This window comes from Eumetopias jubatus, unplaced genomic scaffold, assembly GCF_037043125.1.
Source record: "Eumetopias jubatus isolate StellerSeaLion01/CBP00866 unplaced genomic scaffold, mEumJub1_p1.0 scaffold_6, whole genome shotgun sequence".
NCBI lineage: Eukaryota > Metazoa > Chordata > Mammalia > Carnivora > Otariidae > Eumetopias > Eumetopias jubatus.
This window is the reverse complement of record NW_028274812.1, coordinates 18,854,071-18,998,249: the sequence shown is the minus strand read 5'-3', so window position 1 is coordinate 18,998,249 and position 144,179 is coordinate 18,854,071. Positions and strand designations below refer to the sequence as shown.

General features: G+C 40.5%; 1 protein-coding gene across 1 annotated transcript; it reads left to right on the top strand.

Annotated features, from left to right (window-relative positions):
* Positions 1 to 51,854: 51,854 nt before the first annotated feature.
* On the top strand, positions 51,855 to 107,550 carry SAMD5 (sterile alpha motif domain containing 5). Its single transcript, XM_028103200.1, has 2 exons — positions 51,855 to 52,310; positions 107,488 to 107,550. Exons 1-2 carry the CDS (start codon positions 51,855 to 51,857, stop codon positions 107,548 to 107,550), a joined length of 519 nt encoding a protein of 172 aa, XP_027959001.1.
* Positions 107,551 to 144,179: the final 36,629 nt, after the last annotated feature.

Sequence of the window (144,179 nt, the reverse complement as noted above, 5' to 3'; positions counted from 1 at the left end):
TTATTTAAAATAAAACAATAAATAAATGGAAAGAGGAGGATGGAGTCAGTGTTTCCTCCTGCATAAGCTTCTGTTGTAAATGTCAAGGCCTCGAGAACTTTGCATGAAGTGAGATTTAGCTAAATTATTACACCACCCAAAAGGGGAGTCTTTAAAGAAGAATCTCAGATGTGGAAATATGCCTTTACATACTAGGATATAATGAGGCACCTCAGGAAATTTGCCACCTCTTGGATAACTTTGTGCCAGAAAAAAAAATCACCCCCAAAAGCAAAATTTTCCCCCAAAAAGATGTGTGAAATTTTTAGTCCAGAAATTACACCACCCTCCCCAGTCCTGCCCTTCTGTATATGTTGCTTTTTTTCTGCCACTTCAAAATAATACTGTGAGTTAGTGGCTTACAAGGTGGCAGGATTTTTATTTTTTTCTAATATAATAGACTCATGGGTTGTAAAAAAAATACTTAGACAAGTTGAGCTGGGTCAGATCTCTTAGCTTGCTTAATCCCTCCCTTCCCCCAATTCCAAATCAAGGATTTATCTTGCAGGAACTGAGTTTCTCTTCTATCTGTATTAGTTAAAACTGGGACTTCAATCTATCTCTTGGCCTATGGTCAGAATAGTTTCTTAGAGTCCTAGGAACCTTAATTGCAGTATTTCCTTGGGTTCTGTTTTACAGGTCACTTCCCAAACCCCTTCAACTCTTTTCACAAAATACCTCCTTTGCTTCAGACCCTCCACCTGGCTTATTACAACAGCTCCCTATTATCTCACTGTTATCTCTAGAGCCTTCTGTCTGTAACAGCTCAAGTGTTCTACCATCGTCTATGCAAATCTAGCTGGGCTAGTCCCTCCTTAAAAACATCTTAAATAAGATCCCAACACACCTAAAGAAAGGCATGTGCCCTTGCTAATAAGGGGGGGGGCACATTTTCAGTAGCAAGAATCAGAACAATGTGCCCACCTATCCAAGACCAAGCAAGTAGGGTTTGAAGAGCACCACCTCATCTCAAGAATTTGGAATGTGACCCCTGTTATTCCATCTAGTACTCATTATCTTCTATTCTTCCCTGTAGCCCCAGCCCCTCCTCAGAGGGGTACATACACATTCAGCATTTACAGGGACTCCCCTGACAAAAGGCAGGCCCTTCCACACCTCTGTGCCGCAGTTCTCGAAGGGCATTCTGTTCCACGGAACAGCCTGTGGGGCTCCGGGGTCTGTGGCAGAAGGTACAATCTGCCTGCTGTCCCCCAGACAGGTGCTTATTGTCATAGTGCTCCTCTCCAGTCCTCCATGGGATTTACTTAGCCACTGGGTTCTGATAGATTTCAGGCTCTAGGGACGGGGCTTGTCGCTATATGGGGCTTTGTAGGAATAGTGACTCGGGTTTGAGGCTGGAAATCTTCTCTAGAGAGACTTCTTTAAGGTCAACAGATGGAGTTGGAAGATTTATTTTGGGATCTGGATAGGGTGTCGGTGAGCTAACCGAGGGCTGCCAGGGAAAGAAGGACATAGAGGTTTTATTTGGAAATTGTTCTTTTTATACCAACTTGCCATGAAAATAAAGGATTTAAAAATAAGATAAAATACTAAAATGTAAAGTGAAAGAAAAACAAATGTAGCAAAAGGATAAAGAAGATAAAATAGTTTGTACATAAAATAAAATAGTTTATGTAAAAGTCTATTCATAAGAGATCATGTCAAGCAATATCATTGAGCTCATTTAAATAGCTTAAAGTTACCAACAAGTGGGGGCGCCTGGGTGGCTCAGTCTGTAGAGCATGCGACTTGATCTCGGGGTTGTAAATTTGAGCCTCACATCAGTTGTAGAAATTACTTAAAAATAAAATCTTGAAAAAAAAAAGTTGCCACCAATTGCTCTAAGGAACAGAGGTTATGGAGTTGGGTGGATAGTTTCAAAGGAGAGGTTGTTTAGTCTGGAAAGTGTGTGCTTCTGTTCCTTTGTGTTTAATATTTGGTGTTGCTGTTCGGCGTCTGCATTTGAATAGTACAGGCAACCAGATCTGGCTCCTTCTGTGTTGGAGCTAAAACACTAGGACTGCACTGGGATAATCTAAGAAGACTTTCCAGCTCACCTGGACACCACATTTAGAAATGAGGACAGAATCCTTCAAAAAGAATGGATGCAGACTGGCAGCAGGTAGTGGAGAGCCATTAATTTATTGAATTAAATGAGAGTAATTGAATCCAAACATTAGCCTAGAGCTATGAGCTATGGGGCACATTGAAAAGTTGATGTCAATCATCCCTATTCTTTGCAGCTGCAAACTGAGAGCCTTTCCCGGTATATTGAAACAAAAAGCACAGAACACAGAACCCTAAGTAGACAACATGCTATGATCCTAAACTCCATATCACTGTTAAAATCCAGACTCAAAATGGAGTCACTTATGCTCAGCCACATGTCACCAAAAGAAGACTTTATTACAAATTCAGCTCTCTCCAAAATGGAATCTTATACCAATCAGGAATCATCTGATCAGCATTAGTTATAGCAGTAATCTGCCAGACAGATTCCTGCCATCCCTTAAAGGAAAGTAACCTTGCAATAACCAGTCCACTTTTTTGCCTAGTTCACCTTCCTTGTTCCTGCTCTCTTCTGCCTATAAAGTCTTTAATTTTGTACACCTCCTCAGAGCTCCTTACTATCTGCTAGATTGAATGCTGCCAGATTCATTAACTGTTGAATGAAGCCAAGAATATCTTTAAAATTTATTCAGTTGAATTTTGTTTTTTAACACGCCATATTCTCATTCAGTAATAATGCACTTAATGAAAGTCTTCTGTATCAATACAACCACTCATTGTTGTCAGATGAGCACCTCACAAGCAGAGAAAACGTGGCAAGGGCGCCTCTGGTTCCATCTCCAAACCAACACTCAGCAGTTCAACACTGTAAACCTGAGCACTCTTCAGTTGCTAGATATCTCATGGTATCACCCTGTTTGTGGAGCTCGTGACAATACGCCCCAATGACACCTCCTGCCAGAAGCAAATTTCACCTCTTAAGTCAAGAAATGACCCTGTCCATTGAGACTTCCTTCCTTAAAATCTTAAAAAATCACAACTATATTTTAAAAATAAATTCTTTCCCACAATGCTGAAAACATTCACCACTGAATGCTGAAAATATTCACCCTTGAGACAGCAGAACCAAAAAAGGGTGCATTGATGAGATCTTGTGAAAGATTGCCCTTTAGACAAGACCACCCCATTCCCATTATATTTGAAATACAAGTGTGGGTTGACTTTTACAAGAACATTTTTAGAGGACTGGTGGTTATTAAAGAAAAGAATTTCATGACACTTGTTAAGGTCAGAAAGAAAGACTTTCTTCAAGAAAGGGCTACTGTGATGGGGTTTTGGGCAGGGGAGAGATTGGGCAAGGTAGGGCTCAACTCAGAATACAATGAGACAAGTGGGGATCAGTCAAGGGTCAGGGCAGCATCAGTGGATGGAAAATTACTAAGAGGAAACATTAAGGATAAGGGGATTCTTTCTTTTTTTCAAGATTTATTTATTACTTTAGAGAAAGAGCATGAGCAGGAGGAGCAGAGGGAGAGGGAGAGAGAATCTAAAGCAGACTTTGCACTGAGTGTGGAGCTCAATGCGGGGCTTGATCTCATGATCCTGAGATCATGATGCTGAGATCAGACCTGAACCAAAACCGAGAGTTGGATGCTTAACCACCTGCATCACCAGGCGCCCAGATAGGGGGATTCTTACTGGGAAGGCCAAGGTAATATCTTATTAAAGATATGGAAGGTGGGGGATTTTCACTAAACCAGCCCAGCAGGGTTCTTGCTAAGACTGGACTGAGTAGTCCAAGGACAGAGCCTTAGGTCAGGGCTTAGTTGAGAAGGCTCAGAGGAGCCTGACTCATATTTGGTTAAGGAGAAAGCATCTTGTTTACTAGTTACTTGCTTATAACACAGTTCCTGGTGGGGCTGCTCTCAGTGAGAACAGACACATGCCTGGCTAGTCTCATTAAAGGGAGGGTTCTATGGCCGTCCTCTCTCTCCCTCCCTGGGGAAGCCTGAGGGAGCAGGACAAGCACGGGTCCTCATTGTGGCTGCTTCGGGGAGCCCATGGAGGGAATGTGACCTAGACTGGACATGCAGAGACTCAACTTCTTGGGCCCCACAGTCTCCTGGCCGGACCCCTACGTCACCTCTGTCAGTGTGTGCCTTACTACTGGCCTGAGTGGTGAGGAATGTACCAACCCCCCACCCCCACCCAGGCCTAGGGAGGATGAGAGGCAGCCACTGCCATCACTTTGGTTTTGTGCATGCCTTGTGAGTCAACATTCTCATTGTAAAGGTCCATTGTTAATGATTTTAAAAAAGAAGGCTATGCTTAGTTCCACTTTTGGAAGTGGAAAGTTTATCTTTAATCAGGCTAAAAATAAAGGTGCAGGTTTCATGCTACAGAGGCCTGCTAACTGTAGTCACGAGGAGGCCACATTTTCACATGGAATTGGATGAACTAGATCAAAGGGTAAAAAAAAAAAAAAATCAGAATCATCTGGAATCTGACAACATTCTTCAAGGCATTTTTTAGGCCTAATTTATATTTGTATGACTTTCTTGTAGTTCCTGTTTGCCCCCAATAATAGCATTAGAATACCACTTTTATTTTGTCCTTTGTGATTTCCTGAAGCTTGGGGCAGCCAAGTCCTTTGATATGTAAAATGGGATCCTAAAGGCTGGAGGTGGGAAGTGAAGCCTGGTCTGGCAGTGCAGTGTGGGAGGACCAGAGTCTGCAGGAAAAGACTCCATAAATACCTGGAATTTTCCCTTTAGACCTTTCTGGTTAATATCACAAGGGGAGGAGCCGGGAGGGGGGGTGATGGGGAGTTTGGAGGGAACGGGAACATTTAACTCCTCTCTATGTAAATGTTCTGCTCCTCATCAAACTTTCCCCTGTCATTTTATTTTATTTTTAAGATTTTATTTATTTGAGAGAGAGAGCGAGCACGTACAAGCTGGGGAAGGAGCAGAGGGAGAGGGAGAAGCAGAGTCCCCGCGGAGCAGGGAGCCCGAGGCGTAGCTCCATCCCAGGACTCTGGGATCATGACCAGAGCCGAAGGCACACACTTAAAACCAACTGAGCTGCCCAGGCATCCCATGAGAGACTCGTAACACTAGGAAACAAACTGAGGGTGCTGGAGGAGAGGTGGGTGGGGGGATGGGGTAACTGGATGATGAGAGAGCACCTGATGTGATGAGCACTGGGTATTATATGCAACTGATGAATTATTGAACACTACATCTGAAACTAAAAATAATAAATAAATAAATAAATAAATAAATAAATAAATAGAATAAAATAAAAATAAAATATATACTTTCACATAGGGTTGGGTGCTCAAAAGCTCTTTTTTAATAAAGATGAGTGATAACAAGGATTAGAACTAAAGACTGGAAAGACATTCAAATTAATAAGATGTGCTTGCAATTAACAAAACCTGACCACATTCAACTTACTTACACATTCAACTTACTTATATCAGATTCCCACCCTTTGGGGGTTCCTGGGCTGTCTGTTGCCCTCCACATGAACTCCCAGCACCCGCGCCCCCCGCCGCAGATGCACCCAGCACACAGGAGATGTGCCCCTGAGGAACAGACGCGCTCTAAAGCATTGACACAACCTCGTGGTTTCAGGATCATTAAGAAATCATTAGCGAGGAGGGATTGCTGGTTTAAATTAGAATGACATGATAGACCTATAATTAGTAGAAATGAAAATTTTTAATTAAAATTGTGTCTTATTTCCCCCTGGTGTGATCTCTATTTGCCACTTGGTTTTAATAAAAAATGAAACCATTTGATAGATTTTCTCAACCCAAAACAAACATTAAAAAAATAGAAAAAAAAAGCCTAACTTTCTAAGACTTAAACTATGTCCACTCAGAGCTCATGTTTAAATTAGATTGTAGTGTGTGGATTCTGAAAAAAAATTTAAAAACATTTTGTTGCCAACTGTTATGGGCTGAATTGTGTCCACTCAAAATCCGTTAAGGGCCAAAAACCAGGGGTGAAAAAAACCCACAGCTGGGATAGGGAAGGCTCAGCAAAATGCATTTATCACAGCAGACAGAGGAAACTCACAATTCCAACTTGATCTCTCACTAAAGTGACCCATAATTTATTGCAAAATTGCTTCTGATATTGAAAGGGGTTCGGTTACTAATTACTTCAGGAAAGGGGTGTGACTTGTGGATTTTCCATCCATCACCACCCCTGGCCCCGCGCACACCCTTGTCTATACCCTCATATGCACCCATGACTGTTCTTGAATCTCTTGATCTTTTCACTGGATCTGAACCTTTGCATCCTCAGACTTCAGTATTGAAATCGGGCTCTGCAGCACCAGAATGCTTATGTGTATATTTTTGTAGTTAACTCTATGGCTGAATTGTCAAGAGTTGTCTGAATGAATCATAGACCAAAAGCTTTTCTCTCAATAATAAAAATGTTGGTTGGACAATATATTCAGTGATAGCTATAAAAAGCTTCATAAAATGAAGACATCCTGAGGTCAAACAGAAATTGTGTTCTTCAGAATAAGCACTTAGAGATCTCTGCACTGAGATTCAGGCTTTCTGAGAAAGGTGACTGGGATGTAGGACCATCCATTAAACTCATTAAATTAAACCCAAGCCTCTTCGGCTCAGTGGACTGTGAATGCGTGGCTTTGTTGGATTGCTTTTCAGAAACTCTTTGCACTCACTTAGTAATATAATAAGCATGATTTTTTTTTTTTTTGGATGCCTTTCTATTGCTTCCAAGAGAAATTTTCAAGTATTTTTCCCCAACAACAACAAAAGCCCCTTTCTTGAGGGTCCCATTTTATTTATTCTCTTGTTTGCTGCCTACAATCTCAGGTTTACGTGGAGCAAAACCATTCTCCTCATAGGTTCCAGAACTTGTGATTTCAAAGTTTCATATAAGGAAATATAATCTGATTATTTCATCTGGGGTCAACCGCAAATTACTTCATATAAATAATGATTTCTTAATTTTGATAAGCTTTCAGTTTTACAATGGGCATTTGTATGTGTTATCTCACTTAATTTTTACAACAAACCCACAATATGAGTCACTTTTACGCCATTTCAGGACTGAGAAAAACGAAGCTCAGACAGGTCGGGGAATTTGCCCCAGACGACAGAGTCTGCAAATGCCCGAGGTAGACTTACACACAGTGGATCTGTACCCATTCCACTGCCATGACATCACCATTGCCTCCTGACATTTCATCTCAAGAAAAATTACAGCCCCTGAATTCAGAATGAGCCGATCCACTTGACTCGAACAGTGGAAATCTCTCTAATTTCCAGATTAGGCACAAATTAAACCTACTATCTTCTCTCTAATTCCTCTGTCTCCTCTTTCCTTTGAATCATTTCATTTTTTTTCTGATATTTTCATGCCGTACTCCTGCTTTTCATCTCATCTCCACAACAACATGAAGGAGTTACATCTGGATCTTATCAAACAGAGCAGTGGGCTGAGCCTAGGATGCACATCTTCTAGTTTGGGGAAGCCCTTATCGAAGATTAAACAGGGGAGGGGAGGGGAGCCTGTGTGGCACAGTGGGTTGAGCTTCGGACTCTTTGTTTAGGCTCCGGTCCTGATCTCAGGGTTATGGGATCCTTAGGGGACCGAGCCCCGCGCAGGATCTGTGCTCAGTGGGGAGTCTGCTTGAGATTTTCCCTCTCCTTCTGTGCCTCCTGCTCATGCTCTCTCATTCTCTCTCAAAAAAGTAAATAAACCTAAACAAAACAAAACAAAACAAAACAAGGTAGGGAAAATCTATTTAGAAAGAACACCTTTTACTTACCCAACCTCTTCCCCTGAAACTCCTTTTAGATTTAAAGTTTGCTCTGTTTCATTTTCTCCAAAGGACACAGTGACGTGGTACAGTGCCTCGTCAGCAGTACATTAATACAGTCAGTCTGTGGTTTTATTAACCTTGATAGTTTAGTGTATTTCAAGCAGTTCAGCTGCATCAGAATGACCTGGAATGTTTGTTTAAAGTGTAATTCTTGGGCTCAATTCAAGACTTACAAAATCAAAATATCTTGACAGAGCAGCTGTGGAATCTGCACTGTAAACACGGACCTGGGGGATTGGCAGGTGAAAGTCTGAGAAGCGCTGGGGAAGGAACCCAGCCCCCACCCCATACATGCAGCAGCCCCCAGCATTCTCCTCAAGCTGGGAATTCATGGCACTGAGGTTCCCACCTTCTGAGAAAGGTGCCTGGGATGTTTGCCCATCCATTAAACTCACTAGAATTGGGCAGACCTCAGTGGGATTATAGTTCGAACCCAAAAGGCAGATAAGGAAGCTGAAGCCCAGGGGGAATAGGGGATTAAAGAGAAGTCCTTCTCAATATTATTCACAGTTCCAAACAAAACAACGAATCAGTGGTTTCTGTTGTTTTTAAATCTCTGTGGGCCCTAGGCGCTTATGCAAGGAGGTCTCCCCCCCAATCTCATCTGCTTCAAAATATGAAGTCTCCCTCTTTTTAAAACAATCACAAACATTACATGGCATCGAGAAAAGTTCATTGGCCCCAGATACAATGGACTAAAGAGCTCTGGTATTCAAGGTGAACTTGGAGACCAGTGGGTTAATACAGTATACCTGGCGGCCCAGTCCTTGTAGACTAGTCCTCAAATTTTCATGCTTAGAAATGGCTTAATCTATTCACCTAGATGTGTTCAGGTAAATGACAAGAAATGGAGTGGTAAACTGGAAACATGATGGGATAATTTACAAAAAGCACTATAATAAAAAATTCCCAATGTTCAGGTCATCATTGTAGCATAGAATCATCTCTGGGAAGAAAATGACTCAATGAAAATGAGTTAGGAAGTCAGCCTACAGGTCCGTCCCACACAGCTGAGACTGAAGCCCTTCTTGGTTACCTGTCCTTACTAGGGAGCATCTAGCTGTTTGATTGCATATTTGTGTAGGTCGTCTAGAACAGTGCTTTCTGACATTTCACTTGGCATTGCTGGGTTATATAATAAGTGTATGTTGAATGTTTTAAAAAACCTACCCACTTGTTTTCCAAAGTGGCTGTAAAATTTGGCATTGTTCTCAGCAATGTAGAGAGAGTTCCAGGTGTTTCCTACCCTTGTCAGCACTTGGAGTTGTCAGTTATCTTGAATTATAGCCATTCTAGTAGGTGTATGATGCTACCTCCTTTTTATTTTAATTTGCATGTCCCTAATCACTAATGAGGTTGAATAGGTTTTTATGTACCAATTTACCATTTGTATCTTTTCTATGACGAAGTCATGTTTATCCAGTGTTTTGTGGTGTTCAGCAAGTAAGAGTCTGTGTCAGTTTTGCTAGATCTACAGCTAAAGTTTTCTTTTTTTGTTTTTTGGGGCTATTGTAAAGGGTACTTTATTTTTTTTTTAAAGGTTTTATTTACTTATTTGTCAGAGAGACACAGAGAGAGAGAGAGAGATCGAGCACAGGTAGGAGGAGCGGCAGACAGAGAGAGAAGCAGGCTCCTCACTGAGCAGGGAGCCCGACGCGGGACTCGATCCCAAGACTCTGGGATCGTGACCTGAGCTGAAAGCAAACGCTTAATGACTGAGCCACCCAGGCGTCCCATAAATGGTACTTTAAAAAAGTTTTCAACACATTGCTACTGCACAGAAATATGATTCAGTTGTGTGTGTTGACCTTGTATCCTATCCTGTGACTTGCCAATCTCCCATATTTGTTAGTATTAGAAGCGTTTTTGTACATTCATTGGGGTTTTTTCTATGTAGGTAATCATGCTTTCTGCAATTAGGGATGGTTTTATTTCTTCATTTCTAATCAGTATTCTACCATCCCTCCTTATCTTGTCTCACTGCACTGGTAGACTTCCAGTACCATGGTCAATAGGAATGATAAGAGTGGACATCCTTGCCTTGTTCCTGATCTTAGTTATTTTTTCAGTTTAAAAATTTCAGCCTGGTTCTTCTTTATATCTTCTGTCTCTTTGCCAAAGCTTTCTATGTTTCCATTTGTTTCCAGAATGTTCATAATTCCTGGCTGGAATATTTGCTTATTAGCTGCTCAAGTCCTTGTCACATCCTTCCAACATCTGTGTCATCCCACCATTGGCATCTGTTGATTCTCCTTTCCTGGGAAAGTTGAAATTGTCCTGGTTCTTCATATACTGAGCAATTTTAGGCTGTGCCCTGGACATTCTAATATTATCTTATGAGACTTTGGGTCTCATTTAAATCCTACGGAGAATGTGGACATTTTTGTTGTAGTAGGTAGTTGACCCGGTTAGGTTCAGGGGACAAGGTCCAATCTGCTTCCTGAGGGGTAGGTTCCAATGTCAGCTCTATCTTCCAAGCTCTTGCAGTTCTATTCACATCAATCCTAGATATATGCCACCTCATTGTCAGTTTGGGATGTGAACATGACTGAATGAAGTAAAGAAAAAGAAATAAACACGACCGTACTTCTTCTGCTCCCGGAGACAGAAGTAGAAGGTTTCCCCTGGAGTTCTCCATCTGAGCCTCAGTTCCCAATTCTGGGTTTCATGCTGCATTGCATCCAGGCTGGAAGGTACCAGAGGGAAAAAAGTTATAAACTGTCAGTTTGGCAATACCTTGAATTCTGTGTTTTTCTCCAACCCACCTGGCACTCTTTATTTTTTGGAGTCCTTACATAGATTCTTCATGCATTTGTCCAGTCGTTTTAGTGGCATTCACTTCCTTCATCTTGCCTGGAGCTGGATCTTCTTTGCCTTTCCACAGCCATTGGATTTTTAAAACAACTTTATCAATAAATAAGTTGCATACTGTAAAATTCACCTAGCTAAAATGTACAGTCCAATGGTTTTTGTATATTCAGAGTCTTCAACCACCACACCATCGATTTTAAAATATTTTTATCATCCCCCAAAGTAAACCCATACCCATTAGCAATCATTTCCTATTTCCTCCAATCTCTCCATCCCTGGTCCTACGCAATGACTAATCTAGGTTCTGTATCTGTCAGTTTTTCTATTCTGAACATTTCATAAATGGAATCATATAATATGGTCTTCTGTTATTGGCTTCCTTCGATTAGCATAATGTTTTTCAAAAGTCATCCATGTCACAGCATGTAGAAGTACACCATCCTCTCAGTGCTGCGTAATTTTCCATTGTATGGATATAACCTATTTTATTCTTTCCTTCATCGCTGATGGACATTTGGGTGTCCACTTATTGGCTCTTATGAATAATGCTGCTATGAACCTTCTTGTAAAATTTTTGGTGTGAACATGTTTTCATTTTTCTGGGTTATGTACCAATGAGTAGAACTGTTAGGTTGTATGATAACTGCATGTTAATATTTTAAGGAACTTCCAAACTCATTTCCAAAGCAAGTGCATTATTTTGCAATCTCATCGGCACTGTATAAGTGTTTGGATTTCTCCACATTCTCAGCAACACTTGTTATTATCTACCTTTTTAAAAAATATGTAGCCATCATATTGGATATGAAGTTGCATATCATTGTTGGATTTCCATTCCCTTGATGGCTAATATTTTTTATGTAGGATCTTTTCACATGCTTATTGGCTGTCATACACTTTTTTTTTTTGAAGAAATGCCTATTTAAATCTTTTGCCCAATGTCCTTTGTCTTTTTATTACCAAGTTGTGACTATTTTTATATATTCTAAATACAAGTCCCTTATCAGATAAGTGATTAGCAAATATATTTTTCCCATTTTTAGGTTGTCTTTTCATTTTTGTGGTATCCTTTGAAGCACAAAAAATTAATTTTGATGAACATATCTATTTTTTCCAACTTATCCAACTTATTTATTGTTTTCTTTCGTTAGTTATACTTTTAATGTCATATGTAAAGAAACTGTTACCAAAACTGAGGTCATGAAGCATTTACACCTATGTTTCATTCTAAGAATTGTATAGTTTTAGCTTTTACATTAAGGTCTTTAGACAATGTTAATTTTTGTAGGTGGTATAAAGCAGGGTCTAATTTCATTCCTTAGCATTGGATAGTCAATTGTCCCAGCACTATTTGTTGAAAGGACTGTTCTTTCCCCTACTTTCTGAAAAGCTTTGGCATCCTTGCTAAATGTAAATGCGAGGATTTATTTTTGGACCCTTAAGTCTAGTCCATTGATCTCTGTGTCCGTCCTTATGTCAGCCCCACCATCTTTATTAATGCAGCTTTGTAATAAGTTTTGAAATCAGAAAATGAGACTTCTCCAATGTTGTTCTTTCTCGATTTTTTTTTTCCAGCCTATTCTAGGTTCCTCGAATGTGCCTACCAATTTTAGGATCATCTTGTTACCTCCTGCAAAGAAGCCAGCCGTAATTGTAATTGTGTTGAGTCTGTAGATCAGTTTGGGGAATATTGCCATCTTAACGTTGTCTTCTGAACCATGCACATGGGATGTCTTTCCATTTATTTAGGTCTTCTTTAACTTTTTTTAAGCAATCTTTTATAGTTTTCAGAGTAAAAGTTTTACACTTCTTCTATTAAATTTATTACTGGGGCGCTTGGGTGGCTCAGTCATTAAGCGTCTGCCTTCGGCTCAGGTCATGATCTCAGGGTCCTGGGATTGAGCCCCACATTGTGCTCCCTGCTCAGCGGGAAGCCTGCTTCTCCCTCTCCCACTGCCCCTGCTTCTCTCCTCTCTTTCTGTCAAATAAATAAATAAAATATTTAAAAAAAGATTTAAATTTATTACTAAGTCCTTTTTCTTTTGCTATTGCAAATGTGATTTTTTTAATTTCATTTTTGCATTGTTTCTTTGCATCCATTGAATTTTAACTTCAAGCACTCTATTTTTAATTCCTAGAAGTCCTGTTGTGTCTTTTTTCATATTGGCCTAGCTATTCATGATTTAATATATATATATATATCTTTTAATTTTTTAACTGTAATTCCAGTTGGTTAACATACAGTGTTATATTAGGTTCAGGGGTACAATATAGTGATTCAACACTTCCATACATCACTTGGTGCTCATCACAAGTGTGCTCCTTAGCCCCCATCATCTATTTCACCCATCCCCCCACCCCACCCGCCTCCCCTCTGGTAACTACCAGTTTTTTCTCTATAGGTAAGAGTCTGTTTCTTGATTTCTCTCTCTTTTTCCCCCCCATTGCTCATTTGTTTTCTTTCTTAAATTCTACAATATGAGTGAAATCATATGGTATTTGCCTTTCTCTAACTTATTTCACTTAGCATTATACTCTCTAGCTGCATCCATGTTGCAAAAAGCAAGATTTCATTACTTTTTATGGCTGAATCATGTTCCATTGTATACAGATACCACTTCTTTCTCCATTCATCAATCAGTGGACACTGGGCTTCTTCCATATCCTAGCTATTGTAAATAATGCTTCAATAAACACAGGGGTACATGTATCCCTGTGAATTAGTATTTTTGAATTCTTTTGGTAAATACCCAGTAGTGTGGTTATTGGATAATAAAGTAGTTCTATTTTTAACTTTTTGAGGAACCTCCACACTGTTTTCCACGGTGGCTATACCAGTTTGCATTCCCATCAACAGTGTACGACTCTTCCTTTTTCTCCACATCCTCGGCAACACCTGTTGTTTCTTGTGTTGTTGTTTTTGCCATTCTGACAGGTGTGTAATATATTTTTTAACACAAAAAATGACCAGATCCAGAACCATCAGATACAGAACTTACTCTGTATCTGATTATTTCAATACCTGAAGCCTCCAGGTTATGTTTTCTCATCTTATTCTCTTCTGTGTCTCTCTCATGAAGATTTCTTTCTTCCTTTGCTTAGTTCTTTGAATTCAGTGGTGTAAAGCTTAGATTGGAGGTGGTCAGAGGGCATGTGGGTTTGCTTCTGCCAGGTCCCATGATCATTTGGAATTGAATTTTCAGGCAGAGTTTTACCACACAAGAAGTACACATTCCTGTTCCAACCTACCTGAATGTTAGGAATCTTCTGGGGGACACCTGTGTTTTCTCTGTCACTCAGCCAAATTTGAGATAAATTGGCTAACTCTCCCTTCACGTGCGGATAATTTTCTATTTAATCCTATCACTGAGGTCATCATCCTTTGTAAGCTGCCACTTTATATGGGGGTCAACTGTCCAAATCCCCACTCTGCTCTAGCTTCAGATTTTGTATGTGGATCTTTAAATCACAAATTCTTAGCCCCCGTGGATGGCAAATACCGTGGACAAACACCACTCCAGAATTTACATTGAATTTACATGCCACTTTAAAATGTGTACTTTCTTACCATTTTTGCCCCTTGTTATTTGTACTTTTCTGCCAGCTCAACCATGCATTATAAAATATTTCAAACAGAGTTATACAACAATTTTCCTTTCTTCTGAACATTTAATCAGCAATATTGCTTGCAATGGAAACTAATTAACGTCTTTTTTTTTATTTAAAGATTTTATTTATTTATTTGACAGAGAGTACAAGCAAGGGGAGTGGGAGAGGGAGAAGCAGGCCTCCCACCGAGCAGGGAGCCCGATGCGGGGCTCGATCCCAGGACTCCGGGATCGTGACCCGAGCTGAAGGCAGACATCCAACCGACTGAGCCACCCAGGCACCCCTAATTAACGTCTTTTTAATTTCACTCCAACTGAAGTTAGAAGGTGTGGAATTTGATCCTGGTTCTAGCAACATGACCTTTGGTAAGCCTTTCATTTTCTCTGTACTTTAGGGACTCCATTTATGAAAAATGAGGAGATTGGACTAAATTATTTTTATGGACCCTTTCAGCTGTAAATGTCCATGACTCTCATGTTCAATAATTCCTAATTGTACAGGAACTTCGATAGTTATTAATCATATTCAGGGAGTTCTTTTATATCAGCGAGGATGAGATAGTTCTACTCAAAAGTATAGTTTTTCTTTGACCTGAGTGGCTTATTTATTTTCTCTCAGATGGTGGGAGGTCTTCTAGTGGGGCTGGTATACCTGATTGATTACTATCAAAATTCCACTTTAAACTATCATAAGAGTCAGACAAAATATATCAAAGTAAAATTTGTTATTTTTCTTCACATGGATTTTAACAGTACCCAGAAAAGGTAAAATAACAATGTTGTACCCTTGAAAGTAAGGTATTTCAAAACTACTACTAATTTTGTTGATGTGTTTTTGTTTTGTTTTTAAGATACCGTTTGGATTTTCTTTAAAATTTTTTTTTAAATTTCTGATAAAATTCAGGGATAACTGTATTTTTAGCAGATTCAATATTTTCAAAGCCTTTCAAGAAAACAAACCATAATCGGCAGCAGGCATTGAAAAGGAAAAATCCTCTGAAGCAGCAAACACTCTGTTTATGGCTGAGAACCCATGAATCACAGAGAGCAACATAACCCAAAAGTGTGTTTTCCTTCTGCTATTTGAAGTTGCAGGAGCAAATCTGTGGCCTTAAAGTAATGAAATGCACTGAGATAGTACAAAAATACATTATTCAGTTGCCTGCTACATAATGTGATTTAAATTGTTTTTCTTTCCATTATCCTTGGCTCTTGGGCACTTAAGTTGAGGCAGATTTATGAGTATTTCATAATTAACAAGTGTTCCTCTCTGACAAAGAAAGTAATTTGGGGGAGGGTGGGAGTCTTTGTTCTCTGTCCCTGCTAAGCTTCTCCTTCAACACCTTTGTTTCCTACCAGTCTTAGACTCCATTAACTTTAAAAGCAAATTAGAATTTAGCTTCTTCAACGGTTCTCACTTTGCTCAAATCAAAAGGCATTTAATTAGTTTGCTTCTAGGATATATTAGTGCAATCACAGTGTCTAATATAGTTTAACATGATGGTCTAATGCTACGAAGTGTCAGTTAAAGACTCTGAAGCTAAATTATGGCCAATGCCCAAAGGACATCCTGGATGAAGTCTATGACTCTACCCTACATTTGTAAGACTGTCACCCATATATAAAGCCTTAAAAGACCCATTTCGCCATGTTGAGGTGGCAATGAGTCCTTTGACAAAAGTAAAAGTTTGAAAGTTCTTTTTTTCCAATGTGGTTTTGGCAGAGACTGTCTGTTCTCAACAAATATAAGGGGCTCTGGAAGGAAAATGATTTACCCATTTTCCTGTCCTTTCTCCAACACGCCCACCACTGTAGGCCTTGAGGACACCTTGTTGTTGCTGGCAGGGCCATACCTGGTTCACTGAGCTACTCAAGAACTGGCACAACATTCAAAATTTGAGGATGAGATATAGGAGGGCTTCTGACCTACTTCATGTTGATGTACTCTGTTCCTGCACACTGTGATCACTTGAAGGGAAGGGACATGGACATTTCTTAAATTGTATCCCTCTTTGCTCAGATTTGGAAAGCACAGTGTACATTCTACTGTATATTTCCCAGAATGGTTTAGTGATGCAGAAACCAAGAAAAGAAAGTATAGTTGACCCTTGAACTACTGCGGGTCCACTTTATGCAGATTTTTTTCAATAAATATGGAACACTGCTGTACATGTATTTTCTCTTCCTTGTGATTTTCTTAATCCTTTGGATTTGACAGTGAAAGTCACCAGTGACCATTCAAAAATGTGGAGAGAAAAGATGTTTGACTGCAAGAAGCTGAGGAAAGATGAAGTGGAGACCATGTGTAAAGATAAACCGGTAAGTTTGCTATAAAGAATAATAGGAAATAGTGAGGTACTTGGAGAGGGCCATGGGTCAAAGAAGTGTTCTTAAGAAGGGAAATAACAGAGAGGTGTGTGTGCGGATGAGAACAATCCTGTGGTGATGGGGAGACTGATACAGGAGGGAGAGGGGGACAGTTGCAGGATTAAATCATGGAGAAAGTGGAGGACAGGGATGCCATTGCTCCCGTGAAAAGGTGGGTGGAGTTACAGGCATGACTACTTCTCCCACTGAACTAGAAGGGCAGTGAGGTAGTTGGGTACATTTTGTTATATGAGGAGGTTCTCAGCTGATTTTTCTATTTTCACAAGGAATTAATGGAAGCAAGGAAGACACCTACACTAGTCTAAGCTTTAGAACTTGAGGCTTATAAGAGAAAAAGCAGCTACTACTTAAGAAGGACGAATTAATTTATATAATTATAGATTAATATATTATTATAGATTAATATATTATTATAGATTAATATATCATTATAGGTTAATGTATTATTATAGATTAGTGTATTATCATAGATTAATATTATATAATACTAAATAAGTAATTGGTTACTATAATTGACAAGAACTCCTTTTCTATATGCAAATGATTAGGGGCAAAGAAATGAATGAATTTGAGAGAACATAGTAAGATAAATTAAACAGTGTTTGAGGGTTACTATCTTACGGAGGTCAGTTTTGTTGACCACAGAGAAAAATGGCAAGATGGTAAGATCAACTCATTCCAGAAATTTTAGGGATCCATATGAAAAAGTATATTAAAATGTTACTGAAAGTGACTAAAAGAAAAAGTGAGATAGACATATTCTCTTCCTGAATTACAAGATTGATTTCAGGCAATCATATTCAGAAATCCTAGTTTTGAAAGGAATTTCACAAAATGATTCTAAAATGCATTGGGAAGAATAGATAGGCTTGGTTAAAATTTTTATTCAAAAAAAAGAAGCCAGATTCTAAACATCTTGAAAGATTATGAAAATTAAGTTGGTGTCGTATTGGCGTAAGAAGAAATAAACTGAAATGGACCCCCAGATTTGGAAGTGTTGGCATCACAAACTAGTGGAGAAGGAAGGATCATTCAATATGAGAGCTTAGAAACTGGCTAGTTATTTCTTTTGAAATTCATATTCCCGCTTAATAATATACTCTAAATAAATTAAAAATGAATTATAAATAAATAAAAAAATCAAACCATATAAAAACTAGAAGAGAGTCTTTACCTGATTAGCTCATCTTTGATTAGTAAATTAGTAATCTTAAAGCAAAGAAGGAGAATGAAAGATTTGAGAACATAAAATATTAATTTTCTGTTTAAAAAAATTAGAAACAAAAATAAAAGACAAATGGAGAAACACTATTATAAACAAAATACTCATTAAAATCAGTAAGAAAATACTAAGCCCCAATAGGTAAATAACCAAGTATATGAAAAGATAGTTTACCATGAAAAAACACAAATTATTATGAAATATCTGAAAATATAAAACTTTAGTAAAGAGATGAAAATATAAATAATATTGATATGCTAATTTCAGTTGTCAAAATAGGAAAAAAAATCTTTATATGACTTAGAACTTGGTAAGACACATATACCTTTGGTGAAGGGGAAGTTGGTAGAATCTTAATGGAAAGTAATTACAGCAGTACATACCAACCACTTTGGTAATGGATTGCCTCTTCCTGGAACTTAACCTAAGAAAAGGTGAACATAGAGGAAGGTATAAAAATGTTCATTGTATGGCTGTTAATACTAGTGAAAAAAATTTTATATGTACATATAAAAGTGGGAAGGAAATGTGTCAGTGTTAACAGCTCTTATCTACAGTTGATGAGATTATAAGTATTATTTTCTTCTTCATTATCTAATTTTCTAAATTTTCAATGTGAGTATATATTTCTCTTAAAATAAATTTAAGAAAAAACATTTCTTTAGGTAGGTGAATGTGTCAAAAGCCCCATCAAACATGTGAAGATGCTATTTCTCATGATAATTATCTCCTAAATATAGTTTGATTAAGGAAAAGGATATTCTTATTTGTGGTTGAAAGCACAGTATAGCCAAAAAAATCCGTCTATAAGATTTTCTATTTTTTAGATTCACCATTTTAAGACAAGAATATTTATTCTCAGACCTAGTATATAATTTAAAAAATTTGAAAATAAAATTTACAGGCCATATTTATTTTTTTTAAAAAAGGAACTGTTTACCTCTCTGCTAGACCTGCAAGCATTACATATGAATACACAATTCAATCAAGTGAATTTATGCACCTTTACAAAACTTGCATTAGGTGTATGAATTATGATCAAATAAGATTCCTCGTGGTAAGTTAAATGTGTAAGCCAAATGTTTAAGGATACTTCTTTTTATATCTTAAGTGTAATAATTCTACCTTACACAGGTTGTCCAACTTAAAAATTCATAATTAGAATCTAGTCAAGCAGATGACAAAATAGATGCATAGAATACAAATGTCCAATTTATCCTTGTATATAATTAATTTATGATATTCTCTGCTTTGTAAATTTTGAAAGAAGCCTACATATATCTCAAAAACCTTTTTCTATTATAAATGCTTTCACAAACAACACAACGATTTTATATTTAATTTAATTTTCATTATTATCTCCTAGAACAACTGTTTTTTTTTCCTGAAATGTTAAAGAAGAAAGATGTTATATTGGGTATATAACTGACTACAACAGCAGGATCTGCTACTTTATGTTTTATAATATATTTATTATCTTGTATTTTTAAAAATTCACATGACATCAGTTCATGAATGAAATATTTTCACATCTTCAAGGCACTGGTTTTATTTTTAAAAATCTGGTTATGTCCCAACTTATAACATGCGTCCATTACTTTTCTGAGCCTTGGTTTCAAGTATGATAGCCAAAAGTGAAGCAAAAATCTTTCTAATGTTAAAAAGCATCTGAAATATTTTGTAAGACTGTATAAAGAAATAGCACAATAGATTGTGACATTATTAAGCCTGTTTCACAACCAACCTTGTGAGGGTCTCCCTGAACTGAAAGCTCTTTCTTATGCCTCACAATCAATTGTGAGCAGTCGGGAGGTTCTTCATCCCAGCAGCTTGCCTGTTCCCAATAGCTCCCCACAAACACTCACAGTACATGGAGGGACCATTAGCCAGTACCTCCAGTTTTTATATTTTACATTTTGACATTGACATTTATACTTTGATTTTTATTTTGACATTTCCTTTTTCTTTTTAAGATTTATTTATTACATGAGAGAGAGAGAGGTAAGAAAGAGAGGCTGGTGGGGAGGAGCAGAGGGAGAGAGAAACTCCAAGCAGGCTCCGTGCTGAGCACTGGGCTTGATCTCATGACCCTGTGATCACGATCTGAGCCAAAACCGAGTCCCACGCTTAACCGACTGAGCCACCCAGGCGCCCCTTGACATTTCTTTTGATGTATACTGACCGCTGATTTACTTTCTGCATCTCAACCTCTTTCTTTAATTAAAATGATTATGGAAGACTGAATCTAGGCAAAGTCTTATGCCATTTCTTTGATACAGGTGCCTCAGGGATGTTTTTTAAATCCATTTATTTCAGGTGCTCTGATAATTTTTGATCAAGGACCAGTTAATATGTTCACCTGATGTGGTGAAGAAAAACATAATTTAGAGCTGTGAGACGTGGGGATGATAATCCTTTGTCTGTCACTTAATAGTTATTGACTATAAATGACCCACAGCCTCTCCAAGCCCCGGTTTCCACATCCTTAAAGCGATTAAAAAAAATCATTTCAAGGCTTGTAGTGAATGAGGTACACAAAAGATAAAGTTCTCAGTGTGCTTTGTACAGTGAAATACTAACAGTATTACTATTTTAAGACTCTAATGTTTCTGACTTTGTCTTCCTTTTCCTCCTAGTGTCTCTGAGGCTTTCCACATCTATAATTGAATCTGCTATTTTCTCTTTGTTAATATTCTAAGTTTATGCAAAAACCTAAATGCTACCATGCTCTGGAGCCCACACGTTAGTACCCCATTCTTTCCCAGTTTATCTATAGGGTACAGGCACTGTTCTACGCAGAGGAGTGTGCGATGTAGCCCACGAGACTTCAAACAATGGAAGGACAGAGATAAATTAGCAAAGTGTATGGAAGAGCAAGTATGGATAAGACCAATTTTCATTTTATTGCAAAGTTCTTTGAGGCTGCTATAATCATTCTACTATAGATCTGCAAACACGGTAGACACTGAATGTTTCAGAATAAAATAACCCAGAGGAACAACCCAAGGGAGCCAGATAACTTAAATAGAGGCCTTTAAAAATCCTAATAAGTGTCTTTGAATTCCACTGTGTGTGTGTTTCCAAATAACTGGAGAAATGTATATCGTTCCAGTGATGCACATAATGAAAAGATTTTCTTTACCAAAAATTGGCAGAAATGATGCAGACTCTTGAAGAAAAGTTTGCTAGGTCTAGAAGTGCCTTGTGGATTTTTTCCAACAACCCTGTCTTACTGATCTTTTTAAGAACATCTCCCACTGTTTATCATTTCTTCATTCATTCCAAAAATACTTATTAAACACCCACCACGTGCCAAGCAGTCTAGGCAATGAGCAGTATGAAAAACAGTCCCTGCCCCATCTCTGCTCTCATTGGATCGACATTAAATCTTACGTGTGATGATAGTAAGTTCTAGGGAGAAAAATTAAAGCCGGAAAAGGAGCAAACTGTGTGTGGGAGGGAGAAGGCTTATCTTCTTGGTCAGCAATTAATTTTTTAATTTTCAATAAACCTTGTTACAAATAATTGTTTAATGAATAAGGAAAAATAAATTACTTCAATTCCTTTTTTTTTTTTTTTTTTTTTTACTTGTGGCAAGAATGTGCTTATCTTTACATAGTGACTCAACACTTCCATACATCACCTGGTGCTCATCACAAGCGTGCTCCTTAATCCCCATCACCTGTTTCCCCCTTCCCCCCACCCACCTTCCTGCTGGTCACCAGCAGTTTGTTCTCTAGAGTTAAAAGTCTGTTTCTGGGTTTGACTCTCTTTTTTTCCCTTCACTCATTTTTTTGTTTGTTTCTTAAATTCCACATATGAGTGAAATCATATGGTATTTATCTTTTTCTGACTTATTTCGCTTAGCATTATACTCTCTAGCTCCATCCATGTCATTGCAAATGGCAAGATTCCATTCTTTTTATGGCTGAATATCTATATATACGCCACTTCTTTCTCCATTCATCAGTGGATGGACACTAGAGCTGCTCCCATGTCTTGGCTATTGTAAATAATGCTGCTATAAACACAGGGGTACATGTATCCCTTTGGATTAGTGATTTTGTATTCTTTGGGTAAATACCCAGTAGTGTGATTGCTGGATCATAGGGTAGCTCTATTTTTAACTTTTTGAGGAACCTCCATACTGGTTTTCCACCGTGGTCCACCAATGTTGCATAAGTGTTCCTTTCTCCACCAGCCTCCCCCCCTTCCCCCCATCCTCGTCAATACCTGTTGTTTCTTGTGTTTTTGATTTTAGTCATTCTGACAGATGTGAGGTGATATCTCATTGTAGTTTTGATTTGCATTTCCCTGATGGTGGGTGATGCTGAGCATCTTTTCATGTGTCTACTGGCCATCTGTATGTCTTCTCTGGAGAAATGTCTGTTCATGTCTTCTGTCCATTTTTAATTGGATTATTTGTTTTTGGGTATTGAGTTGTATCAGTTCTTTATATATTTTGGATACTGACCCTTTATCTGTTATGTCATTTGCAAATATCTTCTCCTATTCTGTAGGCTGCCTTCTAGTTTTGTTGACTGTTTCCTTCACTATGCAAAAGATTTTTATTTTGACTAGTCCCAAGAGTTTATTTTTGCTTTTGTTTCCCTTGCCTCAGGGGACCTATCTAGAAAAAAACATGCTACAGCCAATGTTGGAAAAGTTACGGCCTGTGCTCTCTTCTAGGCTTTTAATGGTTTCAGGTCTCACATTAAGTCTTTAATCCATTTTGCATTTATTTCTGTGTAGAATATAAGAAAGTGGTCCAGTTTCATTCTTCTGCATGTGGCTGTTCAGTTTTCCCAACACCATTTGTTAAAGAGACTGTCTTTTCCCCACTGAATATTCTTTCCTGCTTTGTTAAAGACTAGCTGACCATATACTTGTGGGTTTATTTCTGGGTTTTCTAGTCCGTTCCATTGATCTATGTGTCTATTTTTTTTTTTTTGCCAGTATCATACTGTTTTGATTATTACAGCTTGTAATATAACTTAAAGTCCAGATATGATACCTCCAGGTTTGCTTTTATTTTTCAAGAGTGTTTTGGCTATTTGGGGTCTTTTTGTGGTTCCATATAAATTTTAGGATTGTTTGTTGTAGTTCTGTGAAAAATGCCATTGGTATTTTGGTAGGGATTGTGTTAATTGTGTAGATTGCTTTGGGGAGTATAGACATTTTAACAATATCTGTTCTTCCAATCCACGAGCATAGAATGTCTTTCCATTTCTTTGTGTCTTCCTCCATTTCTTTCATTAATGTTTTACAGTTTTCAGAGTACAGGTTTTCACCTCTTTGGTTAGGTTTATTTCTAGGTATCTTAGCAATTTTGGTGCAGTTGCAAATGGGATTGTTTTCTTAATTTCTTTCTCTGCTGCTTCCTTATTAGTGTATAGAAATACAACAGATTTCTGTACATTGATTTTGTATCCTGCAACTTTACTGAATTCATTTATCAGTTCCACCAGTATTTTGGTGGAGTCTTTTGAGTTTTCTATATGTAGCATCATGTCATCTACGAATAGTGAAAGTTTTACTTTTTCCTTACCGATTTATATGATTTTTTTTCCTTTTTGTTGTCTGATTGTTGTGGCTAGGACTTCCAGTACCTTGTTGAATGAAGGTGCTGAGTGGACATCTTTGTCTTGTCTGACCTTAGGGGAAAACCTCTCAGTTTTTTTTACCATTGAGTATGATGTTTGCTGTGGGTTTTTTATATATGGCCTTTATTTTGTTGAGATATGTTCATTCTAAATCTACCTTGTTGAGGATTTAATTTTTTTATTTTATTTATTTATTTGAGAGAGAAAGCCTGAGTGTGTGTGCACAAGCAGGGGGAGTGGCAGAGGGAGAGGGAGAAGCAGGGAGCCCGATGCTGTGCTGGTGCAGGCCTTGATCCCAGTACCCTGGTATCATGCATGACCTGAGCTGAAGGCAGACGCTTAACTGACAGAGCCACCCAGGCACCCCTTGAGGGTTTCTATCATGAATGGATTTTGTACTCTGTCAAATGTTTTTCCTGAGTCTATTGAAATGACCATAGGGTTCTTATCCTTTCTTTTATCTATGTGATGCATCACATTGATTGATTTGCAATGTTGAATGACCCTTGTAACCCAGGAATAAATCCCACTTGATTGTGGTGAATATTAGATTTGGTTTGCTAGTATTTTGCTGAGGATTTTTGAATTTATGTTCATCAGGGATATTGGCCTGTAGTTCTCTCTCTCTCTCTTTTTTTTTTTTTTTTGGTGTGTGTTTGTAGTATCTATATTGGTTTGGTATTAGGGTAATGCTAACCTCATAGAATGAATTTGCAAGCTTTCCTTCCTTTTCTATTTTTGGAATTGTTAGAGAAGAATAGGTATTAATTCTTCTTTTAATGTTTGGTAGAATTCACCTGTGAAATCATCTGGTCCTGGATTTTTGTTTGTTAGGAGTTTTTTGATTACTGATTCAATTTCCTTATTGGTTATTGGTCTGTTCAAATTTTCTATTTCTTCTTGCTTCAGTTTTGGTGGTTTCTATGTTTCTAGGAATTTATCCATTTCTTCTTGGTTGTCCAACTTGTGGCATATATTTTCATAATCTTGTATAATTGTTTGTATTTCTGTGATTTTATTTATTTGAATCTTTTCTCTTTTTTTCTTGATAAGTCTGGCTAGAAGTTTATCAATTTTATTGATTATTTTTCAAAGAAGCAGCTCCTGGTTTCATTGATCCATTCTATGCTTCTTTTTTTTTTTTTTAGTTTCTATATAATTTATTTCTGCTCTAAGAAATTATTATTTCCTTCCTCCTGCTGGCTTTAGGTTTTGTTTGTTGTTCTTCTAGCTCCTCTAGGTGTAAGGCTAGGTTGGTTTTGAGATTTTTCTTGCTTCATGAGGTGGGCCTGTGTTGCTATAAATTTTGCTCTTAGAACAGCTTTTACTGCATCCCAGAGTTTTGAGACCATTGTATGTTCATTGTCATTTATGTCCATGTACTTTTTAATTTCTTCTTTGATTTCCTGGTTGACCCATTCATTGTTCAGCAGTGTGTTATTTAACCTCCAGGTATCTGGAGGTTCCAGATTTTTTCTTGTGGTTGTTTTCTGGTTTCATAGCCTTGTGGTCTGAAAAGATGCAGAGTATGACTTCACTGTTACTGAATTTGTTGAGGCTTGTTTTGTGGCTTAACATGCGATTTATTCTGGAGAATGTTCCATGTGCACTTGAATGTGCATTTTGCTGTTTTAGGATGAAAATGTTCTGAATATATCTGTCAAGTCCTTCTAGTTCAGTGTGTCATTCAAAGCCATTATTTCCTTGTTGATCTTCTGTGTAGATGATCTATCCATTGATGTGAGTAGGGTGTTATTGTCCCCTACTATTATTGTATTATTGATTAGTTCCTTTATGTTTTTTATTAACCATTTTATGTATTTGGTTAATGATTTAAACTTCTTAGCTCAATCTAATTTTCTGCTTTTAGAGAGAAAATATAGGATCATTTATTGTGATAAGTAGTATCATTTAGGCCAACATTTGCTATTTTGCTTTATATATTGGAAGGGTTTTCTTTCTGTTTAAATTTTTAAACTTAGCTTTAATCAGGTATAATTTACATCCAATGACATTCACTCACCAGAATTGTCTGGTTCTATGAATTTCATTATACATGTACCATCCTTAAACCTGCACCATGATTAAGATGTAGAACATTACTCTGACCCCAAAAAGTGCCTCCCTCTTCCTTTGCAGTCAAGCTCTGGTCCTATCCCAGCCCCAGCCCACCACTGACGTGCCCTGTACAATTGATTTCGCCTTTTGTACAATTTCATATAAATGGCTTGAGAGAGCAAGGGAAAGAGGCTGGCTCTGGGTTTTTATTGTGGTTGTTGGGTGGGGCTATTGTGAGAATTCTTGCTGGAGGGAAAGGGCTTGTGTGGTTTAAATGTAGCGCTGGATCCAAAGGAGGGAGCACCTGCTCTTTCTGACCAGCTTGTCAGGACGTGGCACACAAAGGAAGGAGAGGTGAGGCCTAAAAGCTGTGGGCAAACATCAAAACTGGAGCCTGACTCTTTATTATAGCTACAAATTCAGTTTTAGAGGAGTAGGGTCCTCTAAATGTCTGGAAGCTTTCCTGGAGAAGGTAATGTCAGAAATAACATGATTATTAAGAAAGGAGAATTTTTTTTATTCATTTATTATTCATTGTTTGTGTCTGCCCATAATTGTAGAAAATGGAAAAAATACAGGAAAGTATAAAACAGAAATTAAATTTCACTTATAACCTCATCATCCTAAAATAATCTCGGTTAACCAGTTAACACTTTTGCCATCCCTTCCTCTAAGGATTATTTTGATAATTAGAAAAAAATAAATTATCAAAAAAATTAAAACACAAATTTTTTTTCTGGTGTACTTTTCAGTACATTTACCCTTTTCTCATCGAAGTCGTGGTATAATTGTTATTTTCAAACTTTTTAATAGAAAAGTTAACATTTCTTTTTTTAAGATTTATTTATTTATTTGAGAGAGAGAGAGAGCATGCTCACACATGCAAGCAGGGGGAGGGGCAGAGGGAGAAGGAGAGAGAGGGGGACAGAAGCAGACTCCCTGCTGAGTGCGGAGCCTGACATAAGGCTCCATCTCATGACCCTGAGATCATGACTTAAGCTGAAGTCAAGAGTTGGCTGCTTAACTGCCTGAGCCACCCAGGTGCCTCAAAAAGTTAACATTTCTATCCAACTTCGCTTACTGTCTCTGATGATGCTTTTATCCTATTTTCCTGTTTTTATAAACATGACAGATCTGAACCTACTGTATTTTTTAAAAGTTTGCAAATTTAAAAGTTTGTTTCTTTGTTAGAAAAGTGTTAATTTTACCACATCTATTTTCATTTTGCGGCCAAGAAACCGCTGGGATTCCAACTTGACCTTTCCCATTCAGTGCCTCTACTGGAGCTCAGAATCACCAATGACTGAACAGTTCTACACAGTGCATTTGGATATCCACATTCTCTCACCACTTTCATCTTTCAGGTGCGTAAAGAACTTGTCAGATTTGAAGGGAAAACCACAAACTTTCATGTTTCAAAGATTTCAAACAGGCTTAGCGATGATGCTTCTAACAGCTGACAGAGTTGGCTCTGTTTATCCCTGTTAATTCTCCCCTTTTCAAATTCCTTCCTGGTATACCTCAAGGTATTTTCATTGCCACCACTCAGGGGCAAATAGGAAAAAGAATTCTCTGTCACATCTTGCCTGTCACCTATCCTTCCTTGGTCATATCTCTTTTGCTGTATTCTATTTAGTGAATATCAAGCCACATGGTTCAACTGTAAAATGAATGAAGTTAGCTTTATCATAAGGCAAAAGCAGCTATGGTCTTGGGTTTTGCAAAGAGAAATGTCAAATGTGCAAGGACTCTGGTTCTCAAGGTGGTTCCCCGTAAATCCCCTTGTGGCTGATCAGATGAAGGCTGACAGTGCTCATGGAAACTCTGTGACATGGTGCCCCTTCATATACATCAGAGACCTCTGTTTAAAGTATACTGTATAAATGTATGCAGACTGACAGGTTTTTTTTTTAAAGGGAGAAATTATGGACTCTGGAATCATCAAGCCGAGTATTTTTGGATATTTATGTAGCACACAAAGCCTAAAACATTTACTATTGGCCCTTTACAGAAAAAGTGTGTTAATTCCTGCCCTAATCATCCACGTTCACATAGAGAGAACTGTTGATGCCAGTATTTGTTAAAAATTGGTGGTTAATGTGACATTATAAGTAAATTTTTGCTAGTTACGGACTCATAAAATAATAAGATTATGCCCATTCAAAAATGTCTAGGAACGGGGAATTATCATTCCAGGGCAAGACATTGAAATTTTATGGTACAAAAAAATGAAGCAGATGACTTCGGAAGAAGGCATGTGGGATTGATGTTTAACTTATTCTTAAGGCCTCCTGTACCTAACCTATGTTGTGAGAAAAGTAAGCATAAATTCTATATACCATTCAGGTAATACACAAATAAGTTTAAATTCATCAACAGATGTTAAGTGACCTTGGCTTTGTGCTCTGTATACAAAGATATATATAAAATAATATTCACCAACATTTATGGAACTCTTCCTATGTGCCAAATGATATTCTAAGCACTTTATCTGATTTATCTAATTTAATTCTGTAGCAGCCCTATGAAATAGGTACTATAAGCATTATCTCATTTTAAAAAGGAAATCCCATGGCTTCAAGAGGTTCAATAACTTGCCCAAGGCTATGCAACCATAGAGATTCAGGGTCAGGACATGAAACTAGGCAATGTAACTAAAAGCTCAGAGACCTAACTGCTCTGTGTACCACTTCCCCAGAGATTCCAGTCCTATGGGATAAATGCTCTGATCAGGGACCCATAATAAAACACCACGGGGAGGGCGGGGATATGGGCAAGGGCTTCCCAGACAGCAGAGTCTGGAATGACAAGATTTGGTGGTAATGGGAAGACACCTTTCGACCTTCTCAAGTAATTCTTAGCTTTAGACCTGAAGAATTTTGGGCCACAGACTTATCTCTACCTAACCTCTGAACAAATCCTATTCGAATTGGAAGGTATGTTGGGAGCACAGTAGGCTTCCTCTCCGCACCCTTTCTGTACTAAGCCTGTGTGAGAGATGCCTCTCCCCCGCCCCGCCACTTCTCAAGTATGCCTTCCATTCTGGAGAGGGCTGCATCCCTACTTGCTCATTTTGTGTCTCCATTAAATGCTGTTGCACCATGTTTTTACCTTTCCTCCTTCCCAATACAAGTAACAGGTTGCTCCCAAGGCCCTATTATCACAAACAACATTGCAAGGAACATCCTTATAGACCCTCGTGAGAGTTTTTGGGGGATACACACACTGGAGTAGAATTGCTGAAGGTTTGAACCAATCTCTGCCCTGCCCCCAAGCAAGGCACGAAGGCTTCTATATACCGATTAATAGCAATATATAGTATAGGTATCAAATTTGACATTTTACTTACTTGGCGAGGTAATACTTGGCATTCTCTAGCTGATTCTTCACTTTGGCGTCAATATAGCCAAGCTGAAAACCACAAGTCAGATAGCTCATCATTACCTATGGCCGCAGGCCCAGATGCTCAGCTTGGAACTGCCTAGGCACCTGCAGCTCTCCATTCTTATAATCAGCTTAGCACTTATGTATTATGTTAATGTCAGCGTTTAGGCCTCGGTGCTTACCATTGTGCAGCAGGGCCTCCAAGGTAGTGAGTGAGTGGCTTTTATGTCTCTAGGGCTTTTCACCACCACCTGTGTAGGGGTACTTAGTATAAGGTTGTTGACTCAATAAACAGAGAACAGAGGACAAAGAACTAACTTGCAAAGAAAAATGATTCTATTTGTAGCAGATGGAATTAAAGATCAATTTAATTGGTAGTGAGACATTATGTGCACTTGTCCTTCAGCGGAATCTAGAACTTTGGATTTAAAGCAAAAGAGATAGTTTGGGGATGGAGCTGAGGACCAGTGAATTGTGTGGGATAGAAGTGTATTGAGTGGGTGAGGGAGCACAGGTTTATTTGGCAATCAGGCAAGGATGGTGGCTGCCAAGTTGGGGAGAGGGGAGGCTCCTAAGACAGGCTTTCCAGTGGGAAGGGAATCAGTGCAGTGTTATCGCAGCTACAGGAGGTAGGGATGAGAGGAGGGACCGGTGTCCCATAGGGCAGGCAGTACGCTCAAAATGAGACTAAGCAGGGCTGCTGGGTCTGAAAATTCGTATTTCATTGGTATCTTTGATAAAGCTCATTAATTTGTACTAATATTAAGAAACGTATGACCTTTCTCCTACTTACCTACAGAGAATATTTTGAACTTCCTTTTGTCTTAACTGTTGTACGACACTTGAGATAGCTATATTAAAGGGAAATTTGGAATGCAATATTATTATAGGGAAAACGGAATTTTACTAAAGAAGTCATGTTAAAATATTTGGCTTGTAGATTACTCTGTACTTTGTGAGGCCCTTTTTTAAAAACAAATAATTCCCTGTTTCATAATAGCACATAAGAGTTCCTTTGGAAGTGTAAGGGCTCTGTGTGTTTTGAAGAAAGGCACAGTGGTATTTTCTAGCACAGGCTAACATTGACACCACTGGCTTTAGAGAAATCTGCCTTACCTGAAATTCCATAGGAACTAGAAGATATACAGGCATAAATTCGTGTAGGGTTGCACAATTTATTGTTGTATTCTTATTTATCACCTAGTGTTCTCCTCATAGACTTTCCATTTTTTAATGGGCATACTGAGATTTTTGTCAAAAAAACTTAAACACTTTCTCCATTAATCTCATAGAACTTGTTGGAGAACATAGTTTTTTCAAAGATCCTAAATTTCAGTGTCTTTGGAAAAAGCCTACTTTATAGCTCTTATATTTTATAAATCTTTCATGGTATTTTTGTAAGTTATTCCCCTTCTACCTACCAAAAGCATAATGTTTCAGAACTTTCTGGAAAGAAAAAAAAATTGCCTTAAGTCATTTTCCCTATTTCTAGGTATAGAATTAAATTAATGTAATAAAATTTAAAGAAGAAACTCTTCCTTTCATGCAGCTTTGATGCTCATTTCTTTTATTTCCTTTGTGCCTGAAGTTTATGTCCCTCTGTGCTCGCAGTGACTTGTAAATCATCTTTCCTTGTCTATGCCACTCATCTCAGGCCCTGGAAAAAAGATTTTTGAGTCCTGTGATTTCCTTTCCTGCAGCGCTTTCAGGGTGGTAGGTTATATTCAGGAATTTCAAATAGAATGTAAGTTGGGTTATCTGGAACTCTATCAAGTATAATCATCTTTTCATTGTCTCTCTAACATCAAGACTAGTACTTCTTTTACTAATACAGCAACTGATGCTCATAGTTATAACCCCAAAGTACCACATTACCTTCTGAATCAAGAAGGTTGCCAGGATGGTTGTGGTAGGTATTTTATTTATAATAATCCATTAAAAATTTATAATCGTAGGGGCACCTGGGTGGCTCAGTCATTAAGAGTCTGCCTTCAGCTCAGGTCATGATCCCAGGGTCCTGGGATCGAGCCCCGCATTGGGCTCCCTGCTCAGCGGGGAGCCTGCTTCTCCCTCTCCCACTCCCCCTGCTTGTGTTCCCTTTCTCGCTGTCTCTCTTTCTGTCAAATAAATAAATAAAATCTTTTTAAAAAAACTTTATAATCCTATACTACAAAGTTTTTTATTAGTCAGATCATTTGATTAACTAGATCAATTCTTTCTTTGCTCTATACCAGCTAACAGACTGTTCAACTTCTAAGTTTGATTGTCTCAGTTTCTCATTTCTTATATGTGAATCCTGTATTGCATTTTACTCTTTGTTCTCCTCTTAAGTCCAGGTTTGGTCAAAGCAAATGCTCCACCAGCTCTGCCCCTGCACCTGAGCATCTCGACACAGCTGCAGGAGAACACACAGTCCTGCTGACTGCTCTCGTTACATTGATGACCATCAGCCTCAAATAGGACCCCAGGATTGCTGGCATCCCTGCAATATTTCTCTCGTCAAGTCACACTCCTGCACTCTAGCATGACTGAGTCTACACCATTTCTTAGCTCCCCTGCCTTCCTCCCCTTTCTTATCAGATGACCTCGCCTTCCGTCCTCAATCAGAACTTCCACATCCCCTCACCACCAAATCTACTCACCTCCCTGTGTCCGTCCCCACAGATGCTGCTTTCACACCTCTAATGAATAAAGTGAACCAGCTGGGCTCCCCTGCAAGGCCAGACTCTCCACTCATGGATTCCTTCCCCCCACCCCGCCGCCAGCCACCCTAGGGCTCTGTTCTGGCATCTGCTGCTTCCCCTCTTGCTGGACCATTTTCTCCATAGTCCCGCATTGTAGCAATGTCTCCTGTCACTGAACAAGACCTTCCTTTACCAGGTATCCTGCTCTAGCCCTAGCCCCATTTGTCAGCTCCCTTACAGTTACACCTCTGAAGCTGCCGTTTACCTTGCCACCTCCACTTTCTTCCCTCAGCCTCTCTGGAGCCCACTTTGGCTGACACTGCTCCCAACAAACCAGAAACCGGCCTCCCAACCTGAGTCGGTTTTGGTTCCCGCCTCTCTGGATCCCTCAGCAGCCTTGGAAATAGTTGCTCATTCCTTTCTCGCAATGGCTTTATTCACAGCTCCCAGAGCTGCACCTCACTGGCTTCTCTCCTGGGGCTCCTCAGAGTCTCTTCCAGATTCTCCATGTTGGGGGGGCCCTAGATTTTCATCCTCCACTTTCCTTAATCCAGTCTCATTTCATGACTTTAAATACCAACCACAGGCTGAAATGGCCCATTTGCTTTGCTTCCCTACTCTTCTCCCCTAGCGACAACTGCACCCCCCGCGGCCCCCACAACTCCACTTAGATGTGTTAGGTCTCTGAAACTCCATGTGTCCGGACGAAGAGTCTTGCTTCCTCTCCACCACCACTCCCAGACTCACTGCTTTGTCTTCTCCATTTCAGAATGTGGCAACTCGTTCTCTTAGTTGCTCATGTCAAAAATTCAGGAGTCAGCCTTGGTTCCTCTCTCTTTCACAGTCCGCATCCACCAAGTACTACTAGGATATCACAAAGTCTGAACACTTCTGATCATGTTTGCCCCGGTAGTGGCCTAACCCAAGGCCTTGCTGGACCCCTTGAAGTAGCTTCTTGCATGGCCTCACCTCCTCTGCTCTTGGTCCCTGTGGTCTCTACTCCACCGAGCAGCCAGAGTAGTCTGTTAAATCACTAATCAGCTCAAGGTCCCCTGCTCAGAACCCTCCAGTGGCTCTCCATCACTTTGAAACAATCTCCAATGTCCTTGTGGTGATTTGGTCCCATCTCCCTTTCTATTCCAGCGGCCACCACTCTCCCCCACTTTGACTTTGCTCGAGTACACAGACCTTTTTGCTTCTCCCCAAATGCAGTATACTTCGCTGCCTCAGTACCTTTGCATTTGGGGTGCCTTCTATCCTGAACACTCCTTCCTCCAGGTATTTCAGGGTATTTTTTCTTCCTTTCTATATTTTTCTTCATATTATTTATCTTCATCTGAAATATAGAGCTATTGATTCAAGCTTCGTGAGGACGGACACTCTGTCTCTCTTAGGCACTGCTGTATCTCCAAGCTTAGAATGGTGCTTGATACACGACAGGCATTTAAGAAATATTAAATGACAAACGAAATCGTGTCATAAGGTATTTTTCTAATTTTTAAACTCTAGTTCTGCCCTACTGGTACACTGAACATGGACTGTATATAAAGCTTCTTTCAACAGTTCTGGTTCTGGTCCTTAACAAATCTGACCTCGACATAATATCTCTGATCTCTGTCACTGTCATTGCCAATCTCACCCTCTGAGAGATGGTAAGTGTTTTGTTTTAATTACAACAGGTCATCTTGTGTCTGTCTGCAGGGTTGCAGGTCGTCCCACAGGACAGTGTGGAGTTTGTATCACCTGTGTATTTGCTTAACTTGTTGTTATGGACATTTGAAAAAATGTAAATAGAAAAGAAAATAATATAATGAACCAAATGTACTATCACCCAGCATCAACAATGAGCTCATGGTTAGTCTTATTTCATGTATTATCACATCTTACCTTTCCAGATTATTTTGAAACAAATTCCAGGCTTAATATCATTTCATCTCTAAAATTTTCATCTCTATAGGATGTCTACATTTAAAAAAAAAAAAAGGAAAACACACATAACTACAGTACCGATATCACACATAAAAATCATCAATAATTTCTTAATATCAACAAATTTTTTAGTCAGTGTTCACATTTTTCTCATTTTCATATAACAATATTTAATTGTGCTTACTTGAATCAGGTTCCAGAAAAAAAAATTCCATATTTTAAAATTGGCTGATTTGCTTACTTCCTGTGTCAAATCCTCTCTTTCTCTTTCTCTCTCTCTCTCTCAATTCCTCTCCCCACCCCAACCCTATGCTGCCATTTTTGTTCAAGGAAACTGGTCATTTTTTTCTGCAGAGTCTCCCTCAATCTGAATTTTGCTGTTTGCATCTCCCACATTTTCATGTGGTGCATTTCTTATAAATCGGTAGATGTAGAGGCTCTGATCAAAATCAGGCTCCATATCACTTTTGGCAAGACTACTTCATAGATAGTGTCTACTTTCAATAGGAACGAATAATAATGTCTGAATGTCACTCTTTTAGTGATGTTGTCAGCCATTGACATTACAGAGCTTCTGTTTATGTGGATTTTATCTACTGATATTTCGTGTTAGAATAAAACTAAGAAAACTTTAAAATAGTTATTTGTTTAAAATAACAATAATAAACCCTTACATGTTAGCACAAATAACATCACTTCAAGGGAAATAACTATATTTTCCAAAATAAAAAGTTCATAAGAAAGAGAGCATTGTTTTACATTTTTACAAATCTCTTTAATGTCTAGTTTAATAAAATAGAAGACAATATTCTTCTATCTGCTTCTGTATTCAATCTGTTGCAATATGTTGCTTTAGTTGAAGTACATAAAAAAATCTAACATCACAAAGATGTGTTGTTGGAAGTTGAAGGATTATTTTAATACTTTTTTCAGATAATTGTAGATATTCTTCTTAGACATTATACCAAAATTTGACAAATGGTCATTTTCTAAAGGTTAGTTACAGTGTGAAATCTGAAACCATGTCAATGAGCTTTTCATATTCTGTTATATTAAAATCCATTGATTTATGTTGTTCTTTTCATAGATCTCTTACCATGCATGATTTTGTGACAATATTTGGAAAATATAGAGTCACTGAAATATGTAGATCTTCTAAATGTGGACATATTTCATTATTTGATATCAAAAAATTTCATTAATAACCATTGATTTTTTTTTTTTTTTTTTTTTACAGCCTGTAAGTATTGGGAAGCTGTCCAAACTTATGGTGGCAAATTCAAGTTTCCCAAATTTAAATTTGTATTGGAAAGCTTAAATCTTACCACTGGCCACAGAGTCATTGTCTTGACAACGACTTGTCATTCCTTAAAGTGAAAATAGTGTTCCATGAAGCAAGTGGCTAGTTCAGCTGGCAACTCAAACAATCATACAAGTGGTTTTCAAGGCAATGACCATCAGAGACAGTATTAAGCCTAAGTGCTTTATTTATGTTTCCTCTTTTATTACATGGAATACTTTTTTAAATACTCAAAGTCAAGATTTAATACAATTAATAATTTTTACTGCTTCATTAGGAAATTCTTAAATGAAACTGGCTTATTTTCTTCTTGCAGTGTGTGATTGTAGGGCATGCAATCACTATTAGTAACGTTGGTGCCACTTCCTTGATAGGTAGGTGCTGAGGCACCAGTAGTTTTGCCCCCTGTTACATTTGGTACCATCAGTGTAAATATTAAGACAGTGAAAAAGGTCAATAATGTCTTCATATTGCCATGAAAATAATACTGAATTTTTGGTGCCCCTAAAAGAGTCTCAGGAAATCTTTGAGATTTACTGGTAAATACATTATTTTATTAGCAGTTACATTAGTGTTATTCTAAATTTTCATAGCTGGGATGCTCTATGAAGAAATTTCCCCCCATCAATTATTTTGTTTCCTGAGGTACAGATCCCATAGGAAAAGCAGGAAACTACATTCATTCCCTTTAGGTACCTGTTTTTAAAATAATGAAGTGCTTCTCTAACATCCTCTAAAGGCTACCAATTAGTGTTTTATTAAAATATCATAGGAACTTATGAATTTAAACATATTTGATCAGTTTTAATTCATTACACTTATAATCATGGTTATGCTCAAATTATTCCATCTTTGTCTAGTGCGAGCTTATTCAGTTGGTTCCTGAGTCATTTTGGCATGTCTAGCAGTCTTAGATAGATACTTTGCCTTCTGATATGACAAAACGCTCCAGAATAATCTTGATCATTTCCTTCCCCAAATCTGGAATCAGGCTTTTGTTGTTATTGTTGTTGTTTTGTTTTGTTTTGATTTTCATGCATTTCTTTAAAGAACCACTGTTCCCTTTAGTGAGAAACAGTATTAGAAAACATAGTTTGGGTTTTAGAGGTCTCATTACTATAGGGTCAGTTTTTTTCTAAACCATTTTGTAGACAGAGCTAAGAAAATATTTTTTTTAAAGATAAAATACATCATGAGTTCATATTGACATTGTAGATTAAAATTTAGGACTACAGAGTTCTTTGGTTTTTTTTTTAATTTATTGATCTTATAACTGTCTCCTTTCAGTTGTGTCAAAAATATTGGATCTCAACACCAGAAATTACTCATTTGACTTATGCCACATTATACACATAACAATCTCTGCATAATAATTCAAATACTACCAACAACAGTCTCATAACTGAAAACAATTTACTATCTTTGCTGTTCTTTTTTCCTCAGGGTAATCCCATCAGACGTGCATGGTCAAATTACTACTTTTAAAGGACTCCTGGATAGCTCCAGTCTATGTAGTTATGCCACTACAAAACAAACAATTTCATTTATTTTGTTTTATTTCTAATTTGGGGAGGTTACCTTTTAAAATTTAATTTTATGATTATGTTTCATGTTTTCACAGTCAAATCTATGAAACAAAATTATTTAAAGTCTAAGTCTTATTCCTATCCCTTCTACACTTTCCATCCATCCATCTCTACTTGGGTAACCATTTCTGAAATTATAGGGCATATATTCATGCCTCCTCTTCCTTAAATAAAGAGTAGCATGCTATAAGTACTTTCCTCCACCTTGCTTTTTTTTTTTTTTTCCCAACTAGTGATATATCCTGGAGATCACTCTGTGCTAGTGTGTAGAGATAGCCTTCATTCCTTTTAACAGTTGCCAACTACTTCACTGTGTTAACTTATTCCATAGCTTATTCCATCAGTCCCTTATTGATGGACATTTGGCCTGGTTCCAAAATTTAGCTAATAAAAACAGTGCTGGGATGAATAGTCTTATCCATACTTAATTAAAAACACTTTTTCACTAATATTATTTTTGGGTCAGATTCATAAAAGTAGGATTGCTAAATTGAAGGGTAAATGAACATGAGATTTGCTGGACATTGTCAAATCCCCCTCCATTGGGGTTGTGCTGGTTGTTTTGTTTTGTTTTGTTTTTTTCATCTCTCCACCCACCATTTTATCCTCCACTTTGAGATGCCGGCCCTGGGACTCAGCACACCACATTTCTGCTGTACCAGCCGGCACCCTGTCAAGTTTTAGTAACACTGTGGTATAAGTAGACTGCAAGGCAGGAAAAAGGAGAGACTTGCAGCCTCTTCCTGTCAGGGTCACCCACAAACAGTTTTTCATCCAATAAGGATAGGACACATCTTCTAACTTTCTATACTCCTAGAAGCCTCTCTGAGGTTTCCGCCCCAGCCAGTCTCTAACCCATTCTAGAAACCTAGGCTCTGTGGGGCCTTTTTGAACTCCTGGGGTACGGGCACCAGCCAGACAGTGCCCATTCCTCAGATGTCTGATCCTAGCTTGTGGGGTCCTTTCCCCTAACCAATCAGGTAGCACACCTTCCTCCTAACCAATCAGGTAGCACACCTTCCTCCTAACCAATCAGGCAGCTCTCCTTTCTCCTAACCAATCAGGCAGCATGCCTTTCTCCTAACCAATCAGGCAGCATGCCTTTCTTAGGATTCTGGGTCCCAGTTCAGCAGGGTTTCCCCTCCAAGTTTCTGCATTCTAACCATCCCAACCTCTTTCCTTGGTTTCCTCAACTTTTAGGGATAATAGCTACTTCCTGGAGTTACTACATAATGATACTGCAGGGTTTACTTTTTGTCTTTTAGATTCAATACTTGGTCAACAGTTCTCTTTTAATTAGATAATGTGAACTTTATTTTTCTGAGTCCAACTAACATAGAAGCTTTATCATCTTGCATTTTTACTCTCAATCTGTGAGAATGTCTGTTTCTCTACAGCCTTGGCAACAGAGTTTGTTCCTAAACTTTCAGGTTTTTGCTACTCTATTAGGTAAGCCATGGTTTCTCAGTGTAGTTTGAATGTGCTTTTCTTTTATTGGGGGAAGGTAGAGAATAGGTTAAATGAATATCCGTTTGCATTATTCCTCAGAATTGTCTGTCCCATTTTCTCATAGGCTTCTGCCTTTTTCTTTCTCTATTTTTAGATTTTTTTTTATACTAAGTATATCAGTCTTTGGTTGTCATATAAGTTCTAAATATTTTTCCACCGGGTGTCATTTGTCTTTTTACTTTGCTAATGACAGTTGATTTTTTAATTTTTATTTTGTTTGCCATGCAAGTATTTTTTTATATTTATGTAATCAAAGGTATTAGGTTTTCCCCCATTGCTTCTGGAAATTGAAGCAAAATTAAGAAAGTTTTCCCCATGCCTGGGTTATAGAGGAATATACTTATGTTAAGTTTCTGATCCATTTGGAATTTCTCCTGGTGTACAATATAAATAATGTGTCATTTATATTGTTTTCTGGGCAGGTCCCTGAAGACCCCCTTTCTTTGCTCATGACACTAGCAAGCTTTCTGAGGTCAGAACACCCTGACTAAGAGCATGCTACCAAGACCATGACCATCCAAGGGGGGCTGGGCTCCCTCAGACAAGAGAGCTGAACAACCCCAAGAGAGAATCTGAAACATGACTTTGGTGAAACTGATAAACTGAAAAGTTTTAAAGATGTAGTTAGAACATCTACTATTCCTAGATTTGTCAACCATTCTTTTAGGAATGGAGCTTTGCTATTCTAAGGATCTGATGCTCCACTCAGGTTTTATGGTGACATATTCATAAATAAAAGTCTGGGATTTCATACATATATCACAAGTGATCTCAAAGGTCGGAGTTTCAAAACTGCAAAGAACACCACCTATCTCCAAAGCTGGAAAAGTGACAAGAAGTTCTAATTATGTGCCAATTTCTTGTAAATCAAGAATTTAAGAGTTTTAGAGTATATTTTCCAATAGCAAATTTTTTAAAAAACATTTATTTTTCAGTAACCTCTACACTTGACATGGGGCTCAAATTCACAACCCCAAGATCAAGAGTCACATGCTCTGTCGACTGAGCCAGCCAGATGTCCCCCAATAGCAAATTTAAATCAAATAAGAAGAAATAAAGATTTAAAAAAACCACACACACATGAAATTATTTTGCCTCCAAAGAGATGACCTACAACCTCCCAGTCATCTGGCACCAAGTGGATATCAGGAAGTAGTCTCCATCAAATTGTTTGTCCTAAGTCCTGAATGGCAGGCAAGTGTTAAATGGGGCCAACTAATATTTATTCAGTTTGTACACCTGGTCATAAATGGAGTGATTCCATAAATAACTTGCACTTGTCTGAAAGAGCTTTTATCAATATCATTTCACTTGTATGAGATTCTCCAACCTAACTTTAAGGTAATTTTGCTGACTTAGATTAAAAAAAGAAGAGGAAGAAGAAATAAAGAAATAAAGTCCTAAGAGCTGCCTATTGTTATCTACCAAAATATTCCGCCTATATCATTTTTACCTTAGGAGACATTTTGTGGGTGCATTTAAAAAAAAAATAGACCGTGTGGAGATTACCAGAGATAAGACGATAAGAATTTTTAAAAACGAGTCTCATTTTATTGTCTATCACTATGAGCTTCTTGCTTGGCTCTCTGTCTGTGAGTGACCTCCCAGTCTCTGACTTTGTGAACATTTTTTCTTTTTACCCTTTGTTCCTTCCTTAAAGAAAGAAAGGCCTGTTATAATAGAAATGAATAATCTAATGGTATCCTGCTGCTATTCCCTACAGCTCAGCTCCTTGTCTCTCCTTCTTGCATGTACGTGTTGTCACACACAAGTATAATGTATACAACTCCGACATCTTAACAGACACCTCTACCCAGCCTGCCCTGAATGTAGTTGCCAACCCAACACCTCACTCCCGGCCACTGGAGAACAGATTGCCCGTTACATCATTCAAGCTGATTGTTCTCATTTCTCCCTATGGTATATGTTCCTCCTGGATGCTTTTGAGCTCATAGTTGGGGAGAGGCGAAACATATTCTGCGTTTTAAGATTAATATTATATGTACTTGACTTTTACAAGCCTAGCACACCCTAGGGACTGACGTTTAATAGATGTTAATGGAATTTAATTTTTACACACCCTATATGAGAACATTTATCTTTGAAATAAAATGCTATGAAACCTCACGTGGCACCAAGAAAATTTCAAAACACATAATTTTTTACTCTATATCCTTAAATCAAGTTACAGAGTCTGAGCAAAGTGGAAAAGCTGTTTCTTGATATTTAGAATTTAAAACCTGAATATAATGATAATTAATTTATTACACTGAGAGTATCAATAGGCATTTTGCCAGACTTATTACCAACAAAAACAATTCTAAAATGGTGCCTAAAAAGAAAGTTTTTTTCACAATCTACTTTTCCATTGATTTTCTTTAGGCGAGAAGTTCTTTCTGCAATAAGTAAATGAATAAATAAATAAATCTGGCCCCAAACAAATTAAATAATAAACAGCATGATGAATGTTGCATAAATTTCTATGTAAGGAAAAAAACATCTAATAAAGCAATACCACTCAGAAGTACTTGTAAAATTGTAGGTACTTGACAGTGCATGTTGAGTAAATTAATTTGTTCTAAGACTATGCCTAGGAGCATAATAGCCACTTGTTTTTATAAGTACATTTTTGTCTGGATGTGAAATATAGTTTAATTTTAGATTTTGGTTAATGTTATGATTCATAGAATTTGGATAATTAATTAAAGATATTAGAAAATATCACCTTTGTAATCTTCCTAATTCATGAACTAATATATTAAAAAAACTATCCATTTATCCTCTACATATTTAAAATGCTGAAATCTCTCCAGTTCCAATTAATGAAGAAAACTCATCTCTTTTTACTTCAGTGACTGGCACTGGAATGCCAACCTAATAAACATCTGATGAGTAAATGAATGATTTTGACAGGAGCCAGGCACTTACAGAAAAAATGAGGTAATACAGCAACCTTGCAAAGAGCATATGAGGAAACAGATCTGGTTCTTATCCTGGTTCTGTCATGGGCTAGCTGTGTGATCTTAGGTAAGTAACTTGACCTTCCTGAGCCTTGACCTCCTCCATATAAATGGGGATCTCTGAGATAATCTTGAATGGCCTCCTACCCCTCAAACCCTAGTTCGAGATATTAAAATTAGCCAATCATTCTTGCCAGTTTGACTTTGGACTTTAGCCATAGGTAGAGACACATTCAGGCTAAAAAACCTCTGCGTTTGAAATCACATGTAGTAGCCTCTAGAACTAAATCTGTTTAGGTTCACTATGCTAAGGCAAGTAGTAGAAGGACAGGAGCCTGGGTGCCTGGGTGGCTCAGTAGGTTAAGGGTCTGCCTTCGGCTCTGGTCATGATCTCAGTGACTTGGGGTCGAGTCCCACATTGGACTCTCTGCTCAGTGGGGAGTGCGCTTCTCCCTCTCACTTTGTGCTCTCCCTCTCTCTCTCAAAGAAATAAATCAAATCTTAAAAAAAAAAAAAGACAACAGGGTGGGGGCGATGGAGCAAGATGGCGGAGGAGTAGGCGACCTGGATTTCGTCTGGTCTCAGGAATTCAGCTGAATAGGAAGCAAACCATTCTGAACACCTACGAACTCAACAGGAGATCGAAGAAAAGAATAGCAACAACTCTCTGAACAGAAAAGCAACCACTTACTGGAAGGTAGGACGTGTGGAGAAGTGAATCCGAGGAGATATTTGGGAGGAGAGACGGCGGGGGAGGGGGGGCCTCCGTCGGCCACTTCCGGCAAGTGCTAGAGCCGCGGAGCACAAAATCGGAACTTTTAGAAGTCGGCTCCGTTGAGGGACGTCACGCCAGTGGCTAAGCGGGGGGTGGAACCCTCATGGGACAGTGTGGTCTCAGGACCCTTGGGGTCACAGGAAGACCAGGGGTGCCTGAGTGCGGCAAAGCTCCCAGGTATCGGAGTGGGGAAGCCGGGGGCAGAGACAGAGCCGAGGTGTGGGCTCTCAGCTTGGGGTTGCCATAAACTGTGATCCATGGTCCAGTGGGGCCACTGCTCCTCCAGCAGGGACCCAGCAAGTGGCAGATCCGGGGAGCCTCTCCTTCTTCCCCCGGGAGGAGTGGCGCGGGAGCGCACCGCAGGGATCTGCTGGGTTTGGAGACTCCACAGGGGGTCGGGTGCCAGAGATAGAAACGCTCGGTCACAGGCCGGGTGAGCACGGAGTGCGGCCGGAAACCAGGGAGACGGGAGTGACTGCTTTTCTCTGGGGGTGCACTGAGGAGCGGGGGCCCGAGTTCTCAGCTCCTCCGGGCGGAGATTGGGAGGCCACCATTTTCACTCTGGTCCTCCAAAGCTGTACCGAGAGCTTGCAGGGAACAAAAGCTCCTGAGAGCAAACCCGAGCAGCTTGCTTAGCCCGGACCGACAAGGGCGGGGCAATTCCGCCTCCGGCAAAGACATTCAGCAACCACAGCAACAGGCCCCTCCCCCAGAAGATCAGCACGAACAGCCAGCAAGCCAAGACCAAGTTTACTGATCAAGGAGAACGGGAGAAGTCCAGCGCTAGGGGAATCCTGCACATAGAAGTCATGGCTTTTTTACCATGATTCATTAGTTTTTCAAAGTTAATTTTTTTAACTTTTTTTTAAATTTTATTTTTCCCTTTTTCAACCAACATCTTATCAATCCCTTTTATAAAAAAACATTTTTTATTTTTCATTTTTAGAGACATATTTTATCCCTTCATAGTAGTTACCCTTATTTTTGGCATATATATATATATATATAAGTTCTCTCTTTAAAATTTTGAGATACAGTTTCTTCTAACAGATCAAAATATACCGTAAATCACTAGTGTATGGCTTTGTTCTAGTCTTCTGCCTGATCACATTCTCTCCCTTTTTTTCTTTACTTTTCATTTTTTAAATCTTCTTCTTTCTTTTTTCAAACAACTTCTTATCTTATCAATTCCCTTTATAAAATCTTTTATAATTTTCATCTTTACAGTCATCTTCCATCCTTTCATTGTATCAACCCTTATTTTGTACATATATAAGTCTTTCTTCCTTTTAAAATTTTAGGAGGCACTTTCTTCTAACAGACCAAAATATGCCCAAAATCTAGTGTGTGGCACTGATCTATGCACTAGCCTGATCATATTTGATCATATTCTGTTTTTTTTGTTTTGTTTTGTTCTCTTTTTGTTTGTTTTTGTCTTTTTCTTTTTCTTTTCTCTTTCTTTTTTCTTTCTTTCCCTTTCTTTTCCCCTGGTTTCAGGTCTTTTCTGATTTGTATAGAGTATATTTGCTGGGGACGTTGTTAACCTGTTGGCATTTTGATCTCTCATTCATCTATTCTCCTCTGGACAAAATGACAAGACGAAAAAAATCACCTCAGCAAAGAGAACAAGAGGTAGTACCATCTGCCAGGGACCTACTCAATACAGACATTAGTACGATGTCGAACCTAGAGTTCAGAATCATGACTTTAAAGATACTAGCTGGGCTTGAAAAAAGCGTGGAAGTTATTAGAGAAACCCTTTCTGGAAAAATAAAAGAACTAAAATCTAACCAAGTTGAAATCAAAAAGGTTATTAATGAGGTGCAATCAAAAATGGGGGCACTAACTGCTAGGATAAATGAGGCAGAAGAGAGAATCAGTGATATAGAAGACCAAATGATGGAAAATAAAGAGGCTTAGAAAAAGAGAGATAAACAAATACAGGATCATGAGGGCAGAATCCAAGAGATAAGCAATACGATAAGACGAAACAACATTAGAATAATTGGGATCTGAGAAGAAGAAGAAAGAGAGAGAGGGGCAGAAGGCATATTGGAGCAAATTATAGCAGAGAACTTCCCTAATGTGGGGAAGGAAACAGGCATCAAAATCCAGGAGGCACAGAGAACCCCTCTCAAAATCAATAAAAATAGGTCAACACCCTGACATCTAAGAGTAAAACTTACGAGTCTCAGAGACAAAGAGAAAATCCTGAAAGCAGCTCAGGAGAAGAGATATGTAACCTACAATGCTAGAAACATTAGATTGGCAACAGACCTATCCACAGAGACCTGGCAGGCCAGAAAGGACTGGCATGATATCTTCAGAGCACTAAACAAGAAAAATCTGCAGCCAAGAATACTATATCCAGCTAGGCTGTCATTGAAAATACAAGGAGAGATAAAAAGCTTCCAGGACAAACAAAAACTAAAGGAATTTGCAAACACGAAACCAGCCCTCCAAGAAATATTGAAAGGGGTCCTCTAAGCAAAGAGAGAGCCTAAAAGCAGCATAAATCAGAAAGGAACACAGACAATATACAGTAACGGTCACCTTACAGGCAATACAATGGCACTAAATTCATACCTTTCAATAGTTACCCTGAATGTAAATGGGCTAAATGTCCCAATCAAAAGACACAGGCTATCAGATTGGATTAAAAAACAAGACCCATCAATATGCTGTCTGCAAGAGACTCATTTTAGACCCAAACACACTCCCACATTGAAAGTGAGGGGGTGGAAAACCATTTACCATGCTCATGGACCCCAAAAGAAAGCTGGGGTGGCAATCCTTATATCAGACAAATTAGATTTTAAAACAAAGACTGTAATAAAAGATGAAGAAGAACACTATATCCTACTTAAAAGGGTCTATCCGACAAGAAGATCCAGCAATTGTAAATATCTATGCCCCTAACATGGGAGCAGCCAATTGTATAAGGCAATTAATAACAAAAGCAAAGAAACACAATGACAACAATACAATAATAGTGGGGGACTTTAACACCTCCCTGACTGAAATGGACAGATCATCTAAGCAAAAGATCAACAAGGAAATAAAGACTTTAAATGAAACACTGGACCAAATGGACTTCACAGACATATTGAGAACATTCCATCCCAAAGCAATGGAATACACATTCTTCTCTAGTGCCCATGGAACATTCTCCAGAATTGATCACATCCTAGGTCACAAATCAGGTCTCAACTGGTACCAAAAGATTGGGATTACTCCCTGCATATTTTCAGACCACAATGCTTTGAAACTAGAACTCAATCACAAGAGGAAAGTCGGAAAGAACTCAAATACATGGAGGCTAAAGAGCATCCTACTAAGGAATGAATGGGTCACCCAGGAAATTAAAGAAGAATTAAAAAAATTCATGGAAACCAACGAAAATGAAAACACAACTGTTCAAAATCTTTGGGGTACAGCAAAGGCAGTCCTGAGAGGAAAGTATATAGCAATAGAAGCCTTTCTCAAGAAACAAGAAAGGTCTCAAATACACAACCTAACCCTACACCTAAAGGAGCTGGAGAAAAAACAGCAAATAAAGCCTAAAACCAGCAGGAGAAGAGAAATAATAAGGATCAGAGCAGAAATCAATGAAATAGAAACCAAAAGAACAGGAGAACAGATCAACGAAACTAGGAGCTGGTTCTTTGAAAGAATGAACAAGATTGATAAACCCTTGGCCAGACTTATCAAGAAGAAAAGAGAAATGACCCAAATCCACAAAATCATGAATGAAAGAGGAGAGATCACAGCCAACACCAAAGAAATACAAACAATTATAAGAACATATTATGAGCAACTCTATGCCAGCAAATTAGATAACCTGGAAGAAATGGGTGCATTCCTACAGATGTATCAACTACCAAAATTGAACCAGGAAGAAATAGAAAACCTGAACAGACCTATAACCACTAAGGAAATTGAAGCAGTCATCAAAAATCTCCCAACAAACAAAACCTCGGGGCCAGATGGCTTCCCAGGGGAACTCTACCAAACATTTAAAGAAGAATTAATACCTATTCTCCTGAAACTGTTCCAAAAAATAGAAATAGAAGGAAAACTTCCAAACTTATTTTATGAGGCCACCATTACCTTGAACCCAAAACCAGACAAAGACCCCATCAAAAAGGAGACTTACAGACCAATATCTTTGATGAACATGGATGCAAAAATTCTCACCAATATACTAGCCAATAGGATCCAACAGTACATTAAAAGGATTATTCACCACGACCAAGTGGGATTTATCCCTGGGCTGCAAGGTTGATTCAACATCTACAAATCAATCAATGTGATACAATACATTAATAAAAGAAAGAACAAGAATCATATGATCCTCTCAATAGATGCAGAAAAAGCATTTGACAAAGTACAGCATCTCTTCTTGATCAAAACTCTTCAGAGTATAGGGACTGAGGGTACATACCTCAATATCATAAAAGCCATCTATGAAAAACCTACAGCGAATATCATTCTCAATGGGGAAAAGCTGAGAGCTTTTCCCTAAGGTCAGGAACGTGGCAGGGATGTCCACTCTCACCACTGCTATTCAACATAGTATTAGAAGTCCTGGCCACAGCAATCAGACAACAAAAAGAAATCAAAGGCATCCGAATCGGCAAAGAGGAAGTCAAACTCTCACTCTTTGCAGATGATATGATACTGTATGTGGAAAACCCAAAAGACTCCACCCCAAAACTGCTAGAACTCCTACAGGAATTCAGTAAAGTAGCAGGATATAAAATCAATGCCCAGAAATCAGTGGCATTCCTATAGACCAACAACAAGACAGAAGAGAGAGAAATCAAGGAGTCAATCCCATTTACAATTGCACCCAAAAGCATAAGATACCTAGGAATAAATTTAACCAAAGAGGCAAAGGATCTGTACTCAGAAAACTATAAAATACTCATGAAAGAAATTGAAGAAGACACAAAGAAATGGAAAAATGTTCCATGCTCAAGGATTGGAAGAACAAACATTGTGAAGATGTCAATGCTACCTAGAGCAATCTACACAATCAGTGCAATCCCCATCAATATACCATCCACTTTTTTCAAAGAAATGGAACAAATAATACTAAAATTTGTATGGAACCAGAAGAGACCCCGAATAGCCAGAGGAATGTTGAAAAAGAAAAGCAAAGCTGGTGGCATCACAATTCCGGACTTCCACCTCTATTACAAAGCTGTCATCATCAAGACAGTATGGTACTGGTACAAAAACAGACACATAAATCAGTGGAACAGAATCAAGAGCCCAGAAATGGACCCTCAACTCTATGGTCAACTCATCTTTGACAAAGCAGGAAAGAATGTCCAATGGAAGAAAGACAGTCTCTTCAACAAATGGTGTTGGGAAAATTGGACAGCCACATGCAGAAGAATGAAACTGGACCATTTCCTTACACCACACACAAAAATAGACTCCAAATGGTTGAAAGACCTAAATGTGAGACAGGAGTCCACCAAAATCCTAAAGTAGAACCCAGGCAGCAACCTCTTCAACCTCAGCTGCAGCAACTTCTTCCTAGAAACATTGCCAAAGGCAAGGGAAGCAAGGGCAAAAATGAACTATTGGGATTTCATCAAGATAAAAAGCTTTTGCACAGCAAAAGAAACAGTCCACAAAACCAAAAGACAACCGACAGAATGGGAGAAAATATTTGTAAATGACATATCAGATAAAGGGCTAGTATCCAAAATCTATAAAGAACTTATCAAACTCAACACCCAAAGAACAAATAATCCAATCATGAAATGGGCAGAAGACATGAACAGACATTTTTCCAAAGAAGACATTCAAATGGCCAACAGACACACGAAAAAGTGCTCAACATCGTTTGGCATCAGGGAAATCCAAATCAAAACCTGAATGAGATACCACCTCACACCAATCAGAATGGCTAAAATTAACAAGTCAGGAAATGACAGATGTTGGTGGGGATGCGGAGAAAGGGGAACCCTCCTACACTGTTGGTGGGACTGCAAGCTGGTGCAACCCCTCTGGAAAACAGTATGGAGGTTCCTCAAACAGTTGAAAATAGAGCTATCATACGATCCAGCAATTGCACTACTGGGTATTTACCCCAAAGATACAAATGTAGGGATCCGAAGGGGTACGTGGACCCCAATGTTTATAGCAGCAATGTCCACAATAGCCAAATTGTGGAACGAGCCAAGATGTCCATCGACAGATGAATGGATAAAGAAGAAGTGGTATATATACACAATGGAATATTATGCAGCCATCAAAAGGAATGAGATCTTGCCATTTGCAATGAGGTGGATGGAACTGGAGGGTGTTATGCTGAGTGAAATAAGTCAATTAGAGAAAGACGTGTATCATATGACTTCACTGATATGAGGAATTCTTAATCTCAGGAAACAAACTGAGGGTTGCTGGAGTGGTGGGAGGTGGGAGGGATGGGGTGGCTGGGTGATAGACACTGGGGAGGGTATGTGCTATGGTGAGCACTGTGAATTGTGCAAGACTGTTGAATCACAGATTTGTACTTCTGAAACAAATAATGCAATATATGTTAAGAAAAAAAAAAGAGGATAGCAGGAGGAGAGTAAGTCAGAGGGGAAGACAATGGACTCTGAAAAACAAACTAAGGGTTCTAGAGGGGAGGGGGGTAGGGGGATGGGGTAGCCTGGTGATGGGTATTAAAGAGGGCACGCTCTGCATGGAGCACTGGGTGTTATGCACAAACAATGAATCATGGAACACTACTTCAAAAACTAATGATGTAATGTATGGTGATTAACATAACAATAAAATTTTTTTAAAAAAAGTGCAGGGTGTGGAGTCCCAAGGCTGAGAACCATGTAAAAAAAAAAAAAAAAAAAAAAGACAGGATCCTGAGGGTTCACACAAAAGAGATGTGAGCAAGTATAGGAGACAAGAGACCAGAAACGGCATTGTAGTTCACAAGCCTCCAGATACCAGGTTTTCTTAGAGGTAATAGTAAGCTTTATTTATGACTGATTAACAACTGATTAATTTATAAAAGGCTTCCCTTCCAACGAGAGCACCAGAATGCTTTATTTCCTAATTGGATGGTGACTTTGCCCATAAATAAAAGAGAATCACTGCTTCTTGTTGGGGAGACAGTTTGACATGGCAGGTTTGTTCTTGTCTCTGTCCTGATTTACTGTATGACCTTGGGCCAGTCATTTATCTTCCCCCAAACCAGTTTTACTAATTATAAAATGGAAATAAAAATACTTGCTGCCTTCACAGAGGATTAATGAGACAAGGTGAATGTCTCAGCTCCCAGGGGGTAAAAGGCTGTAGATAAGTAAGCAGAGAACTGTTAAGTAGAAGTGCAGGACTTTCCACACCACTTGGGAAAGAAAAAAATCCACAACAATAAAACCCTGGAGCTGTAAGTTTCCTAGTCTAAAAAAAAGGGGGCATGCCTCTCTTACAAATGGTCCAATTTTCCCTCCAGCATGCACTGGAGCCTGGGAAGGTCAGCCACCAGGAGACAGGCGCTGAATTCATCCCTCCAGAGTTCTAACCCTTGCTCCATCGTGAACAGTGACATCCTGGGGGGAAAATTAGTGTTCTGCTTCCTCAATTTCTTCTTCTCTAAGATACTGGTTATCATACTATTTAGAGACATGGAGACACAGGTATAGATGCCTGACATATAGTGAGTTCCAAATAAATACTTCTTCTGTCTTCAGCAGCATAATTCAAACTGCTGGAATATTTTCCTCCTAAAAATCAAAGGTTCTGATGAAAGACCGTTGGGGAATAAAGGTAGACGTGATGTAACATCTCTGATTTAAAAGGGGCGCAGGGAACTAATATAAAGCTTTGATTCAGCTCACTTTCTTAAGCTGAATAAAATGTGCTTGGACAACGCCTTAAAATTCGCCTGCGCGACCGCAAGGGGGCACTGTGAGTCTGCTTTGGCGTGGGAGAGGCGCCCGCAGAGCGGAGCGGAAGGGGCTGGACGCTTCTAGCATCCCAGCGCCCAGGAGAAACGCATCCCGTAGCTCGGGCTCCGTAAGGAGTGGCCTTGATGACCCAGCGGGGGCGGAGGACGGAGGGGGTCTACAGGTAGCCCGACAGCTGTACGCGCTCGTCCCGCTCCCACTCCGCAACAGGTTCCTTCCTGGCAGGTTCTTCCTGGCGGCTCGCTGTTCTTAATGTGGGATCCGCTAGTGCCTGAGCTTGGGAGCCCAGACACCCTTCCTCCGCCACCCCCCGAACTGTAGGGAACATTTGGGGTGTACCTGCGTCGGGTGTTTTGCTAGGCAAAAGGGTCAAAGCTGTCTGTCGTTTGGTTCTTTAAGGGGTCTGTGACCCTAAAGGGGTTAAGCTCTTCTGATTTAGGAAAAGAGGACCGCCTCTCCCTAAAACCAAAAAAAAAAAAGCCAAATGCGCGGTTCTGGAAACGACTCTGAAATCACCAGTTGTCTGTCGCCAAGGTCCGGGCCAGCGGATGGCACTCCCCACCAGGACTCCTTCAGGAACAGCGCCCAGTTTAGGTCCTGAAATACCTCAGGTGCGAAGTTGAATCGCCCTTCTGCGAAAAGGGAGAAGACGGTGAACCTGCCCCACCGATACCTGGACCAAAATTCTCTTGGCCCCAAGAAGAGGTCAGATGATTAGGGAAATTTAGGCCATGTACTCGATCTGTCCCACCTGCCGCTCGGGTCCCCACCCCCAAGCGTTTGCCCAGCCAGGCACCGGCAAGACGGAGAAACTCGATTGATACTGTTCCCTAGAGAGAAAGTGCCGCGGGCAGAGATGTCCGAGCGTCTCCTCTAAAGCGAGCTGGGTGGTGGCGTAGCCATGTTCCCGCGACCCCGGGCGGGAGGAGTGAGCTCTGCTTCCCAGGCTCCGGGACGGAGCGCCTGGAAGCGACCCTGGGGACAGCTGCCCGGCGAGCTCGGGCAGAATTCACGGTAGGCGGACCGGAGTGGAAGCACAGTGGAGACTAGGGTAAAAGAACCCGGCAGATAGTAGGGTGGGGGGCCGGGTGGAACGCGCCAGGCGAGGGGAAAGTGTGACCCATCTCAAACTTTCGCAGACTCTGGGGCCTTAGGAAGGGAGAGGCAGGCAGAAGCACCAGCTTCTTCCACCGTCCGGCGCGCCCAGCTGCAGCGAGAAGGGGCGGCAACGCAGCGCCGGCAGGACGCGGGCGGCCCCCTGGTCGCACCCACCCGCCAGGCTAAAGTGCCACCGCGCGGGGCTCTGGGCCGGCGTCCACAGAAGCCAGACCGCTCCGGCCCGCGCTTCGGCTCCGAGGAAGGGGCTGTAACTCGGTTTGGGCCAGGAGGAGGGAAACTTGGCCTCGCAGCCTCGCCCGACCAGGTCGGGCGGGGGGACGTGCCCTTGGGCGGCGAGCGAGCCCGCGGGCTGAAGTCGGGGAGGCTCGGGAAGAAGTGAGCGCAGAGATGTCCACGAGCTAGAGAAATCAGATTAAAAGAAATGTACAAAGAGATCCAAGGCCACCGCGCGAGCCCGGCAGCTTAGAAGCCACCCCCTGCGCACCAGGAGGACGGCAGACACTAGCACTCGCGAAGACGAGGCGCTCCTGGGCCGCCGCGGGTCTGCGCGGAAGAGCCGCCTCCCCAGCGTCGGGCGCGTATTCAGACGCCGGCGGCGGCCAGAAGCCGAGATGCGGCGCGCGGCTCCCGGCCGGTCCCGGCCCAGCAAACTCCGGGCGGGCCCCGCGCGCCGCTGACCCCGCGCGAGTCCGAGGGCTGTGCCGGCCCCGCCCGCCTCCGCCCCCTCCTGCGCCCGCTGCGCGCCCCTCCCCGCGGCGGCGGTGGCGGCGGCGGCGGCGGCGGCGGCGGCGGCGAATCCAGGGGCGGCGCGGAGCGGCTGGCCCAGCCGCCAGTGCCTGCGAGCTCCAGGCTGCTTGGGGAATTCACTTTGCCGCTTCTCCGCTTCTCCCTCCTAGGGCTTTTCCTGGTGGCTCCCTGGCCCCGGCCCTCTCCTTTCCTCTATACGGAAAACTTCGCTGCTATTTCTTTTTCCCCTTGGAGGAGAGGATTAAAAGTTCCCAGAACTGGTGCCGCCCGTGCCGCTCGGGCGCCGGGACTGTGCTTGCTGGTGGAGCTCGGGTCCCACCATGTGCACCAACATAGTTTACGAGTGGCTGAAAGCGCTGCAGCTCCCGCAGTACGCGGAGTCCTTCGTGGATAACGGCTACGATGATCTGGAGGTGTGCAAGCAGATCGGGGACCCGGACCTGGACGCCATCGGGGTGCTGGCGCCCGCGCACCGCCGCCGCATCCTGGAGGCCGTGCGCCGGCTGCGGGAGCAGGACGCCGCCGCCGCCGGCCTCTACTTCACGCTCGAGCCGCAGCCGCCGCCCGCGCCGCCCGCAGTTGCCGTCCCCACCGGCCGCCGGGGGGAGCCGTGTGGCGGCCCGGCCCCAGGCACCCGCTGGGACCCCCGCGGCCAGACGACGGCCCCCCGCAGCAGGGAGCTGGTGAGCTACCCCAGACTGAAGCTGAAGATCATGATCAGGGATAAACTCGTCCGCGACGGCATCCACCTGAGCAAGCCCCCGTACTCCCGCAAGGTAAGCAGGCGCCGCCCGGACCGCGCGGCGGGAGGAGACTCGGCCCCACCGCTGCAGCCCGTTCCCGGTGACGACGGGGAGGCGAGGATGCTTTGGGTATTTGGGATTCTCTACTCTGTTCTTTCTGTATTCGCTCTTTATTCCTTCTTTCCTGGTGTCACCAGCGGTTGGTTAAGACGAGATCCCACACCCAGATGTCAGTTCTAAACTAGGACCAAGTCTCCGCTTAGTGTCTGGTGCTCTCCTGTCAAGAAGTTGATGAGCGGCCCTTCTCCAGGAGCAGCGGGCAACTCCTGATACCCCCGGTAGTAGTAATTAGGTCTGAAGGGTACCAGAATGTTAATGCCACATGGGTTCCCTCTCTTTTTGAGAAACTTCCGAAGGGAAATTGGCTAACTCTTTAAAGTGGGAAATCACGCCCTGTTGCTCTCAGTTCCATACAGTCGAATGCCTTCACTGCTGCACATTTGAAAAGTGAACCACTGACATGGCCATTCTGGGGGAAAAGTTAAATGTCAGTCCTTGGGATGAGTTTCTTCAACTTAAGTGCAGAGAGGGAATGGGTGCTAAAGACATTGGAGGTAATGGGGCCAGTGAGGGTGTACTGCTGAGGTCTTTGCTGGGTCACCAGTTTAGTTTACTATTAATCCAGATGAGACGAAGGAGGTACAACTGTGAGTTCTAGAAAGTCTGAGTGGACTCCTGTTTGGGAGGAGAGAGCACAGCCCAAGGAAGTGAGATTTTCAGTGGCCAGTGAGGAATCCCGGGGAAGGAATCACAGGGAAGGAGCTGGGAGGTTATGGAAAGGACCCTGTGAGGAAAGCTGAAATATGGACTTGGGCGCGGAATAATTAAGTAACAGAAAGTCTTGTTTTCGTAAAGTTCTGTCCCTCCAGTTGAGTGTTCAGTTTAGGTTTCTGGAGCCATCCAAGTAGAGGGTCCTGCCTTGAAAGGGGGAAGTAGGCAGCACAGGTAATCCCCAAGCCTGCTTGGAGTTACCCAGGAAAAGGAGCCCCTCAGCTGGAAATCATGTAGAGAAGCCCAGAGGAAAAAGGTGGTGAAGAAGCTGCAGCCGGGGGTGGGGGTGGGGGTGGGGACAGCTGCAAACAGCACCTGAACAGAGAAATATGGGTTATCTAAATGTTTTGTGCTCATTTTAGTCACTTGAGTTGCTTTATATTTTTAAGTAAAGATCATAATGTCTGGATTTAAGGAAGGGCAAGCGAAAACTTTCTTAAAAAGTGGATAGGTAGATGGGAGTGAAGGGTTTAATATTGTCCGTAGGTTATCTGCAAGAAAGATAGGCAATTCAGATAACGAACGTGCTTGGGAGTATAAATTTGTTTTATAAAAATGAATAGGGCAGGTCTGAAGGACAGTTTGCCTCAAATTAAACACATATTTCGGTTACCCACGCTGTGTTACCGATGTGTGCCCCAGCCAGGGGAATAGAGAGGAAAGCACACTTTTTCCAGGCAGGTAGCATTAGTCCTGTTTGGTGTAGATAGACGGACTGGACCATTAGTATAAAGGCTCATTCCTGGAGACAGCAGGTCAGAGGAGTTCAGGCGGGTCAGACTCTTGAATTTACATCCCAGGAGGTGAATTGGGTGTGAGCTGAGAAGATGTGAGCACATGGGCACGCAGTGAGGGTGAAGGTCGAGGTCTGGCCAGAAAGGGCTACCGAGAATAAGGTGTGTCCCTAGGGCTTGCTTACCCCTCAGGAATGGAGCCGCGTCCACAGAGCTGCGTCCAGACAAGAGGGTAGAGGAGAGGGCGGGTTGGAGGGGAGAGTGGTGTGCAGGAAGTATCATATTTTGGTTCTGATACTTAAAAACACAGGCATAGATATCAAACTTTAGAGGCTGAGAAGGATTGTTGTGTGGACATGAAATGTGTGGGTGTAGGTTTTGGACCTAGATCAGTGTGGGATATGGTAGTGCGTTTGAGCAAGTGTGATTTACAGAAGACAATTTCACCTTGTGTCGTAATACTGTTTACTTTCCGTGTAAATGATTACTTCAGTCAACTTCTACATAAATCCTCTAACAATGAGAATAAAGATACACCCCATTCACTTCCCAAACACATTTAATTCTGGTTCTTGAAGTGATGAAAAGAATAGAGTGGGGATAGAAGTGGTTTTGTACCTCCACTGATACTCCGCCTGTGAACCAGATAAACAGAGATGACAAATTAAATTGTAAAGAAAAAGTTCTATTCCTGTATTTTTATATATTTGTTACAAGAAAAACACACAATAGGAACTGAAATATAATGACTGTATCCCAAAGGGAGCATCTAAGTGTATAGTGCCAGATCGCGTTGGTGATTCTGAATTTGTTGCTTATGTGTGCATTGCTTCTAAAGTTTTGGGTTTTAAATTATTTGAGAATTGTCTTCTGATGCAGCTAGTTTCTGTGCAGATAGCGCTAGGACCTTTCTTTAAAATGTGATCCACATTATAATACCTCCAGGTTCCTTGGCTCTGTCGTGATCAGAATGCGTAGGTGTTCATTACGTGCATTTGGGATTCTGCCTTTTGGAGTGAGCCTCACGTCTCCTTTATAGTCCTTTGCATCATTGATCCCTGTGATTTTTTTTTTTTTTTTTTGTATATTGGTGAGAATATTAGATGGCTTGAAAGTGAGTTTATACCATGGATGGTCAAGGCAGGAATAGCAAATCTTTATAGAGGAAAATAAATTGAGGAGTTTTCCTAAGAATCATCAGAAAGGGCTTTAGGACTGTAGGATTTGCTTCAGGAACAGTTCATGTTTGGTGTGCTGTTCTGGGCTCATCTTACCAACTGCTGCCACGTTCCCCTCTTAGGTGAGTTGCAGTGTAAGTAAAAGGTAAGTTTCTCTTTGTTTTCCAAAGACAGTAATTAAAATCTAAGTTCAAAGTAAGTTTCCCTTTGTTTTTCCAAAGAAAGTAATTAAAATGTAAGTTCAAAGCAAGTCTGCAGCTTTGGAAAACCAGGAGCCTGGAAAGAACACCACTTGAAATCAAAGAGCATTGGATGAGTCTGTTTTCTGTTCTGTACTTCTGTGACTGCTGTGATTTCTGCCTTAGTGGGAGGGGGATATGTTTTCATAGGGTGGGACTTAGATATAGGTCTAGACATGAGATCTCAGTACTTCACCAGGCTTCCCTACAAGCCTCTAGGCTCCAGGTTGCTGTGCTTGGCAAGATGCAGAAGCCCTGCCCTCAAGGAACTTGGGGTGAAGCAGGGAAGACCTAAAGTGGAACGAACAGTCATACTAAAGCGTGATGATTGCTTCGGTGGGGAGTGCAGAATGCCATGGACAGGTGCATCCAACTTCATTTGTAGGGAGGTGGGTCGGGGCAGGCTTTCCAGAACTGGCGTTTGGTCAGAGAACCAAAGGTTGGAAGGGTTTGGCCTGAGGAAGAGCAGGGTCCTAAGGGGAACAATGTTCTAGACAGACCAGTATGTGCAAAGGTCCGGAAGGCAGGAAGTTGAGCAGGAATTCAGTCTGGCTGGAGCACAGAATGCTTGGAGGAAAAGGCAAGAGATGGAGAGACAGGCAGTGGCTGGTTCTGGATGGCGTTGAACTCCTATTTAGGAATTTGGAGTGTATCTTGAAAGGGGGGCTATTGATGGATCCTGAGCAGAAACAGGGTGAACAATTAGGTTGTTGCAGAGTGTGGGGAGATTTGCTGGTGGCAGGGACTGGGTGGTGACCGTGGGGGAGGAGCAGTGGAGGTAACTGATGACTCTCTGGCTGCCAGGGGTGCGAGGGGAGAGCTCGGGGTGACCTGCAGATTTCTGGGTTAGGATTACGATGCTGTTCCCTGACGAGGTAGGAGACCCGAAAGAAGAGCACGTTTGGGGGGAAAGATGTTGCCTTCAGGTATAAACATACAGAGCGTTTTCACTCCCTTAAAAATCCTCCTGTGCTCCACCTATTCCAACTCCCCCCAAACCCCTGGCAACCACTGATCTTTCTCCTGTTTCGATAGTTTTGTCTTTTCTAGAACATCCCACAGTTGGAAGCACATAGTATGTGGTTCTTTCAGATTAACTTCTTTCCCTTGGCGATGTGCATTTAAGGTTCCTGCATGTCTCCTTCTGGCTTGACAGCTCATTTCTCTGAGTGCTGAATAACATTCCATTGTCTGGATGTACCACTGACAGTCTTCTAATGAAGTTTGGCTGAGAAGACAGAACTAAGGCAACGGAGAAGAAAGGAGACTAAGTCAAGGGAAGGGTTTTGTGGGGTTATTTATTTATTTATTTATTTTTTTAAGGATGAGAGGAGATGAAACATGTCTGAGGGTTGGTGATGGGGGGCCAGAGATAGGGAGTCGTCCCATAGGTCAAGGTCTTGGAGGAGGTGGGAGGGAATCGCGCCCAAAGCACTGAAAGGAGAAGGTGGTTTTGCTTTGAGGGGGAGAGGGGTGCCTCCTCCATAGTAGGAGAGAGCAGAGGAAGGGGGGGTGACATTGAGGAGCCCTCGTTTGTCTGTTTGACCATCTGATACCAGTGAGGGGGGTAAAGTGGAGGGATTAGAGGTTTATGGAGAAGGTTGTGTTCATATACAAATAGTGGGTGCTGTGATCTGGTGCTTATGGCTATGCCTAAACATAAACATCACACAGTAGTGTTTATAGGATATACGTAAGCGCACGTATAGAGACGGTGCCCTTGTCGTTCCTATGTATGGGGCGCAGGTGACAGGCTGTGCACGAGGTAGTATCACATCCTGTGCAGTTTGGCAGTGCTGGGAAATGCAGTGTGGTAGGTGGGAATGCTAGGGGGCTATAAAGGTATTCTGTTTACTAGCAGACTTGGCAAAGCAGAAAGCAGCCCTTAGGGTGGGTAGTGGATGGGGCAGGCTTCTCAACTTTTTCACTTGAAACATATCTCCTTGCCATACATTACCAGTTAACATTGTTTGAGCTAGTATAACCTTATTTAATAACGCTGTAAGAGTGTTAGGCCTCATTCCCACCTCCGCGTGAATCTAATTATGTCACAAGACTCCCGTGATAATAGGTCTGGGAATGGGTGTTTGGGAGACACGGCCCAGGATGAAGGAGTATGGAGACAGAGGTGGCACGAGGGCGTCTATGTCTGTGCCAGGGTGAGGATATAGAAGAAGTATTTAGAAAGACAGAAGTTGGGGAAGAAAACTTTGGAGTTTTGCCTTGGGTCCTGGCAGAGCTGAAATGACAATAAATATTCCTCCCCCAGAATTCCTCTGCCTTCATGGAGTTATCAGGGACAGACTGGAAGCTGGCAAAGTTCAGTTCTCCCGAATCAAATCATCCTCAAGCATCCTCAGCCTAGGCAAATGAAGATCCTTCTAGGCTTTTGTTGTTCTTAGTCCCTGATTGGAACATGGTGGAAAGAAAGGGCCTGGAAGGAGGCGACTTTCCTCATGCTATTTGTAGTTGACTTTCTGGAGAGTTTCCAACATGCAGACTCTTAGCCCATCCACCTACTTCAGGAACACTGAGCACCATGTACCCGTGTTGGTTCACAGTCTCCAGAGTCCCCAGGTGAAATTGGAAACTGGTCGCTGTCCACTGAGGGCAGAGAGAGACCAGAGAGAGAGAGAGGCAGACCAGGCCAGGCTGATAGGTGGCAGGTTTGGTAAGCAAGGGAACTGATGTGGGAGGCTTGTCTGGGGCGGCTGCACAGTGAGGAGCTCTCTGCACCTGCCTGCCAGAATCTTAAAGGTTTATAGAGAGGTTTTTAACCAGGTAGAGTCCCGATTGTCATCCAGATAATCTCAGTATCACATTAGGCCCCCAAGGCTGCGTTCTCGAAGTGCCTCCGCCTGTGGGAACAGTGGGAGTAATACTCATTCCAAGGACAGAGGAGGAAGTGGAGGAGCCTCTGATGGCTGGGGTCCAGCTCTTGGGTCAACTGCTCCCCTCACTGACCTTCTTCAACAGCTAGGCCCTAGCATAACCACAGCAAACCAGACAGATGAACCAGACAGATGTGGTTCCTGCTTATAGTTAATGGATGTGTCTGCAGAGGGCCTAACCCAGTATCTGATGTACAGGAGGAGTGTCATATGAAAGTTGAATGTAGGATGTGAAGGCGATCTGGCTGCAACATGTCACCCCATTGATCGCCAGGGTTGATTCGGCCACTCTGTCTGGCGAGGCGGGTGTTCCTTCCCCCCCTCACTGTTCCGTGTGCGTCCCTCCTAAAGCCACCTGCACTTGGTCTAAGAGGACGACCTTTCCTGATAGATAAAGGAGAACCGTTCTTTGGTTGAGGGTATACAAAAAGCTGCACTCCCTGCTAGAACCTCCAAACAAGCTCTCAAGGTCCATTTGTAGGAGAAGGTAGGGTAGTCAAGCTTCCAGGACTCCAGACACATGCAAATGAGGCGCTGCACCTGGCAGTCTGCCCTTTGAAACAAACCAAACAGTTGAATGTTGTTTCTACAGATGCCAGAACTGGGGTGCAAAATTTAAGAAGGTGTTCCTCGTCGGGGGTGTGCAAGTCTGGGCCCTGCTCATGGGCCAGCTGCCATTAATGCAATAAATCCATCATCATGAACTGTCAGGTATTCGCAGGCATTGCCGACAGCCCTCCGATCACACACTAGCAGTCCCTTGCCACGCGTCAGACCTGTGGGCAGCAGCAGTGTGCTGTGGGCGGAAATGGGCCAAGCTCCCCCACGCGGCCGGCATGCTTTTCTGTGCATTATGGCAGCTCGGGGGGCTCCTCTGTGCATCCGGATGAGCCCTCTCTGCCGACCCCGTGCGGCGGCGGTGAAGAGCCCAGGCTCTTCACCTGGGTGTACCGGGGTGCAGGTCCCAGCTCTGCTCCATGCTAGGGCACCTCAGGCCCCTCTGCCCAAAGTGGACAACGCTAGTGACTGCTTTATAAGGTCCTTATGGAGATTAGATGAGCTGGGAACTTTCTAGGCTATAATTTGTATCGGGTCCCTGGGGCTACTGTCCTCACGTACCACGAAGTAGGTATATAAAACAACAGAAACGTATTCTCTCACAGTTCTGGAGGCTGCAAGTTGAAACTTAAGGTGTTGATTAGGGTCTTGCGCCAAAATCCCAAGGGTCTGCACTGTGATTTACCAGTAGGGACCACCCAAACCTCCAAAGGCCATCTCTGTATCTGCACCTGCCACTTTAAGAACCCCGGGGTCTGCTGGGGCGTATGGCCCACGTGGCCACATAGCTGTTACAGAGCCTTCTCTGGTTCTGGGCCGCACTCAAAACTAGCAGCTTTTCTAGTGTCTTGGTAAATGGGCTGGGGTAGCACATCCCAATGAGGGATAGGTTGCCTCCAAAGTCCAAAGAGGCCCATTTAGGCGTTGTGCCTCTTTTTTGGGTTGGGGGGCAGATTCAACAACTTATCCTCACTTAAGAAAGGATATCTCAATATGGCCCCCACCACAGGACCCCTGAAAATTTCATCGAGGTAGAAGGCCCCTCAGCTTGTGTCAGATGTCTCACCTTCATGCAAATTTCTTACCATTAAATCCAGCGTAGTTGCTACTTCTTGTTCACTAGGTCCAAGCAGCATAATGTCAATGTAATGAACCAGTGGAAGGGAAAGGTGATCAAGAACCCTCTCAACTAAATTATGACAGAGGCTGGAGAGTTGATATACCCGCTGGAGGTAGGACAGTGAAGGTATGCTGCTGGCCTTGCTTGGTGCATATTGAGACATCGAGGAAATAGCATTGGCCAGATGTATAACCTGGCTCATGGTAAGTGCTCACCTATGTTAGCTCCTATTACACCATACCTAATCGTGTTCAGACATTGCAGCCTCCATTAGAGTAGTCTTATGTCAGCTTTGTATAGAAAAGTCCATTCGCTCAGGTTTCATTCCTGATGATAGGGGTGTTTAGTGATTAATCAGTGGCAGATTTTTTTTTTTTTAGATTTTATTTATTTGACAGAGAGAGAGAGCACATAAGCAGGGGGAGTGGCAGAGGGAGAGGGAGAAGCAGGCTCCCTACTGAGCAGGGAGCCCAGTGTGGGGCTGGATCCCACGACCCTGGGATCATGACCGGAGCCAAAAGCAGACGCTTAACCGACAGAGCCTGAACCCAGGTGCCCCAGTCAGTGGCAGATTTTTCTTACAAATGATGCCCAATCATTTCTTGCCGGAGGATACAATAATGAAAATAATTTTTTAAAAATAAATAAATAAATAAAAATATAAACACTTTAGAATGTAGACATTCAAAATTAGGTTGTAATCTTCAAAACAGTCACTTGGTAGATCACAGTGTTTCCATTACTCAAAACATTTCTGAAGGTCTAGTGCCTGCAGAACACTCTTTAGAACATAGTGGGGACAAGCCTTCATTCTTCTAAGGTAGATCTGGTTTGGGGTAAACACCTAAAGTGATTTGGAATCAAATCTGAGAATTATGACTAATGACAGTCAATAAAATATGAAATGGAAGACAGAAGCTGACAAGAAAATGAATATTTTTTTTTCTTGGTATGACTTCTAAAGTGGTTTTAAATTTTGTGATATTTATAATTCTTTTGCTACTTTTGAATCCTTAAAAACAGGCTCTTACTGTGTATCTACGTCATAAGTGCAGAATACCTCAACAAAACACAAAAGTCAATTCCCTATGCATCTGCAAAGAGCAAGGCACTAGTCATGGACTCTCCCAATAGATAATTAGTGTAAAGGTCCTTATGGTCCTATAGGGCAGGACTTAAGTAAACCGGGCATAGGTATTAGTAAACTGCAGCACTCGATGGGTTAATCTGGATTTGGGTGTCTCTTGGTGTTCTTACAGCTTTTCCTTTGCTTCTCCTACTGTTCTTAGAAAGCTCTGCTCTACGCTGCCTTCTCAAGTCTTACAGAAGTCAGAGTCCTCATTTCCCCTCTCACACTTTAGTGCAAAAAAGATGCTAAAGGCAGGGATACCAGAGTTAAGAATGCCCTCATGAACCTTGTATGCTCTTAGGTAATTGTCTAAGGTATACTGTGACAAAGAAGAATTATGTTTTGATAAAAATGCCATTCTTTTTAGATTATAGAATTGCTCAGATTTCAGTTCACTGGAAGTATGTTCTGAAATGAATTTTCTTAAAATAAGGTGAGTCAGATGACATGGACTTGACCAGAGCCGGTCCTCGAAACAGGTCCTAAGAATATTGCCCATAGCGAGGGAAAGTTCACCAGGAACCATGATAGTCATAGCCTCTCAAGGTTATAGCCTGTTTAGAGTTAGAAGTGGCATTGAGTTCTTGTCTTATTACTGCTACTGCCTGAGCTTGAGTTGATGGTTTTTGAACAGTTATTTTCTAAGTCTGATGAAAAAATGTTATTTCAGATCAACTGCCGATTCGGACTTGGGAGGCCTGAGAGGGACAGGAAGGAAATTCTCGTTTTCAGTCAGTATAAAAACTATTAAGGTTAAATAACTGTGGATCATGCCAAAAGGTATTAAGGATACAATCTGTCTTACATAGAGACTAAATGACATCTAATAGTTTAAAGAGATTTCATTACTGCTGCTAATTGAAATAAATGGTCTGATGAACTCCAAAAACTTTACTGTTAGGTTTCCATAAAGTTATAAATACAAACAGAATAAGACCTACTTCATTTGGAACATGTTTGAAAGATAAAAAAGACAATTGGTATGCATTTTTTGTTTGCCCAAATCATAACAAATAGCACTTCCAAGTTTTAAGATGTTTTCCCTAGAACTTATAATTCTATAATAAGACTAGAGGTATACCTACTCTATTTGACACCCAGAGTATATAATTTTTAATACTCCCTTCTATTTGACAAAATTTTCTTAAGTAATGGTCATGGGATAAAATACAATAAATATTTTCTTGATTACCTCTTTAGTTTTAAAGCAATTAACAATGAAAATAAGGAATACATTTTAATATTAAAGTATTCAAACCTAGTAAACACATTTTATCTATGAAATAGAATTTGCACTTAACCAAACTAAAGTATCATACTTTGCAGTTTGTGCTGTCTCACTGTTTTTGAATTTTCAACACAAATGAAAACTCAAAGGGGTCACAAAAGAATAATAAAACTAAAGTACTTCAAGTTTTGTTTCTTTGTTTTTTGCAAATCATGGTTCTGTCATTGTTTATTTCAAACCTACTGTTTACTAGGAATATATTATCATACTACAAGAAAGATGTGACAACTTTCACAAACTTATTCTAGGAAAGGACCCTTATAAACCAGGTCTGTGGGTTGGTGCTAGCTGTATAACCAGGAGTTCTCTGAATTAACTCTTGTGCAGAACACAGTGCTTATTAAAAGGACAGGTAATAACAAGATAATTAGAAGTGAATACACATACCATTAAAACTCAGCAGTAAGTAACTACAGCATCCACAATTTAGACCAACGATTTTTTTAGAGAGGAGTGTTTTACCAGTCATATTCTTTAGAATTGTCTGTAGGGCATGTTTATAATTAAAAGGTTTATTTTGTTTTTAGGGGCCTTTTTATTGCCTGCAACTGGGGTGAAACATTTCCTCTGCCCTGCCCTGGAAGACATAAAGAAATGTGATCGATCATTTTAGTTTAAGAGAAGCTATTTCTTCTGTAAAGTGGTGCTGACATCTCTCTCACAGGGTTGTAGAATGAATGAAATGGGATAATATTTATCAAATGGTTTCGTAAGTTCTAAAACAACTATATAGATTTAAGGTATTCTTATTGGTAGTGGATAAGTCATTATGTTTATCATAAAACTTTGAAAATATTTCTGACTGAAAATCAATCATACTGAATTGAGCAAATTTGGAGAACACTGAAGCAGATCTAGAAGAAATTGAAAATGGTCTACATTACAATTTCTAATGCTACAATGTATTTCTTTAAAAATAATTTTTTTAAAGATTTTATTTATTTATTTGAGAGAGAGAGAATGAGAGATAGCACGAGAGGGAAGAGGGTCAGAGGGAGAAGCAGACTCCCTGCCGAGCAGGGAGCCCGATATGGGACTCGATCCCGGGACTCCAGGACCATGACCTGAGCTGAAGGCAGTCGCTTAACCAACTGAGCCACCCAGGCGCCCATAAAAATAATTTATATGTAAGAATATTTGTGCACAAATCTCATAGTACACTGTTAGTGAATAAGGGGAAGCCTGTTCCTAAGTCTCAAGTATCACTTGAAAAATGATTTTAGGGGTGCCTGGGTGGCTCAGTGGTTAAGCGTCTGCCTTTGGCTTGGGTCATGATCCCAGGGTCCTCGGATGGAGAAGCGCGCTGGGCTCCCTGCTCCTTGGGAGGCCTACTTCTCCCTCTCCCACACCCCCTGCTTGTGTTCCCTCTCTCGCTGTGTCTCCCTCTGTCAAATAAATAAATAAAATCTTTAAAAAACAAAACAAGGGCGCCTAGGTGGCTCAGTTGGTTAAGCGACTGCCTTCGGCTCAGGTCATGATCCTGGGGTCCCAGGATCGAGTCCCACATCGGGCTCCCTGCTCAGCGGGGAGTCTGCTTCTCCCTCTGACCCTCTTCCCTCTCGTGCTCTCTATCTCTCATTCTCTCTCTCAAATGAATAAAAAAAAATCTTTAAAAAAAATACTAAGACATAGTCTATCTTAGTTTAGCACCACAATTTAACTTCTAATCATTTCTTATTGGGTTGAAACTTTACCCATATGATTATTGATTATTATAATTTTTTATCATTTGAAAATGTCATGTTTGAGAAATAGTATTTCATCATTCTTTGAATTAGATTTCTTAGATTACCAGTTTACATAATTTCATATTTGTGGCTTTTAATATTTATAATTATGTATTGCCTGTTCATGGTGTTTGCCTGTTTTTTTCTGTGGTCTCAGTCTACTCCCAGTTGCTTTGCAAGAGCTCTTTATAGATTGAAGAAAATAATCATGACTGCATAGAGGTTGCAGAAATTTTTCCCAGAATGTGGTTTACCTTAGAATTTTGTTTTGTTTTTTTGTGTGTGCACCGAATTTTATTTATTTTTTAAAGATTTTATTTATTTATTTGACAGAGAGAGAGAGAGACAGCGAGAGAGGGAACACAAGCAAGCGGAGTGGGAGAGGGAGAAGCAGGCTTCCCACTGAGCAGGGAGCCCGATGTGGGGCTCGATCCCAGGACCCTGGGATCATGACCTGAGCCGAAGGCAGACGCTTAACGACTGAGCCACGCAGGTGCCCCATGTATGCACCGAATTTTTAAAACTCTTATATATTCTATCTTATCAATAATTTTAGCAATTTCTTTCAGACTGGAGGAATAAAAAGGTACAAACTCAGAATTGAGTTTGAATTATTTTTTACCATTTACTTGGATAAGTTATTTAATCATTCTAAACCTGAGTTGTCTCATCTATAAAATGAGTGTAATATTACCTACTTCTTAACCTTATAATTACTACATTCTTGTCAGGATGAAGATCTTATCTTAGATTGTTAGTTCACATCCTTACCATTCTGTTGAGGCTAAATGTTCTTTTTTAATTTCAAAAAGCTCTTGAAATCACCACAACAGATGTAATTTGTTTGCCTGCTATCACCATCAAGAATATTTTGCCCAATTTATCATTTGCTTTTTAGGTTTTCCTTTTTTTTTTAAATAGAGAAATAGAGTTAGTCTCTATTTTTGTGATCACTTTTATCCTTATAAATCCCTTTCTTGAGTCCAAAATCAGTTCATATTTACCTATATCTCCCATTATTCTTTTCTTGTTTGTTTCATTTCTGGATTTTGCTCTCTCACCCACCTGAAAATTTATTTTGGCAGATGGTAGAGCTCTAATGCTCTACGTAATCATACGTGACAGTTATATGCTTTACAGGAATTCCCCAGCTTCTATTTCTGTGTTCTTGTCTTATTCTAAAATTTAACGGAAATGCTGCAAGTATTTTGCTGTTACTCTGCCACTGGCTATCAGTCTAAGATAGTCCACATGATGTTAAAAAATCACCTTCGTTTTTCTAATTTTGTGGGAATTTTTTACTGGGAATGGATATCTGATTCTAGTAAATATCTTTTCAACAACTTAAAAGTTAACTGAGAGCGCTTTTCTTCCTGGGCTTAACGGTGCAGTATTGCGTTAAGAGACTGCCCAACGGTGCACCATCCTTACGTCGCTGAGATGCAGGAAATTGTGAAGCGATGTCTTCCGAAGCAACCAGAGTTTGAGAGGAGGGATCATGTCATCTTACTCCCGGCGTATTATGACATTCTTTTACATTCCATATCTTTTCTCTCATGAACAACGGTTGACGTTTACCTTCAGTCTGGTAACCCCTCCGACGGTTATCGTCATGACATTTTTGCATTGACTTTGTGCCCGTAGCTTTGTGGGAGTCGTGGTCTCTGGCTACATAAGCACAGGAGGCGGCCACAGTGGGGAGACGTGGGACAAGCAGAGCAGGCTTGTGGCTCAGTAGGTTGCAGCCACATAGCTGTGAAGACTAGATCTACTCCATCTTCTGGTTTGCATAGACATTTTATGTTTGAACCACAGTGTAGAGACTCTGAGGAGGGTGGGGGGGTGGGGTTTAACTCAAATCCTTATTGATTTTACCGTTTTTGAAGAGTTCTCCCCCTTGTCTACTCACTGCCCCCCCACCCCGACACAAGGCACCTGCTCCCTCCCCGCGCCCCACCCCCCCAACACCAGGCCGTTTAGTGGAAAATACAAACGAAGGCTGCTTGCCAGATGCCATGTTAAATTGAAAACCCTTATAAAAGAAATTGATGAGGCATTCATTTTAATTTGAGTCTTTGACTTTGCATAGAAACAACAGCCCCATGTGTAACAAAGATACAATGGGAAGATGCAATAAGAAATATTGTAACAAGTCCTTGATTTACATTTAAACATTCCTTGACAGGTCAAATAGAAGGATTTTTTTAAAAGGTCATTGAAGCAAGAATTAACAGTGGGGTACAGGAATGTTATGTTTCTGGAGAAAATACCTCTATCAGGTGCTGAATTCAGCTGGGTTTGCAGAAATGGATGCACCCAGTGCTTCCCAAGCTAGCCATCAATCTCGCAATAAAGATAGAGCCACTTTAAAGTAACCATGTAGCAACACAGAATGGAACACTGCTATGTGATGAAACGCTCCTCTGGGAAATTCTTGATTGACAAAAGTAGTGCTGCATTAAGTAATAGCAATATTTTCATGACCAGAAAGTAATAAAGCTATAGATAATCTTTATGAAGAGAAAATATTTTACATAAAGAACTGCCACACAATCTCAAGACTTGCTTCCTGTGGTATCCTGTTCAGGCGAAAAGTAGCTCTACCTAAATATGAAAGAAAAAAACTGGTAATTTGATAAGTTGTTAATTGCATCCAAGGTTGGTGTTCTAGTCCGTGACATTTATAAGTCATCTCAAGAAAAGATGATATTAGGTGCTATCTGGGATCACACAAATCCACTGTATCTCTGGCTTGATTAGGCTTCTATAGTGGGAGAAAATTCAAGAAATGCGTATTGCATCCATTATAGATTAGAGTTGTGCCAAAGGGTATGCAAAGTAATTTTACTCCTTTGAGATCTGCTTCATTACAGAGAGGTGGTAGAGAGTTGGAGTTAGGTCGGTGGCATTAACTTTGAGTTTTATTGCTGTGTCATTTTCAATCAGAGTTTTTACTGCCACTTCTTGGCACAGCAGTTTGTACCAGTGTATATTATCTCTGTTAATATGACTCCTTATATTGATATACTTATCTTGAAAATGGTGGTGAGCCGAATCCTGTGATCTGTCTCTGATCATTTATTAAAACACGAGGACAGTAACATACTTTTCCTACTGAACCCTCTCAGTTCCTCTCTCTGACGGAAAGTACAGCATTCTTTGTCACCCCCAGTATTGTGGGAAGAACATGCTAAATTATATTAAAAATGATCTGTGAGGAAAGAGGGGGAGTGATGTTGTTCCTCTGAAGGCAGGAAAATGGAAAAAAGCAAGAGGTCCTAAGGTAGTGAATTCAGTCCATACTCTGAAAACCTTTTCATTGCGCTTTGATTTCATTAATAGTGAAAATTAGATTTATTCTTAATCCAACCATATGGTCATTAGTTACGGATATTTTGATTTTACTCTTCACATCTGGAGGAGACTTCTTACTTAAACCTCCTCCCTCATTCTCCCCGTGGAGTTTAGAAAGCCAAAACATAATCTTCCATCCTACCGTACTTGTTCAGTCAGACTTCCCCAACTTAGGATAAGCTTCTTGCTGTTGGTAACTCTTTCAGATAGAACATAAGGAAACAGCTTTGAAATACACAGACTAATAATAATAACTGATCATGGTCGCTATTTATTATTTTTGTTGAGTGCTTTACCATAGCATTTCATTCAGTCCTCATTGCAACCCTCTGTGGTCATGTTTTTGGCATCTTCAATTTACATATGCGGAAAATGAGGCCTAAAGAGCTTATGTAACTTGTCCAAAGTCACAGCTAGCACATCTTATCTGGAAACCAGGTGTACTGATCCCAGTGCCCATGATCATTATCACTGTGCCATTCTGCCTCAAACCTTGCTTTGGGGATTTGGCAGCTGTCTTTCAGTTGGTGAAAAACAGCTGTGGGGTAGGGAGTGGGTATGTCTGAGATTTTTATTTTTTTAAACTTAATAGCATACCGATTAGTGTAGATTTCAAAGACGTTATGCTAAAATGAATCCATGTTTTATATTTGATTTAAGTCAAAGAGAATTCCTTCATTCTTTCAACATGTATCACAAATAATCATCAACAGAAGGAGACTGGAAAGAAGGTCATATGTAGATTAAGTCACGCCAATTTGGTGAAAAAAGTTCCTGTTAAACTTGGGTATCCAGTGTCTTGTCCTGTATTCTGTTATAGGATGACAAAGTGATTAGCAACCATCAACTGTGTGTGATTGCTGCTTGTGTTGCAAAGTGCAAACAAATACTGGTTCTCTTTGGTTCAGCTCTTCAGGAGTTTTTACCATTTTAGTGTCTTTGCTAAATCCATACCTTGCAATTTTAGTTTAAGATAACTTCTTAAGATCTAAAGCTTTCTATCTTTTAGATGGAAAGGAGAATAATATGGGAACCAGGCATTTAACTGAGTGGTTATTTTCTTACACAGAATACTTCTAGAAGCTAATTGGAGTTGCTTCCTTAGCCTCCAGCAGTTTTTCAGTATCCATAATGGCATATTTGGTGTTTGAGGTAAGATTTGGAAACAGTTGAAAGTTATTTTGGTAGATGATAACTCGTGTGTAGTCCTGTTTTTAGTGCCACATCCCAAATGAGCAAATAAAAATAAAACAAAAATATGGTTACAAAGTGATAAGGCTGGTTTTCTTAGAAGTGGGCATTTCCAGGGGGAGGTGGTTCATTAATATCTTGATCATGTAGGTGGTTTCACTGTTGTAATAAGCATAGTCTCCCAACAAAAAGTACTTTTAGAGATACTTTTTTGGCAAATAAATCTTGATTTGTTTGCTTAAAAAAACTACTTAACCTTTTGTGATAAGTATCCCCTTTGAATGGTCTTATTTTGCTATTAAAATTAAGAATAAATATTTGAAATTCAGTGGCTAGCAAATATAAACCTGGGACACACGTTCCCTTCTAGGCCTTAATTGTGAGAGGGGGAGTAGCCCTGTTCTGAAGAATTAGTTGCCATATTGTACAGTTCCAATAAGACGGAGGCCCATGCTACATCTATGAACATCGTGCGGGTTTTAGTGGAACTGTGTCTAGGATATCTTTAGATCATCTGAGTGTGAACAAAAAGGTCACACGCTGAATAGTGGCTTCATTGTGTTGGGAAGAAAGGAAAGGAGAGTTTCAAAATAATGAGAAAGCGTTTGGTTATACTGTAATGTTCTGTAGAATCAATAATTCCTATAGGATCCTTGTTTTAAATGATCTTGAACACTATAATTCTCCTTTCGCATAGGGGGTAGGAAGCCATAAGAAGACATTGTTCCCACTTTAATCTACAATATGTTGCCTTTTCTCATCCCGTCAAAGACCTGAGGTCTAAAAGGGGGCAGGTGATCCAAATTCCAAGAAGAGAAGGGACACATCATTGTTTTGTCTTTGGCAGAGCCCAGGTGAGGGAGGGTTGGCAACCATTAAAACAAATATAAGGAAAACAACTAAAAATTTCTGTGAATTTTTAAAGCCAAGTATGGGCTGGCATGATCATTTCAAATTTTCAGGAACCCCAGACACAAAGAGGGTCTGTATCCATTTGTCAGCTCTTGACCACAGGCCTCCATTAGATGCTCACGAAAGAGATTAGAAGTGGAGTAGGAAGCCAGAGAGAGTCCCTCGGTGGCACAGACTGACTCATGATGACAGCTACCTTTGGGAGGTAGGCACAGAGGCTGCTAGTGTCCCAGAACTTCTATTATAGGACACAGAGGCTGTCACAGACAGGGGGCGGGCAAGAAACCTACCCAGACACCTGGATCCAGGCAAAGGTTGGCAGCTGTTGGGATAACAATAGAAAACATGCTCTTGCACCCTTCACTGACACTAGATAAATCCCATCTGTACCAGGGGAGGGGTGGGAAATCACTTATGCCTGGGATCTGAACTGATATACCCAGTGATCTGCCATAACTGGGGAAGAGCGGGTTTGAGCCCAACACCCACCAACAATACTAGGCAGAGACTGGCTGTCATTCATGCTTGAATGAGGTAAGAATGCTGAGAAAGCCTTACTGCTGAAGCTCAGGTCCATGAGGTCTATCAAAGACAGAGCCTGCAGCAGAATAAAGAAAACCTCTCTGACCCAACGATGAGACTTGCATGGAGTAACAATCTAAAGCCGAGGGAGGGACATGGGCACTGGCAGAGGCCCCCTCTGTGCTATAAGTGTGGAGGAGGAACACTAAGAAAAACCCTGTGTCACTCCAGGCTTCACATGAAACACAAGGTGGCTGGTATCCACTGCTAGATGAATTCATGGCCTTTGCTGAACTGAAGATTACTATAGCAACCACGAAATCCAAAGCTACCTCAACTACTTTTATTTTGACTCAACCATTCGCAAAAATAGCCTGACAGCGGAAGGGATATGCCCATTCCAGAAGTAAATTCAGTTTACCTCAGTTTTGGCTGTCCATTTACATATGGTGTTTTGTATTTAATAAAAAAATTACAAGACATGCAAAAGAAAAAGGGAAAAAAAAAAAAAAGTTGACCTACCAAGAGAAAAAGCAGTCAATAGAACTAGACCCAGGAATGGCGAGGATGTTGAAACTGCCAGACAGAAACTTAAACGATGGCTATGAATTATAAAGAAGTATACCCTACTAATGTGAGATGTTAATAATGGGAGAAACTGGGTGAGGGATTATAAGGGAATCCTCTGTACTATCTTTTCAACTAAATCTAAAACTGTTTTGAAAAATAAAGTTTATTTTAAAAGTATATTGTTAAGGGATACATTTAAAATATATGGTTAAGGAAATAAAAGGTCAAGCCAGAGACCTGGAGAAAGAATTTGCTAAAGCACATATCTGATAAGGGTTGGTAATTAAAAGATATGAAGAACTCTTACAGTTTACTAATAAGAAAACCAGGTCGACAGGAAAATGGACAAACATTTGGACCTTCATCAAAGAAGATTCATGGATTTCAGTTGTGCACAAGACACTCAACATCGTTAGTCATTAGAGAAACATAAATTAAAACCACAATGAGATATCATTAGAATCACTAGAATTAAAAAGCCTGTTAAAACCAAGTACTGTTAAGAATATAAAGCAAGTGGAACTCTCACACATTTCTAGTGTGGTTGCAGGATGATCCGACCACTTTGGAAAACAGTTTGGGACCTTCTTATAAAGGTGAACATAAACTTACCAGGCAACCAAGATGCCCCACTCATGGGCTGTCTACTCAAGAGACACTAAAATAGATGCTGCTACAAAGACTTGATGTGTATATACATCACAGTTTTACTTCTTAAAACAGCCGCAAACTGGAAACGACTCAAACCTCCATCTACTTGTGAATGGAAAAACAGATTGTCATATTGCCATACTATGAAACACTATTGAGCAAAAGAAGGGAACAAATCACTGATATTTACCTAATGTGGATAAACCTCAAAAGCATTGTGCAAAATGAAAGAAGCTAGACACAAAAGAATACATGGGGTATGACACAGTTACAAGATATTCTAGAAAAGACAAAACTATAGTAACAGAAAGGATCCGTTGATTGCCATGGGCTAGGCTAGAGAGAGGGGACTGACTGCAGAAGGGCAGGTGGAAAATTTTTGAGATGTAAATGTTATATATCTTGATTGTGATTATGGTTACTTGAATATATACATTTGTCAAAACTCATTGAGCTGTATAGATAAAACCAGCAAATTATCATGTGCAAATTATATCAACAAGCCCATCCAAAACATACTATGAAAATATATAGTAGGCTTTCACAAAATGATTTAAAATGGAATTTTAAAAACTTTGCCAATCTCGGATAATGCTGTCATCTCTAAGTGACCTCGAATAAGTGACTTCACTTATTAGTGCTTTATTTTCCTATCTATAAAATGAGATACCAGTCCTACATCTTGGTTGAATTTTTTTGAGAGCATTAATTAAATAGTACACTTACAGGGCTTAGGAAAAATTCCCAGAATTTGGCAAGTACTCAAATGATGCCCTCTGTGATGATGTGGATGTTGCTTTATAGCTTCTGTGTGTATGAGCGGGCTGAGTGAGCTGCCAGGGCTCCCTGCGTTGTGGATGACCTGAACAAAAAACTTGGATGAATGTTAGTATTTTACTTCAAAATTGATGTTTGCTTGTACCATTGCATAGAATCACTTCTGCAATCATTCAAAGTTCAAATAAAAAAAAAGTGTTTTTTAAAAATTTTTTATTAAGCACTCTTTGTATGTCAGACAGTGTGTTAAGTGGTGGAATTACCTTAAATAAGACTCAGTCTGTGCCCTCGGGAAGTTATTGTGAAGACAAACCAAGCAGTAGGGGATTACAATGCACAGACTGTGATAAGCAGCATGAGTAGGTGTGGGAGTGTGTTATGGGAGTCTATGGAATTGGCATCTAATCTGGAGGAAAGATTTTATGGGGGAGGTGATGATGTGGCTGAACCATAAGGAGTGTGTGTTGGAGGCAAGTTGGCTATCAGTTTGGTCTGTTTGGGAGTGGGAATACTTTTAAAGTCCATGGAACATTAAAACAAAAGGAAAAAAAACAAAAACCCTAAAGAAGCCCCCTGAATCTGTGTAAATAGTATTTGATCTCTTACTCAGTTGATATACAAAGTACAGGTAGCTAGAGGTTCCAAGGGATATGACTCTAACTTTTTCCCATTTGTGACTTGGCATTGTTGTTAGTCACAGTGGAAAGGAAACCCACAAACTTAAACCACAGCCATCGGCCTCCTAAAGAGAGCCGTTAAGATTTTATTTGAGGTGTGAACCACCATGGTTGGTTCCTATGGAGGCAAAATCAGCCAATCCCTGTGTCACAGTCTGATGAAGACAGAAACATCTGCCAGACTGTGTTAGAGAGAAGCACTGGTGACTGTCAGTGTCCCTGAATGTGCTCCACAAATTCTGCTTCTTGGCGGGATCCATCTGTTGATATGCTTCTCTACAGGTAGATGAAAACACGATGGAGAAAGTCAGCACGCCTTCTGGAAAGCTAGATGGTTTTATGATGGTGATAACACATCCATCTCTAAACCAATCTTAAGTTCCCAACAAGCAGATACAGGTCCAACCTTCTGGCCATTATTCTTGGATATACCACAGAGACCACACCTGGCTGCTTTTCGACATTTCGTTTGTGTCACCTACACACCACACTCTTCAAATGGCCTGCTAGAAAGGAATTCCCAGGGCAGAGGTCAAGTGTGATGATAAAGGCTTGGCGCAAGTGTTTTGCAGAGAAAACATTGTAAACTTAGAAGTGTTTAGGCTTAGGGGCACTTGGGCGGCTCAGTTGGTTAAGCCTCTACCTTCGGCTCAGGTCCTGATCCTGGGGTCCTGGGATGGAGCCCCAAGTTAGGCTCCCTGCTCAGTGGGGAGTCTGCTTCTCCCTCTCCCTCTGCCCCTACCCCCATTCATGTTCTCTCTCTCTCTCAAATAAATAAAAGCTCAAGAAAAAAAAAAAAAAAAAGAAGTGTTTAGGCTTAGATTTGGGGAGTTTCATATTTTTGTCTAGTTCTGTACCTAAGCATATTACTGCTTATTCTTAATTAATATTACTAATTACATTCAGCAAATACTTATTGACCGCAAAGCTTAGGTATTACATAGGGAATTCAAAGATAACTAAAGTATAATTGTGTCCTAATGGAATTTATAATCTGGAGGGAGATCTTTACCAGTTTCAGTATCTGTATCTAGCCACGTGGGTGCAGACACACAAATACATTCACAGATCCGTGCATAATAAATATATAAATAAGTACACATAACATTTCAATATGGAGTGAATGCCAAAGTGAGATACAGACAGAATTCTATGGGAGCACCGGTGAGAAAACCACTTGTTTTGGTTGGGGGTTTGGAGGAACTTTGGAGAACAGCTAGAAAGGGAGGGATCGGTGGGGTTTCACTAGGCAGAGCCACAGTGCGGGCTAGGAACTGGAAGCTGAGGGAACTGGACTGAGTTCTACAAGGATCTTGTCTATTTTTATAAACTTTTGTATATTCAGTACCTTGCTGCAAGTATTTGTTGAATGAATGAACGCAGGAGACAGCATAAACAAGTCTCAGAGTAAAGAAAGTATATGATATGGATTGGTGAGTGGTCCACCGTGGGTGGTAGTAGGTTGGGGGCCGGTGGTTATATGGTGTAGAGTGAAGCATAGGGTTGGGCTGAGTTATTGAGGAATGTTCCTGTGGTGCTAGGGGTTTAGAATTTACTCCACTCACTGGGACCTGTCAGATATATTTGACCTGGAGAGTTACTTCATCCTACTTATTTTACCAAGCTCCTTCATACTCTTCATGTTCTTTGAATTCTTTCCCGTTCTCTCCTCAGGAGTTCCTAATCTCTTTTTTTTTTCACAGATACCCCATTTATTGTGTCCCACCCAACCCACCACCTTCTGGCTTTGGTTTATAAAAGTTTGGTACGTGGCTCCAGTGGTAATCAAAGTTTTTATTGGTCAAGAGCATGTACTCAGGAAGAGGGTATCCTGCAAAGGTTGAATGTGGATTTACTTGCTGACTGTATTAGTCTGCTAGGGCAGCCATAACAAAATACCATAGTCTAGGTGGCATAAGCAACAGAAGTTTATTTTCTCACTGTTCTGGAGGCTGGAAGTCTGAGATCAAGGTATCAGCAGATCTGGTTTCTTGAGGTCTCTCTCCTCAGTTATGGATGACCATTTTCTTGCTCTGTACTCACATGGTTGCCCCTCAGTCTGTGTGGTCTGTGTCCTAATCTCCTAATTTCTTCTTTTTATAAGGATGCTAGACATATTGTATTAGGACCTACCCGTATGACCTTATTTTACCATAAGTACCTATTTAAGGCCATGTCTCCAATATAGTCACATTCTGAGGCACCAGGTCTTAGGATCTCAACCTATTAATTTTGGAGGGGACACAGTTCAGCCCATTACAGTGACCCAGCGAGTTAATTTCATGCTGTATCACCTGGCAGGAAGTCATAAGGTTGGGTTTTAAGCCAGTGGGGGTTACATATGGTTGGAATCTGAGCTTGAATCTAAGACTAAGGGGGCTAGTTGCTCAGAAGTTGATGAAACTAGATTGTTGCCTAGTGAAGGTGGTCCCTTCTGAAAACCCCAGTCTCTACCAAATCCAGGAGCAGTCTGTATTATACTAGTATGAAGTAAGTTTGGAAATGATGAACACAAATCCATAGCATAGTTGTATGACATCTGCTAGAGAATAACCAACTAAACAGGTATGGTTGATGGGATCTCAGGCTCTCCAGTCAGACGCCCCTGGCTCCATCACTTTTGATCTGTATGACCTCGGGCAGGTGGCTTAACCCTTCTCTGCCACTCTTCACTTATCTTTAAATCGAAGATAATAATGCTTTCTACCTCATAGGATTGTTCTGAGTATTAAATGAGAAAATCCACAGTGCATAATACATAGTAAGCACTAAGTAAGTTAACTAATCTAATGTGTATTCAGTGTTGGTTATTAAAGACAAAATGGTAGATCTGTTCACAATCATGTTAGCTATAGAACTATAGCAAAGTATTAGTCTTTGGCAGTTATGTTGATGCAAATTGAAGAAATAGTTTTTCTCAAGTTGTCAATCATATATTCTAGGTGTTTAAAAAATATCATAAGCTATTCTATAGCCTCATCAAATAAAGTGTACTTTTTATTCCTGTGTACACCCCAGTAATATTCAAGAATACTTGCCTCTGCCTTAATCCAACAGTTTGATGAATAGCAATTTAAATGTAATTTAGGTGGATTTATCTTCTAGAATTGAACATTTTACTCTCTTAATGGTATAAACTTTAACTGTCTTATGAGGTGTTAACTTTGTATCAAAGTTAATTTCTTTGTGTCAAGATAGAGTGTTTGGAAGCCATTATGGCTTCACTGTAGATAACTCTTAGGAAGCCTGACAAGAGTTTCCTGTAAAGAAGGGGTAGCATTCGTAGAAAATGTTGAATAAATTCATCAGTAATGATTTTATTGGACCTTTTGTGCTTTCTGCCTACTCCATCTCTACCTTGAATAAAGCGATTTATTATTAATGCTTTCCTTACCATTTTGCTAGTACTAATGCTCATTTTGGAATATTTTGAAGTATCCAATAAAACCAAATTGGGCACCTAGAAACATGTTGCAATATAAGGCTGTTTGCATATTGTCATAAACTAATTCTTTCAAGGTTTGCCAGTTTATACAATGCACATGGTAGCTGAAATATGATTTATCTTGCCTGTTTAAAGGAATAAAGTTAGTAAAAAAAGGTTTATTAGTTAGAGTTGTGTTGAGAGGACATTTAAAAATATATACCGTTGGGATTTTTCAGCACTTTTTCTTATTGTGGTCTTTCTTTTTTTCTTTGAAGTGGATTAGTTTTTACATATATGGGGAAGATATTTTTCCGATATTTAGGTTCTGTTCAAAAAACTACAGACAGACCTATCAAGCATATTAAGAAGTTTTGCTGCAGGAAGGGAAATATGTGTTGTTTGTCTTTGAGAGTTCTCTCTAGTCATAATTAACCTTAGGATTTTAATTATACATAGTGGCGTCATGGATAGGAATCGCATTAATACTAGTGGAGGAATGTTTGTTGGCGATGCAGTCACTGACTACCATGCCGTGTGCATACGCGCGCTCACACACACGCACACACGCACGCACAGTTGACTTGTTGGCATTTACCTGGGAGCAGAGCTTGTGTGCAGTAGGAGGAGGCAGGTGCAGACAGCTTTTTCTAAGTGATAGGGCATGTCAGCTCTCATTTCCTTTCCGCAGGGAAGTACAAAGTGAAGCAGCCCACGGTGCCCTGTGGCGCCAGGCAACTCCTTCCTCTAGCTGGGATCTTCCACACATGCCATGGAGCCCCAGCCTCCGCCTCCTCAACCACAACTGGCTTGTGGTTTTGTTTTTGTTTTGTTTTAAAATCCCTGTGGTTATTATTGAGGATCGCGTAATCAATTTAATAAGCAGAACAGCCAGTGAGATGCAAACCTTGCAGACAAAGGCCTTGCTGTAAATGCTGAGAAGGACCAACTGAAAGGCAGAGAGTAGGCGTGCCAAGTGTTTGGGTGGAGGTGAGGTCTTTGTGAGATGCAGGCCAGCCCAGTGGTTCCCAAACACCGGGAGAAGCATCAGGTTCTGGACTCAGAGCCCTGGGCGTTTTGCATAATCAGCCTTCTTTGCAGTTTTCTGCTATGTGATGTCTTAACCTGTTATTCTGAGAACTACAAAGTCATGGTACACAGATCCAAGTTAATCCAAGTTAACCTCTGAACTTGGCCTACTTTCATCCAGAATTAGTCTTATTTAAAATTGTAAACTGTCTTGACTACGGCACATTAAATAGTGCTCTGTTTATAACACATAGGCCTTTTTTCTTTTCCTGCTATAGATCATTTCTGGCTTGAGAAGTCTATGTAAGAAAAGCAGAATATATATTTCAATTATCCCAGACATTTAAACTTTGAGGGATTTAAAAATAATTTTCTTTCTTCCTTCCTTCCTTCCTTTCTTTTTCTTTCTTTCTTTCTTTCTTTCTTTCTTTCTTTCTTTCTTTCTTTCTTTCTTTCTTTCTTTCTTTCTTTCTTTCCTTTCTCTCTCTCTCTCTCTTTTCTTTCCTTCCTTCCTTCCTTCCTTCCTTCCTTCCTTCCTTCCTTCCTTCCTTCCTTCCTTCCTCCGTTCCTTCCTTCCATTTTAGAACTCAAAGAGGACCTTTAGGCTCTAAAATGCCCAATTCATTTTTTTCTAATGTCTTAGAAAAACACTTTAATACTTGTTTATGTGAATAAAGTTCAGTCCACATGTGAGTTCTACACTAAAGTCATAATAGTCAGTTATGATCATGTAAATTATAGGAGTGAATTTGGCCAAGCATTTATAATATTCTGCCTGAAATTGCAGGTAATTATAATCTTAGATTATTAGCAGGATAATTGCTTTTTTAAGTCTTCTTAGTTCCTTAAGATGTGAAGGCAGGCCCATGTCTCCTTCATCTCTTCAGTTCCAAGGCCAGACACTGTGCCTGATACTTGGCAGACACCCCATGAGTGTCACACTGAGTGGAATGTATACTAAGAGGACACTTGTGTCCGTTTTCATCTTGCTCATTAGTGTGAACAAACATATCAACCAATATTCATGTCACAACTATTCTCATTGTCACAGAGGTTGGCTTCTAATACAAGAGTTCAGCCCAAATCAACAAAAGCACTCTGTGGGAATCAGTTGGAGATATGGACTTCACAGTAAAGGGTATTCTATAGTTTATTATATGTTTTGTCAATTGTGTGTTACACACCCTTTATATCAGTAAAATTTATAAATAAGTGAACATGTATATGTGCATATACCCCCTCCCTCAGCAAGTCAGTTTTCAAATATTTAGCAGTGCCCCACTGAGGAGGTCTTATTATTATAGTTACTTCTAGGATTTTGGGTCATAAAGGTTAACTTTCGTTCTTCTGAGCTGAAATTCAAAGGAGTGGTCTTATTTTATTCTCCTTGCTGTATGCATCTGCAGTAGAGCCTGGCCCCAGGAATAGTCAGGCCTTGGGCAGGCAAGGAGTCCAGCAGCACTGCCAGAGGCAAGTTTGTCCCATTCATAGCTCAGACGCCAGTGTGAGAGCCCACATCAAGCCACTGAGCCCAGCGTTGGAGCCAGGTCCTGTGGAGATGAAGCTTATAAATTGAGGGAGCCCTGTTTAAGGAACAGAGTATGCAGTGAGGCAAACGGCCTGGGAAAAGCCCAGGTAAGAAGCCCTGAGGCTTCAACTTCATGGCAGACCTGACTTTGATCAAGGAAACAGAGCATTTAAGAGACCAAACAAGCTTGCAGACTGAGATAGGAAGACAGACCAGCAGGATTCTCAGGAACATCAGTGGTGGCAAAAGACTGTGAGGGAGTCACAGTGAATCCAGCAGGAGGGAGGGCCCTTATTACAGAAACAGAACCAGTAGGGTGGGGATGGGGGTGCATGGAGAGAGAGAGAAATGTAGAAAGAGAGATTGACTGATTTTAAGAAATAGGCTCACACCACTGTGGGGGCTGGCAAGTCTGAAATCTGTGGGGCAGGCCAGCAAGCTGGAGGCCCAGGGAAGAGGTGATATTGAAGTTTTGTCTCCAAATGCTGTCCAGAGGCAGAATCCCTCCCTTTTCCCTCTTCATTCTTTGCTCTTCAGGCCTTCAACTGGTTGGATAAGGCCCACCCACATGCAAAAAATACCTTCACAGCAACATCTCCAGTTTTTTGACCAAAAACGTGGGTACCATAGTCAAGCCAAGTTGATACATAGAATTAACCATCACAAGCCCAAGGGCAAGTTCTCTGCCTAGACCATGACAAAGGGCTGGGGGGGCAGCTCAGCTCCTGACACACTGTGGAGGTGGCCTGCTGCACCCAGAATGGAGGAGAAGGACTGTAGGCAGAGTATGGTGGTCAGGTCCCTGCTCTGCCATTGGCTACTTTAATTTTGGGTCCTGAGGGAGATCAGCCCTTTTACTTTTCCAGCCTGTGTTTTGTGCTATGTAAAATGAGAGCATTTGCAGAAACATGCATGTCAGAGGTGAAAAGACTGGAGTTTTCAGTTGTTTTTTGTTTTTGTTTTTCCTGTAGATATGTTTTTTGAGGCAGAATCTCACAAGGAATCTCAACCTTGAAAACAGAGTTAGAAGGAGCTTGTCTGAGTGACTGGCGAGGACAAGCAACAGGAACGACCTTCTCCCCCTGTTTCACTCCCCTTCTCCCCGCCAGCATGTATGAGAATCATCGATTTTGATTCTAACCCTGCTCTCCCATCCAGGTTCTTTAAGCCAATGAACCAGTGTCCCAAGATCATAGAATGACAAAAGCAAGGTTTGAAGTCACATTGCTTCTGGCTGCAAAATTATTTTTCTCCATTGAATGGTATAGTTTGCCCTTGCTTGCATTGCTTTGCTTTAACACATGCATACATTTTAACATCTAGAAACATTTTTACAGTTTCAAATGAGAACTCATGGCAGAGAAGACTGCTCTGGAGAAAGTTCTAATGCAGCAAAATCTGAATTAAAGACATTAATTGAACTTATATGTAAGCAAGAAAATTTTAATTTTTAAAAGTTACTTTCTAAATCTTTGTACTGGTGTTGGTGTGTTTGATTTCTTTGAAGCCAGATTGTGTCTAATACCAGAATACACAATAGTTAGGTCTAAATACTTGAGAAAGGATACTTAGATCTGAAATTATGCAAGTGTTAAGTAGTTAGTATTATGGACAGTTTTTTTTAATATTTTGATACAAAGATATGGTCTCTGTTGATGAACTTATAATCGACAAGGAAAGACAGAAATTTGTGAAATATTAAATGCATAAGTCAAAAGAGAGCTTAGGCAGCAAAGACGGGGGATCAGGATGGTTGTTAAATGAAAAGTTTAGAATAAGGAGAAGAGGTGTCATCTGACTGTCAGTTGGTAGAGCATGTGGCTCTTGATCGCGGGGTTGTGAGTTCAAGCCCCATGTTGGGTGTGGAGATAATTAAAAAATAAAAAATCTTTAGAATAAGGTGAATGAATTTTTTAGGATTGGGGAGATCTGGGCATTATAACAGAAAGAGTGGAATTTGAGTCAGAGGTAGATACGAGTGGGGAGGCACAGTGGAGGCAACCTGCAGAGTATAAAATATAAGCACACATGCAGAGTAGGATAGGAATGTTCAAAGGAGTGAAATCCTCTCTTTTTAAAAAGTAATAGAAAAGGAATATATAAAATTCAGATACTTAAAGGAGATTAAGGACCTTAAGATGCCAGCATACTGTGAATAGAAAATTATAAGACGTATAATTTACAGAAAGACTCCCTATGGTCACGCAACCTTATTATAAGGAAATTTTTGGTTTTGCAGGGCTTTAACCTCTATTGTGGACATCAGGCAAATTAGTAAGAGTCAATATATAGAAAATTTGATGTTAATAGGATGTTTACATTGTGTGTTCAGCCAGGTGATGTAAATAGTAAATATCTGCATACCTATACTCACGTGAACTCGAATACGTATGGAACATAAAAGAGGCAGATATTACATCATTAGCCATTAACCTTACACAGAAAGTTAGGTGCGTAGTATTTTCACCCCTCACAATGGCTAGTGGTCCATCCTGTGTTCATTTCTCATATGCACACAGATAATGTTGCCATTATTACCCTTTCATGAATTTAGTGACATACCTTTGTCATTTTTAGTAAGGAGATTAATGCTGATGTTGCAGGGTCTGTTATAATCCCCGTCGTCCCATCGGGAGAGTGTTTCATTGGCTGAAGGTGGGTGTGGCACTAATTAATATTTTTTTGTGGTTGGTATTTTCTATTTTATTTTTCTATTTTTTTTTTTTTTGGTATATTATGGTTTGCTCAAGAAATGTAAAATCCTGAATGAATAAGAAAGCATCCACAGAGTTTTGCTTCAGAACCGACTTCCCAGATTTGGCAGTATAAAATGCGCTTACTTATTGCTCTAGATAAAGCAAATGCTTTCAAAGTTAATTCTGAATAGCTGAAATTCTTTGGCAATTCTGAATACTAGTAGAAAATTTATGGATTTCAATTAGAGTTTGTAGGGTATCATAATTCCTGTTTTATGTTCCATTCAGTTCAGTGTTTTGGATTTTTAATGGGGCTAGTACAGTAATAATAAAAGTGATTCAAAATGCACCCAGTAATTACAGAGATTTGCTGTTGCCTTTGCATTAAAAATGATGATGATTTATGCTCAGTGAAATTGCGGTCTGTGGTTCTATTTAGGGTATTCTTGCTACTAAGCTGCTTATTAGTTATGGTCAGTGATTTAAAGCTTGAGAACTACATTAGAGGGCTGTAAAATTATTTATTCTTTAATAGATAATAGTAAATTTGAAACAGACGTTAGGTTAATTATAATCTTGTACATTAAAGAATATGTATTAGCCCTTTGTCACTTCCTAGGTCTTTTGAAATTCATTTCAAGTAAGTGGAGAAATGGGCGATTGGGTTGGACAGCCTGGTGTATTCACTTCTGCTTCCTGGTGTATAAATAGTTAACGCTTTTCTGAATGTTCAGGAAGATAATTTTTACTTCTCATTGTGAGTCCTCCTCCCTGCTAAACAAATGCTCGTGTTCATTTTAAACTCGTCCTTGTTCCTGGTTTACATTGCTGAAATTAGTCTGAAAAGATCAAAGAGCTAGGCCCCTCTCCTGATTGGGAGGTGGGAGCCATGGGAGACAATGAGGTAGTTCAGGATGAGCGCACTTTTTTTTTTTTTTTAATTCATTTGACAGAGAGAGAAACAGGGAGAGAGGGAACGCAAGCAGGGGGAGAGGGAGAGGGAGAAGCAGGCCTCCCTCAGAGCAGGGAGCCCGATGCGGGGCTCGATCCCAGGACCCTGGGACCATGACCTGAGCTGAAGGCAGATGCTTAACGACTGAGCCACCCAGGCGCCCCTGGATGAGCTCACTTTCATTTGGCATTGCAAGGAGTTCATCATTGTTTCTATTGTTATTCCATTATTCCTATCTTTAATAATTCTTGTAAATGTGTAAATTTATGTATGTGTATGCACCTATGTCAATATACACATATATGTACAAAAGATCAGAATTTATATGCTTCTCATTATAGTTCTATGTAAGACAGAAATCATCCAGTGTAAATATCAGATGTGTCAGAATATGAATCTCCTGTTACAGTAATTAAATATGATATTCAAATTCCTGTGTTAACATTCTTGTGTACTGCTTGAGTGTTGTACCAAATCAAGAAAAAGTCAAAGATAAAGAGACTCTGTCTAGACCTGTTAAATCGAGTCAAGTGAGAAAACATACGTGTATTATTTGGGATGAGTTAAGACAGTAGTCTTTTCCCCTCATCTGTGGCTTTGCTTTTTGCGGTTTCAGTTACCCGAGGTTAACCACGGTCTGGAGGCAGATGATCCTCCTTCGGACGTAGCTTCAGGAGGTCAGTAGCCACTTGACAGCTGTGTCACAGTGCCTGTGTCATTCCCCTGACTTCGCCTCCTCACACAGGCATTTTAGCATCTCACTTCATCACAAGACGGGTGAGCACAGTAGAATAAGGTCCCATGAGAGAGGGGGGAGACCATATCCACATAATGGATAGAAGGACTGCTGTATTATTAAGCTATGCCATAATAAGAAAATAGCCCTCCTTCTCCCGCCCCAAATCTCAAAACCTGAATATAACCAATACTTATTTCTGGCTCCTGCAAAGTCCAGTGTATGTTGGTGGAGGCTTTTTTCCATCCAGTGATTCCACGATCCAGGCTCCCTCCATCTCCTGACCTATCACCTCAACACATGGCCTCTTCAGGACAAGAGCACTGGATACTGACTCATGATATATATATATTTTTAAAGATTTTATTTATCTACCTGACAGAGAGACGGCGAGAGAGGGAACACAAGCAGGGGGAGTGAGAGAGGGAGAAGCAGGCTTCCCCACGGAGCAGGTAGCCAGATGCGGGGCTCGATCCCAGGACCTTGGGATCATGACCTGAGCCGAAGGCAGCCGCTTAACGACTGAGCCACCCAGGCGCCCTGACTCACGATATTTTTTTAAAAGTGTGGCCTGGAGATGACTTCTGTTATCTCTACTTCCATCCCATTGGCCAGAATGCCGTCAAATGCCCCCCGCCTATTTGTAGGGGACCCTGAGCATGATAGCCTTCCTTTGTGCCAAGAAAAAGGAAAATAAGAGGGTATTAGGTGAACACTCAGCGTTTCCCCTGCTGCATCATGTAAATGCTTTTGAACTCTTTGCATGTAATCATGTGAATTTATAATTGGAAAAATGCCGTAAAGGCATGACAAAGATGTCAGGGTAAACGATGTCAAGATCTCCCCCTCTCTCCTCCACCCCATGTGCTAAGAATTGGAAAGAAAATCAGTTGGTTGTATCCAAATCCCTATCACCTGTGGTTTGGTGCATTTTAGTTTATCCTGTTGCTCTATACCTTTCCTTTCTTGAGGGTAGTCGGTGGCCCAGCAGAGGTGTAGGCAACTGGGCAGATAAAATGATACAATGTTTCCCATTGGTCTGTTCTGCTTTCGGTTCTGGTTTTCCATCACTGACCCTTCTCCTCTTTTCTCCCAGAGAATTCCCTTCCTTTTAGTCGAATGAACTGCACACATCCTGAAGGCTGGACAATTCATACAGCTGTTTATCAGTAGAACACTTCAGCTGATAAATCTGGAAATTAGTTTCCTATTGCCATGTGACCAATGACCACAAACTTAAAGGCTAAAAATAACACGCTTTTATTATCCCAGAGTTCTGTAGATCAACAGTTCTGCAAGCCGGACTGGGTTCTCTGCCCAGGATCTTATAAGGCCAGCTTGGGACACTCTCTTTGGGGGAGAATCTGTTTCTAAGCTTAATTAAGTTGTTGAGAGAATTCAGTTCCTTGCAGCGGTAGATCCAAGGTCCCCATTTTTTTTTTTTCCTGGCCATTAAGCGTGGGACCACTCGGCATTGAGAGGCTAAGTGCTTTTCTTCTCAGGTAGCCTCTCCATCTTCAAGCCAGCAGTGGTGGCTCGGGGCCTTCTTGGGCTCTCAATCTCTCTGACTTCCTGTCTTCCAGCCGGAAAAACACTAGGATTAGATTAGGCCAACCCGAAGCATCTGCCTTTTGTCTTATAATGTAACCTAATCTTGGGAGTGACCTCCCATGTATGCACAGGGTCCACCCATACTTGGAAGGGAGGGCACTGGACAAAGGCACAGGTCATCGGAGTCCTTAGAATTCTGTGTCCTCTTATGTGTTTTGCCCAGGGGAGGTTAGAAAGGACATTTTTGTTTAGCAGAACCTGAATTTTTGCCCAACTACTGTTTTGAAAGGTAAGAAATCTTTCTACAACAAGAATTAGATGTGGGCTGGGGAAGGGGGTGGCTGGGGTTTATGAGGAGAGAAGATGAATTTTCTTTCAAAGGCTTTGTGATATACAGAAAATACTTAAAAAGCAACTTAATTTAGATAATGGGCATATAAAAAGCACATTTGCTTGATTTTTAAATTAAGAACGATAATCATAAAATTGCATTTAATAAATAGAACAAGAAAAAAATAGAGTAATGGCTAATTAAGTGAGAGCTTTGGTGGGGAATGGGAAGTGGAGAGAAAGCACAGAAGGTAAAATTCATTCAAGGATCTTAATAGAGTAACAATAGCCCTTATGGGATAATGCTGCTAACTCCTTCTGAAAACCATGTTGTGATTTTAGGTAAATGATTTCATAATTTTCTTATATATTGCCTGCTCAGAGAGAACATGATTTAACAGCTTGGCACCCCACCCCTCACTACCGTGTCACTGCTTTATTATATTTACAGACATGTTGCAATTTGTAATCATCTTGGTTATTTGCATGTCTAATTGTCTAGCCTCTGCTCTCCCTACCCCTCCCTAAAGGGCACACTCTGTGAGGGATGGAGGGGGGGACGTTGGAGGCCTCTGATTTCCCAGCCCAGTGGCTAGAACTGGGCCGTGCACATGGTGGGCACTCAGCGTGGACTGAATAAATACAGGAATGCAGTGGTTTGCCCCCCTTTCCTCATTGGCCTGTGAGGCGGATCAAGTTAGGGGAAGGCCTGGAGGGTCTTTTTTCTTTCCCAAATATGGACTCCCTTTATTTCAGTGAGGCCCGTCTAACCTTTTCCCTCTTGGTCATTTCATCTGACACAATTCTGATGCTTCCTGAGTGTCTGCCAAGAACTTGATGTCTCTGGTCAACCCGCTGGTAGATAAGCGCTCTGGCTGTAGCTGCGAACTCACAGTAATACTTCTTCATAAAGTAAGCTGGACTTTGTCTTGTCAGTGTAGTGCTAACCTAGCTATTTAAAATTGTCTCATTGTTTTGGCTAGGTTGTTAAACTTGAAAAAAAAAAAGATATTTTCTGTGAAATATATATGCTTTTCAGGGAACTTGAATATAAAGTTATAGCCATAATGTTTTCTACCAACTTTGCCCTGAAAAGGGAATATGGGTAACTGAGGCCTAGTCTCAGCTCTGTCATTAACCTGCTCAGAAGTCACTTCATTTGTGATTTCTGAGAGCTGACCCATCTCAGCCTCTATGAAATGAAAAAAAAAATTATGGCATAAGAAGTCGAGGATTTCTAATGCTTCCCCCTGAGGAATCACCCATTCTCTTTTTCCCCTCTCTCTCTCTCATTGGTGAAAGATGTGCTTTCTTTGATTGGGACTTAGCCTTTCTAAATACTGGCTGGCCATATGCTCGAAGAAAAGATGGTGCGTAAGAGAATTTGCATAGGGTTCCCTGCAGTGATTTCCTCCTCCTACCCCTGGCTTTTCTCCCATGAAAATTAAAGCAGAGTATGAGAGATCGTATTACTCTACTTTAAATCATCCCTCCGGGGCATTGCACCCCCCCCAACCCCCCGCCCCGCGGGAGTATTACATACTCCAGCCCTCTGAACTGAGCACAGGCATATGACCTGTTTGGGTCAATGAAAGGTGAGTAGAAGGTGGATCTCTTCCAGGCAGAAGCTTTACAAAGCCGTGCATGGTTCACAAACGTAATCTTTCGGGCCTGGAGCGAAGAACATGGTACAGAACCATAGCAGGCCCACACTGGATTTGTGGCATGGCTGAAAAATAAACCTTTGTGGTTGTAAGCCATTGAAATTGTGGGGTCATTTGTTATTGTAGCATAACTGGCCCCACCTGACTGATACACATGCCTGATACTTGTGTGTGCCAGTTCCCATCATCTTGGCCTGAGTTTGCATTCCAGCCACTGCTAAGCAAACAGTTATGCCCAGGCTTCTGCTAGCAGCACTTCGGTGCAGCCTGACGGCTCAATGGCTGAAGCCTGAGCATCTTCCTTTATGTCCAGGGACTCCTCTGGTTTTGTCATGCACTGCTGAGGGAGCTGACTCAGGACTCACGTGTGGAGACAGAAATTGCAGGGAAATGAACACCCAGGAGGCAAACCTTGACAAATGGCCAATAAACTCTGAGGGATGAACGTTTCCCTCTTTCTTCTCAACATGCATGGTTCTGAGATGCATTTCCATTGCAGAATTGAACCTAAGTGGACAGCTCCGTGGTGAAATTTCCTGTTGGCTTTCCTTCCTTTATTTCCCTTTCCCCTGGCTCTTACTTCTACTCTCTGGAATCACATTCCCAAATAAACTACCAGCTTGCAAGCCTTTGTGTCAGGCTCTGTTTGGTGGGGGAACAGGACTCCTCACCCGTCAGACCTTCATTTAATCGAACCAGTCAGAACACTGTCCACCACTGGAGTGAATTATTTAAGTAATTCAGCAGTGTAAAGGGTTATACTGTGCATTTATAGGAACTTGCAAGGCACAAACACTTTGTTACTCAGCCTGGAAGTTATTGTTAGATTTGCTGATCCAAAAATAAGACCTTCCCCTCCCCCCAGATTAACCTCTTGTTATTAGTTCTCAGTCCACCCAGGTGCCGTAACATGCAGGTCTTGGTTGGGAGGAATCCGTGTTTTTTTGAGATTTGGTGATTTGTGGAATAGCATATCGTGAGGCAATGTTTAAGTGGTAAAACAGAGTTAAGGTTTGGGTGTCTCTCTTGTTCTCGGGGGGCCTTGTTGCCCTTCAGCCTGGGTTCAGTCCCCTGACGGTGCCCTGTGGGACATCTGTCTGGCATCAGGAGAAATATCACCTTGTTTAGGAATCAAACTGGCTGGGTTTCCCATAGCATGTTGGCTCTGTTTCCTCTTGGCCTTCTCATCAGCCTGTTCCTTAGAAATCTTAAAATTACAGCCTGATAGAACCAGAGGCTATCTTAAAATCATCTAACCAAATAGGTCAGAAAACAAGTCCATAGAGGTTAAGGAAAATGATCCATTTTAGTTGGGGGGTGGGGAGAAATGGAGGGGAATATAATCTTGCCTGTTAAGAAGATACCATTCTTTTTTTTTTGACATAATTAAATTCTTGATTGTGATGCTCTTAAATGAACCATGAAAATCCAAGCACTTACAATGCAAGTGTGATTTTTAACTAAGGCTTTTTTTCCCCCCAATCTGAATGTGAAGGTGGCAGATGCATAACTAATCTTAGCTGAATCTATATTAAGAAATCAGCAAGGTGTCTTTATTTAACTTTCATGATCTGTGAATATAATGTCGTGTTAAATAGCATGATTTTGCCCATTATGTCCTAAAATAAAAACAACTCCTCCTTTAAAGTGATAGCAAAGTGCAGTAATGTGAAAGGTTATTTTCCATTTGGTCTCAAAGAGAATGAGCAGCACATAAGAAAAGAAGCTGTTCCTAAACATGATTTCAGCAGATGTGTATGTCTATTTTAAATACTGTTTTATCTGGGGGATAAAATTCAGCTCTTGGACTTGCATTCCGGGTCATGTAGGGGAAACTCCTATCAGCAGAGGGGGAGAGGGAGTACTAAAAACCCCTGTTATCCTGGTTTTGAGTTTTCTGAAAAATATCCAATCCGTTGAGCCCTGTGTTTTTGCTTGGGGATGTTTCCATGGAACTGTATTAGTTCCAGGAAATTTGGGTCCTTTCTATTATCTCTGGAAACAGGCATGGTTCCTGCAGAAACTACATGGGATTATCTGTTTCTCTGTTGAACGTCTTTGCTGCAGTGGGTTGGATGCCTGAAGGAGTAAACAATGAAAAATTGTAAGGCCCAACTGTGGAAGATTGTGTGGAGAGGAAAGCAAGCTACTCTGATTTAAGACATAAAAAATGTTGCCCTTTTTCCTTCTTGAAATACTGCTCTATATCTTGCCTGGCATATGGTAACTGAGGCAAGAATGTGGCGACCCCCAGTGTTACACGGAAGTTGGGTTTCTGGGGTTTGACTTTCCTTTGGTTAGCCAATTTTCGTTCTAATATATTTGAGTCTTTTCAAGAATGCGATTTTAGTTTCTAATGATTCTAAGTGGCTCCTGATTCAAAGAATGCAGGCCCTTGAGGAATTAATACAAGAGTCTTGGGACCTCTTTGGGTACCAAACATACTCAGTGGATCTCTACATAAATAGTATGTTTTGTTTAAATGTATTTGAAGGTGTTCTTAAATTCTTGGTCACCTTTAGAGCAATATTTTTTCTCAATCAAAAGGTAGTAGGAAAGTAAGAAAAATATAACAGTAAGATTACTCTTTTTTTATTCACATGCCTTGTGTGTGGGGGGGTATTATGTTTTTAAAATAATTAAAGATGTCTTTATGCTTGAACAAGCTAAGAACTACTACTATGGTAGTTATGTTCTATAGGGCATGCTTCACAAAGCTAAATGAAATATTTAAAAGTTAATGGCTAGACAGTGCTTAAAGCATACACACTATTCATGATTTATTCTAATAACATTTGTGGTTGACTAACTTAATGCCACCACACATCCATTCTGTTTTTTTCCTGGAGATGTGCCTAAGTATCTGTGCCCCCTTAGGGGTGGGTTTATATGACTCAGTGATTAAATGGAGAAATAGAATTCCATGCCTTTTATGAGGTAGGTGTTAGAAAAAACACCCAGGCACTTATATGGGCTTACTTTGTGCCAGATACTGTTCTGAAATCATCTTAAAATATTAGTTTGTTTAATGCTTAAAACAAAACTCTGAGCTGTAGGTACTACTGTTGTTCCCATTTTATAGATGGGAAACTGAAGCACAGAGTGGTTAGGTTCTGTGCCCAAGGCCACCCATCCATCCAGGAAGGAGCAAACCTGGGGTTTCATTTCAGGTTCTGACTCTGGTCCTGCACTATTTCCCTCCCCCACCCCCACCCCACCCCCACAGAAGATGTCACTTCTTTCCTGGAAGAAAGGGAAAGGTGGCTACTGAGGAATACCTGAAGTGCAGGCTGGTTTGGTTTGAGGTAGGATACCCTCATGTGTTCTCCATTCCCCATCCCTAACCTTCAACATCACACACACACACACACACACACACACACACACACACACAGCCACCTGGGCTTTCTGGACACAGTGACATTAGGCTACCTTGTACTATAACTGTGAGGTCCTTTGATCTGGGCTTTGTTCCCAAACCTTCTGGAACAATCACTTCACATAGCAAGTATGTTGTGGTAAAAGACCTCCAGTGTATGATGGAACTCAGTTCTGCTGACATATTTTGCTGTGTCAGGTAACCCATTTATATGTGTCTTCAGAGTTCATTTGGACAAGGCCAGCATCTTGAGGATTATTCCGATGACTTTATAAGTCCTGTTCCTTTAAAGCAATCAGCTGATGGTCATGGAGACTCTGAATGATGGCATCAGAGCATGTGGCCTTCGTGAAACATTTGAAAGCATCCCTCTTTTCCCTTGCCAAAACCAGAGGAGAGGTAGAGCAATAGCAAACAGCACAGATGCCCTGGATAGTCCATCATTCTGGCTGCCACTAAACATGCAAATATGCTTTGCAAGGAATTGCTAAAGAGGATTATGACAATTGCCTTGCTTCCCTGCCCGTTCCAATTTGGCAGGTGAGGTCAGGGCCCAGTGGAGGGCACGCTTCAGTGTTCGGGAAGCCAGGATGGGATGCCAGGAGACCGCAGCTATTTTGATGCGGCAGGCTGGCTGTATTCACAATTACCCTAGTCACTTCAAAAGCTCTTGTGGTGAAAGCTGGCAGGCACAGTCCCTTAGAGATGCCCGCCCCCCCCCCCCCCGGCCCCCTCAGGCCAGCTATCTTTGCGATCTCTCTCACCAGACAGGAGAGGAAAGTCAACTTGCTTTCATGGCAGGAAGGCTCCGGTCTTTCCAGTTTCATGGGGCTGAGGCCAGTGAGGAGCCAGGAGAATAAATACGGAGCAATTATTAGGAAGGAGCTTTTATTTCAAAAGGCGGAATTTGATTCCAACGGCTGAGTTGGTCAGAGATTTGCCGGTGCTGATTTTGTGATATCTACCTTGTCTCTTGCATCTGCAAGGGGTATAGGATAGTGATTCTCAAAGTGTGGCCCACAGACCCCAAGGGGTCTCTGAGACCCTTTTAGGGGTCTGCGAGGTAATAATTATTTCAAAGCAACACTGTGACCATCTTTGTCCTTTTCACCTTGTACCAGTAGCACAAAAGCAATAGTGAGTAAAAATGCTGGCACATTAGTGCCAATCAAGGCAGGGGCACCAAACTGTATTATTAGGGTTTATTGTGTTCCTTGACTATACATACCCCCCAAAAGCCCCTTTTCCTTAAAATATCCTTGGTGAAGCCATAGAAATTAACAAGTTTATTAAATCACACTCTCTGAGTACATTTAAAAAAAATATTCTGTGTAACAAAAGGGGAACTGTTTGATGGCAAAGTGCCCCAAAATAGTACCGTGTTGGCATATTGATTACTCTGAATTAAAGTTCCATAAGAAACAGCTGATGCAAGAAGGATGCTCTGACGCTGTGAATTGTGCAAGACTGTTGAATCACAGATCTGTACTTCTGAAACAAATAATGCAACATATGTTAAGAAAAAAGAAAAAGAAGATAGCAGGAGGGGAAGAATGAAGGGGAGTAAGTCGGACGGGGAGACGAACCATGAGAGACGATGGACTCTGAAAAACAAACTGAGGGTTCTAGAGGGGAGGGGGGTGGGGGGAATGGGTTAGCCTGGTGATGGGTATTAAAGAGGGCACATTCTGCGTGGAGCACTGGGTGTTATGCACAAACAATGAATCATGGAACACTACATCAAAAACTAATGATGTAATATATGGTGATTAACATAACAATAAAAAATTTAAAAAAAAAAAAGGATGCTCTGAGGGTCCTTTGTCTCTCTGAAAGCAGAAAATAAATCTCCATGTGAATGGTCCCCTCTCTGTGCCAGGAGGAAAAGAGCCATCCTTATCACCAGAGATTGGGAGTTCAAGGCCAAGAGACTCTATAAACAAACCTTGTTACTTCTTTACTAAGTTTCTACCCTAAGCCCAAACTTCTTTGCCTTGTCAATTCTTTACACGTTTTTTGTTTCTTTTTCTAAAAGGTATAAAAGCTGCCTGCTTTTGTCACTTCTTTGGGTCTCATATCTTTGGGGCCTTCATACACACAAAATTAAGTTAAATTAGTTTTTCTCTCATTAGTCTCTCTTTTATTACAGGGGGTTTCTCAGTCAAGAGCCTAGAAGGTAGGAGTAAATTTATTTTCTCTCCCCGCCATACCCATAAAGCCTTCTTCTGCAAATGGAAGTATACGTGAACCTTGTCTCTTTGCAAACCACATCTGCTGTTGTTGGAGTTGCTAGACTAGCTGGCTGCTTTATTCATAGAACATGAAATATGTTCCCCGCCATTTTCCAAATGACCAACGCATGATGTGGGAAATCATATGTGGAAAGAGATCCGTCAATAGAAAATAGACCAAGGATGTTAATGTAGGAGACAGAATCCAAAATTTCGTTGATGTGGTTTCAGATTTCACATTGCAACTGACTTTTAAGAAGTTGCTTGACAACTATCTGTTGTCAAGTTTTGGCATGTCATCAAAAATAATACCTACAATTGTCTTTCTAAAACTATGAAAATAATCTTCCTTTTTCTGATGACACATCTGTGTGATGCTAGATTTTGTGTAGATACTTCACCTAAAAAAACATAGCCACAGATCAGATGTGGAAGATGTGAGAATCCAGTAGTCTGTCAAACCAGCCATTAAAGAAGTATCCAAAATACAAAATAATGCCATGCTTCTTATTAATTTGGAGGGAGGGGAATGTATTTTTCATAAAAATCTTATGGAGGTTAACATGTAATGCATTTACTATTTTCATTTTTAAATGAATTAAATATTTTGAACATTTCTCAGTTATCTCAAATACAATAAACATCAGTAGATATAACCCACATAAGCAAAACTTCTTTGGAATCCTGAATGTTTTTTTTTTTTTTTTAATTAATTTATTTTTTTTGATGTAGTGTTCCATGATTCATCGTTTGTGTATAACACCCAGTGCTCCCTGCAATATGTGCCCTCCTTAATACCCATCACCAGGCTAACCCAGCCCCCCACCCCCCTCCCCTCTAGAGCCTCAGTTTATTTCTCAGAGTCCATAGTCTCTCATGGTTCGTCTCCTCCTCCAATTTCCCCCCTTTCATTTCTCCCTTCCTACTATCTTTTTTTTTTTTAAACATAATGTATTACTTGTTTCAGAGGTACAGTTCTGTGATTCAACAGTCTTACGCAATTCACAGCACTCACCATAACACATACTCTCCCCAATGTCTATCACCCAGCCACCCCATCCCTCCCACCCCCCACCACTCCAGCAACCCTCAGTTTGTTTCCTGAGATTAAGAATTCCTTATATCAGTGAGATCATAGGATACATGTCTTTCTCTGATTGACTTATTTCGTTCAGCATAATACCCTCCAGTTCCATCCACGTCGTTGCAAATGGCAAGATTTCATTCCTTTTCATGGCTACATAATGTTCCATTGTGTATATATACCACCTCTTCTTTATCCATTCATCTGTCGATGGACATCTTGGCTCTTTCCATACTTTGGCTATTGTGGACATTGCTGCTATAAACATTGGGGTGCATGTATCCCTTCGGATCCCTACATTTGTATCTTTGTGGTAAATACCCAGTAGTGCAATTGCTGGGTCAGGGTCATAGGGTAGCTCTATTTTCAACTTTTTGAGGAACCTCCATACTGTTTTCCAGAGTGGCTGCACCAGCTTGCATTCCCACCAACAGTGTAGGAGGGTTCGCCTTTCTCCACATCCCCGCCAACGTCTGTCATTTCCTGACTTGTTAATTTTAGCCATTCTGGCTGGTGTGAGGTGGTATCTCATTCAGGTTTTGATTTGGATTTCCCTGATGCTGAGTGATGTTGAGCACTTTTTCGTGTGTCTGTTGGCCATTTGGATGTCTTCTTCGGAAAACTGTCTGTTCATGTCTTCTGCCCATTTCTTGATTGGATTATTTGTTCTTTGGGTGTTGAGTTTCTTAAATTCTTTATAGATTTTGGATACTAGCCCTTTATCTGATATGTCATTTGCAAATATCTTCTCCCATTCTGTCGGTTGTCTTTTGGCTTTGTGGACTGTTTCCTTTGCTGTGCAAAAGCTTTTTATCTTGATGAAGTCCCAACAGTTCATGTTGGCCCTTGCTTCCCTTGCCTTTGGCAATGTTTCTAGGAAGAAGTTGCTGCGGCTGAGGTCGAAGAGGTTGCTGCCTGTGTTCTCCTCAAGGATTTTGAAGGATTCCTGTCTCACATTTTGGTCTTTCATCCATTTTGAGTCTCTTTTTGTGTGTGGTGTAAGGAAATGGTCCAGTTTCATTCTGCTGCATGTGGCTGTCCAATTTTCCCAACACCATTTGTTGCAGAGACTTTCTTCCATTGGACATTCTTTCCTACTTTGTCGAAGATTAGTTGACCATAGAGTTGAAGGTCCATTTCTGGTCTCTCTATTCTGTTCCACTGATCTATGTGTCTGTTCTTGTGCCAGTACCATACTGTCTTGATGATGACAGCTTTGTAATAGAGCTTGAAGTCCGGAATTGTGATGCCACCAGCTTTGCTTTTCTTTTTCAACATTCCTCTGTCTATTTGGGGTCTTTTCTGGTTCCATACAAATTTTAGGATTATTTGTTCCATTTCTTTGAAAAAAGTGGATGGTATGTTGACAGGGATTGCATTGAATGTGTAGATTGCTCTAGGTAGCATTGACACCTTCACAATATTTGTTCTTCCAATCTTTGAGCATGGAACGTTTTTCCATTTCTTTGTGTCTTCCTCAATTTCTTTCATGAGTATTTTATAGTTTTTTGAGTACAGATTCTTTGCCTCTTTGGTTAGATTTATTCCTAGTTATCTTATGGTTTTGGGTGCAATTGTAAATGGGATCAACTCCTTAATTTGTCTCTCTTCTGTCTTGTTGTTGGTGTATAGGAATGCCACTGATTTCTGTGCATTGATTTTATATCCTGTCACTTTACTGAATTCCTGTATGAGTTCTAGCAGTTTGGGGGTAGGTTCTTTTGGGTTTTCCACATAAAGTATCATATCATCTGCAAAGAGTGAGAGTTTGACTTCTTCTTTGCTGATTCGGATGCCTTTGATTTCTTTTTGTTGTCTGATTGCTGTGGCTAGGACTTCTAATACTATGTTGAATAGCACTGGTGATAGTGGACATCCCGTTCGTGTTCCTGACCTTAGGGAGAAAGCTCTCAGTTTTTCCCCATTGAGAATGATATTTGCTGTAGGTTTTTCATAGATGGCTTTTATGATATTGAGGTATGTACCCTCTATCCCTATACTCTGAAGAGTTTTGGTCAAGAAAGGGTGCTCTACTTTGTCAAATGCTTTTTCTGCATCTATTGAGAGGATCATATGATTCTTGTTCTTTCTTTTATTAATGTACTGTATCACAATGATTGATTTGCGGATGTTGAACCAACCTTGCAGCCCAGGGATAAATCCCACTTGGTCATGGTGAATAATCCTTTTAATGTACTGTTGGATCCTATTGGCTAGTATTTGGGTGAGAATTTTTGCATCCATGTTCATCAAGGATATTGGTCTGTAATTCTCCTTTTTGATGGGGTCTTTGTCTGGTTTGGGGATCAAGGTAATGGTGGCCTCATAAAACGAGTTTGGAAGTTTTCCTTCCATTTCTATTTTTTGGAACCATTTCAGGAGAATAGGTATTAATTCTTCTTTAAATGTCTGATAGAATTCCCCTGGGAAGCCATCTGGCCCTGGGATTTTGTTTGTTGGGAAATTTTTGATGACTGCTTCAATTTCTTTAGTGGCTATAGGTCTGTTCAGGTTTTCTATTTCTTCCTGGTTCAGTTTTGGTAGTTGATACATCTCTAGGAATGCATCCATTTCTTCCAGAATATCTAATTTGCTGGCATTTGTTGCTCATAATATGTTCTTATAATTGTTTGTATTTCTTTGCTGTTGGTTCCTCTTTCATTCATGATTTTTTTTATTTGGGTCATTTCTCTTTTCTTTATGATAAGTCTGGCCAGGGGTTTATCAATCTTGTTAATTCTTTCAAAGAACCAGCTCCTAGTTTCATTGATCTACTGTTCTTTTGGTTTCTATTTCATTGATTTCTGCTCTGATCTTTATTATTTCTCTTCTTCTAGTTTTAGGCTTTATTTGCTCTTCTTTCTCCAGCTCCTTTAGGTGTAGGGTTAGGTTGTGTATTGGAGACCTTTCTTGTTTCTTGAAAAAGGCTTGTATTGCTATATACTTTCCTCTTAGGACTGCCTTTGCTGCATCCCAAAGATTTTGAACAGTTGTGTTTTCATTCTCATTGGTTTCCATGAATTTTTTAAAATCTTCTTTAATGTCCTGGTTGACCCATTCATTCTTTAGTAGGATGCTCGTTAGTCCCTATCGATTTGAGTTCTTTCCGACTTTCCTCTTGTGACTGAGTTCTAGTTTCAAAGCATTGTGGTCTGAAAATATGCAGGGAATAATCCCAATCTTTTGGTACCAGTTGAGACCTGATTTGTGACCTAGGATGTGATCTATTCTGGAGAATGTTCCATGGGCACTAGAGAAGAATGTGTATTCTGTTGCCTTGGGATGGAATGTTCTGAATATATCTGTGAAGTCCATTTGGTCCAGTCATTTAAAGTCTTTATTTCCTTGTTGATCTTTTGCTTAGATGATCTGTCCATTTCAGTCAGGGAGGTGTTAATGTCCCCCACTATTATTGTATTGTTGTCAATGTGTTTCTTTGTTTTTGTTATTAATTGCCTTATATAAGTGGCTGCTCCCATGTTAGGGGCATAGATATTTACAATTGTTAGATCTTCTTGTTGGATAGACCCTTTAAGTAGGATATAGTGGCCTTCCTCATCTCTTCAACAGTCTTTGGTTTCAAATCTAATTTGTCTGATATAAGGATTGCCAGCCCAGCTTTCTTTTGGTGTCCGTTAGCATGGTAAATCATTTTCCACCCCCTCACTTTCAATGTGGGGATGTCTTTGGGTCTAAAATGGGTCTCTTGCAGACAGCATATCGATGGGTCTTGTTTTTTTATCCAGTCTGATACCCTGTGTCTTTTGATTGGGGCATTTAGCCCATTTACCTTCAGGGTAACTATTGAAAGGTATGAATTTAGTGCCATTGTATTGCCTGTAAGGTGACTGTTACTGTTATATTGTCTGTCTTCCTTTCTGGTCTATGTTACTCTTAGGCTCTCTCTTTGCTTAGAGGACTCCTTTCAATATTTCTGGTAGGGCTGGCTTTGTGTTTGCAAATTCCTTTAGTTTTTGTTTGTCCTGGAAGCTTTTTATCTCTCTTTCTATTTTCAGTGACCGCCTAGCTGGATATAGTATTCTTGGCTGCATATTTTTCTCATTTAGTGCTCTGAAGATATCATGCCAGTCCTTTCTGGCCTGTCAGGTCTCTGTGGATAGGTCTGTTGCCAGTCTAATATTTCTACCATTGTAGGTCACAGATCTCTTCTCCCGAGCTGCTTTCAGGATTTTCTCTTTGTCTCTGAGACTTGTAAGTTTTACTATTAGATGTCAGGGTGTTGGCCTGTTTTTATTGATTTTGAGGGGGGGTTCTCTGTATCTCCTGGATTTTAATACCTGTTTCCTTCCCAAAATTTGGGAAGTTCTCTGCTATAATTTGCTCCAATATGCCTTCTGCCCCTCTCTCTCTTTCTTCTTCTTCTGGGATCCCAATTCTTCTAATATTGTTTCTAATATTGTTTCGTCTTATGGTATCACTTATCTCCCGAATTCTGCCCTCGTGATCCAGTAGTTGTTTAGCTCTCTTTTTCTCAGCTTCTTTATAGAAGACCATCATTTGGTCTTCTATATCACTAATTCTCTCTTCTGCCTCATTTATCCTAGCAGTTAGAGCCTCCTTTTTTATTGCACCTCATTAATAGCCTTTTTGATTTCGACTTGGTTAGATTTTAGCTCTTTTATTTCTCCGGAAAGGGTTTCTCTAATATCTTCCTTGCTTTTTTCAAGCCCAGCTAGTGTCTTTATAATCGTCATTCTGAACTCTAGTTCCGACATCTTACTAATGTCCGTATTGATTAGTTCCCTGGCAGTTAGTACTGCCTCTTGTTCTTTTTTCTGGGGTGAGTTTTTCTGTCTTGTCATTTTGTCCAGAGGAGAATAGATGAAAGAGAGAACAAAATGCTAACAGGGTAACAACGACCCCAGAAAAATATATACTAAACAAATCAGAAGAGACCCGAAACTGGGGGAAAAGAAAGAATGAAAGAAAAAAGAATAAAAGGATATGATCAATGTGATCAGGGGATGAATAGATCAGTGCCACACATGAGATTTTGGGCATATTTTGGTCTGTTAGAAGAAAGTGCCTCCCAAAATTTTAAAGAAAGAAAAGCTTATATATGTACAAAAATAAGGGTAAATATGATGAAGGGATGGAATATGGCTGTAACGATGAAAATTATAAAAGATTTTATAAAAGGAATTGATAAGAAGTTGGTTGAAAAAAGAAAGAGAAATTAAAAAAAAAAAAGAGAGAATGTGATCCGGCAGGAGACTAGAACCAAGCCACACCCTAGAGATTTAGGGTATATTTTGGTATGTTACAAGAAGCTGTATCCCAAAATTTTAAAGAGAGAACAACTTATATATATACCAAAAATAAGGTTAACTACAGTGAAGGGATAGAATATGACTCTTCCAGAAAGTGGTCACTTTTCCGTTCAGAGAGTTGCTGCTACTCTCTTCTTTGATCTCCTGTTGAGTTCGTAGGTGTTCAGAATGGTTTGATCCCTATCTAGCTGAATTCTTGCGACCAGACGAAATTTAGGTCTCCTACTCCTCCACCATCTTGCTCTCCTCCTCCTCAATGGTTTTTTAAATTGCAGATGGATCGTAGAACCAAATGTTTTGAGAACTGCTAATATAGAATATTGTAGGGTTTTCCAGCTAAAGAGTTCTGAGCTGTAAGAGGAGTCAAAAGTCTTGTAGGTTAGGAATAGTGATTGTTTCGAAACATATCTTTAAATGTATTGATGAGGGGCACCTGGGTGGCTCAGTCATTTAGCATCTGCCTTTGGCTCAGGTCATAATCCTGGAGTCCTGGGATTGAGCCCCACATCGGGCTCCATGCTTGGCTGGAAGCCTGATTCTTCCTCTCCCGCTCTCTCTGCTTGTGTTCCCTCTCTCTCTCTGTCTCTCTCTGTCAAATAAATAAATAAAATCTTTTAAAAAATGTATTGATGAAAATTATTTAAATATCTTCCCCTTTAAATGAAAACCTCGTAGAGATCAAATATGCTTACCTTGCACATTAAATTCTCATTCATCAATAACTGATATCAAAACAGAAAAACATGGGCAATTATATTCAATTTGAACTTACTAGAAATACAAATATCCACATACGTAGTGTGTTATTAGTAGAGAAGTGTTTGCAAATAGCCACTGAAACCTCCTCTTGTTCTGTAATTTAAAGCAAATCATAAATATTCAGATAAATAATAAGTCTTGGACATTAAGCAAAAGGAAAGCAATCATTTCAAATTCTGATTATTTTCTATTTTTGATGCTGTAGCAAACAATGGTTAAATCTCATTCTGCTTTTTAATATATATGGAGTCCATGTTTAAACACAGTGTATAGTTTTTAATGTATTTTTTATAAGTCCTATTTTTCTTACATAATTAATTTACTTTGCATCATTTAATATGAAGAAGTAAAATTTTCCTTGTATGTTATGAATGACATTAAATATAACATTTAAGTAAGCATTCTGCACAGCGTTTAATATTCTGAATAAAAATACCTTTTGCCTGGAGTCACATTTGCATGTAATGCCAAAAACAATGAAGTGATTAAGAATATTCCTGAGAAGATTTGAGAAATTATGTATTTCTGTGAAAGGGTTCTCTATTAGTTTCTGAGAGCTGCTATGAAGTGCCAGAAACAGAGTGGCTTAAATCAACAGAAATTTATTCTCTCATTGTTCTGGAGTCCAGAAGAATGACATCAAGGTCTTAGTGGGGCCATGTTCCCTGCAAAGCCTCTAGGAGAGAATCCGTCTTCACCCCTTCCGGCTTCAGGTGGCTCCTGGAGTGACTTGGTTTATGGCTGCAGAACTCTGTTCTCTCCCTCTGTCTTCACATGAGCTTCTCCTCTGATGTCACTCTGTGTACTGTCCTCATCTTAAAAGGACACAGTGACTGGGTGTAGGGTCCACCCTAAATCCAGGATGATTTTATGTTATGAGCCTGAACTTTCTGCAGAGGCCATATTTCTCAGTTCACGTTCTGAGTGATCTGAACTTTGGGGAACACTATTCATTTATTACACATTCCTAATCAAAAGTGATGGGGAGTTCAGACATACTTTGATAAGGGTAGGCTTTGCTGTTGGACAGACTCCATCTGCCACCGATGATCCCTTTGACCCTGCCAGGTTATCTATACTTTAAAGCCTCAGATTCCTCATCTGTAAAACTGGGTCCATGTTAGGCATGACATTGGCTTATGGTGAGAAGTAATGGAGATCATGCCTAATGTTCTCAGCACAGTGCCTGGCATGGAGGAAGGTCACTTAAAAAATATTAGTAGCTGCTCACTGTTGCCAGGACAGGAAGGTAATAATAATAATCATAGTATTTACTATAAACCTACTGTTAAAGGCAACTGTATTGGTGATAATTGTAATAAAAGGTTAGCAGATTACAGTTAATGGTGTCTTCGGAGACCATCAGTACATAATCATGGATGGTTTTACTGTGATATGGTAGATGAGACAGAGAGACAGAGAGATGAAAACCCTTAAATGAGCAGCTCGTGAGTTTGGTTAGAGACAGACATTACTGTAGACTGGATGTGTTCTCCAAAATTCCTGTGTTGAAACCTAATACCCGCTATGATGGTATTTGGAGGTGGGGTCCTTTGGGAGGTGGTTGGGTGATGAGGGTAAAGCACCTATGATGGGACAGGTGCCTTTATAAAAGGTCCCCCATAAAGCTCCCTCACCTCTTCTGCCATGTGAGGCCATGGCAAGAAGATGGTGTCTGTGAACCAAGAAGAGGGCCTTCACCAGACACTGAATCTGTGGGCGCCTTGCTCTTGTACTTTCTAGCCTCCAGAAGTGTGAGAAATTTCTTTTGTTCATGAACTTCCCAGTCTCTGGTATTCTGTTCTATCGGCCCACTCGGACTGAAAGAGTCATCAACAGGACTTTCATCAAGAGACCCACCAAAGGGGCAACTGGGTGACTCAGTCAGCTAAGCGTCTGCTTTCAGCTCAGGTCATGATCCCGGGGTCCTGGGATCCAGCCCCGCATCAGGCTCCCTGCTCAGCCGGGAGCCTGCTTCTCCTTTTCCCTCTGCCTGCTGCTCCCCCTGCTTGTTCTCTCCCTCCCTTTCTCTCTCTCTGCCAAATAAATAAAAATAAATAAATAAAGTCTTCAAAAGAAAAGACCCACCAAATGTGTTTGGAAGAGTTGCACTGGAGGACAGAATGCTGATACTCCGCACATTCTAGCATTTATCCTTATTTCTGTTCTGGATTTGTATCACTCATTTCTAGGCCTGTGTCTTGATCACTATTTGAGGTGATATTTGGAGACTTTGAAGCATAAACAGAAAAATTCTAAAAGCCTGTTTTGCTCTAATTCCATATATAGTCCAATCCCGCTGAGTCTGCCCTCCTGCAGCTCTCATGCTGACCTCATGTCACAGTCCCCCCTGGTGGCTGTCTCCGACTTCTCCCCTCTCCTTACAGCCCTACCCTTGCCCCCTCAACCCCTTGCTCCTCAGATAGCCTTGGCTTGGTCCTTCCTGAGAACTAGTAGTCCATCTGCACGTGAGCGCCTTCCCTTGCTGTCCTTCCCATCAGAATGTACTGGCATCTTTGCCCATCTGTTCTTTCCCTCTATTTCTGATGAGGAGTGACCCCTCTCCCCTCTAATCCCTCCCCTGGGTATCTACTCTTATCCCAAGTAATAATTTTGATCCATAATATCCTTTTGTTTTGGGGCATTTGGTCTCTCTCCACGGAATCCTTCTACTCAGTCTGTAAATATGCCTAAGCTCCTTCTTTGTTCTTAAAAACAGTCCCCCTCTAGCTACCATTTCTCCTTCTTTAGCTGTACTCGTCAACCTCTTCAAAGTGCAGTGACCTAACCCCAGCTGCATGTTGGGATAGCTGTTAATGATTATAAAATTATTGAAAGAATAATACAGAACTCCCAATAGTTAAATCTTGTTAATTTCTTCCTGGTAGAGATAAGATGTGGCTCTAACTCTAAGCAGTGGGGAGGTCTAGAGCCTCTGAACCTGGTCTCCAGGGGCGTGCTACCACCCTGCAGACCACAACCCTGTGGGTTGTTCTCAGTGTGTGGGAATTTAGCATATTCAGAACATTCAGTGATGAGTCTCACAAAGTGCTTTTAAGAAATTGGGAATTTACATAGCTGTTCTCTTGGAAAATTTATAAAATCGGTAATGCCCTGAGGATAGGATAAACAAAGACACTTTTGTGTTTTAACCTCTGAGTTTGTTCCTGAGAGTTTGCTGACTAATAGGCAGGTAAGAAAATTTCAAGCCTCTCTGGCATACTTTCCATTTGCTGAAAACCTGCAGATAAGTCCTGAGTGAAGTTTAGAACCCATGTGGGTCAGTGGAGGGAGTGAGAAGCATGCTTGTGCAGTTTATTGTATCCCACTGAATTTTTTCCAGGGGCTAGATGGTAAATCGGTTCTTCACAAGGACACACCACAGATGAAGGCAAATAGAACTGTACAGAAGAGTTTATATAGCATTTGGGTGTTTGTGTTTAAAGTCAAAAAAAGAAAGTATACGTAGATCATTCTGGAGTAGGTCAAACATTTTTTTTGTCTTGGACAAAAGTCTCTGGGAAATCTGCCCTGTAAGACTCCTCTAGCAGAAAAAGGACATGGATGCCAGCTAATTTAATAACATCAGAGTGCATCCTCTGGCTTATTGGGGTCTGGGAGGCAGCCTTGGCCTTCCCTAAGGGACCCTCAGAAGCCTTTTGAGGAACTGAAAGGTGACCGTTAAAGATACATACTGGTAGAGTGGATATATATTGAAAAGTTTTTCTCTGTTGGATAGGCAAAGGAAAATATACTCCCAGCAGACTTGCTAGACTGCTATTTTCCAATAGGAACTTATTTTACTGAGAAATTATACATAAAAATTATACTGTGGATGATTCAATCAATCAGCAGTAGTAGTGTATGTGACTATGTGTGTGTGTGTGTGCATGCGTGTGTTTGTGTGTGTGTGTGTGTGTGTGTGTGTGTGTGTGTGTATTCCCACTGGAGATACAAAGAAGTATGAAATGTGGTTTCTGCCCTTGGAGAAGTTTACAGTTAAAATGAGGCTGAATTTAAGCGCCCTCTCTCTAAAGGAAATTCTAACCTCTCTCTAAAGTAAATTCTAACCATTCCATAATGAGAGACAATGTGATGTGGCTGAATGTTGGTAAGCTTAGCTTGAGAAAGTCATGACCTAAAAAATCCTTTTTATCTTGTCACCGGACCACCCATATATTCAGCTTTGTGCCCCTTGTGTCATCCAGAAGGAGAGAAAGTAGTATTTGTACCATGAATCTTAACTTTTCCCTATGAGACAGTTGTCCCCAACCCCCCCATTGTAAGGAATTATGTGGGCTATTAATGTACACTCAGTAGTTGTGTGTGTTTATCCCAGCAACCAAATGTAGAGATTTTCTGTCTCTTGATTCTACATCTGCAATGGAGCTATGTCCTTTAGAATAATAACACAACAGAGAAATAATTTTTATATGGGGTAGCTTCCATATAACTCTGATTGTCTTTAATTGGGGGGGGGGAATCACAAGCTAAAAAGAGTAACAGACTTGAAATCAGTTAAAACTCAGAATAATCAACTGAGAAAAAAATGTAATCTCAGAAATCTTCATTGTTAACCACAGGACAAGAGTCTCTTTATTCATTCAATAACTTTTGCTGCCCCTCTCTGTTTCTCAGATTGGAACTCTAACATAGATGAGAATTGCCAAATATCTGTGAAATGAAAGACTTTCCCCCTACCCTTCCCATTCCCCATAATAGCCTAAAACAAATAAAACTGAGAAAGTCACAGTTCAGTTCAAGAATTAGGTTTATGTGGCTCTAATGTAAGAACTCTGATTGAGACTGGTCTTGATCAAAGGCAGGAAGGGGGAGAATTAGGCCAACTAAGACACCTTTTTTTTGGTTTGTTTTAGCAGTGTTTCCCTAGAAATAGGGAGATATGATTTGGCACATTACAAACAAACGACTGGCCTTCATTTTTCACATAATAATAGCAAAACCGCAGGAGCATTAATAGAACCAAAAACATAACCTGCTATTTATTGTACCTGAGGTTGGCTTTCATGATTTTCGAGAAAGGACCAGAGTTGAGACAATGCCATGAATGATTTTTTTGTCAGCCTAGCCCTGTATCCAAAGAAGCCGATAGATACATATAAGCAGATTATTCTTTTTCTTGGTGGAGTGAAGAAAGAGCTTCTCTCTTGGTAGGCATATGCCAGACAATTTAGGGGGGAAGGGAAATATGAAAAAAGCATGGTGGAGGGGAGAGCAGCTCTGTGAAATGAGGCCAGACTGGCGATGCCTGTGTACTGTCCTCATCTTAAGAGGATACAGTGACTGGATGTATTACAGCCGCTTTCTCCTTAAAGCTGACCAGAACTTTACAAATCTGTTCATTTCTATTTGACACGAGGAGTGGGATCTCTCAGGAGCAGGAGCAGGGATGTCACGATGCCTGTCGTCTGCCAGAGCAGGAAGCCGCATTTGTAATGGGGAGCTCAGCGATGTTTCCTTGCGAGCATGAAGCCACCCATGCTGGGCTAATCCCCGCTCCCCGCGACGGCTGTCGCATCGGGAAACTCTCCATGACTCAGCGGCGGCAATCCCGTTTGTCTGCCTCCTACCTTCTCCCCCAAAGAACGGAAAATAGCAGAACTGCAAGGCTGGGCTTGTTTAATGAATGTGATTTGTTTTTGTTGAACCGAAGGCACAGGAGGTTTCGGAGGCTGTCAGCTTGATGCTAGATTTGTGAATGATTCTGTGCTCCACATCTTTGGAGGCTTTTAATACGGAGGGTGAGCTTGCAGGTGATAACCTGTCCAAAGGCATTTTCTTTACTTTCAGAGGTTCCTTGAATAAAAATGACCTTTAAAGGTAGCTGAGGCCATCTCTGTGACTTGCAGAGCTGTATCTAGCATAGGCAGGCATCTGAGAATCTTCCGTTCTGATAAGATTGTCCTCATGATGCGGCCTCCTCCTTCCCTCTGTGACTCTTCCTTGAGCCTGGCTGTGGTCCTCCTGCCATCTCAGAAACCTGTAACGCTGTAACCTGAGGCACTTTCTGCTTTTTCAGTTCGAAATGCATTCTCTTGCACTATATAGTCAGTATAGTTTTTGGTGGAATGCCTTTTCATTCATTCACCTGTTTCAGCATTAGAAACCAACTGTCTTGGGGCGCTTGGGTGGCTCAGTGGGTGAAACCTCCGACTCTTGATTTTGGCTCAGGTCATGATCTCAGGGTCATGGGATCGAGTCCTGCATCAGGCTCTGCACTCAGTGTGGAGTCTCTCTCTCTCTCCCTCTTCCTCTGCCCCTCCCCCTGCTCGTATGCCCTTTCTGTTTTCTCTCAAATAAATAAATAAATAAATAAATCATAAAAAGACAGTCTTGCCTTCTTTATATTAGCATGACTTCCCTCCTCTACAAACTTCCCCGCCAAAAAAAGTTAATTTGTCAAAACAGATTGAACATTACTTTTCCACAGTTTGTAACAGAAGGCAATTTTAATAGAGGCATTGGCTTAGATATGAGTTTACTTGAGGGACTATTTGCATTTAATAATTAGTGGTACGATATTATTATTTAGTAATATAGAAAAAAAAGGCCCAGAGAGAGCTTGATTCCCTGGAGAAACAAACTTCCTGAACAAGGATAGTAACACTTTTTCTCCATTTAGATGTAATTGTTGGATGATATTACCCAAACTAATTAATAATGACACATTAGTTAACATATTGCCATCAGCAGGTGGCTATTTGAGCAGGGATGAAAATGGCATGTGCTAAAACAAATTGTTGTACCCTAGAGAAATGTGCAGAATTATTTTTTAAAACATTAAAACTTTTAATGACATGTGCAACATGATTTTTTTTTTTTTTTTTACTTAATACAGCTTTGAGAGATGAAACTGGGGGTAAGGCTGGAGAGATAGAGACTGAGAAAAACAAAATGAAAGAAAACAAAATTGATTCAACCTTTACCAAAAGCTTTTCGAATTGATAAACAAAACAAAACAAGTCAACAGTTGAATCCAAGGGGCACAGTCGGTCTGTCAGATCAGAAATCACACAGAAGACTCGGGGACCCTCCTTCTTCCTTTGCGTCTCTCTCTTTCTTCCTCCCCTCTGTCTATTGTAGATCTGTCAGGGGATTTGGGGCAGACGGCGACGTATGGGCAGGAAACTGTAATCTGTGGCTGGCTTTCAGTTTCGGAGGCATCACTGTGACAACAAAGGGGTTAAAACTGTCAACACCTATCAGAGCTCGGCGATAATTAGTGTAATAGCAGTCCCAGAACATTGGCACAGATGACCACACCACAATAGATGAATTCTACCAGGGTCCTGCTTCGTAGAGAATCCTTCATCTCTTCCAGCTCAGGCACAGCTATGTTTTTTAAATGCCTATGTGAAGAAAGTTATTGTTTGTGCATACAGATGATTCTGGTTAAAGATGATTGTGAATCTTTTTTATTTCAGAAAGTGCTTTTTGAATTAGCACTTGCAGATACAAGTTGTATAGATCTGTACCCTCTGAGCACCAGATGGGTGGCCTGTAGAATGTCTCCAAGTGTGTCAACTATTACTCTGTTACAAAGGATGCTCAAGTATGGTAGGGAGTGGTGTGATTTAGGGAGACAAACTGTTGCAAGATATACTTTCATTAATTTTTTTTTTACTTGTTCTTACAAGAAACATAAAAGGAAAAACAGAACGTTTTTAAACAAGACAGCCTGGAGAAGAATAAAATACATTTTTCATTTAGTAGCTTCACGGAAAAAAAATGGATAAATAAATAGCAGAGACTTAAAGGTATTTTTTCAGGGGCGCCTGGGTGGCTCAGTCGGTTAAGCGTCTGCCTTCGGCTCAGGTCGTGATCTCAGGGTCCTGGGATCGAGCCCCACATCAGGCTCCTTCCTCAGCGGGGAGCCTGCTTCTCCCTCTGCCTGCCGCTCCCCCTGCTTGTTCTCTCTCTCTCTCTCTCTGACAAATAAATAAAATCCTTTAAAAAGATATTTTTTTCAGAAGTCCATGTGGTAACCAGAAAAGGACAATTGTGACTTAAATATAGGAGCAGCAGTTGGTAGAGCATGTGACTCTTGATCTTGGGGTCGTGAATTCGAGCCCCACATTAGGAGTTGAGTTTACTTAAAAAAAAAATAGGAGCAGGAATCCATGATGGACTAGGGGAAGAATGGGTAAAGGAGAACCTCAATAACCCCGATATGTTCAAATCCACAGGTCCCAATGGCTGGCATCCTAGAGTACTTAATGAATTGGCCGAAGTCATCACAGAACCGCTAGATATCATTTTTGAGAACTCGTGGAGGACTCATGAGGTGCCTGAAGACTGGAAATGGGCATATTTAGAACCTTCTTTCACAAAGGGAAATGGATGATGACCCTGGAAATACTCATCAGCTTAACTTTTTTCTTGGAAAAATTCTGGAATAATCAACTTAGTACACTGGGTAACTAACTTATAATAGCTAGAAACGAGGCAGTGAAACATCATACATAAAGAAATACTGAGTCTGGTTTTGAGATCAGGTCTCGTGCCTATTTTGGGGATCCTCCCCTCCATTCTCTGAATTCTTGATGAAAATAAATGAGGTTGGCTGAGGCATTTGGGTGATAACTAATTTTAAGTGTAATACAAGACAAAAAGCAGGTTTATGGCATTAGCTCATCATTGCATCCTTTCCATATGAGCCTTTAACTTGAGAATTAGGAGCTTTAATTTAATATTTTAGCATACATCTTTTTTTTTTTTTCACTTCATATGGGACCATGTTTTTATGGGCTGAAATATTTTATATAATTCTCCATAGAATAGTTTGGTGATGGAATTCCCTTATTTTAAGGTGCTTTTCATAGTTACTTCGTATATAGGTAGGATCATCAAGCTGATGAATCTGAGGAACATCAGCAAGGGGAGAGAGATTTTTCTAACTTCTCATGTTTAATTTAACCTGGCTGAAGTGTAGTATTAGCACCAGGAAGGGTGTCTTGCTCTCACTGACAACTGAGCAAGATCTGCTATGTAACTTGATCTCTAGTTTTCCTCACTCCCTGGGGACTGTCTTGACCAGTGCTGTGCTGGATCCCACCTCCGCCCACCCCAGGATTCTGATGTCAGGCCTGTGGGGGCAGGGAAGTTGGCAGTGGCAGCGACCATTACAAACCTTACATAACCACAGCCCAAAAGGAGAGTAGGATCGAGTGGGGGAAGGAAATCAAGACACATCTGGAGTCTTTCTAATTCTTACTGTTCTTGCCTTTGGCTGCGGGTGGTTTTATTTCCTGCTTAGAAAATACAACCAAGTTGATGGGACCAAACATTTAATTGAAAGGAAATTATCAAAGAAGGTCCAAGTCTGCCACAGGCTTTGGGGGCAGGCAGCTTCTGAGAGCCCATGGGCCGTCAGTCCTGTTACAGAATCTTTCTTGCACTACTTGGAAGTACACAGGATCTGCTAAAGTTTGCCTCAGCATTGTGATGCTCAAGAGTAGGAAACTCTCAGAGGAAAAGCAGTTTACGTGCATTTTCTTCCTGGTGCATGCTGGTCCCTAGGTGAGCAGTTAAGATCTCCAAGGACAATTTTATTACAATACTGCTTTAAAAATCTAAGGTTTACATAGTTTATCTACTTCTAGAGATTAATTTCGATACTGTAAAATCAGTCTCACTCTTAAATGCAAATGCAAGGAAATTAAGCTTGCGAGCATGTATAAATTTTCCTTTAAACTATATGTAGCTTGCAGATAAGTAAGGATTAGACTCCAATCAACCTTTCATCATTTTTTTTTTCAAGTGAACCAGAGTCTTTCAAATTTCCAAGCTAGATTTTTCTTAAGGAGTGGGGGGTCTGGATAGATTACAGATCGAATTTATTGTGATAATAAATGGCTTCCTGTTCAAGACCTCATTTCCAGATGCAGCATCTGAGGCAGATTTATTTCACAGATGTGCATTTCCATGCATTTGTTGAACTGTTATTAGAAAGAACCCAATGTCTGAAAAATCTATTATTTTCACCGTTGGCATTATAATGCAATCTACTGCGACCAAAAAAAAGGGACTCTGTTCATTTCAAGTTTTATTTTCTATTTGTGTAATGTCTAACTTCAATTAGCTTGATGAATTTAAATTTATTGGTGTCTGCTATTGGAATTTGAAAATAATGATATCCTACCTAAATTAAGAGTCACAGTCTAGAACAGTGAGAAAACCAAAGGACTTGAAAGACTTCTTACCTAAAGCCAGAGAGAGAAAGCTTTAAGCAGAGAGGTATTAAAGGAACCCCTTAATTCTTTTTCATTAAATCAAGGTCAGGTAAGAGCTTAGAATGTAAGAGAAAGGAAGTAGTCTTACCATGAATTGTATCTGAAGACAGTTACTCTTAGGATGAGTAATTTTTTTATAGTATTTTTAAATTTTACCTAACATTCATAATATCCTTAATAGGTAAAGGTAAAGGAAGTAGCTAAGGGACAACTATGTTATCAGAACTAGAGGAGTATCTTGATTTGTATTTCCTAGAACTTCAAGAGACATTAAGTAGAGACTTTTACTTCATAACACTGAGGAATTTGGAGGAGTATAGCAAAATTTTTCTTCAGTTCATCTTTTAACAAAATTTTGGGGGTGAGGAAAGAAAGATTTTCTTTACATAAAATATTTCTTGGTTCAGGCAATGCAAGGGCTCCTTCCCACCAAGGGAACTGAAGCAAATTAGAATAGCTGTACTCAAGCAGTTTCTCAGTCCCGAGAAATTTACAGCATCTTGGTGGTATGAAATCAACGACAAAAACAGTAAGCCTTGAGTTCTGACTTTCTGAGTCCAAATTTTGGAATCATGTCAATTGCCTCTTCAGGTAGTGAATCTGTTTAGAACATAAGCTATAATGTAGCATGGGGAATGGTCTTGAACAGTTGTTGAACTCATCAAAAGCTTTTTATCCTTGCCCATTAAATGGGGAAAATGAATACTTACTATAGTTCTGCATCAAACTACATCAAACAGCTGCAGAGTTCTTGGCCTGGTGCTTGACACATAGTGGGTGCTGAGCACCTTCCTCCCTTCCCTTCTTTACCATGACCTTCTTTCTTTCCTCCTACGTGAAAGAGATTACCTTAAAACTGACTAGAAAACTCAAGCATAAATTGATGTGTCCTTATTGCTGCCTTAAACCCACTAAATAAAGCCCCTTTGCTTTCTTTTAGAAAGGATAGAAAGGTTACAGTGGCCACTTTCAGCAGGAGTTCTCTAAATGTTTATTGATTGAATGAAAGGAATGTGATTTTTAAAAACAGTGAACAAATGTGTAAAGCCAGCACTTTTCAAGGCTGGGGAAATAGTCGCATAGATACATATGAAGGTATTTCTTCAACTTTCTTCTTTCTTACAGCTTTAGATTGATAAGTTTGGTGTACAAATTAGTGAGTAGTATATGTGCATTTTCATCGGATTTTATGACTGTGATTTACAAATTAGGAGTGCAAGTCGGCATTCCCGCATAGGTTCTTCTGCGATAAACCCAGCCAAGATACCAAGCGGATGATGGTGGATCAGCAGACTTTTCTATGTGAAGAGAAACCAGATGTACCAGTGACTAGGAAGCACCTGCCAGAAAACTGAGATGAACATATCTGGATTGTTCTCTGTGAAGAGTCGAGCACCGTAAACAGGTTCCTTGCATGGGCATTGAAGAATAACAAAAAGAGAGGTTAAAGAGAATTACATTTTTAGACAAAATATTTGATTCATATAACTTTTTACATGTAATATTAAATTAGGTATCAAAATGTCATGTTCAGGCAGGCAGAAGATTTCTGAATTTCAAGTAAATAAAGGACAAAGAATAGAATAATGTGTCCAGAGACATATACAAGACATGAGCAAGAATCTGACGAAATTGCCAGTTCTCTGTTCAGACCAAGGGCCAAGTTCAGGGGATGCTTAGAAGTCAGCTGACAACTTGTGCTTTGAATAAAGCTATAATAGATGCTGTATTAAACAAAGTAAGTTGTGCAGAGCAAAGCAAATCAGCTAGGTTTTCTCTTTTAGAATCTTCTAATTTTACTCTTAGCAGTCTCTGTGGTCATCGGTTAGATATTCCTACGTCATATGTTTTACACTATTAGATTCTTTGGAAAATACTCTTTAGCTCCATATTATTAATCTCTAAGAATATAAAATCAAATTTCTACTCCATGATCACTGTTTTAGATATGTACGTGAAAGGCAAACAAACCAAAACAAAACAAAAAACCCACAGTAGTTCAGAAAAATGAATAACATAACTTTTTTTCTTTTTGCTTACCAACATAGAAATTTTCCTTTAAGTTGTTTAAATGCCTGGCAATGACATTTTGTTTTTTTATTGTTGCTGTTACAAGATAACTTTTAGAGGAAAATGGGAGGTTAAATTCCACATTAAGAGCTGCTGCGTGGTATTTTTTTGACAATTTGGCCAACATTTCTTCCATTGGAACAAAAGAAAGTCAACTTTTCAACATTAAGATGAGAAATGTCTTTTATAGAAGCATTCTGTATCATGCGCTTTGTCTGATGAATTTTCCTTTATTACTCCAAAAATAAAATGCTGAATGGAATATCTTGAGGGCAAAGTGGTATAGTAATTGGGGCAAATGGTAGAAATTCTATTGCAGTTGTTGCCCTGTTCTCTAAGCTTGAGACTATTCTGAGATACTCTTTGGGTTCCTAAAGCCATCATTAATGGAAAAGTTCTGCCTTACAGAGATGTGTGCATAGGTCCAAATAATTAACATGTGTACATCTAAGTAGCCGAGCACAGATTGATTCTAAATAAAAGCTGCAGTTTGGTTTTTTGTAAATGTAATTGCAACTGACACCTTTTCCCCCTTTCATTAATTGTTTTTAAAAGGGACTATATGAGAAGGCTCTATTAAAAGCTTACTTGGAACAGCATTAGGAACCATGGATCATACGCCCATGCAGTGCTGTGATTTACAAACATATGTCCGCTCTTCAATAAATGTTATGGCTTTCACAGCAGTTCCGCCTTGGCCTCTTTTGTGATCGTTTTCCATTCCGATGAATGGCACAGAGTATGTGTGTTGTTTAAATGGTTGGTGTATAAATGTTTACAGTAATGGAGCATTATGGTTAACATGGGAAATCAGAGTTCCAACTTGAAAGAAAGGAGAAGGCAAGGCTCCCCATACTCCATGCAAAATGCAAATAAATCATTACGATGTGTGTTTGGATGCTTTCGTGTGATTGTTACATGTGTATATGTTGTGGCTTTCTCCTCCCCAGCCCATCCCACTTCTGACTAAAAAGTCCTCCCGAGGGTGATAGGCTGCAATTTTGTACCAGTAGTTTCTGCTCGCCAGAGCGGGGGGGGGAGGGTAGGGAGATATATTAGGTGATAGGCAGGGTCACAAGTGGAGTTTCTGCCGTGGCTCCTGCAGCCTTGAATAGCCATCACCCAAACGTGGTCATGATTTGTCTACAGATAAGTGGCATCTCAGGGGTCACTAGATCTGGAATCTACCTCTGGAAAGAGGTGGAAAGCCTCACCACTTTCTGGCTTCTGGACCTTGAGCAAATGGAATAAATATAGACCTTAGCACAATAATTAGCTCAGGCTAAGCAGCCCCCAAATGTTAATTCAAAACGGTTTTGTAGTAATGTTGTGGGTTCTGTGTAAAGGGCATCCCGTATGATATGTTTGGTGATGACGAAAGGCTGTTTTTACTCCCACCGAATTCAAGGTGAGCAGAACGTAAATTTAAAGCAAGAAAGATGTAAGTATTAGGAAGAAATATGTAAAAATGAGGATTTTAGAAGTAAAAAGGTACTCTGGGATAACATCATCTGATTCAGAAATTGTGTAGTTAAGACGCTGAGCGGCCAAGAGTTTGTGGCCTGCCCGCAATCACACGCTGGATTGTGACAGACCCTCTAAATCCTGGCTTTTTGTCTCAGATTCTAGAGGGTATACCGAACGGGATTTGTGGCATTTTTCAAAAGAGACCCATCTTTCTAGTCCGGCCTTAATTTCAACTTAGATCCATGGTTTTCGAGTCACAGCCTCAGAAGGCTGATTCATACCCTGAAACTCCAAGCAGCCCGGGGGCTCTGCATGAGCCCACAGCACACGATGAAAACCTCAGCTTTCAGCCCGGAGATCTGATGTCTTCCTTGATCTATCAAGCATATTTAGAAAAGTCAATGATATCGGCAGGCAGCACTAAAATGTATTTTTTAAAATGGGGAGTTGCACGCATGACGTAGAGAAAGGAGTGTTTGATAAGGAATGGGATGGTTTATATCATTAATAAAATCACTTCACATAAGGCAGCTTTTAAAGTCTTTCATCTGAATCTGGAAAATGAATACCTTCCAGTCTCATTCCAGGCCATATGCTGCTCCACTGAGGATTTTTTAATTTTAAAAGAGGACTCTTGAACAATTTTAAATGAAAAACTTACCTTTTCCCCCTCCTAAGAGTTACCCTGAGGACAGAGTGTATTCGTGTACTTATGGACACTTTTTTGGCCAACCTCCTCCACTTTAAAATATCTCTGTGTACCATTAACAGGATGTCTGCATAATGTCATCTGTTTCCCTATTGAATAATGAGCGCCGATTGCAAACTGTATATAGTCAGCATGCATTCTTTCACATCCGTTGAGCTCCATCAATTTAACTTCAACTTCATTTTGGAAATTAATCAATCTACATAACCACCTTTATAAAAATAGCCATTTTGAGTGAAGAGGATACATTTAATTTTTTTTTTTTTTTTTTTTTTTTTTTTAGTATACATTTAATTTTTTCTAAAGTCTGACCTATAAATCAGAAGCCCTCAAGGCAAGCTTGGCTTTCCTGGTGAGTAGCTGTCTGGTCATGCGCTTTTAAACCTTTGGGGCTGTCCTGTTTGTGAAAGTGACCAGTGCACAGCATTGTCTAGACACACCCGGGAAAGGCTTGGGCAACCGAATCTGAGTAACTTCACCTTCTCCCGAAGAAAGTCACAGAGTGCTATGATCTGGTTTTTACTGTGACTCACATGAGGCCCTGAGCCCATGTGGTTTGCCCCCACTCATTTGGTTCCCCACTTATAGTCCTTCCTAAATGCACCTTCCTGGTGCATTTTCTGGCACATTGCAGGCGCTCTATAATATTGTCGAATGAGCAAAGGACTAAATGAACTTTCTCACATGCCTGAGGAAGCTGAACCCTGAAGCTGTGTGAGTTGGTTCTAGCAGGGCATTTCCTGGTTTCAGAAAACCTGGAGGAATGCTGTGGCCTTTGTGTTTGTGCTTTTCATCTCAAAACCCTGCCAACCAGGTTTCTCTTGATCAGAATTTCACCTTGGGACGTGGTTGTGTTGTTAGTCAGTCAGGTCCTCTGACTTTTCCGTTGTCTTTCGTATAAAATTATAAATGCAAATAATTTATAAAATAAAAGTTTACATACTCATGTAGGTTTTCTTTTACAGGATTGTATTAAGTGTTGTAATGTGTGAAGGCACGTGAAAATACTAAAATGATACACTTATTTGAATTACAATTTTCTTTTGGCTGTATTTTCCTCATCTGAATTGTGAGAGGGATATCATCTATTCCTGCAATTAAAGCTAATAAAATAGCAATCAATTCCTGTAATTAAAACTAATCAAACGGTGATTAATGTATTTGTGGCATACATGCTGGCAGATGGTAATGCTGCCCGACAAAATACAAACATATTTGGATACACTCCCTACGCAAACATTAACTTCTCTCTTTGATTGCATTTTAGACACACTCCCTTGTAGATATTTTTAACATAAATATATGAACCCATGATTTTGTCCCTGGAAATACTTATTTCTTCTTAAATAATTCCACTTTCTAACCAAAACAATGGCAAAAAAAGAGCGGGGAAATGAAGAAGTGTCTGTCCAAGGTGTTCAGACCCGGGATGGAATCCCACAGGGCTGCCGGGTGTTGCCATGATGGCTTGACGTGAGGAAACTGGCAAGCGTGCGGTGATTACATGCCTTGTCTTTCTTTATGCATTCCCTATCCGAACTCCCAGAATCTGGAATGCAAATCCCAACCCCCAGCACCTGGCGGAGTGACTTTAGACAGGTTACTAAATCCTTTCCAGTCTGTTCCACCACCAGAAAAGTGAGGTTGATAACACCCCCTCGAAGAAGTCTTGTGGAAGTTGAACACACTAACAAGTAAGATAACCCATACAGGGTCTTATATAAGTTGGAGCAACAGGAGTTCTTGCCACGTATCAGCTAGGCAATATGGGCAGGTTGGAAGGGGGGAGGTGGGAGAGAGGGGACAGATTTGGGACTCATGAGCTTGATTTGTTTTCAAGATATGTTAGAAAAAAAGCTGACCTTCCTGAATGTATTACAAAACAACAATATCAAAAAGTAGAGTTGCCAATGCTTAAAAAGACATTTAATGTATGCCCGGGGCCATTTAAGACACTTTACATGTATTTTTCTCATTTAATCTTCAAAACAACCCTGTGAAGGAGAGGCCATCATTCTTTCCATTCTACAGATGAGGAAGCTGAGGTGAAGATGGGTTTTTTGATTGACCCAAGGCCATGCAGCCATTAATCAGGGAAGCTGGAATTTGAATCTCAACAGTATAACTTTAAGCCTGTCCTCTTTCTTTTTTTTTTTTTAAGATGTTTGTTTATTTGAGAGAGAGAGGGAAAGAGAGAGAGAGCAGGAGTGGGGGGAGGGGTAAGGGAGAGGGAGAAGCAGACTCCCCACTGAGCAGGGAGCCCATTGTGGGATTCCACCCCAGGACCCTGAGGTCACGGACCTGAGCCAAAGGCAGATGCTTAACCCACTGAGCCAACCAGGTGCTTCAAGCCTGTTCTCTTAACTTGTATTTCCGTTTTATGGGGCCACATTCAGTATGGGACCAAACATAAGAATCACAAATTAAGAAGTAGGAGAGAGCACTAGAAGTCCTAGCCTCAGCAATCAGACAACAAAAAGAAGTAAAAGGCATCCAAATCGGCAAAGAAGAAGTCAAACTCTCACTCTTTGCAGATGATATGATACTTTATGTGGACTACCCAAAGGACTCCACCCTAAAACTGCTAGAACTCATACAGGAATTCAGCAAAGTGGCAGGATATAAAATCAATGCCCAGAAATCAGTTGCATTTCTATACACCAACAACAAGATAGAAGAAAGAGAAATTAAAGAGTTGCTCCCATTTACAATTGCACCTAAAACCATAAGATACCTAGGAATAAATCCAACCAAAGAGGCAAAAATCTGTACTCAGAAAACTATGAAATACTCATGAAAGAAATTGAGGAAGACACAAAGAAATGGAAAAATGTTCCATGCTCAAGGATTGGAAGAACAAATATTGTGAAGGTGTCAATGCTTCCTAGAGTAATCTACACATTTAATGCAATCCCCATCAAAATACCATCCACTTTTTTCAAAGAAATGGAACAAATAATCCTAAAATTTGTATGGAACCAGAAGAGACCCCGAATAGCCAGAGGAATGTTGAAAAAGAAAAGCAAAGCTGGTGGCATCACAATTCCAGACTTCCAGCTCTATTACAAAGCTGTCATCATCAAGACAGTACGGTACTGGCACAAAAACAGACACATAAATCAATGGAACGGAATAGAGAGCCAGAAATGGACCTTCAACTCTATGATCAACTAATCTTCGACAAAGCAGGAAAGAATGTCCAGTGGAAAAAAGACAGTCTCTTCAACAAATGGTGTTGGGAAAATTGGACAGCCACATGCAGCAGAATGAAACTGGACCATTTCCTTATACCACACGCAAGAAGAGACTCAAAATGGATGAAAGACCAAAATGTGAGACAGGAATCCTTCAAAATCCTTGAGGAGAACACAGGCAGCAACCTCTTCGACCTCAGCCGCAGCAACTTCTTCCTAGAAACATTGCCAAAGGCAAGGGAAGCAAGGGCAAACATGAACTGTTGGGACTTACTTCATCAAGATCAAAAGCTTTTGCACAGCAAAGGAAACAGTCAAAGCCAAAAGACAACCGACAGAATGGGAGAAAATATTTGCAAATGACATATCAGATAAAGGGCTAGTATCCAAAATCTATAAAGAATTTATGAAACTCAACACCCAAAGAACAAATGATCCAATCACGAAATGGGCAGAAGACGTGAACAGACAGTTTTCCGAAGAAGACATCCAAATGGCCAACAGACACATGAAAAAGTGCTCAACATTGCTCGGCATCAGGGAAATACAAATCAAAACCTGAATGAGATACCACCTCACACCCGTCAGAATGGCTAAAATTAACAAGTCAGGGAATGACAGATGTTGGCGGGGATGTAGAGAAAGGGGAACCCTCCTACACTGTTGGTGGGAATGCAAGCTGGTGCAGCCCCTCTGGAAAACAGTATGGAGGTTCCTCATACAGTTGAAAATAGAGCTACCCTATGACCCTGACCCAGCAATTGCACTACTGAGTATTTACCCCAAAGATACAAATGTAGTGATCTGAAGGGGCATAGGCACCCCAATGTTTATAGCAGCAATGTCCACAGTAGCCAAATTATGGGAAGAGCCTAGATGTCTATTAAGGGATGAATGGATAAGGAAGATGTGGTATATATATACAATGGAATATTACGTAGCCATCAAAAAATGAAATCTTGCCATTTGCAACAACGTGGATGGAACTAGAAGGTATTATGCTAAGTGAAATAAGTCAATCAGAGAAAGACAAGTATCATATAATCTCACTGATATGAGGAATTTGAGAAACAAGACAGAGGAACATAGGGGAGGGGAGGGAAAAATGAAACAAGATGAAACCAGAGAGGGAGACAAACCATAAGAAACTTTTAATCTCAGGAAACAAACTGAGGGTTGCCAGAGTGGTGGGGGGTGGGAGGGATGGGGTGGCTGGGTGATAGACATTGGGGAGGGTGTGTGCTATGGTGAGCCCTGTGAATTGTGTAAGACTGATGAATCACAGACCTGTACCCCTGAAACAAATAATACATTATTTGTTAATAAAGAAAAAAAATAAAAAGTAAAAAAAATTAAATAAAAAATTTTAAAAAAGAAGTAGGAGAGGGCAGATTGACAAGGGTAGGGTTTGTCCTAAAAGAGGGTTTGAGATGTCAGCAGAGCATGAAATATATTCCATTCCATCAAGTCTAAGAGACCCTAGAGGGCAAGACCACCAGTGAGCAAGAAGAATGCTTCCAATTCAACTCTTATACAACGTGGTTTTCAATTAGGATTCTTGTTTTCAACTTCTCGAAAGAACCATCTTAGACGTATTTATATACAGGTGTTTATGGTTTATCACTCAGACATACATAAAAATAAAAGAACACTAAATAAACGTGAGGTAATCCTATGATTTGTTTTAGGTAGAGTCTTCTGAATCACTTTTGACTCCAGTCCCTCTCATCCCTGCTCCTGTGGTCCCCAAGGTGTCACCATCTGGCCAGCAGGAGCACTGCTAATGCAGTGGTCCCAGAGCACCTCCTCATCTCTGGATCTCATCCAAACCATTCTGTGAGTTTGGATGCTGGCGTTTTCCGGGTCTTACCTGAAGTTGTCTACAGGTTTTCAGGCAGGAACTCATTCTTTCTTCAAATGGTCGTGACGTGGTTTGTTAGCTGCAATGTTGTGGGCTCGCAGCTCAGCCGTCCTGCCACCAGGAATGGCAGCCACATTTGCCACCATAATGGCAGCCACATTTGCACACGTGCACGCATGGTAACAACATCACTGGCTGTCAGTCAAAATCAACTATAGTTCTCCACCTCTTGTTCTCCACCCTGGTTTCACACGTGTTTAGATGTAAAAATGTGTGCATTCAAATCCATGAAATATGCTTGCCTGTCAAGTTACAAGGGAGTTGGGGCCACCCATCTCATTTTACCTTCTGTCCTTCTACTTTGTTGATAATTATGTAGTAGTGATTTTGTCTCCAACCACCTTGGACTCAGAATAAGCATTTGTTTTGTTTCTTTTTGTGGGTGAGTTTGTGCTAGCATTATCCTCCGGTGGGTCTCTGACATGATTTATCCCTTAGACACATATTACATATTGGTAATACTTGGCTCACTGTATTCTGTCTTTCATGGAGATACCTGGCTTGTGGAGAGTCTTTAAACAATGATTTAAATATTATTTTATGGAATTTAGCCCCTTGCCCCAGCAAATGATAATAATTTATTTTGGTATTTTAATTTAAAAAAATTATATTTGAGTATAGTTGACACACGGTGTTACATTAGTTTCAGGTGATTCAACATAGTGATTCAATTTCTCTATATGTGTGCAGTGCTCACCACAAGTGCAGCTACCCTCTGTCACCGTACGGTGGTATGTTAATATCATTGGCTATCTTCCTTATGCTGGGCCTTTATTCCTGTGACTTATTCATTCCATAGTTGGAAGCCTGTATATCTCAGTCTCCTCCAACTGTTTTGCCCATTCCCTTAACCCCTTCCTTCTGGCAATCGTTAGTTTGTTCTCTGTATTTATAGGCTTGATTCTGCTTTTCATTTGTTTATTCATTTGTTTTTTAGATTCTACATATGAGTGAAATCATATGGTATTTGTCTTTCTCAGTATGACTTATTTCATTTAGCATAATACCCTCTAAGTCTATCCATATTGTTGTAAATGTCAAGATCTCATTTTTATGGCTGTGTAATACTCCTGTGCGTGTGTGTGTGTGCGCACGCGCACGCATGCACATGCACTCACACATGCGTGCATGCATGCGTGTGTTAGGTATTTTAATTTTTAATAATGATGCTTGATCACAGAGCACCAGTATACCTGCCCAGTGTTGGAAGCAGGAATTGTCATTAGTGCTTTAGGGTAAGAGAAACTCTATAATGTAATTAGAATTCCAAGGGACAGCTAAAAATTTATTATTTGGCCTTTAAATATTGGAATCCTTGTTAAGGTATTTGAAGTTTCTAAATGTCTTCAGGAGTTGAGGTTCCCATTCCTTGTGCTCAGAGTATGTGTGGTATAGTGGAAAGAGGGTGGGCCCTTGAGACCAGTAAGAAAGAAACTCTATACTCCTCACTACTAGGTGGCCTTGGTAAAAAAAAAAACAAAAAAAAACAAAACAAAACAAAACAAAAAAAACAAGTACATTCACAAGTCAGAGCAAGTTTTGTACAAATTTCATGTGTTACTGTTACCACTCCGTTTTACAAGTAAGGAACTAAGGCTCAAAGTATAAATACCATATAAGTTGACTTCACCTCTGTTATCCTAGGTGTCTTTATAATTGTGAGAGGTAGACTTGCCATGGGTATCAGCACAATTATAGATATAGCATATTGCATAGATCAGGTGCTGGAAATGGAAACCAATTTTTATCACACTTATTTTAAATTACTTTCTCTTCTTCTCTTCTCTAATAAGTATTAAATTTCCATTTGAAATTGCCTTATAGATTCCAAGAGGAAAATTAACATTTTGGAATTTTTGAAACCCCTCCCCACCCCCAATCAATATCTGTTACACAAATTGAATCTCCCTGTTTTGTCTTAAATGATAATGTTTAAAAGTTTGGTTTTTGTTTTTGTTTTTTTCATGGAACACTACATCAAAAACTAATGATGTAATGTATGGTGATTAACATAACATAATAAAAAAAAGAAAAAAAAACAAGTAATGAAAGAGAAAAAAATAAAAGTTTTTTTTGGTTTTTTTTTTTTTTTTTAAGTAGAAAAAGCAGTAGGCAGATTCATACTGATGCCTAATGCTTCCTACTGCCTGGAAATATTCTCCATGATGACTAAACTGAAGGAATTTAGTGGCCAAATATTTTTTAGTGGACCTCTGGGTGAGACAACCTAATATCTTCTGTACTTTTAAAAATCATAATCATCCAGTTGGATACCTGACAAACCATAACTGTCTGATCTGAATAGAATCCCAGTGTCTGCATTAGACATATTCCCTTTGGAAGATTATTACATTGCCTTCACTAAATACAAAATAGGGTAATACTTTTATATGTATTAAGACAAAGAAGTTCATTCAATAATTTGATGGATATAATTGATTAAGGCAGAGTTTTGAGAAACATTAGAATTGCTGCCTCAGACTATGAAGCCCTTCCTCCCTCCCTCCCTCCCTCTCTCCTTTCCTTCCTTCCTTCCTTCCTTCCTTCCTTCCTTCCTTCCTTCCTTCCTTCCTTCCTTCCTTCCCTTTTTTCCCCTCTTTTTTCTTGGAACTGACAACAAAATGAATTAACTATATCTCTTTTAGCCCACAAGTCCTATTCATCTGCTTTTATTTTTCCATGCTTTAATCTCCTTCCAAGTACATTCCAAGAATAATTAAATATATTTTCTGAAAATCTTGGCAATTTCCTGAATTTGAGAGGTGTGAGGAAAGGTTTGGCACAAAAGTGATTTTTGAATGAAAAATTAAATCTGTACTTACATTTAAAATCCCCAGAGACAGCATTGATATAAACCAAAGTAGCCATTTTCAGTAAAGAAAATAGCCAGGTTGTATGTAATTTTGATGAATGAGTTAGAAAACAAGTGTAATGGCTGAATGTGTATGTAAATCTAATGGTTAGTGTTTTTATTATCATAAACCACATTGTAACCTCAACTAATAATTAGAAAAAAATGAACCGAGGGCTATGCTCTAGCATCAACTACACTATTACAGAAGGCCAATCTACCAGAATAATAGATCTATTAAATGCAGTGTTAGGAATAAGGCAAAGCCTTTGACCGTGTCACATACAGTTGGGTGAAGTTGAAGCACTGTACAAAGCCTGCTCCATGGAGTAAATTTATATACAAACAAGAGAATAAGAAAAGACAAGAAAGAGCCATGCCTGTCAGGCATTTATTACCCTATTGCTTTATAAGATTTTATTTTTTTTAAAGATTTTTGTTTATTTGACAGAGAGAGACACAGCAAGAGAGGGAACACAAGCAGGGGGAGTGGGAGAGGGAGAAGCCGACGTCCTGCTGAGCAGGGAGCCCGATGCGGGGCTCGATCCCAGGACCCTGGGATCATGACCTGAGCCAAAGGCAGATACTTAACAGACTGAGCCACCCAGGTGCCCCAAGATTTTATTTTATTTCATTTTATTTTTTATTTTTTAAAATATTTTATTTATTTATGTGACAGAGAGAGACACAGCGAGAGAGGGAACACAAGCAGGGGGAGTGAGAGAGGGAGAAGCAGGCTTCCCGAGGAGCAGGGAGCCCAACTTGGGGCTTGATCCCAGGACCCTGGGATCATGACCTGAGCTGAAGGTGGACACTTAATGACTGAGCCACCCAGGTGCCCCCCCAAGATTTTATTTTTAAGTAATCTTTATACCCAGTATGGAACTCAAACTTACAACCCTGAGATCGGGAGTCTCATGCTCTACTGACTGAGACAGCCAGGCACCCCAAGTTTTTAAAATCTTTCCTTTGGATCTTTTGAAGATTTTATTTATTTATTTGACAGAGAGAAAGAAAGTGCGTGCGTGCAGGGGGAGGGGCAGACTCCCCCACTGAGCAGGGAGCTTGACGTGGGGTTCAATCCCAGGACCCTGGGACCTTTGGATCTTTTGACTCAAGTTAATAGTTGCTTAAGGTTTAATTTTTTTTTTTTTTTAAGAAAGAGAGAGAGAGAGAGTGAGAGGGGGTGGGGGAGGGGCAAAGAGAGACAGAGAATTCCAAGCAGGCTCCACACCTACATGGAATCGGATGCGGTGCTTGATCTCATCACTCTGAGATCATTACCTGAGTGGAAATCAACAGACATTTAACCAACTGAGCCACCCAGGTGCCCCACCAGTTTAATTATTTTGATACTATGCAGCTTAGTTGTGTTGTTAGCATAATGTTTTGGGTCTATTTATACATAATTTATGTGGCTTCATAAATAGTAAATAATACTGAGCAACAAATATACTGTACACATTTCCATTCCCCGTTTCCCAAAGAATGCTTTTAAGTTAGGAGGGTAACTTGCTCTGGGCAATATTCCTCTTTGCTCACCTTGGACAGGCCGAGAGAGCTTTTAAAGCATATCAGTTATAAAAAAATTATATGAGAATAAATGTATAATAAAAGATGAGTTTATTCTTTGCGTGATTCAAAAATAATTCTGAAGCATTATCTAGGTATAGAAAAAAATCTAGTTTAATCTTTCCCTAGATGGTAAAATTGGTTATAGTACACATGGCAAATGATAAAATATTAATAGGTTGTAGCCCACGTTTTGTAGTAAAAATGCTTCCAAAAATTTGGGAGTTAATAATCATAGGAAAACAAATGGCAGAAATTGAAAGTTATTTGTGGGTAATAATCATTCATATCTTATACATAGCATCAAGAATAATGTTTGCAAAATGAAAACAAATAAACCAGTCCATACTTACTACAGATGATAACACAGTGCATCAGTGGAAAGGAAAGAGTTGGATATGGGTTTGAATTGCTTTCTACCACCTAAATCATGTGGACTTGGGCAAGTTACCTCACCTATCTGAGGCTTATATGAACTATTTGTGTAGTGCTTTGCATACAGTAAATGCCCAATAAATGGTTGCATTTGTTATCATAATGCATTTTCATATTTCATGCTATTAAGACTATGTGATGGACCAAGGCCCAACGAACTTCTAAATGATCCAATTTGAGAAGAAATTATTGGGTAGTGTGCCCTGCAGGTACCGTACTGGTCTCCAAGGGCACCCAAGGAGGAATGAACGAAAAATTTACCATGTGTAGGAGGAGACAGATGTGCAGAGAACTCAAGCTCTATCAAAACACGATGATGCTAGTGCCAACCAAATCCTTAGTACTCATGGCAGAAGTAAAGAGAAAATGCATAGAACATTGGTGAACAGTCTTCCAAGATGGATGGATTGTGATTATGGGGGCTGGGAGTGGACTGAAGGAGGGAGGGATTCCCAGATGGGGGAGCCACATGGGCAAAGGCCTCAAGGGATAGAATTGCATGGTGTTTTGTGGCAGAAGGGACATGGGCCAGTGGCTCTGGAGTCTATGATGAGTAGGTGAGTAAAAGGGAAGATACATCTCTCATAGCTTGGAAACAGGCCTCCGATTCTTTAATTATACTAAGAGGACATACTTAATTTTATAGGCTCGGCATTATTAAACTTTTTTTTCTTGAGGTACAGGACTGATGGCATTCTCATGCCCAAAGTATTTTCATGTGACAGATATGTATAGAATCCTTACTTGTGCCAGGCACTGTTCTGAGTACTAGGAAAAACTAGACCTCAATCCTGCCATCATGGAGATTGCATTTCTAATGAAATATAGATGTGGGCCATTTAGTGCTGGCTACTACTTTCTCTTTCACTCAAGAAGACACATCAGGATGCAAATCCATGGTAGTCTGGTTACGATAGAAGAGCTGAATGCATAAAATTGCCAATCATACACACTCTGCCTCCTTAGGTATACTTGTCAGCAGATTATCCATACACTCAAAACCACTACGTATGTGACTATTGAGCATTTGGGATGTGGCTAGCGCAACTGCAGAATGCAATTTTAAATTACATTTAATTAAATTAATTTTAATCTAAATAGATTTGTTTTTAAAGATTTTATTTATTTATTTGAGAGAGAGAGTCAGAGATAATGACAGAGAGCACGAGTGGGGAGGAGAAGGAGAAGCAGACTCCTGGCTGAGCAGGGAGCTCGACTCGGGGCTCAATCCCAGGACCCTGGGATCATGAGCTGAAGGCAGATGCTTAACTGACTGAGCCATCCAGGTACCCCAATTTAAATAGATTTTTGTAGCTAGTGGTAATAGCACAGATCTAAATGTTCATAAAAAATACCCAATTTTGTATTCTTTTTTTCCTTGAAATCATCTATCTGACAAATTCTTACATTTAATTTTTGTACTTTTTAAAGTATCTGGCTTTTTTTTGCAACAAATCTACGATTATTATTATTATTTTTTTAAATTCTCACCTAGATCTAGGAGCAAGAAAGTGGCAAACTGATCACCCTTGGTCTCCATATGGCTTTCTAATCATAGCAGCAGGGAGGAAAGAGATGCCATCATGGGGGTAAAACTCCACTGTGGCCTTTTTATTTTAATCTACCTCTTGCCATTCTCTAGTCAAGGAAAAGAACAGTTTCTTTTCCATCTCTCTCCAAACAGGCTGCCTGAGGATAAGAACTGCAAGAGAGAAGAGGTAGCTCTGTTTAGACAGAAGTGTACCCTGAAAAGTAATATGGCTCCCCATCACTGACTCCAGGTTGTTAATGGATGTGGGGTGAATGAGAGGGAGGGATCATCTATGACCTGGCAGTCAGCTCCGTGAATGGTGCGTTCGTTCATGAATGGTACACAGGAGAAGGAATCTGTTTGCCAGGAAAGGGAGGTGATGAGCTCCATTTTGGCCACATTGAGTGTGAGGTCCTCATGGTGAGATGTGTGGTTAGAAGTGGGCTATACGTCTCCACCTTTGGAGAATGATCTGTTCTGGAGATAAATATTTGGGGGTAATTGGCATGTTCAAATTCAAGCCGCAGGAATGGATAAGATGGTTCAGGGATGATGTGCAGAGAGGAAAGAGGAAAGGATGAGCGACACAACAAAGCCCTCGCATCAGTGTTTATGTGATGGGTGAGGAATAGGAGCTTTGAACAAGGAGGAAAAGCCCAAGAGAAGATATTCATCAAAAACAGAAGAAAAGACAATCCTATGAAGAAGAATATTGGATGGTGTCACATGCGGCAGAAAGGTGAAGGGAAGATAAGAAATGAAGAATATCCAGTAGATTAAGCCCTGTGACATGGAAAGCACAGACTCTGGGGAGAAGAGGTGACATGGCTTTGAGGGCTGGGTGGTCGGTGAGGAAAAGAGACAGTAAGTAGAGTCAACCTCTTAGGAAATGTTGGCTGTGGAGGGGAGGGAGCTGGAGTAGCCACAGCTGGAGAAGGCGAGAGACAGGTGGAGAGGTTTGTGGATTTTGTTTTGAAGGTAGGTTAGATTTGGATCAAGTTGAGGAGTCCACAGAGAGTGAGGAGATCGTCCAGAGATGGGGCTCCTGAGAAGGGGTGGTTGGGGTCCAAGAACAGGTGGAGGGGAGACATGGACCTTGGGCAGAGGGAGGGATGCCTTTCAGTTTAAGGTGGAAAGGACTAGTGCGCCCGCAGGTTAAATTAATGGGCTAAGCAGATGGTGGCTGAGTGGCAGAGACAGGTGCTCCTTGCTGGCTTTGCCAAACCTAGTTTTATCTAAAAAATCCTACATCTTTCTAAACTGACCTTTATGTGAGGATAGAGCTAATATAAATATGCTTATAAAAAGGGTCACAGTGCAAATCAGCTGTGCTTCTGAAGTTGGTACCAGGCTTTGGAAAAGTTGCCCTGTCCCCCGTCCCCAGCAGGACTTCCAGCAGCAGAGAAGCTTCGAAGCTCTAGAACGGAGAGGAGCTTTAGGTGTCCTTCTTGACTAAATTAAGAGCAGGAAGCAAGCACAGTAATCATTTTGGCTTTTCTGCTCTGCAGTTTACATTGCAAGCGTGTGGTCTTAATTTTTAAGAATCTATGAAAACACCTCCTTGCATTTCTAAGGTGCAGAAGCCCTACCCTGGGAGTGAGGATGCAGGTCAGATCAGCACTGCATCCAGAGGCGAAGTGTTAGCAGCACCTCTTTGGGCGAAAAGGGTCCACAGTCCCTGCCTGCCTGCCCTCGTATGCAGCTGAAACACAATCTTTGCAGGTGCTAGAAAACACACTTGCTTCCGGACTTTGGGCTGTGTTGTGTTGGGATCTGGGTGGCATCGGCCCCTGAGAAAATCTTGTTATGCAAAAGGAACGTAGGACTAAACAATAAAATACCTAATGATTTCTTAAAGTAACATAGCCATTCATTAAATGGGACCAGGATGTATAAAATCCATATCGAGTTTTAAACATAAACCTTTCATTGCATGACTGTTCCTCCAATATGAAACTGAGCAGCTGCTTCTCCAGATGCCACATCAGGGCTCTGAGGGAATAGTTGCTGAATCCAATACCATAGTCAGCTAGATATTGAAAGAAATACTGCAAGATGTCTCTGGTCTAATCAGCAAGCCTCGGTGAACTAAAATTTAAACATGCGGCGTGGAATTAATGTGAGAATTTGGATTATAATCTCAACAAGGGAAATGTAATTGCTATGCTTTGGAGCTTACCACGTTCTAATTTTTATTATTTAAAACCTATTAAGGATCCATGACAAGAAACTCTCTTTGTTTGTCCTACAATCAGTTGTCATCGTGACAGTCAATTGTTTTGAGAGAGAAAGTACAACATTATTATTTATGAGAAAGAGCTGACACACGCAATCCATATATTTAGATGACTCTAATATGCCTGGGCCAGCATATTAAATCATATGTATAACTACTTGAAAGATAGATCCAGAAGGTTATAGGTAATTTTTATGCAGGAACCATCAGCCCTATACTGAAATGAAAAAGTGCTCATAAACTAGTTCATAACCTATTGCCATTCTGCACCATAGAGTGGTAAAAGGAAGAGCAGGAGAAATTTATGGAAGGTTCTCTTGCTCTAGAATGAATTACTTGCTAATTGTGTTAAAAAGTAGAATTAAAACACACACACACACACACACACACACACAAATACTCATTTACCTAGAATAAATATATTAGGGGGAAGAAAACCCATTTGATTCTTTTGACAAATGAAAAATAAGTCTCTTAAATATTCTTCTAAAAGTCTTTACTCAAAAATACTTCAAAGAGTATATAATTTTAGTAAAAATATATATGTAGTCTGTACATGTAGGAACATACTGGAAGGTCAAATGGCCGTATGTTAACATTTCTAATCTCTGATTGGTATGGTTATGGGCATTTTTATTATTTTTCTTTTATTGATGATTAGCAGCCCTGAGGATGTATTGCTTCCATGATCACTAAAACACAATGCACCAAAAAAACCCCTAAGTGTTTCATACCCATTTATGGAGTGTTCATAACCATCATTCAGACATTCTTAACAAAGGATTTCCTTTTATTTCTCAAAGAACTGTCCTTTGTCTTTGCATTATATTAATAAAGGAATTCTTTAATCGCTCTAATTTGGTCTACTGTTTCTTTAATTCTCTGCCATCATGTTCCTCATCTTAGGATGCCAAAGACCCTAGCGCTAGTCCTGGACAGTGCTCACTTAGACCAAAACTGCCCTGAGCCCATGTCCTCCACCTGCATTTGCAGCCCAGCCAAGGCTGCTCTCATCTGGCCCATTCCTGGCCTACATCCTTTCTGCTTATTTCTGGATAATGAGGCACAGGGATCAGGCCAGGCAGTGTGGGAACATGGCTTTGGGTGGCATTCGTCCCCCTGATCCTACATAACATCTTATCATTGATGAATTAATATATACATTATAGTTATATACATGATTTTTTTAGTGTAATATATACCCTCTTGGAACAAGTGAATGAGGACACATAATTTGCTTTAGAGGGTTTCAGGCCACTAATTAGATTAGCTCTGCAAGTGCCTAGCAAAATGTAACTTGGGTGTTTTCCTTGGCAGACTTTATATCAGCTATAAAACCTTTATTAGAAAACGTGACCTAGGGGCGCCTGGGTTGCTCAGTCAGTTAAGCGATCAACTCTGGGTTTCAGCTCAGGTCAGGTTCTCAGGGTCAGGGGATTAGGCCGTGATGGGTTCCAAATCAGCAGACAGTCTGAGATTCTCTCTCTTCCTCTCCCTCTGCCCCTCCCACCCCCTCATGCTCTCTCTCTCTAAAATAAACAAATCTTCAAAAAAAGAAAAGAAAGAAAACGTGACAGAAAGAAGGAGCTTGAGACAAAATCGTTGTTGATTTCACAAAAGTGGCTGTTGGTAAAAGTAGATATAACCAATCAGTGGTTTTTAATATATCAAAGATACATAAATGTATGGTTCTATTACATCAGTGGTTTTTAATATATCAAGGATACATAAATGTCTAATTCTATTACAAGTATTTGGGGGATTTAGGAGCTTCTCCAAATTGCTCCCGTCCGTGTTCACTCTATATGCTTCACCCCCAACCTCGGATGCCCCAGCCAATTGAACGAGCCTTGCCTATTTATGGGAGGTGTACTGGTGTAGACAAAAGGTTGAGGCCCATTGACGGTGATATAAGAATCTGGAGAATGTCATGGCAACTAGATGGAGGACCTATTAATGGAGAGGGATGGAAGCCAGTAGAGGATTTTTAAACATTGACGGTTTCAAATGAAAAGCTCTAGAGATAACTCCAAATGCCGCTGTAAATATTATCAGAGGGAATGGAGGCGGGAGGGGGGAGGCTGATGGAGTTATAACATGAACATTTTCCCAGTGATTGTTAAGTCAGAAAACATGCCCCCAAAGTCAATAATTAATCTCACCAAAGAGAATAAGATTTTGCTCTTAAGGGCTGTGATGGGCTCACCACTGCCTCTTAGAAACTTTATGCAACAGGCAAGAGCTGCGAATGAGGAGGCAGCGAGGTACTCCTATTCAGTGGGTGCATTAAGTCTCTCAGGCCACTAGGAATTCATTTAATAAATTACTACTCTCGCATAAGAAATCACTCTCTAATGGCCTGAAAAGAATATTCCAAAAGAGTAGCAATTTACTCCCGTCTTTGCAGGGAGAACCGGCCCCACGTACAGTTTTAAGAACGTGCCATTTCTTTGTCATTTAAAGGATTCTTATTGGGGGCTTTATGAATTTCTAAAGAACTTTGATTTTCTTAAATCCTAATGCCATCTCAGGTTGAGAGAGAAAATATATACATATGTTCACACCATGAATGCTAAAAACAGCTAGGGAAAAAGTAAAAAATTCAGTGTTGACATAAATCCTGTTGGAAAGACTACAAAAAGATAAGGGTTGTAATTTAAATCAAATTTTCTTGGTGTCTCAGTTCAGAATGACGTGGTCATGACAAAAAGAAATGGGTCACATCAAAGAATGGGGTGGGAAGTGAATATTAGCTCAGAGCCGAAATAGCGGTCGTCCTTAAGGATGGCCATCACATGGCGCCATGATTAATTAAGGTATCTGCCAGTCATATGGGCTTGAATCATTGCTTTAGAAAGGGCAGAAAGCCGCTCTATTTACACAGGGATCATCCGCTTATACTCAGAGCGCTGTCGCTACTTCTCTTGGCAGCCTCTGACTTGTTGGCAAAATGTCTTCAATTATGGGCAAACTGCCTAGTCTCGTGTCATCGCAAACCAATTTGTCAGGATGTGTGTATTTGGAAAGCTTTGGAAACAAATATTTTACTTATTTTTAAAGGGTGGGGGGAAACCCTGTGTACATACAGTCAAAAATACCAAATTTTATGAAATTTCACTCTCAGATATTTAATAAAAATGCTTATGCCTTCCACAAGGCAAACAAACTAGAGAAGAAATACCTGTGTTAATGTTGATGTTAAATAGCTCTGTGGGTGTTTACAGAGGGATTGTGGAATGGAAAGATTAAAATATTTCTGCCTGAACCCCACATTGAAATTCATCAACATTACCATGGTCTTTCTTTGAGCACTGCCTCCATGTCTTTTTTAAAAATCATTGTTTCCAGGCACCTGGGTGGCTCAGTCGTTAAGCGTCTGCCTTCGGCTCAGGTCATGATCCCAGGGTCCTGGGATCGAGCCCCTCATTGGGCTCCCTGCTCCTCGGGAAGCCTGCTTCTCCCTCTCCCTCTCCCCCTGCTTGTGTTCCCTCTCTCGCTGTGTCTCTCTCTGTCAAATAAATGAATAAAATCTTTAAAAAAATAAAAATAAAAATCATTGTTTCCTCCCTGCTTTGTGATAAAGGGGGGATTAAAGTGTTAGCTAAGATAATAAAGGTATAAATGATGTAAAGGTAAATATAACCATACAGGGAGTGTGGAAAAGAACCTACGGCAGCAAAAATAAAACAAAGGCCAATTAATGAAATAAAAGCTGAAATGAAGAAATACATTAACTTTCTTCCATTTTTCTTGCTCCTCGCCTTTCTCTTTCCCTGATATGCTGTAAGAAAAATTCTCGAGTTATGGGAACCAGTAAATAATTATTAGTACATAAATTATGTTGACGTTAATTCTGTTGCTCCTCATCTATGGTTTTATATGTTATTCTAAGCTTTGAAGAAAACAGCTGCTTTCCTGTAAAGTTGATTGTAACGTGAATGCCAATAAAACAAGTGTGATTTTCCTATTAGATTTGGTTACGGAGTTTTAGAGTATTTGTCTGTTTGTGTGTTTACTTGTTTAATCCTTGTCTTCCCTGCTAGATTGTGACCTTCAAAAGGGTAAGGCCCATGACCTTTTCACTGCTATATTCCCAGCACTTACAATAACAGTAAAATTCTTTTTTTTTTTAAGATTTATTTATTTGAGAGAGAGAGAGCAAAAGCAGGGGGAGGGGCAGAGGGAGAAAATCTCAAGCAGACTGTGTTGAGTGTGGAGCATGACGCAGGGCTTGATGCCACGACCCCGAGACCATGACCTGAGCTGAAACCAAGAGTCAGCCACTTACCGACTGAGCCACCCAGGCACTCCAACAACTGTAAAATTCTTAAAATATTCTAAAAATATTTTTTCAGTGACTCTTTAAGACTTGCTATTCAGAAAAAGTATCATCCAGTATAACACATCTAATACTTTATAAAATATTTATTTAAGAGATCTATACTCACGTCATAATGAATAGATTAGTATACCAACAGGGATCCACCTGCAGGCCACTGAATTTGCCATCAAGTTATACTTTTCCTTTTGCAGCATTTCAGGAGTTGGTAGGACTTCTCCAGTTCTGGGCTGTCCCTTCCACTGTCTGACAGTTTGCCTTTCCCAGTCTGCTGGAGCGATTACTTTTTGTGTTCTTTAAGCTCCTAGAATGTATCCCCCCTCCTCTGTTTCATTTCTAAGTTTTTAATAACAAATAGAGCTGGATTGTGAGGATTCATTTCCTCGAAGGACATTCTACAACCTGGAAACTTCCTATGTTTGAAGCTTTGCATTTTTCAAAAAGCGAATGTGGATCTGCTGTTTCTACTCTTCGAATTTAAACCTCCTAGATAGACTTCTTACAATGAGAGATACTTATTCTTACACGGGTTTACAAAACGGAAGCAAAGAAATTAAGATGAAATAAGCAATAACGTGGGGTACTAGGGGCAGAAGGATGAGGAGCAAAGACCAGGATAAAGTTACTTTAAATTTCCCTCATTTTTATTCTTAAGAGGAATCACTGTATACTAATTAACAAATCTTGGTAGGAGCCTGAAAACATAGATATGTCTTGAATCTGTTTCGAGCATTTTGGATAAATATACAATATGAATAATATTGCCTGGTTTCACACAATCATTTCAGTTCCCCGAATAAAATGTTTCTTGCTCTGCGATGTGAATTTGAATAGATTTTGGAGGATTCCTAAAACCTAGCTTTTTCAAGGTAATATTATTAATATTTCAAGGTAATATTATACTTTCGTTTGATAAGGATCATTTAACTTAAAGAAAATGGTATATATTTTTCCCCCATGTGTCTTTTTATTCATTTCAACTATTAAGTCAATTCACAGACATATAGGCATGATTTTCCCAGAGCCCTGTTGCATGACCATACCTCCTGTTCTGTGCTTGTTGTCCTGGCATTATTATTTTTTTTATTATTATGTTCAGTTAGCCACTGTATAATACATAATTAGTTTTTGATGTAGTGTTCAATGAATCATTAGTTAAGTATAACACTCAGTGCTCATCACAGCTCGTGCCCTCCTCGATATGCATTACCCTGTTCCACCACCCCTCTGAAACCCCCAGATTGTTTCTCGGGGTCCATAGTCTCTCATGGTTCATCTTCCTCTCTGATTTCTTCCCCTTTGGATTTCCCTCCCTTCCCCTGTGGTCCTCCATGCTATTGCTTATGTTCCACATATGAGTGAGACCATAAGATAATTGTCTTTCTCTGCTTCACTTACTTCACTTAACATAATCCCCTCCAGTCCCATCCATGTTGATGCAAATGGTGTGTATTTCTCCTTTCTGATGGCTGAGTAATATTCCATTGTACATATGGACCACATCTTCTTTTTTTAATTATTTTCTTTAAATTTTTTATTGTTATGTTAATCACCATACATTACATCATTAGTTATTGATGTAGTGTTCCATGATTCATTGTTGGTGCATAACACCCAGTGCTCCACACAGAACGTGCCCTCTTTAATATCCATCACTGGGCTAACCCCTCTCCTCACCTGCCTCCCCTCTAGAACCCTCAGCTTGTTTCTCAGAGTCCATCGTCTCTCATGGTTTGTTTTCCCCCCCTTCATTTTTCCCTTCCTACTAACTTCTTCTTTTTTTTTAACATATTATATATTATTTGTTTCAGAGGTACAGGTCTGTGATTCATCAATCTTGCACCATTCACAGCGCTCACCATAGCACACACCCTCCCCAATGTCTATCACCCAGCCACCCCATCCCTCCCACCCCACCCCCACTCCAGCAACCCTCAGTTTGTTTCCTGAGATTAAGAATTCCTCATATCAGTGAGGTCATATGATACATGTCTTTCTCTGATTGACTTATTTCACTCAGCATAACACCCTCCAGTTCCATCCATGTCGTTGCAAATGGCAAGATCGCATTCCTTTTGATGGCTGCATAATATTCCATTGTATGTATATATATATATATATATATACCACATCTTCTTTATCCATTCATCTGTCATTTGACATCTTGGCTCTTTCCACAGTTTGGCTATTGTGGACATTGCTGCTATAAACATTGGGGTGCACGTACCCCTTCAGATCCCTACATTTGTATCTTTGTGGTAATACCCAGCAGTGCAATTGCTGGATCATACGGTCGCTCTATTTTCAACTGTTTGAGGAAACTCCATACTACTTTCCAGAGTGGCTGCACCAGCTTGCATTCCCACCAACAGTGTAGGAGGGTTCCCCTTTCTCCACATCCCCGCCAACGTCTGCCGTTTCCTGACTTGTTAATTTTAGCCATTCTGATTGGTGTGAGGTGGTATCTCACTGAGGTTTTGATTTGGATTTCCCTGATGCCGAGCGATGTTGAGCACTTTTTCGTGGTCTGTTGGCCATTTGGATGTCTTGTTTGGAAAAATGTCTGTTCATGTCTTCTGCCCATTTCTTGATTGGATTATTTGTTCTTTGGGTGTTGAGTTTGATAAGTTCTTTATAGATTTTGGATACTAGCCCTTATCTGATTTGTCATTTGAAATTATTTTCTCCCATTCTGTCGGTTGTCTTTTGGTTTTGTGGACTGTTTCTTTTGCTGTGCAAAAGCTTTTGATCTTGATGAAATGCCAATAGTTCATTTTTGCCCTTGCTTCCCTTGCCTTTGGCTATGTTTCTAGGAAGAAGTTGCTGCGGCTGAGGTCGAAGAGGTTGCTACCTGTGTTCTCCTTTAGGATTTTGATGGACTCCTGTTTCATGTTTAGGTCTTTCAACCATTTGGAGGCTATTTTTGTGTGTGGTGTAAGGAAATGGTCCAGTTTCATTCTGCCGCATGTGGCTGTCCAATTTTCCCAACACCATTTGTTGAAGAGACTGTCTTTATTCCATTGGACATTCTTCCTGCTTTGTCAAAGATTAGTTGACCATAGAGTTGAGGGTCCATTTCTGGGCTCTCTATTTTGTTCCATTGATCTGTGTGTCTGTCTTTGTGCCAGTACCCTACTGTCTTGATGATGACAGCTTTGTAATAGAGCTGGAAGTCTGGAATTGTGATGTCGCCAGCTTTGCTTTTCTTTTTCAACATTCCTCTGGCTATTCGGGGTCTCTTCTGGTTCCATACAAAGTTTAGGATTATTTGTTCCATTTCTTTGAAAAAAGTGGACGGTATTTTGATGGGGATTGCATTGAATGTGTAGATTGCTCTAGGAAGCATTGACATCTTCACAATGTTTGTTCTTCCAATCCATGAGCATGGAACGTTTTTCCATTTCTTTGTGTCTTCCTCAATTTCTTTCACGAGTATTCTAGTTTTCTGAGTACAGATCCTTTGCCTCTTTGGTTAGATTTATTCCTAGGTATCTTATGGTTTTGGGTGCAATTGTAAATGGGATTGACTCCTTGATTTGTCTCTCTTCTGTCTTGTTGTTGGTGTGTAGGAATGCCACTGATTTCTGTGCATTGATTTTATATCCTGCCACTTTACTGAATTCCTGTATGAGTTCTAGCAGTTTTGGGGTGGAGTCTTTTGGGTTTTCCACATAAAGTATCATATCATCTGCAAAGAGTGAGAGTTTGACTTCTTCTTTGCCGATTCGGATGCCTTTGGTTTCTTTTTCTTGTCTGATTGCTGTGGCTAAGACTTCTAACACTATGTTGAATAGCAATGGTGACAGTGGACATCCCTGCCGCGTTCCTGACCTTAGGGGAAAAGCTCTCAGCGTTTCCCCATTGAGAATGATATTCGCTGTAGGTTTTTCATAGATGGCTTTTATGATATTGAGGTATGTACCCTCTATCCCTATACTCTGAAGAGTTTTGATCAAGATAGAATGCTGTACTTTGTCAAATGCTTTTTCTGCATCCATTGAGAGGATCATATGATTTTTGTTCTTTCTTTTTTAATATAGTGTATCACATTGATTGATTTGCGGATGTTGAACCAACCTTGCAGCCCAGGGATAAATCCCACTTGGTCATGGTGAATAATCCTTTTAATGTACTGTTGGATCCTATTGGCTAGTATTTGGGTGAGAATTTTTGCATCCATGTTCATCAAGGATATTGGTCTGTAAGTCTCCTTTTTGATGGGGTCTTTGTCTGGTTTTGGGATCAAGGTAATGGTGGCCTCATAAAATAAGTTTGGAAGTTTTCCTTCCATTTCTATTTTTTGGAACCGTTTCAGGAGAATAGGTATTAATTCTTCTTTAAATATTTGGTAGAATTCCCCTGGGAAGCCATCTGGCCCTGGGCTTTTGTTCGTTGCAAGATTTTTGATGACTGCTTCAATTTCCTTAGTGGATATAGATCTGTTCAGGTTTTCTATTTCTTCCTGGTTCAGTTTTGGGAGTTGATACATCTCTATGAATGCATCCATTTCTTCCAGATTATCTAATTTGCTGGCATAGAGTTGCTCATAATATGTTCTTATAATTGTTGGTATTTCTTTAGTGTTGGTTGTGATCTCTCCTCTTTCATTCATGATATTGTTGATTTGGGTCATTTCTCTTTTCTTTTTGATAAGTCTGGCCACGGGTTTATCAATCCTGTTAATTCTTTCAAAGAACCAGCTCCTAGTTTCGTTGATCTTTTCTACTGCTCTTTTAGTTTCTATTTCACTGATTTCTGTTCTGATCTTTATTATTTCTCTTCTCCTGCTGGGTTTAGGCTTTATTTGCTATTTTTTTCTCTAGCTCCTTTAGGTGTAGGGTTAGGTTGTGTGTTTGAGACCTTTCTTGTTTCTTGAGAAAGGCTTGTATTGCTATATACTTTCCTCTTAGAACTACCTTTGCTGCATCCCAAAGATTTTGGACAGTTGTGTTTTCATTTTCTTTGGTTTCCATGAATTTTTTAAATTCTTCTTTAATGTCCTGGTTGACCCATTCATTCTTTAGTAGGATGCTCGTTAGCCCCCATCAATTTGAGTTCTTTCTGACTTTCCTCTTGTGATTGAGTTCCAGTTTCAAAGCATTGTGGTCTGAAAATATGCAGGGAATAATCCCAATCTTTTGGTACCAGTTGAGACCTGATTTGTGACCTAGGATGTGATCTATTCTGGAGAATGTTCCATGGGCACTAGAGAAGAATGTGTATTCCGTTGCTTTGGGATGGAATGTTCTGAATATGTCTGTGAAGTCCATTTGGTCCCGTGTGTCATTTAAAGTCTTTATTTCCTTGTTGATCTTTTGCTTAGATGATCTGTCCATTTCAGTCAGGGGGGTGTTAAAGTCCCCCACTATTATTGTATTGTTGTCAATGTGCTTCTTTGCTTTTGTTATTAATTGCCTTATATAAGTGGGTGCTCCCATGTTAGGGCATAGATATTTACAGTTGTTAGATCTTCTTGTTGGATAGACCCTTTAAGTAGGATATAGTGTCCTTCCTCATCTCTTATTACAGTCTTTGTTTTAAAATCTAATTTGTCTGATATAAGGATTGCCAGCCCAGCTTTCTTTTGGTGTCCATTAGCATGGTAAATGGTTTTCCACTCCCTCACTTTCAATGTGGGAATGTCTTTGGGTCTAAAATGGGTCTCTTGCAGACAGCATATTGATGGGTCTTGTTTTTTAATCCAATCTGATAGCCTGTGTCTTTTGATTGGGGCATTTAGCCCATTTACATTCAGGGTAACTATTGAAAGATATGAATTTAGCGCCACTGTATTGCTTGTAAGGTGACCGTTACTGTATATTGTCTGTGTTCCTTTCTGGTCTATGCTGCTTTTAGGCTCTCTCTTTGCTTAGAGGACCCCTTTCAATATTTCTGGTAGGGCTGGCTTTGTGTTTGCAAATTCCTTTAGTTTTTGTTTGTCCTGGAAGCTTTTTATCTCTCCTTGTATTTTCAATGACAGCCTAGCTTGATATAGTATTCTTGGCTGCAGATTTTTCTTGTTTAGTGCTCTGAAGATATCATGCCAGTCCTTTCTGGCCTGCCAGGTCTCTGTGGATAGGTCTGTTGCCAATCTAATGTTTCTACCATTATAGGTTACGTATCTCTTCTCCCAAGCTGCTTTCAAGAGTTTCTCTTTGTCTCTGAGACTCATAAGTTTTACTATTAGATGTCAGGGTGTTGACCTATTTTTATTGATTTTGAGAGGGGTTCTCTATGCCTCCTGGATTTTGATGCCTGTTTCCTTCCCCACATTAGGGAAGTTCTCTGCTATAATTTGCTCCAATACACCTTCTGCCTCTCTCCTTTCTTCTTCTTCTGGGATCCCAATTATTCTAATGTTGTTTTGTCTTATTGTATCGCTTATTTCTCGAATTCTGCCCTCATGATGCAGTAGTTGTTTATCTCTCTTTTTCTCAGCTTTTTTTTTTCCATCATTTGGTCTTCTATATCACTAATTCTCTCTTCTGCCTTGTTTATCCTTGCAGTTAGTGCCCCCAGTTTTGATTGAACCTCATTAATAGCCTTTTCATTTTGACTTGGTTAGATTTTAGTTCTTTAATTTCTCCAGGAAGGGTTTCTCTAATAACTTCCACGCTTTTTTCAAGCCCCAGCTAGTATCTTTAAAATCATGATTCTGAACTCTAGGTCCAACATCATACTAATGTCCGTATTGAGTAGGTCCGGGGCAGATGGTACTACCTCTTGTTCTTTTTGCTGAGGTGATTTTTTTCATCTTGTCATTTTGTCCAGAGGAGAAAAGATGAATGAGAGAACAAAATACTAACAGGTTAACAACGTCCCCAGAAAATATACCCTAAACAAATCAGAAAAGACCTGAAAGCAGGGGAAAAGAAAGGGAAAGAAAGAGGGAAAAAAAAGAAAAAGAAAAAGATAAAAACAAACAAAAACAGAACAAAACCAACGAAACAGAATATGATCAAATATGATCAGGCTAGTGCATAGATCAGTGCCACAGACTAGATTTTGGGTGTATTTTGGTCTGTTAGAAGAAAGTGCCTCCTAAAATTTTAAAGAAAGAAAGACTTATATATGTACAAAATAAGGGTTGATACAATTAAGGGATGGAATATGACTGTAAAGATGAAAATTATAAAAGATTCTATAAAAGGAATTGATAAGATAAGAAGTTGTTTGGAAAAAGAAAGAGAAGATTTAAAAAAAAAAAGGAGAGAATGTGATCAGGCAGGAGACTAGGACAAAGCCATACACTAGTGATTTAGGGTATCTTTTGATCTGTTAGAAGAAACTGTATCTCAAAATTTTTTTTAAAAAGATTTTATTTATTTATTTGAGAGAGAGAGAGAGAGAATGAGAGATAGAGAGCACGAGAGGGAAGAGCGTCAGAGGGAGAAGCAGACTCCCCACTGAGCGGGGAGCCCGATGCGGGACTCGATCCCAGGACTCCAGGATCATGACCTGAGCCGAAGGCAGTCACTTAACCAACTGAGCCACCCAGGCGCCCTGTATCTCAAAATTTTAAAGAGAGAACAACTTATATATATATATGCCAAAAATGAGGGTAACTACTATGAAGGGATAGAATACGACTCTAAAAATGAAAAAGAAAAATGTTTTTTTAAAAAAGGGATTGATAAGATGTTGGTTGAAAAAGGGAAAAATAAAAATTAAAAAACACTTAAAAAAATTAACTTTGAAAGACTAATGAATCATGGTAAAAAAGCCATGAATTCTATGTGCAGTATTCCCCTAGCGCTGGAGTTCTCCCGTTCTCATTGATCCATAAACTTGGTCTTGGCTGGCTGTTCTTGCTGACCTTCTGGGCGAGGGGCCTGTTGCTGTGGTTCCCAAATGTCTTTGCCGGAGGGTGAATTGCCCCGCCCTTGTCGGTGCGGGCTAAGCAAGCCGCTCGGGTTTGCTCTCAGGAGCTTTTGTTCCCTGCAAGCTCTTGGTACAGCTTTGGAGGACGAGAGTGAAAATGGTGGCTTCCCAATCTCCACCCGGAGGAGCTGAGAACTCGGGGCCCCGCTCCTCAGTGCGTCCCCAGAGAAAAACAATCACTCCCGTCTCCCCGGTCTCCGGCCGCACTCCGTGCTCACCCGGCCTGTGACCGAGCGTTTCTATCTCTGGCACCCAGCCCTGTGTGGAGTCTCCAAACCCAGCAGATCCCTGCGGTGCGCTCCCGCGCCGCTCCTCCCGGGGGAGGAAGGGGAGTGTCCCCGGCTCTGCCACTTGTTGGGTCCCTGCTGGAGGAGCAGTGGCCCGACTGGGCCGTGGATCACAGTTTATGGCCACCCCGAGCTGCGAGCCCGCGCCTCGGCTCCATCTCTGCAGCCGGCTTCCCCGCTCCAATACCTGGGAGCTCTGCCATACTCAGGCACCCCCGGACTTTCTGTGACCCCGAGGGTCCCGAGACCACACTGTCCCACGAGGGTTCCACCCCCCACTTAGCCACTGGAGCGACGTCCCTCAGCGGAGCCGACTTCTAAAAGTTCTGATTTTGAGCTCCGCGGCTCTAGCACTTGCCAGAAGCGGCAGACGGAAGCCCCCTCCCCCACCATCTATCCTCCCAAATATCGCCTCAGATTTACTTCTCCGCACGTCCTACCTTCCAGAAAGTGGTCGCTTTTCTGTTCAGAGAGTTGTTGCTATTCTTTTCTTCGATCTCCTGTTGAGTTTGTAAGTGTTCAGAATGGTTTGCTCCCTATTCAGCTGAATTCCTGAGACCAGATGAAATCCAGGTCTTCTACTCCTCCACCATCTTGCTCCGCCCCCCGGACCACATCTTCTTTATCCATTCATCTGTTGAAGGGCATCTCAGCTCCTTCCACAGTTTGGCTATTGTGGACATTGCTGCCATGAACATTGGGGTGCACGTGCCCCTTCTCACTACATCTGTGTCTTTGGGGTAAATACCCAGCAGTGCAATTGCTGGGTCATAGGGTAGCTCTATTCTTAATGTCTTGAGGAACCTCCATACTGGTTTCCAGAGTGGCTGCTGGTGCATTCCCACCAACAGTGTAAGAGGGTTCCCTTTTCTTCACAGCCTCGCCAACATCTGTTGTTTCCTGTCTTGTTAATTTTTGCCATTCTAACTGGTATAAGATGGTATCTCATTGTGTCCTGGCGTTATTAATGGTGCCCATTTCACTTTGAAAAGTTTGGATGGTAACCCACATGGTCAGTTGATCTAGAAGGACTGTCAGAACACCCACCTCATACTTTGAACATTTCCCACTTTTCCCCACCTCTGCTTCTCAAACACCAAGATTTCCTTTCTCATATATGCCACAGACACCAATATAGCATGGCCATTATATCGTGAGCCATAAAGGATTGGGAGTTCAAGCCAGATGTCCCGGGTCCAGATCCACTTTGGCCACTTGCTGGCTCTGTAAGCCTCTCCACTGACTATGTCAGTGTCCCCATCTCTACCTGGGCTATCAATAACTCTTCTTAAAAAGGCAGTAAAGTGTAGCAGTTGCAAGTCTGCACTTCGATGCCCAGCCACCTGGGTGTGAGTCCCAGCTCTGCCACAACTTGTGGCCATCGGTGCTTTGAACAACCTGACACATAAAAAAGTTCTTCAAATAAAAGCCTGGCATGTGGAGAATTGGAAGGGATATGAGGGGAATTTTTGAGGTGATGATAGTGTATACCTTTCTAAAAATGTTTATTACTAATAAATAAATAAATAAATAAATAAATAAATAAATAAATAAATGTTTATTACTGAAGTGTAGTTGACATATGATGTTATATTAGTTTCAGGTGCACAATATAGTGATTCAACAATTCCATACATAATAAATAAATGAAAGCCTGGCACATGGAAAGTGCTCAGTAAGTGTTAGTAACTGTTATTAGTGCTCTGAGAATTAAACATGATATCAATGCAAGTGTCTGACCTAACACACAGTCAGCACTCAATAAATGAGATCTCATAATATTATTTGATACTGGCCTGGCACGTCTCTGGTTTCTATCTGTGCCTAACGCCAGCACTAATATATGCATCATAGATATTCTAAATATGTGTATACATATGTATGTGTATATGGGCCCAGAATTAGACACTCTGAGCAGATATTGCTTTATATCTGCAAATAGATGGTTCAGAGCTGCCGAACTGCAGTTAAAACATCTAGCAAAATGCCAGCACATTTTGAATAAGATGTAAATGTGAAATAAACTTGCTCTTAGGATTTGCTAAATTAGAAATGCAGAGAAGGGAGGGTTTATTTATCCTGTTTATTTGAAGTCAGAGCCAGAATCGTGATGGTTTAATGGTCCTAAATATTTCGCTGGGTTTTTCCAGGAGAGAGCGATTGTATATCTCTTAAACGGCCCCTAGCTGTTTCCACATATGAACTGGGAGAAATGTCATTTCTTTAGCATTCCTTGAAGATAGTGTAACTCCAGTGGAATATAAGCTCCTTCAGGGAATGAAGGACCAGACGGGCCTGTGACCCTCCCATGCCCGGTGTAGGTCCTGCACCTGTCAGCGCTAGTGAGTGTTTGCTGAATTGAAGGGGGGTCACACCCCACCAGAGGGGGTCAGTCACTGCTGCATTTCAGTTTCCTTTCTTTCCACTTCTTATTTACTAGGGACAAAGTTTAGTAAGTTTTCTTGGGGTGCCTGGGTGGCCCAGTTGGTTGAGCTGACTCGTGATTTTAGCTCAGGTCATGATCTTGGGGTCCTGGGATCGAGCCCTATGTCAGGCTCTGTCTGCTTGAGGATTTGCTCTCACCTCTCCCTCTGCCCACTCCCCCAACAAATAAATAAATCTTAAAAAAAAAAAGTTTTCTTGACCTCACTAGGTGACACTTTAAGCAAAGTTTTCAACTTTTCTTTGTGCCAGCTTACATTTTATGGCTTGCAACATAAGAGTCAATATTCTAGCACACATTGACTTCAGTCATATACCATGTGCCGCTCAGTTTTCCTTTGAAATGGGGATTTTCATTAACTTAGAAATAGGAGATCACCACTAATTTGGCTTACGGTACTTAGAATAAAGTTATAAGGATTGCTGTGACATTTTTGGAAAATGACAAGCTGTGACAAGCATTAGCACCCACATTTATGGGTCCCCTCTTCTTCCTGGGGCAGCACATGCTCCAGAACTCTGAGAAGGGGGTCTTCTGTCTACAAGGTCCCTTTGATTTCTCCCTGCTCTGTGGAGGTCAGCCTTAGGGCCATTGGGAAAAGCAGATCAGATGTTGGACTGAGAAGTAGTAGAGCCTTCCTTTCTTTACGTCCTGGAGAGCCTCACCTGTTCTATTCAAGGAGATGTCCAAGATGTCCAGATATTTCCTAAACAAAGCCCAACCTTGGCTAATACAAATATGTCCTCTCCTCCAGTTGCTGTGTTTCGCTCTTGTTTGAAGACAAAATACTTTCCTCCCCACCCACCCCCGGAACAAATGCAGAAGCATCGGCAATAGGGTTGGGTCAGGCATAGGAAGGCGTGGGTCCAGGCTGCATGGGAATGCAAGAGAGGCCCCTGACATGGTCTCAGGCATTCAGGGAAGGCTCCCAGGGGAGGCAGCATGCAGGTTAAATTGCAGGCACCTCCAGAACCAGGAGATTGGTTCCTGGTGATTTAAAGAATGAAGTCCAGATACTTAAACCTCCACTCAATCCATTCCCCATCCATATTTCTAGACCTTTTTCTTACTCTGCCCCCATCCAACCTTCCATGACTATCACCATTCCCCTTGGTTTCCAAACACTTTGGGTCCTATCGACGTCTGCCTTCTTCTTCTCTGACTCATAAAGTCCTCGCCCTCACTCAGGTCCAAGATTGCCAATCTACAATGCGTAGAGCAAACACAGCTTACCACTTCCGTTCTCTTTTTTCAAATCGACTCGAAGTTCCTGGAAGACCGGATCCATGTGTTAATAATACCCAGCACCATGGGTACAAAGTGGTTGTTGATGATGAACTTGAGTTAGCTGCTAAGCACTGGGCAAAATGCTTAACTTTTCTGCACAGCAGAGTGCTCATTTGGAAAGCAGAGCTAATAATACCCATATTGAAAGGTTCCTTGAAGAACAAGAGAGAGAACGTGTGACAGGTACCCGCCTGGTATGTTGCACTGAGTGGGCATTCGGGGGTGGTTGTAATAGCTGTTAGCATGATTGATGTTTCTCATGCTGTATTCAGGATTTGTAACACCAAGCCAGTGTTAAGATCTTGAACCTCTTTCAGGCAGAGGTAGAACCAAAGCCTCCTGAAGCAGGATGAGACCTTCTATATCATGTGGTCTGCTCAGTTGATTTTTTAAAAAAATTATGTAATAGAGTCCTGGGATTCT

Excerpts from the sequence above, each read along its gene's own strand:
- SAMD5 (XM_028103200.1), top strand. The coding sequence starts at position 51,855 with ATGTGCACCAACATAGTTTACGAGTGGCTGAAAGCGCTGCAGCTCCCG. Across the intron at positions 52,311-107,487 it reads AGCCCCCGTACTCCCGCAAG|GTCCCAATGGCTGGCATCCT; the intron begins GTAAGCAGGCGC and ends TCAAATCCACAG.